The sequence below is a fragment of the Entelurus aequoreus genome, linkage group LG04 (genome assembly GCF_033978785.1).
Source record: "Entelurus aequoreus isolate RoL-2023_Sb linkage group LG04, RoL_Eaeq_v1.1, whole genome shotgun sequence".
In the NCBI taxonomy this organism is placed as follows: domain Eukaryota; kingdom Metazoa; phylum Chordata; class Actinopteri; order Syngnathiformes; family Syngnathidae; genus Entelurus; species Entelurus aequoreus.
This window is the reverse complement of record NC_084734.1, coordinates 35,691,721-35,835,899: the sequence shown is the minus strand read 5'-3', so window position 1 is coordinate 35,835,899 and position 144,179 is coordinate 35,691,721.

Sequence of the window (144,179 nt, the reverse complement as noted above, 5' to 3'; positions counted from 1 at the left end):
GTACAAATATATACTATCAGCATATTTCAGTCATCAACAATTATATAATCTGAGAAATGGACATTGTAACAGTGTAGGTCTCACTTGGTAGGATATGTACAGCGAGCGGTGAACATAGTGAGCTCAGAAAGCATAAGAACAAGTATATACATTTGATTATTTACAATCCGGGGAGGTGGGATGTGGTGGGGGGAGGGGGTTAGGCTAGGGTTGTAGCTGCCTGGAATTTTATAGACAAGGCTCAGTGCAAGTTGTTTTACTCTGTCCTCCACCCTGAGCCAGCCCACTTTGGAGAAGTGGGTAGGAGTGAGGTGTGATCTGGGGTGGAGGTCTAGAAGTAATCTGACTAGCTTGTTCTGGGATGTTTGGAGTCTTGATTTGAGGGTTTTGGAGGTGCATGTGTGATCGAAAAAGGGTTGAATAAGAGTTCCCGCTAGAATCTTCATGGTGCTTTTGTTGACCAGAGAGGAGATTCTGTGTAGAAATCTTGTTTGTTGGTTGACCTTTTTGATTACCTTGGTTGCCATTGTGGGAGGCGGGGCCGGAGGACCGACGGCGAGGCGTGCGGCGCCGGAGCCCGCTCCAAGATGGCGGCGAGGAGGCGGGGACGACGAGCAAGCGGCGAGGCGGTGCACGGCAAGACGGGCAACGCGGCAATTGTGACTAGGTGCCGGGATCGCGCACCTGGTCACAATCAGCTAATCCCCTTGCGGTGTTTAAAGACACAGCAGCCGAGAACGAGGGGGCAGAAGGAGGTGGAGAGCCAGAAGTGCTGGAGGAATGAGAGAGACGGAGCACAAGACGCAAACGAAGACGCGGCTGGCTGAAAAGCTGAAAGCAGACGGCGGAACGAGCAGCAGAGGGAGGCGCAGCTGAAAAGCGACCCGACCTGAAGGCACCATTTATTGAAATAATAAAGAGGTCAACCCTGCTCGCAGCGATGTCTTCCTTTGATGGTGCTGAGAACCCGCAAGACAGCGAGAGACGGTCACATTTGGCGCCCAACCGGGAAGGACCACCAGAGGCTGGGGAGGAAGATCCCCTGTGGGCGATCATAGGCTCCCTCACGGAGCTCGCAACAAGCAGCCGACAGCAAAGTCGGCTCTTGCAAGCATGGGCGGACCGGAAGGATGGGGGCAGCGAGTGGCCCCCCGAACGGAAAAAAGTGGTGGAAGAAGAAGAAGTGGAAGAAGTGGAAGTGGAAGAAGGACAAGACAAAGAAGAAGAAGGTAAAGACAAAGAAAAAGACAAAGACAAAGAAGAAGAAGAAGGTAAACACAAAGAAAAATACAAAGAAGAAAAAAACTAAGAAAAAGACAAAGAAGACCAATACAAAGGAAAAGACAAAGGCAAAGAAAAAGACAATGAAGAGGAAGAGAAAGAACAGCTGGAGAAGGATGTGGAGAGCCAGAAGTGCTGGAGGAGCGAGAGAGACGGAGCACAAGACGCAAACGAAGACGCGGCTGGATGAAAAGCTGAAAGCAGACGGCGGAACGAGCAGCAGAGGGAGGCGCAGCTGAAAAGCGACCCGACCTGAAGGCACCATTTATTGAAATAATAAAGAGGTCAACCCTGCTCGCAGCGATGTCTTCCTTTGATGGTCCTGAGAACCCGCAAGACAGAGAGAGACGGTCACAGCCATTTTATCACAGGAAAGATTAGTCTCTAGAATGGAACCTAGGTAGGTGACCTCATCTTTCCTGGTGATAACAATGTCACCCACTTTAATAGTGAAGTCACTGACTTTCTTAAGGTTGATGTGGGACCCAAATAGGATGGATTCTGTTTTACCTAAGTGTATGGATAGCTTATTGTCAGCGAGCCAGGTGCAAATTCTACACAGTTCAGCACTGAGGATTTTTCCCACCAGTGATTTGTCCTTGCCGGATACCAGCAGGGCCGAGTCATCCGCAAACAAAAACTATTCACAGTCGCATGCTGATGACATGTCGTTTACGTATACTAGGAACAGTAAAGGCCCTAATATACTGCCTTGGGGGACTCCACAGCTTACTGAGAGGAGGGGCGACAGGGTGCCGTTCACCTCTACCACCTGTTCCCTCCCCTCCAAGTAAGATTGCATCCAGCTCGATGAGGTTTTATCAAATCCGATTGCTTTAAGCTTATCCAACAGTACAGCGTGGTTAACGGTGTCAAAGGCCTTCTGAAAGTCCAGCATGACCATGCCGCAGTATTTGTCCGCGTCCACCTCATGTTTGATGTGGTCGGTCAGATAGAGAAGGCATGTGTCAGTGGAGTGGTTAGTTCTGAAGCCGGATTGGAATTTGTATATGAGTTTTTTAGTGGCAAGGTAACTATTGACCTGTTCATAAACTATTTTTTCCAATACTTTCGAAATGGAACTGAGAATAGAAACAGGTCGGTAGTTACCAGGTTCTAATTTGCTTCCTTTTTAAAAAGGGGAGTTACTCTTGCTATCTTGGCATTCATCCTCCGCTGTACAGTTCTAACTTATATCGGTCAGTAGACTCGCTATATGGAAGCGCTAAAACTACCGGTACAACAAAGATGGCGGGGAGAAGATGCTGTCAAAGATGAGCCACATAAATAAGACCTCCCACCAAACGGCGCTTCCTGAAAAGACGGTCAGAAAGCAGCTGGAAAACGGTCTGTAAAACATAATCTATGCAAAATGTTGACCAAAGAGCCACCATTACATGTCATGTAGACCACAAGGAAGTGTTTTAAATGTTGAAAACTAATCATAATATGACCTCTTTAATGCGCCTTATAATCAGGTGCGCCATTCCCTAGCGCAGCCACCGCTGCTGCTCACTGCTCCCCTCACCTCCCAGGGGGTGGAACAAGGGAATGAGTCAAATGCAGAGAGTAATTTCACCACACCTAGTGTGTGTGTGAGACTATCAGTGGTACTTTAACTTTAACTTTCCGTTCCGAAATTATTTTTTTTTTTTTTTGTGCAAAATAACAAATTTAACATAATGTTGCATATGTTCTTGGCATATTTACAGCCAGGATGCAATCCCAGTTCATTAGATTACCATCTCAGCAGTAAAACCATGCATCACAGCACAGGGGCAGTAAAAATAGCTGGGCAAATTTGCGTATCTTTTCTCACAATGACAAAACAGGAAGGGTCTGGAAACACGTTTGTAGTAAAATTTCATATGTCATTCATTCATTGACGCTTATTCACTCAAAACGTGGTCCCCCACAGTTCGTGAGGGCTAACGCAGTGTGTGATCTGAGGAAGCCCTCCCATCCATTTCATTATCCGAAGTCACATTTGAAAAGATCAGATTCCAATCGGATTGAATCTGATCTAAGCCTGCTCAGTGGACTAGTGGTTAGAGTGTCCGCCCTGAGATCGGTAGGTCGTGAGTTCAAACCCCGGCCGAGTCATACCAAAGACTATAAAAATGGGACCTGTTACCTCCCTGCTTGACACTCCGCATCAAGGGTTGGAATTGGGGGTTAAAGCACCAAAATTATTCCCGAGCGCGGCCACCACTGCTGCTCACTGCTCCCCTCACCTCCCAGGGGGTGGAACAAGGGGATGGGTCAAATGCAGAGGTTAATTCCACCACACTAGTGTGTGTGTGACTGTCAGTGGTACTTTAACTTTAACTTTAATGCCAAAAGCTCCGATTTGAAGCACTTTGGAGTGTTTGTGCTGGCAAAAAAGATCAGATATGTTTCACTTGAGGGCAAAAAAAAATCTGATTTGGTGTGCAGTGTACACAGGGCCTTATACCGAGGAGCAGCCAGACCTTGAAAACACCTGTGGAGGGGGGCGTGGTCTGCGGGCCTGCCGCGTAGCGGGGTGTGGAAGGACCGGCCTCGAAGCCAGTGACAGGTGAGTGGATTGCCCAGCTCGTGGATTGACCTGTCGCCCTTATTAGCAGCAGCCGGACCGAGACACGTTGTTGGAGTTGGAGCGAGAGAGAGACACGCCGAAAGAAAGACTGTAAACAAAGACTGAAAAGTCACAGAACAGTGTGCTGTCGTGGCGTGTGCGCAAATAAAACGATTCTCAAACCTGACTACCGGGCTTACGAGAGGATCTGTCCTGATCAGGGGAACCCACTGGAGGGCAACCTCCACAACACCCTTCTGTCATTTTGGGAACACCTCTCCTACCCGGTGAAAATATGTAAATGGACAAAACCATTTTTTAATTTTCTTCATTGGAGAATTACCTGCCAGCAGTTTTCAATGTCAAGTTAAGCAGTTTTCTGTACTTACTGTACCAATATTAAACAGTGAACTTCAAACCCAAGTACGTACCCAACCAAAAAACAACGATCAGAATTGGACGCACAACTCATGATTAAAGCATACCGCCACCTGTTATGCACCAGTGCGGCCCACTTCTTCCACACAACATATAGCAATCATAAATAGTCTTTTCATCCGCCATTGCATTGGGAAGACCTAACTCTCGCTGCACCGTCCATTAAGAAAGCTTAAGGGAGCACTGGTAGTGTGAACTTTCCAGTGCACCACAAGGTTTGAGGTCCAAACACGCTCAGGCACACAACTTTTTCTCATGCTAGCGCGCTTCACTGCTTTGATGTCAGTGTTGGTTTTGGTCTTTGTGCAAACCAATTTTCTTCCTGTTCCGCTTCTGTTGCCTCGACAGAATAATCAATTTCTCTTCATCGCACATCTCCATCACTTGTGCTATTAAATAACCAGATCAAGGTGGGTGTGCAGGCGCCTCATGGAGGGCACGGCTTATTGATCCCATCGCCTGACAAGGGTAGAACAAACAAGGCGAAGCAAGGATGAGTTCCAACAATGAGACCAGGGGACGCGAGTCGGAAATCAGCTGATGGTTTTGTAAACCAAGCAAGACAAAACATATCGCCGGAAAACTAACGAGATTTCCTTTTGTGTGCTGGCTTCGAAAAGTGTGTGTCAGGCTTGTCACTGACAGTTTAGTTATGTTTTGGTTTTTCCTCTGTTTGTTTTATTTTCTGTCAGCGCTCTTGTTTTGGTTCCTTTTCCTGCACGTCTCCCTGAGCGCTTGTTTCCCTCACTTGTCCCTGATTGGCAGTCTGGCACACCTGGTGGCGATTGCCAATCAGGCTACTATATACACCTGCCTCACCCTCCAGTCAGTGCTGGAGTATTGTTTGCTCTGTCCTGTATGCTGATAGCTGTTAGCCGTTTCCTGTTTGCTGTGAGCTGTTCCTGTTTGCTGTCTCCTACACTGCAAAAAGTCAGTGTTCAAAAACGAGAAAAAACAAAACAAAAATTAGGGGTATTTTACTTGAACTAAGCAAAATTATCTGCCAATAGAACAAGAAATTTGGCTTGTCAAGACTTTCCAAAGCAAGTAAAATTAGCTAACCTCAATGAACCCAAAAATACCTTAAAATAAGTATATTCTCACTAATAACAAATGCACTTTTCTTGATAGAAAAAAAAAGAGACCTTTTTTCTCAATATGTTGAAAAATATTCTTAAATTAAGTAAATGCTAGTGCCATTATCTTGACAAAATGATATGCGCTTGGCATTACATTTCTTGAAACCAGCAAACTTATACTAAAAACGAATGTATTGTTCTTAATGGAAAGGCAACGGCTTGTTACTCTCGGGGTCTCCTAGCCGCTCAGGCAAATCATATTGTCTAAAAATGCATTTTTCCATCGATAACATGACATCATCGCGCCAAGTGCGTGCTCCTTCACTCAATTAGCGTGCATATATACAGCCCGGCCCCCGGCTAAAAAAAATGTCATTGTGATTTTGAGGAATTTATCTGAATGTGCATGAACTATTTCTGTTCAAAATGGTTTGTAATGTCAAATGTCAAATGTTTAAATATTAACTGTCAGTTTACTGTACTGTGCCAACTGTACCACTATATGAGTACGTATTTTCTATTGTTTCATTGAAAATAAAACAACAAAGTCCATTTGGCTGTCATCTGTTTTAATTATGAGACACAATTGTGTCAAAATCATGATGCTTAAAATAAGAAATTATTATTTTAAAAAAGTAGTATTATACTTATGCTTTGCAACAGTTGATGTTCTAGTTTCAAGCATGTTTTACTCAATATAGGTCATAAAATCTCAGCAACAAGATGTAATATCTTACTGAGATCATTTAGGACCAAAACACTTAAAACAAGTAAAACACTCTAAATAAAATCTGCCTAGTGAAAAGAATTATCTTATTAGACAGAAAATAAGCAAATATCACCCTTACTTGAGATATTTAATCTTACTTAGATTTCAGTTTTTGCAGTGTAGCTCCTTGTTTCTTGGTTTCCTGTTAGCTGTTTCCTGTTAGCTGTTAGCGGTTTCCAGTTTGCCTGTTTCCTGGTTCCTGATTCCTGTTTTCCTGCATTTTCTTTTGGACATCAAATCATGTTTTCCTGCACCTAACCTGCCATCTCTGCATCTTGGGGTTCGTCACCACCTTTACCTGACAGTGTGTTTGCAATTCCAAAGGATGAAGAGGACCACAGGCAGCGTGCAGGTAAGATGAATCTTTATTCCAAGATCACAGCAACATGACCAGGGCATGTGTCGCTAAGAAGTACTCAAAAAGGTGTAGTCGACTCACCGCTCGAAACATAACATAAAAGAACAATATAGCTCATTTAAACCTGCTCAGCGGCCTTGTGGTTAGAGTGTCCGCTCTGAGATCGGTAGGTCGTGAGTTCAAACCCTGGCCGAGTCAAACCAAAGACTATAAACATGGGACCCATTACCTCCAGCATCAAGGGTTGAAATTAGGGGTTAAATCACCATATGATTCCCGAGCGCGGCCACCGCTGCTGCTCATTGCTCACTGCTCCCCTCACCTCCCAGGGCGTGGAACAAGGAGATTGGTCAAATGCAGAGGGTATTTTCACCACACCTAGTGTGTGTGTGACTATCAGTGGTACTTTAACTTTAATAAGGTATCGCCAACATGACAGTCGCATAATGCAAACAATGGACCAGCCCTTACAGCAGACCTGGACAAATATTGGCCCGGGGGCTGCATGCGGCCCGTTAAGCTTTTCAATCTGGCTCGCCGGACATTCCCAAATAATTGTTTTAGATCTTTAAGATGGAAACTGTAGCTGCCATTATGATGTGCAGTGATGTTTTCAAATGACCGTAAGTCTTGAAACATACAAAGTATTTCAATGGTTGGAATCTGCGTTTTTGCATGATATACTAGTTACTATGGTAATTTAATTAGTTACTATGGTAATCAAATGAGTTACTATGGTAATCTAAGTCACAGCAGCTCAGATGAGGCACCAAGCAGTGTGGGTGGGGAGCGTTTCCACAGAGTGTTTCCAGAGCGGCCAGCTTGAAATGCGGGTGTCAGGGACAGACACGGAAGGAGATTTTTACAACAAAGTTCTAAAGCTTAGTGATATATCAGATTGTAGGTGTTTTTTGTTTTTGTTTTCGGGGGTGGGGCAGGGGCGTGGTTGGGGCGTGGTTAAGGGCGTGGTTAATAGGGGAGTATATTTACAGCTAGAATTCCCCAACTCAAGTATTTCATATATATATATATATATATATATATATATATATATATATATATATATATATATATATATATATATATATATATCAGTGGCGTGCGGTGAGGTTAATGTCTGGTGAGGCACGACTGCATCATCACAGTCAGATTTACAAACATATGAACCTGCAGTGCAGGTGTACCTAATGTTGTGTCCCTGCGGTTGTTCGCGGCTCCTGCAGCGCGAGCATTGTTGTTTTGGCACTTTTTGGCTTCTTGTTAAGTGACTTTTTTTGTGTGGATTCGGTCTTGCACATGGAGGGTTTGGGTGTGGGCTTTGGTTGGTGTGGCCGCGGCGCTCCCGTCGGGGGTGCATTCTGCGGCGGAGGGGCTTGGCACCAGGAGGCGGGGTTATGAGACGAGCCTCTCACAGTGTGTCTTCGCAGCAGAGTTTTATGAATGCTCAGCACTAAAAATACGTTACACACATACAGTTGTTGACAAAATACACTGTACATTATATGCCTCAGCTAACTAAACTATGGAAATGTATAATATAATTCATATAGCAATACGGTCTCACTGCACAGCAGGCCAGCAGTTAGCCGAGTCATTGTGCACAATCTATGTTGAGGCACAACGCAGTGACGTGCCTCAACTGGCTGCTGATCACCGCACCGTCTCTTCTCAGTATTTGAACGGCAAATGTGAAAATAAAAATAAAAATAATCTAAAACTGGTGAAGTTAAATGGAAAATAACTTTAGTATAATCACTGGATACATATAACAATTTAATTTTTTTTTTTTCTTTTTACTTTTTTTTTTCTTTCCATGATGGCAGGTGAGGCCGTGCCTCCCCTGCCTCTAGTGACGTCACGCCACTGATATATATATATATATATATATATATATATATATATATATATATATATATATATATATATATATATATATATATATATATATATATATATATATATATATATATATATGTATGAAGTACTTGACTTTCAGTTAATTCTAGCTATATATATATATATATATATATATATATATATATATATATATATATATACATATATATATATATATATATATATATATATATATATATATATAATATATATATATATATATATATATATATATATATATATATATATATATATATATATATATATATATATATATATATAATTATACATATAAATAAAATAAATACTTGAATTTCAGTGTTCCGGGGGCTATCCAGTAGATGGCAGTATTGTCCTGTTTAACTTCTCCTCCGTTTATGACTCGGCCACCGTGTTCAATGGAGAAGTCTGTTGTACAAAATGTACAGGCAACATAATTACATACCCCTTCCCTTTCGAACTGTCTCGGATGAACTGAAATTCTTGTTTCCATTCGTTTTGGAACTTGCAAGCGTATTTCTTCATCTTGCTCGTCGACGGCGTCGCCATGTCTATAACTTCCTCGTTCTTCTGCTTCGTCTCCTTGTTGTGTGCGCAGTTGTGCACTCTACTCTCTAAAAGCCGTAGATGTTATGACGTAATTGGGCAGGCAAGCTGTTTATATTGTGGGAAAGCGGACGTGAGAACAGGCTGTCCCCACTCTCAGGTCCGCATTGAGCTGGAGGGGGCGTGGCCTCCAGCTCCGGCTGAATACCGGGAGTTTGTCGGGAGAAAATTTCTGCTGGGAGGTTATCGGGAGAGGCGCTGAATACCGGGAGTCTCCCGCTAAAAACGGGACGGTTGGCAAGTATGGTCATTCATAATGGTCATCCGCCATCTGCTGGATTAAAAAAGTCACTACATTTAACCTGCAAATAAAATGAATAAAATATATTTGTTTAAACAAATAGTTGTGCAGAATTTGCGACTCTAGTCAATTGACCAAATAGTAAACCGCAAAAAAGAACATTTACCTTATTTGATGCAATAAGATCAAATTAATGCCAAACTATGGATTTTTTTTTTTACTTTGTGTTAATTCCATTTAGTTCAATGATGAAGATAAATATATGCCTATCTCTGACTTTTCTAGTACAAACTGTCATTTGTGAGCCCGAAAGAATAGCTTCCTGATTAACACAGTTAAATGATGCAGCAGCTGTGTGGGTGATACACACAACAAGGCTTCAAGAGACACAGTATCGCTCCTTGTGTTTCATAAGGCATCGATCCTTCAGTATTGTTTGACCCGCCACTACTTTTTACATATATACTGTGACTCCAGGACGGTAGCACACAAAGTTTGGCAACACTAGCTAGCTATGTGAGCTACAATGCTAACATTACATTCACGTTTTACAAAACAACACCATGCTGGATTTGCATAATCTCTGGAAAAAAACTAAAAGATCAAATGTACAACTCCCATATACACATACTGCACATATGCAAGCACATATGCATACATACACTAATGCATATAATCAAGTTTCATCAAACATACGTATATTAACGTTTTTTGCCCTGGGGGAAACTGGGTAACACATGGCACACTGACAAAGCTTAACCTATTTTTACTCTAACAATCTACAAGGTTAATACAGTTCGCTTCTCTTTCTTCCCCTCTATGTATCTGCTTTCTTTTGTATGTCAAGTTATCATTACATATGTGTATTGTTGCATTTGAAACAATTGTATTGTTGATAATAGAGGTAAATTATTGTTATTATTCATTATCAATAGTGCTATTTCTATTATTTGTATTGTTCCATTTGTAGTGTAATAATGCTCATTGTCATTTCTGTGTTATTAATATTTATTTCAGTTACTGCATCTTTGCTATCACTTTTACCATCATATGTGACCTGTGCTGGCAAAATGAGTCACAATGAGGAAATTGTAAAAACTGAGTTATTGTTATTTACACATTCTCCATCTAAAGACCTTCAAAATGATATATGGTTTGTTGGAATCGGACAGAAAATGACCGAGTTACATCCGATTGAAGTCGACCAAGTTTGAGGGTCCGTTTTGAGAAAAAACAGCTTAAAGTTTACTGTTCCAGAACAGAATGTTCCAAAACAAAACTCCATAGCAACCATACCTTAAAAGTTCTTGTAGCAACACCAAAATTGGTACAATTAAAGTCAAATCCCATGTCTAAAGGAAAAATATATATTCAACTCTATTGAAAACGGTTATGTACAAAAATTTCAACACTGTTATGTCACAGTTTTTTTGTTCACTGGTCAGTTTGTCAACTGGTCAGCTGTCCGTAATATTCCTGACCAGCAGCACTAAGAAGATTCGCAGACTGCAGTGAATTTAGCGCACTTGCAACCGCCTGTGTACCCTCTCCACCTTCTAAATCCATTACGGAATGTAAAACAGTCTAACTTATCCACAAAAATAATAATTAAATGTTCGAAAATCACCTTTTTTCACCAAATATTCCGCTCGAATTACTGTGTGTTGTTTTTCATCAGGGCGCTGCCATGATACCACAATGCACCGCGCGGGGTGATTCAACCAATGAGGGTACGCCTCACAGCGACCGGTTAGCAACAAGCTGGATTTGTTTACGTCGGGACAGGTTTAAAAACCCGAATTATATTGGTTCAGAATGGCGTCATCGGGAATTCCATGCTCATTTTTAGAAAGTACGTAAACTTGGCGTCACAATGATACCAAATATGGCTAGGGGGATTCCCCCTTATTGCTGCGAGTGAGCGTTGAAAACACTTGATTTTCTCAAGGAATTTTAACACAAAGGACTCATTTCTGAAGACATACCTTGTACAAAACCTTCAAATAAAGGTGATTTAAGATGTTTTCTTGCTATTTCGATGATTGGGATCGCTAGATTGTGGCTTTATGGACTCATTTTTGTGAAAATCTCAATTTCAACCAAGATACATTTTTTTCACTTATTTGCCTGTAGGTCAAAATTAGCCTGTGCGTATTCCGACTCATTTTGCCAGCACGGGTCACATATTTGTATATATCCTATTTGATGATGTTGTTCTGTTGTTGTTGTTGTTGTTATGTTTGCTGTTGTTGTTGTCTCTCTGTCTTATCCCCCTTTTGTCCCCGCAATTTCCCCCTCTTTCTTCCTTTTTTTCCTCTTTCTATCCCCTCCTGCTCCGGCCCGGCTGCACCAAATAATAATATAGATCCTGTCAGGCTTGTCCCTGACAGTTTGGTTATGTTTTCCTGTCAGCGCTCTTATTTTGGTTTTTTCCTGCTTTTCTCACTGAGTGCTGCTTCCCCTCAGCTGCCGCTGATTGGCACCTGGCCACACCTGGTTTCAATCAGCCAGCTACTATTTAAACCTGCCTTGCCATCCAGTCTGTGCTGGAGTATTGATTGTCATCACTACCTGTCGATGTCGCTTATACTTGTCGATGTCTTTGTTTGCGGTAAGCTGTTCCTATTTGCTAGTTCCCAATTACTATTTACAGTTTGCTGTCTCCTAGCTCCTAGTTTCTTGGTTTTCCTGTTTGCTGGTTCCCGTTCCCTGTCTCCAGTTCTCCTGTGCCTGTTTCCTGGTTTGTGTTTTGCCTTATTTTATGGACATTAAATCATGTTTTCCTGCACCATGCCTGCCTTCTCTGCATCTTCCGGTTCATCACCAACACTTTGTGACAAATCCATTTAATAAAGTCAAATACAAATAAGGCAACAAGAGAAGTATCCCACACTTCTCTTTTGTAAAGTAAATCTGTACAGCAAATATGGGCATCTACATCAACAATATGATTTGCCTAAGTAGCTGGACAGGACAAAAAAAAAAATCAACTCCCATGTCTGCAGCTGACTGACAGTTAGTTGGCAGAGCTCCGGATTTCCCTTTAAGACGTGTAGCGAAGCCTGAGGAAATAGTTGTTTTCATTCGGAACTTTAAACACCTCTTTGGAGCGAACAAGTGAGGGAGATGATACATTTGTCTCATGTTTGATGCTCGAGGGACACGTGTTACTGTTAGAAATCATTAGGAACTGATTTTTGGACATTCAAAGGAAGCATAAGATTACTGTGTTTATTTTTAGTGCATATTCCTGTGTATCCCTTTCAACGCCACCAAAAGCTTTCTCTATTCTCCTCCCTCTTTATTTAAAATAGGTACAGCACATATTAATGAACATCTATATTAAATATGTCAGGTTTAGCCAAAGGCTAATTGCAGGAAGGAGTCACCAAAAAGGATACATACAATCAAATAACAAAAACATTACTAATAAAACAATCATAACCATTCCGGTAATTAAGATGAGAACTCAAAAGCCAGGTAATTGCTTTAAAAATACAAATTTTCTGAAACAAAAAATAGAAATGTATCCTCTATTACTGTAAAGTGCTGTATTGTATTGCACATAGGGTGAGTTAGGTGTCATGACGTATGCCCGAATAAAATGTTAGGATGTGTAAAGCATGTTTAAATTGGGTTATATAAATGCTCATATTATGACCTTAATTAAATTACATTTTATCATATTGTGTTAATTAATTAATGTGATCACAAATCTGTTTACTTGTGAACCAGGCCTTTAATTTACTTTTTGAATGAAGTAAAGCTGGAGGATTCCCTTACTGCGGGTGATAAACTGTTCCACAATAAGCATTTCTTGTGAGAAAAAACAGTTTGACCAAAATAAGTTTTTTTCTCTCACAGTTTCTCTCACAGTCTCACCTAGTTATGGTCCTCGTGGTACAAGAGCCAAATGTTCCAGTTGTTCTATATTTAATGTAGTCATTTTGTGGGGGCGGAGCTAATTCATGTACACTACCGTTCAAAAGTTTGGGGTCACATTGAAATGTCCTTATTTTTGAAGGAAAAGCACTGTACTTTTCAATGAAGATAACTTTAAACTAGTCTTAACTTTAAAGAAATACACTCTATACATTGCTAATGTGGTAAATGACTATTCTAGCTGCAAATGTCTGGTTTTTGGTGCAATATCTACATAGGTGTATAGAGGCCCATTTCCAGCAACTATCACTCCAGTGTTCTAATGGTACAATGTGTTTGCTCATTGGCTCAGAAGGCTAATTGATTATTAGAAAACCCTTGTGCAATCATGTTCACACATCTGAAAACAGTTTAGCTCGTTACAGAAGCTACAAAACTGACCTTCCTTTAAGCAGATTGAATTTCTGGAGCATCACATTTGTGGGGTCAATTAAACGCTCAAAATGGCCAGAAAAAGAGAACTTTCATCTGAAACTCGACAGTCTATTCTTGTTCTTAAAAATGAAGGCTATTCCACAAAATTGTTTGGGTGACCCCAAACTTTTGAACGGTAGTGTAAACCTTTATACAGGATTTTTTTTAAATGTGAAAAAATGATCAGAGCTCAATAGATTGTATTTGAAAAGAATGTTTCAGTGATCGTAAGTAAAATATTTATTGGGGACGGCGTGGCGAAGTTAATAGAGTGGCCGTGCCGGGAACCGGAGGGTTGCTGGTTACTGGGGTTCAATCCCCACCTTCTACCATCCTAGTCACATCCGTTGTGTCCTTGGGCAAGACACTTCACCCTTGCTCCTGATGGCTGCTGGTTAGTGCCTTGCATGGCAGCTCCCGCCATCAGTGTGTGAATGTGTGTGTGAATGGGTGAATGTGGAAATACTGTCAAAGCGCTTTGAGTACCTTGAAGGTAGAAAAGCGCTATACAAGTATAACCCATTTATTTATTTATTTATTTATTGTCTAAATTGTTTGAAGCTTTTTTGTAGCATGATTCTAGTGGTTTCACATTGTAACTGTCATATCCTGTTGTATTTGTAACCTTATTTTGGGTTGTTTACTCTGCAGATTACCTGCCTCCTTGATTACAAACTGCCTGGAGGCTGGTACTGGAAGGCCCCATGAGCAGCAGCTCCTGGCTATCTGCAATTAAGGCTTGCCCTTAATTAATTGCTTGGTTGCTGCTGAGCATTGGTAAGAATCAGGGGCGGGCCGTGCGTTTCCCACCTAGACCTTCAGTGATATCCGACTTCAATGATTACGTCTCAAAATACCATCATTTATGTCACCACATGACCATTGCTGGAGAAATACTATACAGGAACACATTTACACCCTACTGGCCATTGAATCACCTCAACAGTGTACAAAACGGGCTATTTTCTGGCGCACTTAAAAATCAATAAACCCGCATCAGCAATTAAAAGATATCTTATTGGGTACTGTCAAAATTAAAATTGAAAAAAAACATATTAAACGTGTACAAAAAAAAATAAAAAATTTGAACTAACAATTGGTATCACCTATTCGACGCCGTATGAGCCAGTGGTACTGCTCGTAGTCGGTTGATTCGAGTGGAATCAACCGACCATGTCGGCCATTTCCCCATTTCATCACCGGGACAGCTGAGCTAGCTTCCTGGGTTGGCCGACATCGTCTCACAAGATGTAGTTTTTCTCTAAATATCCTTCTTGAAAATGGCCTTGCAAATATATATCTGCCACCTAATCAACATTTTGTTCTCCTTCTTTGTAGGTTACGGCGCAATACTTCCTGCTTCCTGCTAAATTGAAACTTGTGATTGGATACTCACTTTGGAGTGACAAGTGAGAATCCAATCACAGTCTCGTTAACATCAGGCTGCTTAGATAAGCTACTGTCAACAACTTGTGATCTGATTGGCTATCGCAACTGTCTATTAACTGTATGTGTTCTCAAATTCATCCTCTAACGGTCCCGAGGAGTATCCAATCACAGGACAAGTAAACGTGAGGCCATTTAGAAGGCCTTACTGACAACAATTTGTGATTTGATTGGCTATCGCAATCATCTATCAACTGTATGTCCCCGTTCACTTACAGTGCACGGACACCTGTATTGTTGATTCTGAAGGCCCCGGGCAGATTTCGTACAGCATGGCAACATAAGCTAGCTGAATTCTGATTGGATACAAACTAAAACTAAAAACAACAGCACTGGAAGGAGCATAATATGACATGAAGAGAATATGAATACTTTTAGATATTTACGGAAAGTAAATAAAAAAACTACTTTTATCTTTAATTATGATCATGATTTCTGGTTGTTAGGCCAGTAGAGTCTGACGGCACACCACTGGTCAGAATACTCCATGCTGTCATCTCGTCCAGTCTGCATGTTCCATGACACCACATGCTGCTTGAGCTAGTTTTGTCTTAGTACTTTTGGTAGGTGTTTTCTATTCAATTCATATTTTTTTTGCTTGTGTTGCTAGCTCCCTCTGTTGTGGTTCCGCACAGCAGCTCCCTTTGTTGTGTTTTGTCGTTTTTTTTCTCCCGTTAAACTAGTTACTTTTTTCCTTCACCGCTATTTTGTTTTTTTGTGGATTTTCTGGGGGTTTTCACCACTACCACGCCATAACAGTTACCCTTGTTAAAGACCAGCTAGGTGTACAATAACTTATGAGAGAAAAGACCATGCAATGCAAGAAACATGGCAAATTCATCAGTTAAAGGGGACCTCCTATGCAAAACCAACGTTTCTTACCTATTGGTATCTGCTTATGTGTATTTGGGATCTGCATGAGTCTTGAAAATTTGAAATCAAACCATGGAGGCATTGCAGCGATATTTCTAAAACGTCAGCAAATAGATGGATGGATGGACTCTTGCCTTCCTTCTCATTTCCTCCAAACGGTCCTTTTGGAATTTGCTCTGACCTGTGACGTCAGCAGATTATCCACATAGGGGTAGAACCTAGACAGCCTGGTGCAAGTCAGCCATTTTTAATTTATGTATAACCGGGTGTACCACATGTCAACAATAAAACCCAATAAATGAAAATGCTCTGTCACTACGCAAACTTCCCACCTCATCTGAAGTAAAGAGTGTCTTACTTTTAACTTGTATGATTCATGGGCAATGGGCCTTTAACTGTGAAGAAGTCGCTTCGAGGGTGTGCCAATAAGAGTCCTGCTTCACCCACAAACCTCGGATTTTCCGAAAAACTACTTTTAATGTCGGGCTCTGTGCCTACTATGTATGGCAATGGAGGGGACAATGAAACAGTAACAGTAGGTTAGAAATGTGTGAATAAAACCTTAGCAACGTTTCGATTTGTTATGTAGCTACCTTAGCCTTTTACTGTAAGACTCAAATCAGTGGATCAATGGACCAGTTAGTAATATAATTTGTTATGTTCGCGGTGTAGCTTATAGTGTAGCGCAGTGGTTCTCAACCTTTTTTCAGTGATGTACCCCCTGTGAATTTTTTTTTTAACTCAAGTACCCCCTAATCATAGCAAAGCATTTTTGGTTGAAAAAAAGAGATAAAGAAGTCAAATACAGCACTATGTCATCAGTTTCTGATTTATTAAATTGTGTAACAGTGCAAAATATTGCTCATTTGTAGTGGTCTTTCTTGAACTATTTGGAAAAAAAGATATAAAAATAACTAAAAACTTGTTGAAAAATAAACAAGTGATTCAATTATAAATAAAGATTTCTACACATAGAAGTAATCATCAACTTAAAGTGCCCTCTTTGGGGATTGTAATAGAGATCCATCTGGATTCATGAACTTAATTCTAAACATTTCTTCACAAAAAAAGAAATCTTTAAGATCGATATTTATGGAACATGTCCACAAAAAATCTAGCTGTCAACACTGAATATTGCATTGTTGCATTGTTGCATTGTACTAAATGGAATAGCCTACTTGATTTGATGTTCAGTTTATGAACTCACATTCATATTTTGTTGAAGTATTATTCAATTAATATATTTATAAAGGATTTTTGAATTGTTGCTATTTTTAAAATATGTTTAAAAAATCTCACGTACCCCTTGGCATACCTTCAAGTACCCCCATTTGAGAACCACTGGTGTAGCGTACTCATAGCCTGCTCGAGCCTCTATTATTTACAAGTGGTCAAAGCAGCAATGCAGTAAAAGTATTAAAGGCCTACTGAATTGAATTTTTTTAATTTAAACAAACAAAACACACAAACAAAACAAAAAAACTACTAAACAAGGCTCGAGAGACGTTGCCAACAGCCCAGTCAGCGTGATAAGGAGGGCTTCATTTGAATATAACAACTCCGCCTCTCAAAATAAACCGTTTTTAAAAGCAGCCAAAAAGCGGCTTGAAGATCGGTCTTTAAAGCAAAATCTATGCCTTTTTTTTTTTTTTACCAAAGAACCACCATTACATGTCATGTAGACCCAAAAAGAAAAAAATCATAAATACCTTATTTGATTAAAATAACATACTGTGTAATACTTTTAACTGTCTTGGGCACCTTTTAATATGTTTTCCAAAAGAAAGCACTGAGTCCAATGTAAATCTTAGGTATTCAACCTTTAGTTGTTAACCTCCAACATCCACATTCAGTTTGCTGTGTGTTTAGCAGTAGGCAGGACCTGGTTAGCCGGTCTTGAACAGGTCTAAGGGCTAATGGGAGAATCTGAGCAGCGTCTTCAGTATTTTTAGAACTTCACTGCATCATCTGCATATAACTAACTGTATTCACCTTTGCAAATATCAGGAAGCTCATCAATGTCAGAGGAAAATAAAATGATTGTACTCAATTGACCACAGTGCATAGTGTTTTATGGATAAATATGATTCCATTAAATTTGTGGTATTGGTGGAAAAAATTTAAAGATACATTTTGGTCCACATTACACTACATTTTCACAAATCTAAAAAAAACTGCTTCTACGTATTTATTTTTATCCAATCAACATTTAACTTTATCTCAAAACATTGGTATTGCTGATTCAGTTGAGTGATTTGCACGAAATCCAAATTGCAAAGGGTGTTAAGGGGTTTGGCCATCATTGAGATGTTTAATTACCAGGAGTTCTTTTGCAACACATTTTTCCAAGTATTTTTTAAAACACTGTCAGTATACTAATTGGTATGCAATTACTTGTATTACTTTTGTCATCTGACTTATACACTGGGGTCACTGTAGCTTTCTTCCAGTCCGCTGGGACAGGCTTATGTATAGATTTTGTTATACCTTAATGCAATGATTTCACAAAACTACATAAAATCTTGTCCTTTAACATTGCCCCCCTTTTTTCCAAAAATAAATAACAATAATTATAGTGGATGTTAGTTATATATATATATATATATATATATATATATATATATATATATATATATATATATATATATATATATATATATATATATATATATATATATATATATATATATATATATATATATATATAGTGGATGTTTTATATATATATATATATATGTGGATGTTTTATATATATATATATATATATATATATATATATATATATATATATATATATATATATATATATATATATATATATATATATATATATATATATATATATATATATATATATAATTAATAAAACAATTTTAAAAATACACCCAAACAAATAAAATAAAAATAGAAATAATGGTAGTGCAAAAAAAAATAACACTCCCATCGCTATATTCTAGGTATACTCTGTTTACCTATGTTTATCATATATACATACTGTACATATATATACACATAATACAATATTCTGCCAGATTAGTTTTCCATTCACTTTATTTTCCATAATTGTGATAAAGAAAATGTCGGACCTGATTTAATAATTTTTTTAAGCAATCGGTCTCTTAATTTCATTAGTTTAAAACAGTCTGAATTGAGCCATGGTAGAAACTAGGATTTATTTTCCCTGTTTACTGTCATTGAGAGGGACTTGCTAGTGTCTTCACATGACATCTCATTATCCCAATGTGTGTACTTTAGTGCTCTTTCATCATTTTGGTATCACTTTCTTTTTCAATTGATTTTTCAATTGATTTTTCAATTAGTTTTTAAAAGATTGTTTGGGGAGTTTTCCTGGACAGAAAATTGCATTATGAATTGAAATACCAGTCAATGAGTTAGGCAATTTTGTGGTTATTTCACAGAGAGAGGAGAGCAAATCAATTTTAGTTGCTGCATGACGTGTGACTCTGGTAGGAAGCTGTATTGTTAAGTTAAATTGTTCAAGAATCAGGATGCGTTTTTTCCTGTCCCTTTTATAATTCCAATGTATGCTAAAATCCCCTAATGAAATTATATCTGGTTTAAGATTACCATATTTTCCGGACTATAAACCACACCCACTAAGTTTTAGAAGAAAATATTTTTCATGTATTAGCCGCACCAGACTATAAATTGGAAATATATACCGGTATGTTGTGAAATGAGATACACTATATTGCCAAAAAGTGTTTGGCCACCCATCCAAATGATCAGAATCAGGTGTTCTAATCACTTGGCCCGGCCACAGGTGTATGAAGTCAAGCACTTAGGCATGGAGACTGTTTCTACAAACATTTGTGAAAGAATGGGCCGCTCTCAGGAGCTCAGTGATTTCCAGCGTGGAACTGTCATAGGATGTCACCTGTGCAACAAATCCAGTCGTGAAATTTCCTCGCTCCTAAATATTCCAAAGTCAACTGTCGGCTTTGTTATTAAAAAATGGAAGTTTCCATGGCTGCATATAAGCCATGCATCACCAAGTCTAATGCAAAGTGTCGGATGCAGTGGTGTAAAGCACGTCGCCACTGGAGTCTAGAGCAGTGGACACGCGTTCTCTGGACTGATGAATCACGCTTTTCCATCTGGCAATCGGATAGACGAGTCTGGGTTTGGAGGTTGCCAGGAGAACGCTACATTTCAAACTGCTTTGTGTCGAGTGTGAAATTTGTTGGAGGAGGAATTATGGAGTGGGGTTGTTTTTACAGAAGTTGGGTTTGGTCGCTTAGTTTCAGTGAAAAGAACTTTGAATGCTCCAGGATACCAAAACATTTTGGACATTTCCATGTTCCCAACCTTGTGGGAACAGTTTGGAGCGGGCCCCTTCCTCTTCCAACATGACTGTGCACCAGTGCACAAAGCAAGGTCCATAAAGACATGGATGACAGAGTCTGGTGTGGATGAACTTGACTGGCCTGCACAGAGTCCTGACCTGAACCCGACAGAACACCTTTTGGATGAATTAGAACGGAGACTGAGGGCCAGACCTTCTTGACCAACATCAGTGTGTGACCTCACCATTGCGCTTTTGGAAGAATGGTCGAAAATTCCTACAAACACACTCCGCAACCTTGTGGACAGCCTTCCCAAAAGAGTTGAAGCTGTAATAGCTGCAAAAAGTGGACCGACATCATATTGAACCCTATGGGTTAGGAATGGGATGGCACTTCAAGTTCATATGTGAGTCAAGGCAGGTGGCCAAATGTTTTTGGCAATATAGTGTATTTACATAGAAATATTTTGTAAATGTTTATTTACATACCTTAATTGTTTACATATGGTGCCTGTAACAGTGAAGTAAATAGGCTGATCAAACAAAACAGAAAAGTCATTGATGTCTTTAGTCATCCTTTATGAGATGAATAACATTTTCTCCTTTTTTAAATAAAGTTTGAGATGTTTATCAATCAATCAATCAATGTTTATTTATATAGCCCTAAATCGCAAGTGTCTCAAAGGGCTGTACAAGCCACAACGACATCCTCGGTACAGAGCCCACATACGGGCAAGGAAAAACTCACCCCAGTGGGACGTCGGTGAATGACTATGAGAAACCTTGGAGAGGACCGCATATGTGGGTAACCCCCCACCCTCTAGGGGAGACCGAAAGCAATGGATGTCGAGTGGGTCTGACATAACATTGTGAAAGTCCAGTCCACAGTGGATCCAACACATCAGCGAGAGTCCTGTCCACAGCGGGGCCAACAGGAAACCATCCCGAGCGGAGACGGGTCAGCAGCGCAGAGATGTCCCCAACCGATGCATAGGCTAGTGGTCCACCCGGGGTCCCGACTCTGGACAGCCAGCACTTCATCCATGGCCACCGGACCTATGCAACTCCCCCTCGCACGGGACAGGGGAGAAGAGGAGAGAAGAAAAGAAACGGCAGATCAACTGGTCTAAAAAATGGGGGTCTATTTAAAGGCTAGATTATACAAATTAGTTTTAAGATGGGACTTAAATGCTTCTACTGAGGTAGCATCTCTAACTGTTACCGGGAGGGCATTCCATAGTACTGGAGCCCGAATAGAAAACGCTCTATAGCCCGCAGACTTTTTTTTGGCTCTGGGAATCACTAATAAGCCGTAGTTCTTTGAACGCAGATTTCTTGTCGGGACATATGGTACAATACAATCGGCGAGATAGGCTGGAGCTAAACCGTGTAGTATTTTATACGTAAGTAGTAAAACCTTAAAGTCGCATCTTAAGTGCACAGGAAGCCAGTGCAGGTGAGCCAGTATAGGCGTAATATGATCAAACTTTCTTGTTTTTGTCAAAAGCTTTGCAGCCGCATTTTGTACCAACTGTAATCTTTTAATGCTAGACATAGGGAGACCCGAAAATAATACGTTACAGTAATCGAGACGAGACGTAACGAACGCATGAATAATGATCTCAGCGTCGCTAGTGGACAAGATGGAACGAATTTTAGCGATATTACGGAGATGAAAGAAGGCCGTTTTAGTAACACTCTTAATGTGTGACTCAAACGAGAGAGTTGGGTCGAAGATAATGCCCAGATTCTTTACCGAGTCGCCTTGTGTAATTGTTTGGTTGTCAAATGTTAAGGTGGTATTATTAAATAGATGTCGGTGTCTAGCAGGACCGATAATCAGCATTTCCGTTTTCTTAGCGTTGAGTTGCAAAAAGTTAGCGGACATCCATTGTTTAATTTCATTAAGACATGCCTCCAGCTGACTACAATCCGGCGTGTTGGTCAGCTTTAGGGGCATGTAGAGTTGGGTGTCATCAGCATAACAGTGAAAGCTAACACCGTACTTGCGTATGATGTCACCCAGCGGCAGCATGTAAATACTAAAGAGTGCAGGGCCAAGAACCGAACCCTGGGGAACTCCGCACGTTACCTTGACATAGTCCGAGGTCACATTGTTATGGGAGACGCACTGCATCCTGTCAGTAAGAAAAGAGTTAAACCAAGACAAGGCTAAGTCTGACATACCAATACGTGTTTTGATACGCTCTAATAAAATATTATGATCGATGGTATCGAAAGCGGCGCTAAGATCAAGTAGCAGCAACATAGATGACGCATCAGAATCCATCGTTAGCAATAGATCATTAGTCATTTTTGCGAGGGCTGTCTCCGTAGAGTGATTTGCCCTGAAACCGGATTGAAAAGGTTCACAGAGATTGTTAGTCACTAAGTGTTCATTTAGCTGCTGTGCAACAATTTTTTCGAGAATTTTGGAAATAAACGGAAGGTGGGAGACCGGTCGGTAGTTTACCACGAGGTCAGGATCGAGGTTAGGTCTTTTGAGCAGAGGATGAATAACCGCTTTTTTGAATGCTAGGGGAACAGTGCCGGAGGAAAGTGATAAGTTTATAATATTTAACACTGATGGACCTAATAATACAAACAGTTCCTTGATAAGTTTCCCAGGAAGTGGGTCAAGTAAACATGTTGTTTGTTTTATCCCACTTACACGCTGTAATAATTCCTCTAATGTTATTTCATCAAAAATAGAGAGACTATTTTGGAGGGCAGTGTCCGTCGTATATACAGTCGTATTTGTGTTAATAGAACCCAGTTGTAGCTGGGATGCGTTGTCTTTAATCTCCTTTCTAATGAGTTCAATTTTCTTATTAAAGAAATTCATAAAATCATCTGCCGAGTGGGTGGAGCTACTGGGAGGAGTCCCTTGTTGGGTTAGCGATGCTACTGTACTAAACAGAAATTTAAGATCGTTTTTGTTGAGGCGGATGAGATTTGAGTAGTATTTAGCTTTAGCTAAGGTAAGCATGCGTTTATAAGTTATTAAACTATCACTCCATGCTTGATGGAAAACCTCAAGTTTAGTCGCGCGCCATTTGCGTTCCAGTTTTCTACATGATAATTTATGAGCTCTAATTTCTTCTGTAAACCATGGGGTGCGCCTTTTAGGGGCCCTTTTTTGCTTTAGCGGTGCTATACTATCAATAATTTCGCGCAAGGCATCGTCAAAGTTGTTAGTGAGGTTATCAATAGAGCCGACATAATTTGGGAATGGTGCCATTACCGAAGGCAGTAGGTCAGCAAGAGTCATCGTTGTGGCAGCATTAATGTTGCGGCCGCTATAGCAGTTATTATTATTATTAGCTTGTTGACAATGAGTCAAAACTTCAAATTTTATAAGGTAATGATCGGACATTACTTTAGTATATGGAAGTATCATAACTTTGGAGGTGGTGACACCCCTGACAAGCACTAGATCTATTGTATTACCGTTGCGATGCGTGGGTTCATGTATTATTTGTGTAAGACCACAGCTATCAATTATGGTTTGGAGCGCCACGCACTGAGGGTCCGATGGGGTATTCATATGGATATTAAAGTCCCCCATTATGATTATATTGTCGGCGTGCGTCACTAGATCAGCAACAAACTCTGAGAATTCACTGATAAAGTCCGAATAGGGCCCAGGGAGGCGGTAGATAACAGCCAGGTCGAGAGGTAGCGGTGTGACAGACCTCATAGTAAGCACCTCAAACGATTTATATTTATTATTTAGGTTAGGGGTAAGGTTGAAATTTTCATTGTATATTAGTGCGACACCCCCTCCACTTTTAAGAGGACGGGCAACATGTGCATTCGTATAGTTAGGAGGAGATGCCTCATTGAGCGCAAAAAAATCGTCTGGTTTGAGCCAGGTTTCGCTAAGACCAATGACGTTAAGATTGTTGTCTTTAATGACCTCATTAACTAATAACGCCTTGGGAGACAATGATCTTATGTTTAAAAGGCCCATATTATAGGTATTGGGCTGTTTTGACGAGTTTTTGTTAAGATTATCCGTAGTGGCAATATTAACAATGTTGCGTTTATTATGCGTAGTGCACTTTAAATAGTTTCGACCATATCTAGGAATTGATATGACGGGAATTTTCCGATTGTTTGCTTGGTGCTGCAATAGACTGGACATATCATAATTTCCACCTCAGTAGAATGCATGTCCACCTCTGACACAGACACAACAGAAAAAACATTATGTGAATAGTGTATTATTCTAAGAGAATTGCTATGCGTACATGGATTATCCAGCCTGGCGCTGGCTAGTTCTAGCTTAACTGACTCCTCACCCGGACTAACAGACATTGTAATTGCCTGTGACCGGGCTTGCTCTAGTGTAGTCAGTCAAGTGAGACTTAAATAGTAGTCTATGTTTCTAGACAGGATGATGGCGCCTTCCTGGTTAGGGTGAAGGCCGTCTCTCATCAGCAAACCTGGTTTGCCCCAGAAAGAGGGCCAGTTATCAATAAACGTTAGTCCCTGTTGCCTACAGAGGATAGCCAGCCACTTGTTAAGCGAGACTAATCTGCTATATCTCTCATCATTGCCTCTCGCAGGCAGGGGGCCAGAGACAATTACTCGATGCCTGGACATCTTTCTGGCGAGATCACAAGTCCTGGCTATGTTTCTCTTTGTAATCTCTGACTGTCTCATTCTAGTGTCATTGGAGCCAACGTGTACAACTATATTCGCATAATTAGTGGTGCGATTAGCCTGTCGTACATGTTTACTAGGCCTGTTGCGAGTTAGCTCCCTAAGATTAGCTTCAATGTCAGGTGCTCTGGCCCCGGGGATACACTTTACTGTGGCTGGTTTGCTAAGCTTTATGTTTCGGGTGATGGAGTCCCCTATGACTAAGGTGTGGTGCCCGGTAGACTGGGGTGTAGGACTAGCTAAAGAGCTAAATCTATTATGCGTCTCAACCGGTACATCGTAGCTTGTAGGCCGCTTAGGACTGCTACAAGCTGGGCTAGTTAGCTCACTACAGCTAACGCTAGCAGATGTGTCCGCAACATCTAAAGTTACGACATTACTCTGCTCTAACTGGCGGACACGGCCCTCTAACAGAGCCAACCTCTCCGTGAGTATGGTGCAAGACGCGCAGGAAGCCATTACTCACAGTGTTTTCTGTCACCAAGTGAAGTTCCTGCTGTCCTCAGGGAAGTGGTCGCGGTCTGCGGGAGTAGCTTCCTACTTACCTTCTGACCGGCGCTGCCTTTCTCCGCGCTAGCTTAGCAGCTAGCTAGCTGAGGAAAGGGTGGTGGGACAGAGATCGGGTGATTTGCAAGTTAAATAGTACCACTAAATATGTTTGAGAAGTGATAAAGAAAGCTGTAGAACAATTAAAAGCACACAGATAGAGCGATACTTAGCCTTTTTCGCAACAGCGAACAGACGGCGAGCAGTCACGCACGGTGAACCGGAACCGGAAGTCCAAGTTTATCAGGATTCTTCTTCCGTGAACAGTTTTGTAGTGTGGATTATGTCAGTATATTGTCTGATTTAGATTAGCCTCGCCTATGAATAAACCGCAGGGTTTAAAGCTTGGGAAAAAGTAGCAGTTTACAGTCTGGAAAATATGGTACACATGTTTAAGAGGGCTCTAAATTGGTCATAAAAATCGATTTTTGCAACGGGTTTACAATACAGACGGATGACAGTGTAATTTCAGCAGAAAGGGAGATATTTACCCTGACACATAACATGATTCTGCTCGGCCACACCATTTGGTTTGATTAGTTTTTAACATGCAAGAGAACGCCAATTCCATGTTACGATTTGGTGTCGAGCCAATCGCCTTTACCGACCATCCAATTAGTTTTTTGTCAAAAAATTAATAAAAATCATTGACTTTCATGTAAACAAGCGTGGAGTCAATAGGTGGTGGATGTGAGGTTTACTATAGGATGTCTAGAAAAATTAACAAGCCCGTTCTAGGTGTCATGGCAACAACTTTGTGAAATATTGGTCAAGCAAGATGGGCCCACATGATGAAGACATACTCCGAACCTGCGTTTTGGAGATTAGGTGCAAATTGAATGGCGCTGTCCACAACATAGTCCTGTTGCAGCATATCAGCCTAGCCTGTCTTCTACTATCATAATATATATTGCCTTGTATTGTACATCATCCTGTTTTCAATTGTGTCTAAAAGATAGGTATTAAACGTAGAAGTAAACAACAAACAAGTGAAGTTAGAACATCCATGTTACCTTTTATCTTTTCATTCACGGTATGAACGTGCTTGTGCTACTAAGTCCCAAGCAATCGTCGTGATAATAGATTGCGCCGCATGCTGTAAGGCAGGGGTCACCAACCTTTTTGAAACCAAGGGCTACTTCTTGGGTACTGATTAATGCGAAGGGCTACCAGTTAGATACACACTTAAATAAATTGCCAGAAGTAGCCAATTTGCTCAATTTACCTTTAACTCTGTTATTATTAATAATTTATGATATTTATCTTTGTGGAAACACTGATCATCTTAATGATTTCTCACAATATATATATATATATAGAAACAGATAAATATCAATATGCAACACTTTATTTTTATATTTTCTCTAAGTGCACATTTTTCAAATTGAACATTTTCAAATGATCACTTCTAAGATAGTCTTGTGAAATCACAATATCCCATTTTAACTAGCTAGCCACTAACATTTTTTAACAAATCATTACTTTGCACCATGTTTGTACAAATAATAACTCATGTAAAATACAAAAGTAAACTCTCAAATTTTTAAATCATGTCACACTTTGAACTGGACACCAAATCTGTTATCTGTTTCTTTGTCAGTTAGTGGGAAGCCTGGCATTGCATGCTGTTAACTAGTGTGTTGTACTCTGGTGTGTAACTTGACACTGCAACTCTGAGTGAGTCTTGCAGATGTGTATCAGTGAGGCGTGTTCTGTGTTTGTTCTTAATGAAGTTCATGGCAGAAAAGGCTGATTCACAAAGATAAGATGTTTCCTCATTGTTTGCGGAACCTTCTTAATCTTTTGGACATATTTTCACAGCAATCTGGCCTTAAGCTTAATTATGATAAATGTAAAATATTAAGGATCGGAAATCTAAAGGGAACGTCCTTTCGAATGGAATGCAAAGTGCCTGTTTTGTGGACAGATGGACCAGTTAACATACTTGGTGTTGTTGTCCCAGAAAATCTGGAAGATCTAGGCTCAGTAAATTATGATAATCGACTAAGAAAGCTGGACAAAATTATGCAATTATGGAAAGTGAAATCCCTAACCTTGTATCTTAAAATATCTATTGTCAACTCGTTAATTATTCCTCAATTTATTTATTTGTTTTTGTCATTACCAGCTCCATCACAAAACTTTTTTAAGATTTATGAGCGGAGGGTCTTCGATTTTGTCTGGAACGGCAAACCAGAAAAGATTAAAAGAAAGGTTTTGTACAAAGAGTATGAATATGGGGGCCTGAAACTTCTCAACCTTGAAGCTATGTGTCTGTCTTTAAAAGCATCAATTGTTCCAAAGATGGATTTAAACACTGAGTGGTACACAAGTGTCCTGTTGGACAAAAAACATGTACTGTATCAAAAGAAATTGTATCCTTTTTTTACAAGTGATCCCCTCCCAGAGAGTCTGCTGGGAAACATGGCGAGGAAACAATCCACTCATGGTGGTGTTTTCAATTTTATGTGCCAGAAAAAAGAGACGATATTTTGCAGAAGTTAATATGGATGAACTCTAATATTGTAATAGATGGAAAGCCTTTCTTTTGGAAAAATATGTTTGAAAGAGGAATCATTTTTGTCAATGATATTATCAATGAGAATGGTAAAATTATGAAGTATGATGAATTTAGAGCTATGTATGGTGATGCTTGCTCAAGCTTTTCATTTTATCAACTAACTGGAGTAATTGGGAAAAGATGGAAACAAATAATACATTATGGAACTACTAAATTATTAGTTTGTAAACCTCTAATAAGAAATTCTAGTTGGCAAAAAGGAACTAAAATAAATAGAAAAATATATAATTTTTATTTAATAAAGAAATCTTTGAAGGCTGCCCCATACAATACAAATGGAAAATGGGAGGACTTTTTTGACTGCCCGTTGCCATGGGATGCCATATTCAAACTAATCTATAAAACCACTATCGATGTGCAAAATCGTTATTTTCAAATTAAAATTATTTATAACTTCTTACCCACAGGGAAAATGTTAAAATTATGGAATATGACAGAGTCAGATGATTGCCGATTTTGTTGTCAGGAGTCTGAATCCACCCTGCATTTGTTTTGGTATTGTCATATTGTGTCTTTGTTTTGGGTGGAAGTTGAAAAAATGTGTTTAAGGATTGGTTTGTTTATGAAGCTTAATGTGGTTTCTGTTATTTTAGGAGAGTTCATTGACAATCATGATTTAGTCAATTTAATTATAGTACTCGGTAAAATGTTTATTTTTAAGGCCAAAAACAGATATTTACTTAGTATTACTTTCTTTAAAACATTTATTCAGTATTTTCTAACTTTAGAAAGTTACATTGTTGAAAACGATAATGATGCCAAAAAACATTTTAAAAAAAGATGGGAAGTCCTCAAAGGCTTATTTTGAAAGTACAATTATGTTTATAGATTATATGCTATCTGTTGTTGTGTTCCCTAATTTGAGTGACCTGGACATAATCTGGACTGTACATAAATGCTTATTTTGAAAATGTAATTTTGTTTATAAATGATATGCAATCTGTTGTGTTCCCTCATTTTTTTCTGTGTACATGAATGAAGGTGTGTGTTGCTGAGTCCGACTTGGACATTATCTGGACTGGGCCTGGTTTAAAAAACCCTTTAAACAAATATAATTTCATTGACAACCTGGTCTGTTGAAGATAAGGCCCTTTTTTTAAAAATAAAATAAAATAAGATAAATAATTAAAAAACATTTTCTTGGATAAAAAAGAAAGTAAAACAATATAAAAATAATTAAATAAAAAATAGTAATTAATGAAAATGTTAGTGGACCAGCAGCCTATACAATCATGTGTGCTTCAGGGACTGTGTCCCTTGCAGATGTGTTGTCTATGTTGTGGGAACCAGAATATTGGTAGCAGAAAGAAATAACCCCTTTTGTGTGAGTGGGTGTGGATGAGTGTGCATGGGGGAGGTTGTTTGGGTTGATGCACTGATTTACTGATTTAAAGTGTATCTTGTGTTTTTTCTATGTAGATTTAATTTAAAAAAAAAAAAAAAAAAAAAAATTTTTTTTTTTTTTTTTTTTTTTTTTAGAACAGGCCCGCGGGCGACTCATCTGGTCCTTACGGGCGACCTGGTGCCCGCGGGCACCACGTTGGTGACCCCTGCTGTAAGGCTAGTAACACATCAGTGAGGATTTTTTTTTAAACACAAGTTCACCCGGCTCCTTTTGAAAATCATGACTCATGACGGTAGTAATAAAGGAATATGTCAAACATACGTCCCCGCTCAGAATCGCTTGGATGTGCACTCCCTCAAGCCCCTTACGATCGGCGCCGCATAGATCGCTTGATTTGAGCGGCACACATTATTCCTGTCGCCACAATGGGAGCATCGGACTCGTGTTTAATGGAACATGAAAGTGTGAGCAATGGCGAGAAAAGTCTAAACACTGATACAGGATCGCTGGGTGATGGTTTTCTTCGGTTACGGCAGTTAGCGCAGGGTCTCTTCAGGTTTCAACAAATCAAATTTAAGACTTTTAAAGACTTTGTTAAGACCATATTGAATATAATTTAAGACCATTGCATATCAATATGCACAAAACAATAGAAAGATGTAAAAATAAATCATAAGGGCCTGAATGAATTGAAAGTATATGAATTAATTCACTGCTTTCACATTGGAAAACAAAATGTTTTTTTTTTAAACAAACTAAATACACCAGAAGACTCTCTATTGTAAACTAATTGAACAAAAATATAAGCCAACATCATAACAGCCATTTTTCAAAGTGTTTTTTTTTTTTCATAATGTGCAGTGTGCTTCATATCAAGTGTTTTCATGTAACAACAACCAGAACGTCAGCAATGGTAGAGAAAAGCACAATGATATTGCCTGTCAAAGGGACTGTTAGCATCTACTAACGCTAATTGGTTAACTTTTGCAGTCAGAATTGAGCAAACAGATAAAAACATCTACAGTGAGACTACTGTATCAGCACAAAGTTATGAAAAACTGAGAGCAAACAGAGTCATTGTCTAAAAAGAAAGAAGGCGATAATGGCTTGCAAGCCTCAAACTAAATTTGGATGTCGATCCATCCATTCAATTTTCCGCCGCTTATCCGAGTCCGGGTCGCAAGGGCTTACCTGAGTCCGGGTCGAAGCAGAGATGCCCAGACTCCCCTTTCCCCCGGCCACCTCCTCTAGTTCTACAGGGGGACACTGAGGCGTTCCCAGGCCAGCTGTGAGACATAGTCTCTCCAACCTGTCCTTGGTCTGCCCCGAGGTCTCCTCCGGGCTGGACATGCCCAAAACACCTCACCAGGGAGGCGTCCAGGAGGCATCCGTAGTAGATGCCCGCGCCATTTCAGCTGGCTCCTCTCGACGTGAAGGAGCAGCGGCTCTACTCTGAGTCTCTCCCGGATGACCGAGCTCCTCACCCTATCTTTGAGGGTGATCCCAGACATCCTGCGGAGGAAACTCATTTCTGCCGCTTGTATTCGCGACCTTGTCCTTTTGGTCATTACCCAAAGTTCATGACCATAGATGAGAGTAGGAACGTAGACTGACCGATAAATCGAGAGCTTCGCCTTCTGGCTCAGCTCCTTCTTCACCACAACAGTGCAGTGACTGCATCACTGCAGACGCCGCACCGATCCGTCTGTCAATCTCACGTTCTATTCTTCCTTCACTCGTGAACAAGACCCCGAGATACTTGAACTCCTCCAATTGAGGCAAAACTTCACTCCTCACCCGAGGGGTGCAGTCCACCCTTTTCCAACTGAGAACCATGGCCTCAGATTTGGAGGTGCTGATCCCCATCCCAGCAGCTTCACACTCGGCTGAAAACTGCCCCAGAGAACCCTGAAGGTCCCACCCCGATGAAGCCAACAGGACCACATCATCTGCAAGAAGCAGGGATGCGAAACCCTCTGAACCTTGACTGCCCTTAGAAACTCTGTCCTTAAAAATAATGAACAGGACCGGTGACAAAGGGTAGCCCTGGCAGGGTCTAACGTCCACTGGGAGCATGTCTGACTTATTACCGGCAATGCGAACCAGACTCCTGCTCTGCTTGTACAGCAAAGGACCCTGGACCTCATACTCCTCGAGCACCCCCCACAGCACACCGCGAGGGACACGATCGAAGGCCTTTTCCAAATCCACAAAACAAATGTGGACTGATTGAGCAAACTCCTATGCCCACTCCAGTACCCTAGCGAGGGTATAAATCTGGTCCTGTGTTCCACGACCAGGATGAAAACCACATCGTTCCGCCTGAATTCAAGGCTCGATTAGCGGCCGTACTCTCCTCTCCAGCACCCTGGAACAGACTTTCCCCGGGAGGCTGAGAAGTGTGATCCCTCTATAATTGGAACACACCCTGCGGTCTCCCTTAGTCATGGTGCGGGCTCGAACCCGCTTTTCTCCGGCAGCTGGGTCTGCCAGCACCTCCGTTGGTAGCGCGTCGAGACACCCTCCTGCTCGCACTGGCTGCATCACTGCCCCCTTGTGTCTGTGCCGTCAACTCTCCCTGCAATACATAACACCCTTCTTGAAAATTGGGACCACCACCCCGGTCTGCCAATCCAGAGGTCCCGCCCCAGACTTCCACGCTATGTTAAAGAGACGTCTCAGCCACGACAGTCCCACAACATCCAGAACCAGAGCAAATTTGGATGTGAATAATGTAAATACCATTCAAACTTGCTCTGCTCATTTTGTATCTGGTATGTATGAATACATTTGTACCTGTTTTTTTTTTACTTCTTTGAAAACATATTGCTAATAAACAAGGACTAGTTTTTATTCAAGCATGACGAGATGATATTCGCAAACCTATCTTGCTTTGCTCACCCCACCATTAGCTGAATGTAAACACTAAACAGACAACCTTTATAGCTTTTAATGTCAGTTGCTGTATAAACCTGGAGAAAAGACTAGGGAGAAGAAGTTCACCTGAAAATATTGGAATAATAATTAGAAATAACATGATAATTATGTTTTTTTATAGTTTTACAGCTGAGTGCACTACTAGCACAGAGAAATTAGCGGGTGCTTACTGTATGTAATAGTATGATTTCACTACTAAACATCTCATTTCATATTGGCGCCACTTTACCCACATAACTCCCCTTTGGGGGCTTAAGTTCATCCTTTTATAGTTGTACAAGTGTTTGTGGCGTTTCAGCATCTTTTGACACAGACTTATCCCGGAATTTGACTTTTATCGTCAATCGTATACTTTATTAGTCCCCGAGGGGAAATTCTGATTTTTACAGTCACTTTTTACATTATCATTCCATTCACTTTCACCACAACGTTTACAAACGCTTCCCTCCTCGATGGCTGCACATCTGGGTACTAAACACTTTATACGTTTTCATCCACCGGCTTCAAGCATGCCTTAAATTGATTGTCCTGGAGCCACAAATCTTTGATATTCCACTTACCCATCTTATGTAAGTAAATTGGCTATACTGTGGGCTTTCGTTTAATTTTCTCCGCTGCTATGCTAAGCTGTAACAAAACACCGCTGCTTCGTGCAAAGCACACTGACTGAAGGTGCACGTTTAATTCTGACCAGGCAGCACAGGTAGCCTACTTTAGTTCCGTTTTGTAGTTACGTTATAGTGTCCTCAAAAATCTAAACATTTAAAAACAATGCTGAAGTTTATGCATGTTTTAAATAAAAGTAACGTTAAAAGATTTTTAAGATCTTTCAAAATCATAATTAAGACCTTTTATGAGATTTTAGGAACATTTTAGACATTTTAAGGCCTTTGTTGGAATTAAGACTTTTTAAGACCCTGCGGATACTCAGTAACGGTGCAATGAATATGTACAATTATGTTAAAAATACATTAGTTAAGATATTAACTTTATAAGTAAGCCCAGATGACTTTTTCCACCTAAGCTTTTTCATAGTGTTGCAGCAAAAAAGGCTAACCTTCAGCCTGGTTCACTTCTAGAATCAGTCCATCCATTTAGATCATGAGTGTCCAAAGTGAGGCCCGGGGCCCGTTTGCGACCTGGAGCTTAAATTTTTTGATAGCTTGTGGCTAGGGTTGTACGGTATACCGGTATTAGTATAGTACTGCGATACTAATGAATCATATTCGGTACTATACCGCCTCTAAAAAGTACCGGTCAGCCAACCCCCCACCAACCCGTCGTCACGTCGTGCATTGCTGTTTTACGAGCAGAGGAGCATGTTCTGCAAGCGCACGATCACGGAGTACTTACAAGCAGACAGTGTGTAGACAGAAAAGGGAGAACGGACGCATTTTGGCTTAAAAACTAACGATAAAGGTGAAGTTATAACACTGAAACACCCTCAGGAAGAGGTGCTTTAAGACATGGCTAGCTAGCTAGCGGCTAAAGTTCATCCGCAGTCAGCAGTGTTGTAGCTTCTTCTAAATCACTAATCCTCACCTCCATAGCGACAAATAAAGTAAGTTTCTTATAAGTACATTATCACTGCAGGACGAGGAATAGCTAAACATGCTTCACTACACACCGTAGCTCACTGGCGTCAAAATGTAAACAAACGCCATGGGTAGATCTACACCTAACTTCCACTGTAATGATACAGGAGCATATCTAGTTGATACTATTATGATTACATCAATATTTTTTGGTATCACAACATCTTCTTTCGTTTTTTAAAAATTAATAGTATGTTTATAAACTCAAGAAATATGTGCCTGGACACATGAGGACTTTGAATATGACCACTGTATGATCTTGTAACTACTTGGTATCAAATTGATACCTAAATGTGTGGTATCATGCAAAACTAGAAGAATAAGTGATTATTACATTTTAACAGAAGTGTAGATAGAACATATTAAAAGAGAAAGTAAGCAGATATTAACAGTAAATGAACAAGTAGATTAATAATTCATGTTTTACCACCTTAGTAATTTTTGACAAAATAATAAAATGATAAATGACACAATATGTTACTGCATATGTCAGCAGACTAATTAGGAGTCTTTGTTTGTTTACTTACTACTAAAAGACAAGTTGACTAGTATGTTCACTATTTTATTTAAAGACAAACTTGCAATAAGAAACATATGTTTAATGTACCCTAAGATTTTTTGTTAAAATAAAGCCAATAATGCAATTTTTATGGTCCCCTTTATTTAGAAAAGTACCGAAAAGTACCGAAATACAATTTGGTAATGGTACTGGTACCAAAATATTGGTATCGGGACAACACTACGTGTGGCATATTGTCGAAACTAAAAAACAACAGCAAAAATTTAAAAAATAAAATTTAAAATTTAAAATTTAAAAAAAAGAACAAACAGACGTAATGTAATGAGAAATAGTTGAAAATGCTGAAGCTAATACATATTGATAATCATCATGTCACATGCTCCAGCCCCAGTTCTAACTTACTGTAGATGAGTGTCCAGGACCCAGTCCTGTGTGGTCCCAGGATGTGACAAAGTATTTCCATGTAGTAATCGTGTTTTAGTGGACAGGCGGCAGCGGTATCAATGACTCTTAGAGGATCCTCAGGGCTGTAATCTACTGTAGAACACACTCAAGACTACTATATTAGGTGTATAGGTGGCTATATGTATTTAGAAGGTTGTAAACCAATTTTAATGTTCCAAATATGAAAATATTTTATTTATTAACAATAATCCTACTTTGTGGAAATACGTTTATACTGCGATTAGTCCTGCAACCAATTGGCCGTGATAAGCAATGGACGACTGTAGTTTAACATGATGAAACAATATGAAAAACAAATAAATGATGAATAAAATGTATTAACGTTTAACATCACTTTTACCTTTATTGAAAACGTGTGTTGGCAAAGATGATAAAAGGAGCATAGCGAGCCACACGGACGCTACCTTAATACTTGAATTCAATTTATTACTCACCTTCTTTATCAAAGTGCTGTTCGTCGTAACTTTTGATGGTGCCATGGTGGATTTTTTTGCAGTCAATAAAAAAAAAAGCCCATAAGACTCAGGGACCAATGCTTGGGGTCCTTTGTTTTGGCACGCTATTCCGTGGAATGATACACAGGCAAAGGGACTACTTTGTGATGTGCAATTTTCGGTAAAAAAAATGAATCATACGATATGGATCCAGAACTGGATATAATGTAATTGTAAAACTTTTAATAAGAAACAGAAGAAGAAATGTCTGTACTTGTATTTATATCCTGGTCCCTAGGTGTATTTTTTGTCTGCTCTATCAGTTGAAATCAGCGTCCTTACGGACTGAGTCTCTGCGCCCCAGAAGGAAGAAATGTACAGTTACAGATCTCATGGTGCGACTTTACACGCCATGGTAGCTGCCGGGCTGCACTGGAGTCGTCGTTAAGAAGTCCTGCATCAATCACCAAAGCTATATGACCCTCTTTGTTCCGAGCATGACTGGGCTGGCAAACACGGCTCCCAAACCGATGCTTGTTCCACCAGCCTGCAGCCATAACTTATCCTCACCTGCCTTATTTTGTATTCTTTCTGCCTCGCCGCTTCTGTGATGGGGTCTGTTGTGGGTGCCCGGTATGGTGGCTGGGGAGAGCGTGGGGAGGGAGCAGAGGAATGGGGGGGTAAATGATTTATTTTTAAACACAGCAGTCACAGCTGAGCTCTGAGCAAGTCTCGCCTTGGGCATTAGCAATGCGGACAGGGATGGATGAAGAAGATGTATGGGATATGTAACAACCTGGGGTATAGAGTACAAGCATACATGTGTTGTTTTAGTGTAATGACCCTATAGAGCCAGTAGAGCACTGACCTCCACTAAGGCTCGACTCTTTACAAATGATTTGGCGTGTTTGTCCATTGTTTCCCAGCAGGCACAAGACATAAAAATAACATTGAAAACTTGTTAAATTAGGTCCTGGCCTTGAGCAACTCAAACCTAACGTTGGAACAACATGCTTTTTGACGACGTTTAATCAATGTCGGGTTCTGACGTTGATTTGACCATTGAATTTAGGTCATTTCCCAACCAATATTTTACAACATAAATAAAAGGTTGAAACAACATCCTTTTTGACGATGATTATTCAATGTCAGGTCGTGACGTTGATTTGTGCATTGAAATTTGGTCATTTCCTAACCAACAATGTGGATCCATTGATGTACTGTGGGCAATTTACAAATCCAACTATTTTGCAACGTTGTTCAAAAGTCAGTTTTACAAGACATGTACCGTATTTTACGGACTGTAAGACTCACTTAAAATCCTTTTTTTTCCTCAAAACTCGACAGTGCGCCTTATAACCTACTCAGTGGCCTAGTGGTTAGAGTGTCCGCCCTGAGATCGGTAGGTTGTGAGTTCAAACCCCGGCCGAGTCATACCAAAGACTATAAAAATGGGACCCATTATATCCCTGCTTGGCACTCAGCATCAAGGGTTGAAATTATAAATAAATAAATGGTTATACTTGTATAGCGCTTTTCTACCTTCAAGGTACTCAAAGCGCTTTGACACTATTTCCACATTCACCCATTCACACACACATTCACACACTGATGGCGGGAGCTGTCATGCAAGGCGCTAAGCAGCACCCATCAGGAGCAAGGGTGAAGTGTCTTGCCCAAGGACACAACGGACGTGACTAGGATGGTAGAAGGTGGGGATTGAACCCCAGTAACCAGCTGCTGCCCACTGCTCCCCTCCTCTCCCACGGGGTGAACAAGGGGATGGGTCAAATGCAGAGCACAAATTTCACCACATCTAGTGTGTGTGTGACAATCATTGGTACTTTAACTTTAACTTTAACTTTAACAAAGTGCGCCTAATGAAAGGAATCATTATGGTTGTGGATACCCACCTCAAAGCTATTTTATTTGGTACATGGTGTGATGATAAGTGTGACCAGTAGATGGCAGTCAAACATAAGAGATGCACTATGATGGGTCTCAAGTAAACAACGCCAACATTTTAAATGTTCCACTGAAAATATAGAACATTACACACGGGGCTCAAAAATCTATCAAAATGTTTTAGGACGACTTTGGTAAGCTATGAAGCCGCACTGCTTGATGGATTGTACTGTGCTTCAACATACGAGTATTATTATGGTGTGTGTATGAGGTAAGACTATTTGTCTGGCGTTTTGTTTCGCAATATTATGCAAAAGCAACTTTTCTTACCTTCTGGTCCCTGCTGATCTGTAAATCCTGAAAAATTGCGCGCGTCCACACCAACACTGTTGATGAGCTTCTTCTTTTTTCTCTATCTTTTTGTTATGGGACATTCATCCTCTGCTGTTGCCATTTTTGTATAAAAAGTAGTGTGAAGTTCTTACTTATATCTGTCAGTAAACTCGCCATGAAAGCACTAAAACATACCGGTGTAGTGAGTTTACATTATTCACCCAACTTTAGTTATTAGAGAGTTTTAAGGGGAAGAAACTCGAGTTAACGAGGCAGGGCAGTCATGGGGATAGTTCAACTGGCGATCAGCGCACATTGCGAGGGTGAATAGTAAAGGATGAACTTAGTGATTTGAGGCGTGTTCCTAAGTTCAATGAGAAATGCCCTCAAACTTTTTTTCCCTCATTTGAGAGTTTAGCAGAGGCTCGTGGCTCTGTGTTAATGTGTGTTAATGCTACAGTCTGTTGGTGAAAGCACAGCAGGGGTTTTCAGCATTACGTAGTGCTGACAGGGATACATATCTTGAAGTCAAAGTGTCAGAAATTAAAGCATATTAGTCGGTGCCAGAGGCGTGTGTTTTCGTGGTTATAAACGTGGAGATAAATCCCACGTGGAGTTCATGCGTGATTTGGTCACGCATTTTGATAGCTGCTGTTGGTCAGCTTGTGTTGAAACTTTTGACGACTTGAAGGAGCTTGTACTGCTGGAGCAGTTTAGGAATTCTGTTTCAGAGCGCATTTCAATATATATTTGTGAATGTGGCGTTAAAACTGTTGCAGAGGCTGCTGCACTGGCAGATGAGTATTATCTAATACAAAACCCATAACCTTTGAAGTTGGCACGTTTTGTAAATGGTAAATAAGAACAGAATACAATGATTTGCAAATCTTTTCAACCTATATTCAACTGAATAGACTGCAAAGACAAGATACTTAATGTTCGAACTGAAAAACGTTGTTATTTTTTGCAAATATTAGCTAATTTGGAATTTGATGCCTGCAACATGTTTCAAAAAAGCTGGCACAAGTGGCAAAAAAGACTGAGAAAGTTGGGAATGCTCATCAAACACTTATTTGGAACATCCCACGGGTGAACATGCTAATTGGGAACAGGTGGGTGCCATGATTGGGTATAAAAACAGCTCTCATAAAATGATCAGTCATTCACAAACAAGGATGGGGCGAGGGTCACCACTTTGTGAACAAATGCCTGAGAAAATTGTTTAAGAACAACAATTCTCAACTGGCTATTGCAAGGAATTTAGGGATTTCACCATCTACAGTCTGTAATATCATCAAAAGGTTCAGAGAATCTGGTGAAAGCAGCAAGGCTGAAAACCAACATTGAATGCCCGTGACCTTCGTTCCTTCAGGCGGTAGTGCATCAAAAACCGACATCAGTGTGTAAAGGATATCACCACATGGACCCAGTAACACTTCAGAAAACTCTACTATGCAAAGCGAAAGCCATTTATCAACAACACCCAGAAACGTTTACTCTTGCATTCTTGTTATGCTTTTGGGGTTAGCAGTTTTGAATGTGCTACGTCATACAATTATAAAATGTACTGTGATTTATTTCAGGGTGAAGTGACCATAAGGGTGTGTTCAGCATTGCCAGTGGATGGGATCACTATGGTTTTGGGTAATGATATTCGCCTCCAGCCCAGGTTTCCAATGTTCCTGTAGTATGTAGTGTGCCTGGTAAAAATTAAATGCAGTTTCCTGAAATATTTTGAGCATGTGCAATTACACGTTCAAAGAAATAGCGTTATAAGAATGAGGAAGTGTTGGATGTTTCGGACTGATGTTTCAGTGACTGTTTTTCCCTGGTCGGTGCCTCATGACAACCTGGTGAAGGAGCAGAAGTCTGATGTCATTTAAAAATAACTCTCGGATTAGGTTTGTTGTCCTTGTGGGCTATCCTATGTACCGGGTGGTGGTGCCTTTTAAACTTTTGTGATGCTATGTTACAGATGTCTCACGACCAGAGCGGCCATCTTGGGGTCAGAAAAACCTATGATTGCGTTATGAGGTATTTCTTTTGGCCTGTTCTGAAAAGAGACGTGTCAGCAAAATGTAACTCTTGTGATGCATGTCAGTTGACTAGTAAGCTAAATTAATTTTTACAACCAGTGCCAGTTAGTCCAATACCAGTAACTGGGCAGCCATTTGAGCATTTAATTATAGAGTGTGTGGGTCCGCTGCCACCTGCTAAGTCTGGTGCGCAGTATCTGTTGACAGTATTGTGCCAGAGTACACGGTACCCAGGTGCATTTCCTCTGCACAGTATTACAAACAAAAATGTAGTGCGTGCTTTGTCACAGTTTACTTCAGTATTTGGTTTGCCTCGGGCACAGGGGTTAGTGCAATACGAAGGTCCTGGGTTCGATCCCCGGGCTCGGGGTCTTTCTGTGTGGAGTTTGCATGATCTCCCCGTGACTGCGTGGGTTCCCTCCGGGTACTCCATCTTCCTCCCACCTCCAAAGACATGCACCTGGGGATAGGCTGATTGGCAACACTAAATTGGCTCTAGTGTCGACCACTCAATACTTTTGGACAGTGGACAGGTTGGAAAACTGGGTGGGGATCTCAGGCACCGTTTTAAGCTGGTTCAAGTCATATCTACAAGATAGGAACTATTTTGTTTCCATTGGTGACTTTGTCCCCCAAGGTTCAATCTTGGGGCCGACTTTATTTAACATCTATATGCTCCCACTAGGACAAATCATGCAAAATAATAACATTGACCATCATTGCTATGCCGATGACACCCAAATCTATGTAGCGCTATCACCAAATGACTATCGCCCCATAGATCTTCTTTGCCAGTGCATTGAGCAAGTTAAACACTGGATGTGCCAAAATTACCTACAACTAAATGAAGATAAAACTGAGATAATTGTTTTTGGTGCTAAAAAAGAAAGGTTTAAAGGCCTACTGAAAGCCACTACTACCAACCACGCAGTCTGATAGTTTATATATCAATGATGAAATCTTAACATTGCAACAATGCCAATACGGCCGGGTTAACTTATAAAGTGACATTTTAAAATTCCCGGGAAATATCCGGCTGAAACATCGCGGTATGATGACGTATGCGCGTGACGAAGTCCGAGTAACGGAAGTTATGGTACCCCGTAGAATCCTATACAAAAAGCTCTGTTTTCATTTCATAATTCCACAGTATTCTGGACATCTTTTGCAATTTTTTTAATGAACAATGAAGGCTGCAAAGAAGACAGTTGTAGGTGGGATCAGTGTATTAGCAGCGGACTACAGCAACACAACCAGGAGGACTTTGTTGGAGCGCTAGCCGCGCTAGCCGCGTTAGCCGCGCTAGCCGCGCTAGCCGCGCTAGCCGCCGACTTCACCTTGACTTCCTACGTCTCCGGGCCGCCAAACGCATCGGGTGAAGTCCTTCGTCCTTCTGCCGATCGCTGGAACGCAGGTGAGCACGGGTGTTGATGAGCAAATGAGGGCTGGCTGGCGTAGGTGGAGAGCTAATGTTTTTAGCATAGCTCTGTGCAGTCCGGTTGCTAAGTTAGCTTCAATGGCGCCGTTAGCACAGCATTGTTAACCTTCGCAAGCCTGGAAAGCATTAACCGTGTATTTACATGTCCACGGTTTAATAGTATTGTTGATTTTCTATCTATACTTCCAGTCAGGGGATTATTTATTTTGTTTCTATATGCAGTTAAAGCAAGATGCTATCACGTTAGCTCGTAGCTAAAGCATTTCGCCGATGTATTGTCGTGGAGATAAAAGGCACTGAATGTCCATTTCGCGTTCTCGACTCTCATTTTCAAGAGGATATAGTATCCGAGGTGGTTTAAAATACAAATCTGTGATCTACAATAGAAAAAGGAGAGTGTGGAATCCAATGAGCCAGCTTGTACCTAAGTTACGGTCAGAGCGAAAAAAGATACGTCCATCGCTGCCTCTCAAGTCATTCACTGTAACGTTCCTCATCTACGAATCTTTCATCCTCGCTCAAATTAATGGGGTAATCATCACTTTCTCGGTCCGAATCTCTCTCGCTCCATTGTAAACAACGGGGAATTGTGAGGAATCCTAGCTCCTGTGACGTCACGCTACTTCCGGTACAGGCAAGGCTTTTTTTTTATCAGCGAGCAAAAGTTGCGAACTTTATCGTCGATTTTCTCTACTAAATCCTTTCAGCAAAAATATGGCAATATCGCGAAATGATCAAGTATGACACATAGAATGGATCTGCTATTCCCGTTTAAATAAAAAAAAATCATTTCAGTAGGCCTTTAAAGTCATCCAACACCTTCAACCACTGTCCCTGAAAACCTCAAATAAAGCCAGAAATCTTGGGGTTATTTTAGATTCTGATTTACATTTCGACAGTCACATCAAATCAGTAACAAAATCGGCCTACTATCACCTCAAAAATGTAACAAGACTTAGAGGGCTCATGTCAGCTCAAGACTTATAAAACTTGTACATGGCTTTATTACCAGTAGGCTAGACTATTGTAATGATCTCCTTGCAGGTCTTCCCAAAAAAACTGTCAGGCAGCTACAGCTTGTTCAGAACGCTGCTGCTAGAGTTCTAACAAAGACCAAAAAATGTGAGCACATTCCACCAATTCTTAAATCCTTACCTTGGCTCCCTGTACATCAGAGAATTGATTTCAAAATCCTCCTGCTCACATATAAATCACTACATGGTCTAGGGCCGAAGTATATCATTGATATGCTCCCACTATATAAGCCCTCTAGATCACTAAGATCTTCTGAGACCAATCTGTTAGCGGTTCCAAGAGTAAACTCAAATCAAGGGAGAGCATCATTCAGTCACTATGCAACAAATAGCTGGAATAAACTTCCTGAAGATGTCAGAGTTGGGGAAAGTCTGACTACTTTTAAAACTAGACTGAAAACTTTTATGTTCACCTTAGCTTTTAGCTAAATCTTTTAATCTTTTAACTTTTAATGTTCGCACTGTTTTTATTTTTATTGCCTGCATTTAAATTTTGCTTTTATTTTCTTTCATTTCACTTTGTTGTCTGTGAAGCACTTTGAGTCCTTGTGTATGAAAAGTGCTATACAAATAAAGTTGCCTTGCCTTGCCTTGCCTTGCCTAGTGTGTGAGTATGAATGTTGTCTGTCTATCTGTGTTGGCCCTGCGATGAGGTGGTGACTTGTCCAGGGTGTACCCCGCCTACCACCCAAATGCAGCTGGGATAGGCTACAGAACCCCCCGCGACCCTGAAATGAACAAGCGGTAGAAAATGGATGGATGGATGGCAGGGTTTGCCTCGGGTTATCCAAACAGATAAGGGAGCTAATTGTTGTTCTAAAATGTTTGCACAAGTTGTGAAATAGCTCAAAGTATGACATTACCTGTCCTCTGATTATTCAGCGGAAAGTCAAGGTGCTTTAGACAGGTTTCACCAAACGCTTAAGTTGCGTTCATTTTGTGTTCAGATGCAAGAAGATCAGGAAGAAGCCCTACCTTGGCTGATGTTGGCCACACGGAAAGTGGTCCACGAGAGTACAGGGTTTAGTCCTAATGACCTTGTGTTCAGTCATAGAGTTTGTGGTCCGTTGGCGCTACTGCAGGACAACTGGATGGAGTGTAGGTAACTTCATTGATTTTGTTAATGGTTTTAGGTACAGATTGTATAAAGTTCAGGAGGTGGCTAAGGAGCGTTTAGTCGTGGTTCAACAGTAAAGTGGAAAAGCAGTACAATTGGCATTCTGTGTACTTAGAATTCCTGGTGACCACGTACCGTATTTTCCGGACCATGGGGCGCACCGGATTATAAGGCGCACTGCCGGTCTATTTTTTATCTTTTTTCATATGTAAGTCGCACCGGATTATAGGGTGCATTAAAGGAGTCATATTATTATAATTTTTTTCTAAATGGAAAACACTTCCTTGTGGTCTACATAAAAAAGTAATGGTGGTTCTTTGGTCAAAATGTTGCATAGATTATGTTTTACAGATCATCTTCGAGCCGCTTTCTGACAGTCGCTTCCGGATGCGCCATTTTGTGGGCGGTCTCATTTACGTGGCTCACCTTCGGCAGCGTCTTCTCCCTGTCATCTTTGTTGTAGCGGTGTAGGGTGCAAGGACGGGAGTGGAAGAAGTGTCAAAAGATGGAGCGAACCGTTTTAATGACATTCAGACTTTACTTACATCAATAACGGAGCAGCATCCCCTCATCCGGAAACAACCACAACGGAAATGTGTCCCGTGAAAAACCATCCGACCGGAACTCTCTAATAATAATGTAAACTCACTACAGCAGTATGTTTTAGCGCTTTCATGGCGAGTTTGCTGACAGATATAAGTAAGAACTTTACACTACTTTATATTAGAAATGGCAACAGTGGAGGATGAATGTCCCATGACAAGAAGATAGAGAAAAAGAAGAAGCTTATCAACTATGGCGTCAGCTCGGACGTGTGCAATTTTTCAGGATTTATGCAGATCCCAAATACAGATCAGCAGGTACCAGAAGGTAAGAAAAGTTGCTTTTGCATAATATTGCGAAACAAAATGCCAGATAATATGTCTTACCTTATACACACACCATAATAATACTTGTATGTTCAATGCGTCGACAATCCTTCAAGCGGTGTGGCTTCATAGCTTACCAAAGTCGTACTAAAACATTTTGTTAGATTTTTGAGCGCCGTGTGTAATGTTCTTTATTTTCAATGGAACATTTAAAATGTTGGTGTTGTTTACTTGAGACCCATCATAGTGCAGGCTACACTTATCTTTTATGTTTGACTGCCATCTACTGGTCACACTTATCATTATACCATGTACCAAAAAAAAATACTGTAGCTTCTAGGTGGGTGAGCTCAACCAAGCTTATTCCTTACATTAGGCGCACCGGGTTATAAGGCGCACTGTCGAGTTTTGAGGGGGAAAAAAGGATTTTAAGTGCGCCTTATAGTCCGGAAAATACGGTACTTGCTCTGTTGCCCTTGGTTACGTCGCCATTTCATGCTAAGTTTTCTGTGCCTTAGACTGTGGTAAAGAAGCTGCCGGACCCTTAACTATCGCATTTCCACTCCTGAACGTAGGTCAAAAACGCAACTTTGCCGTGTGAATTTGTTAAAACCCTATGTGTTTCAAGTTTGGGTAAGCCTAGGATTGGTTTTGGGGGCGTATGGTGGTCATTCTCAGTGTCTGGCTGTTTCCTCGTCAGTTCCTACTGATGAAGTGGAGAGGGCTACGGCCCAGGCCTTGTGGAAGCCTTGTGGGAGTGGATCCAGAGTGGAGGCCTGCTTGGCCACATCCTTCACCTCTCTCCCTCTTTACCTCTCTCCCTCTCTCCCTCTTTCCCTTTCCCTTTGCCGTGTGTGTGTGTGTGTGTGTGTGTGTGTGTGTGTGTGTGTGTGTGTGTGTGTGTGTGTGTGTGTGTGTGTGTGTGTGTGTGTGTGTGTGTGTGTGTGTGTGTGTGTGTGTGTGTGTGTGTGTGTGTGTGTGTGTGTGTGTGTGTGTGTGTGTGTGTCTGCAGGAGTCGCAGCTGCAGCTCATTAGGTCTTATCAACTGGAAGATACAAGCTGTGATCCCAAGGACATCAGCCCCTGCTCTGCTCTCCTCTGATCAGCTTGTGTTTTGCACATTTGTTTGCTTTAGACATGTGTTAGTTTTGCCTTTTTGTTCCACTGTCATACTCACTTTTGTCATCTTAAATATTGTTTTGAGCATGTTTCATTTCGGTCTCGTCTCCCCGTTTTGTCGTCGCAGCCCTGAGCCAGCCGTAACGCTACTTATAAATAACACTTTTCAAGTGTGTGATAAAAAAAAAGAAATGCTGTTTCCCCATTTTCTAAATTGGCCGTGACATATTCAGCTGCCTGCTATCAAAAAATAAACTCCAGCCACCACTTCAACCCGCCCTCGCCCAGCTCTCTTCCCTCACCATCCAATGAGCTGTCGATGCACAAACTCAATCTGATTTCTAATGATTGCTTTATTGACGAGGAGAGGGTCCACTCGGTCACGCGGGCCTGCAACAACTACAGGCCAAATCAGTGGGAAAGTGAAATGATCGAAGCTGCAGACGCAGGGATTATTGGGCGGGGCCGTTATGTATGTTTTCACTCTGCAGCATGTTGTCACATTTCTCGCACTTTTTAGTATTTGCATTATTTCCCTCACACTGCCAAGATATAACCCAGTGTGTAAAGTAAAGTGGTCAGGGTAGGCAGGCGAGATGGATAAAAATGTTTAAAAAGGCTAACTAATAAATCAATATTCATATGTGTCCATTAAACTGTGTTATAAATGGATTTTCTGTATGATTACGATCGTTTTTTTAACATTTACTTCACTAATTTTGCACACAGACCTAACATGAGGCCGCCCCTCGTTATTACTTACTGGCTTACTGGCTCGTCTGCATGTCACAATGTTGCCAAACTATTGTTTAGACCAGGGGTCACCAACGCGGTGCCCGCGGGCACCAGGTAGCCCGTAAGGACCAGATGAGTAGCCCGCTGGTCTGTTCTAAAAAATAGCTGAAATAGCAGCACTTACCAGCGAGCTGCCTCTATTTTTTAAATTGTATTTATTTACTAGCAAGCTGGTCTCGCTTTGGCCGACATTTTTAATTCTAAGAGAGACAAAACTCAAATAGAATTTGAAAATCCAAGAAAATATTTTAAAGACTTGGTCTTCACTTGTTTAAATAAATTCATTCATTTTTTTACCTTGCTTCTTATAACTTTCAGAAAGACAATTTTAGAGAAAAAATACAACCTTAAAAATGATTTTAAGATTTTTAAACACATATACCTTTTTACCTTTTAAATTCCTTCCTCTTCTTTCCTGACAATTTAAATCAATGTTCAAGTAACTTTTTTTTTTTTTATTGTAAAGAATAATAAACAAATTTTAATTTAATTCTTCATTTTAGCTTCTTTTTTTTCGACGAAGAATATTTGTGAAATATTTCTTCAAACTTATTATGATTAAAATTCAAAAAAATGATTCTGGCAAATCTAGAAAATCTGTAGAATCACATGTAAATCTTATTTCAAAGTCTTTTGAATTTCTTTTAAAATTTTTGTTCTGGAAAATCTAGAAGAAATAATGATTTGTCTTTGTTGGAAATATAGCTTGGTCCAATTTGTTATATATTCTAACAAAGTGCAGATTGGATTTTAACCTATTTAAAACATGTCATCAAAATTCTAAAATTAATATTAATCAGGAAAAATTACTAATGATGTTCCATTAATTCTTTTTTTAATTTTTTCAAAAAGATTCGAATTAGCTAGTTTTTCTCTTCTTTTTTTCGGTTGAATTTTGAATTTTAAAGAGTCGAAATTGAAGATAAACTATGTTTCAAAATTTAATTGTCTTTTTTTTTTTGTGTTTTCTCCTCTTTTAAACCGTTCAATTAAGTGTAAATATCATTAATTATCAATAATAACAGAGTTAAAGATAAATTGATCAAATTGGCTATTTCTGGCAATTTATTTAAGTGTGTATCAAACCGGTAGCCCTTCGCATTAATCAGTACCCAAGAAGTAGCTCTTGGTTTCAAAAAGGTTGGTGACCCCTGGTTTAGACAAGACATTCTTACACCACAAATTGCTAGTTTGTACACGTTTGTAGAACAGGGGTCCCCTATGAATGAACACATGTGAAGTTATGTAATTAACAAAAAAAGGTGAAATAACTGAAAACATGTTGAAAATTCTAGTTTCTTCAAAATAGCCACCTTTTGCTCTGATTACTTTTTTGCACACTCTAGGCATTCTCTCGATGAGCTTCAAGAGGTAGTTACCTGAAATGGTTTTCACTTCACAGGTGTGCTTGAAGCTCATTGAGAGAATGCCAAGAGTGTGCAAAGCAGTAATCTGAGCAAAAGGTGGCTATTTTGAAGAAACTAGAATATAAAACATGTTTTCAGTTATTTCATATATTTTCATTAAGTACATAACTCCACACGTGTTCATTCATAGTTTTGATGCCTTCAGTGACAATCTACAATGTAAATAGTCGTGAAAATAAAGAAAAACTAATGAGAAGAAGGTGTGTTATGAGCGTAAAAAAGCAAGCTTATTTAGTTATGGCACTGGAACCATCCACCATGTCACCCGGTTTCAACGTTAAAATGAACAAGGCAATTGTTTTGTGCTGTTCAGAATGGTGAGAGGGTTTTTAGAAGGTGGGCTTCTCCTGAAGTCCATGTCATCTCCACAGTCTTGAGTGGGTTCAGCTTCAGATGGTTCTAACTGCACCAGAGAGTCAGCTGTTCCACCTCCTGACTGTGTGCAGACCCGTCGCTGTCCTGTATGAGACGGTGGTGTCGTCTCCGAACTTCAAGAGTTTCACAGAAGGCTCCCCTGAGGTGCAGTGATGTAGAGCAGTGTTTCTTAAGCATTGCTGGGTCCACCAGCCAAAAAATATATTTTTCCCCCACTTGTGGTCCGTATGGGCCGCAGCTGTATTTAGTTGTAATACACTCTTACACCACTTGTGGCAGTAACAACAATATCAAACAAACAGAAGAAGTCTGGAGCTAAAGTCATAAAGAAGTTTCTTAAGCACAAAAACGATGACTAAAGTGGTGAAGCTGTATTTTCATTTTCACCTAAATTCTATTGGCAGTTTATTTAAGAAACGTATACATTCATATTATTTATTCCTTTAGTTAGAATTTATTTTAGCGCTGCCTAATTGTATGTAAATGTGTTTTTCATCAGTTTTTATGAGTCCCTTCTTTTGCAATATATTTGATTAGTATTTATTTTTGTAATCAGCCTGACCTAAGACCTGATAAAAATCTTTGTGATTAACACATGGTTTCATATCATGTGACAAGGTTTAGTCTGTGGAACTGTTTGTAGGTTTGATGTGATTATTGAATACGTTTAAGATCAAGAGTAAGATGACTGATTCAGTGTTATTATTTGAGTTGGCCTTGGGCCCCTCTGTAGTGGAAAAGTTGAGCCCCCAGATAAAAAAAAAAAAGGTTGAGAACCTCTGGTGTAGGAAAAAAAAAACAGTGGGGAGAGAACACAGCCCTAGGGTGTACCAGTGCTGATGGTCCAGGTGCTGGGTTTCATGCTCCCCAGCCTGTCAGTCAGGGAGTTGGTGATCCTCTGACGGGTGGAGGCCGGCACTGTGAGCTTATGGTGCAGGATATCCAGGATAATGGTGTGCAGAGCTAAGGTCCACGAAAAAGGATCCTAGCCTAGGTCCCTTGGGAGTAAAGGTGATGTCGCCTTATCAGTAAATAATTGAATATAATTGTAAACTTCCTTTATTTTGGAAAAGTGACATCAAGTTGGGAACAGAAGTGGCTGACTTGTGGCGCATGCGCTGACGGATGGGACAGCTCAGAAAATGGGACAGTGACAGCGCCCTCTGGGCAGCTGCTGCCACCTGCTGGTAGGTAGATCGCACATGCATATGGTTTACTTGCTGCCAAACAAGCAACTGCACCGACTACTCCAGTGTTTTTCAACCACCGTGAGATATTGTCTGGTGTGCCGTGGGAGATGATGTCATTTCACCTAATTGGGTTAAAAATATTTTTTGCAAACCAGTAATTAAAATCCGCCAATAATGTGCCGTAGTTGAGTGCCTGTACTGTCTGGAACACGGCAGAGTAACCGTGTAATACTATTCCATATCAGTAGGTGGCAGCAGGTAGCTAATTGCTTTGTAGATGTCGGGAACATGGTTTGTCATGATCACAATATGCAGACGACAGCGGGAGGTAGTGTGCAGGTAAAAAGGTATCTAACGCTTAAACCAAAAATAAACAAAAGGCGAGTGCCCCTAAGAAAAGGCATTAAAGCTTAGGGATGGCTATGCAAAACGAAACTAAAACTGAACTGGCTGCAAAGTAAACAAAAACAGAATGCTGGACGACAGCAAAGACTAACAGCGTGTGGAGCAGACGGCGTCCACAAAGTACATCCGTACATGACATGACAATCAACAACAAAATAGGAAACACTACACACAGGAGAACACTAAAAATCTCAAAATAAGTCACAACGTGATGTGACAGGTCGTGACAGTACACCTACTTTGAGACAAGAGCTATAGTGATGCATGGTTGGTTATGGTTTGAATTCATACCCAACAATTGCGTGAACTACATTTTATTGTCAATATTAGCTGCTGAGTTTCATTTGTTTATGTTTTCTGCTGGTGGTGTGCCTCGGGATTTTTCCAATGAAAAAAATGTGCCTTGGCTCATAAAAGGTTGAAAAACACTGGACTACTCAGTATGGAAGCTGCTTTAGGCCCCTTTTTTTTGGTCTTTACATTAGTACCGCTATTATAATTTCACATGCTAGTTTGATTTAAACAAGGTTCAAATCAATCTGTTGTAAGTAATGATGAAAACGTGTATCTCACAAATAACTGACTGACATGACTGACATGATTTATACCTACATTCAAAGAAAAAATTACTTAAACTTTTACAGTATTTAAGGTTGAGGTCATTGTAGTGTATCCCTCCAAACAATCAACAAAAACATTTGTTCTTATTAAAGACTCTGTTGGCGTAGACAAGGGGTGTCAAACGTACGGCCCGCGGGCCGGATCAGGCCCGCAAACAGGGAAGAGTTTGTTAAGTATAAAAATGAGCCGAAATTTTTGAATGAAAGAAACCGCTGTTCTAAACATTCTGGTGTACAAAAAAACACGTTAGAGATTGAATGGTTTATTGGAGATTGGCCCATTTGGTTGAGAAGATGTCCAAATGAGGAAGTAAATAATCAAAACAAAATTTCATATACTGTAAATAAATTTTAAAAAATAAACTAGACAGAATTTTACTTATTTACTGATTTAGATTTAACGTTTAGGTTTAGATTTAACATTCAACAATGTACATTTAACATATAGGTTTAGATCTAACATTTAGATTTAGACTTAACATTTATAATTAACATTTAGATTTAAATTTAACATTTAGAATTAACATTTAGTTTTAGATTTAACATTTAGAATTAACATTTAGATTTAACATTTAGAATTAACATTTAGATTTAGATTTAACATTTAGAATTAACATTTAGATTTAACATTTAGAATTAACATTTAGATTTAGATTTAACATATAGATTTAGATTTAATATATAGATTTTGATTTAACATTTAGATTTAGATTTAACATTTGGATTTGGATTTAATATTTATATTTAGATTCTACATTTAGCGCTAACATTTAGATTTTAAATTTAGAAATAAAATATTTAATTTCAAGATCTGGATTTAGAATCAACATTTAGGTTTAGAATGGACATTTACAATTAGATTTAGCATTTAGATTTAGATTTTCCTCAATCATCACATGGGTTACGTTCCAGACCACATGGTTTTAGGTGAATACTGCGAAGTTGGGACGATTTATTTTATGATTGATATGAATACTATATCTATTTAAAGGCTTGATAGGCCCTCCGCACAGCTTTCACACACACTTAAAAAACTACATGTAAAGCGACTTTGGGTACTTAGAAAAGCACTATATAAATCCCAGGTATTATTATTATTATTATTAACTATGCTCTTAAAACACTTCAAACTATCATGTTAATATGAAACTTCAATTGGTACTCAAATGTCAATGTACTTAAATGTTTCAATGATACTTAAAAATATGCAATGCACTGAGAGTGTAGGAAGTAAACTGCAAAGTGGCTAAGATGTTCATTATTTCTTCTGGGGAAAATTGTTTCTGTTTTTTTATGATTCAGTTTTTCCCTACCTTTTGGAACAAATGACAAAAACGGAGGTCAATAGCGCTGTAATTCCACATTTGCATCAGTAGTGCTTATTGGTGGCCATAACTCTATTTAATCTGTATTTATTTACCTACTCAGTGGCCTAGTGCAGTGGTCCCCAACCACCGGGCCGCGGACCGGTATCGGGCCGCGCAAGAAATTAAAAAAAAAAAAAAAAAAAAAAGTTTTTTTTTTTTATTAAATCAACATAAAAAACACAATATATACATTATATATCAATATAGATCAATACAGTCTGTAGGGATACAGTCCAGTCCGTAAGCACACATGATTGTATTTCTTTATGAAAAAAAAATTAAAATAAAATACCCCCCCAGTCCGTGGGACAAATTTTCAAGCATTGACCGGTCCGCAGCTACAAAAAGGTCGGGGACCACTGGCCTAGTGGTTAGAGTCTCCGCCTTGAGATCGGTAGGTTGTGAGTTCAAACCCATGCTTGGCACTCAGCATCAAGGGTTGGAATTAGGGGTTAAATCACCAAAATGATTCCTGGGCGTGGCCACTGCTGCTGCCCACTGTCTCCTCACCTCCCAGGGGGTGAACAAGGGGATGGGTCAAATGCAGAGGACAAATTTCACCACACCTTGTGTGTGTGTGACAATCATTGGTACTTTAACTTTAGTTTAGATCAGAGCTGGGCAAATATTTTGACTCGGGGGCCACATTGACAGAAAAAAAATGTGTCATGGGGGCCAAGGTGTATGTGTGTATAAATTATATGTACACATTTAGCTGTAAAAACCTGCTGTATAATATGTGTGTTTGGGTCCCTTTTTTTTAGGAACACTAATACCAAAAGTCACAATGTTTGATAGAGTTCTAAAAACGTTATGACAGACCACCTCAAAAAAACGGAATGGAATTTTACAGTTTTTTACTGAATGGGACACCCAAAATGTACATGAAAATAAAGAAAGTGGGATTTACAATATTAACTATGAACAATAAAACATTGAATATTAACAACATATGAACGTCGCTCCTCTTTTATTTCTCGGACCAGCTCTTCGATAGTTGTGTATCTTTTACAATCAAGCAAAACACAACAAAAAAAAAAAAAAAACAGCAACATATGAATGCAAAGTGTAATAAACACCTACAATATGATATATTATCACGTAAAAATTTACTTCCGCATCTGTTTCTGACACACGCGTTTCGGGCTGGCTGCTCTGAAAACAAACCCCGCCCACTCTGCTTTGTTCCTCGTCTGAACTGCTGTGAAGTAGATTACCGTAATAACTCGTACAACACTCAAAAGCGCAGATTTCGGCCATTGAAATACTTTCAAGACTTAAGGTCATTTAAAAACAGCACTACACATCATAACGGCGGCTGCAGTTTTGATGTTAAAAGTCTAAAAAATGTAGAACGTCCAGTGGGCCGGATTGAAAATCTTAACATGTGGCCCGCAGGCCATATTTTGCCCAGGTTTGATTTAGATGCTGGTTACGCAACAGAGCAACTGACTTGGTATTAAATATGTTAACAACATCACAGTATCATATTTTTTTATGTGCACTATCTTATATTAAAGTCATATATATTAAAGTTAAAGTACCAATGATTGTCACACACACAGTAGGTGTGGCAAATTTTTTCTCTGTATGTGCACATAGTGCAAGTACTTTTTTATTCTTTATTAATCGCAGTTGAGTTTTAAATGGTCCTTGCTCTGTGTTTCCATCGTGTGACCTCGCCTTTATCAGATCCATCCATCGCCGTCTGCTAAATATTGCAATCTGGACAGCAAATTTGTCCTGTGGGCGTGTAGTCGGTCCAGGAAGAGCCTGCGTGCTCCATAAATATTGCAGCGCTGTAATGCTACTATAAACACAGATCACTTATTCATGAGCCTCTCCTCAAACATGACTCCATCCTTCTTTTTATTAAAAAAAAAACAATGCGCAACCACAATTCAAAGAAAGCCATTCAATCTTTGGCTTTTCAGAAGGGAGGTTGGAATAAAATAATCTGATCTGCAAGAGCCTCCAAAGATCAGACAGAAGCTCTCGCTCTGCCTGTGGAATGAAAAAGGTTGGAGGGCTGGTGGGGGATAAAAAGCATTTCTCGTTTATCTCCCACTGTAAGATAAATGAAAGCACCTTTACTTTTCACTGGACCGGACCAAAATGCTAGCACCGCATGTTACGCACATGACTGTGAATTAATAGAGAAGGTTACACTGCATTGTTTGGCGAGTGTCGTCATAAAAGGTCATTGTTCAGAGGAAACGCGAAGAAAAGTTGTTTGTTACGGATCAAGAAACATTAGATTTTGCTTTTATACGCATAATTAATCAGTCTTATCATCCGAGGTACACTACAGGCCAAAAGTGTGGACGCCCCTTCTCCTCATTTAATGTGTTTTCTTTATTTTCATGACTATTTACATTGTAGATTGTCACTGAAGGCATCAAAACTATGAATGAACACATGTGGAGTTACGTACTTAACAAAAAAAAGGTGAAATAACTGAAAACATGTTTTATATTCTAGTTTCTTCAAAATAGCCACCCTTTGCTCTGATAACTGCTTTGCACACTCTTGGCATTCTCTCGATGGGCTTCAAGAGGTAGTCACCTGAAAGGGTTTTCACTTCACATCACATGGGCAAAGATAAGACCTTCTGAAGGGAAGTTCTGTGGTCAGATGAAACAAAAAGTGAGCTGTTTTGCCACAATACCCAGCAATATGTTTGGAGGAGGAAAGGTGAGGCCTTTAATCCCAGGAACACCTACCGTCAAGCATGGTGGTGGTAGTATTATGCTCTGGGCTTGTTTTGCTGCCAATGGAACTGGTGATTTACAGAGAGTAAATGGGACAATGAAAAAGGAGGATTACCTCCAAATTCTTCAGGACAACCTAAAACCATCAGCCCGGAGGTTGGGTCTTGGGCGCAGTTGGGTGTTCCAACAGGACAATGACCCCAAACACATGTCAAAAGTGGTAAAGGAATGGCTAAATCAGGCTAGAATTAAGGTTTTAGAATGACCCTCCCAAAGTCTTGATTTAAACGTGTGGACAATGCTGAAGAAACAAGTCCATGTCAGAAAACCAACAAATTTAGCTGAGCTGCACCCATTTTTTCAAGAGGAGTGGTCAAAAATTCAACCAGAAGCTTGCCAGAAGCTGGTGGATGGCTACCAAAAGCGCCTTATTGCAGTGAAACTTGCCAAGGGACATGTAACCAAATATTAACATTGCTGTATGTATACTTTTGACCCAGCAGATTTGGTCACGTTTTCAGTAGACCCATAATAAATTTATAAAAGAACCAAACTTCATGAATGTTCTTTGTGACCAACAAGTATGTACTCCAATCACTCTATCACAAATAAATAAGAGTTGTAGAAATTATTGGAAACTCAAGACAGCCATGGCATTATGTTCTTTACAAGTGTATGTACACTTTTGACCACGACTGAATATATACATACACATATATATACACAGTACAGGCCAAAAGTTTGGACACACCTTCTCATTCAATGTGTTTTCTTTATTTTCATGACTATTTACATGGTAGATTGTCACTGAAGGCATCCAAATAATGAATGAACACATGTGGAGTTATGTACTTAACAAAAAAAGGTGAAATAACTGAAAACATGTTTTATATTCTAGTTTCTTCAAAATAGCCACCCTTTGCTCTGATTACTGTTTTGCACACTCTTGGCATTCTCTTGAGGAGCTTCAAGAGGTAGTCACCTGAAATGGTTTTCACTTCACAGGTGTCATAGTTTTGATGCCTTCAGTGATAATCTACAATGTAAATAGTCATGAAAATAAAGAAAACACATTGAAATGAGAAGGTGTGTCCTAACGTTTGGCCTGGACTGTATATAATTTGGCCGAGGCGTATCAATCACCGCTGTTACATCATTGTTTTTGTTAGTAATCTGTTCCAAAAATTATCACAAAAATTGAACTGTGCCAAAACCGAAGCTATATTTCACCATAAATAATGTGAAATCTGAATAACTTGATCAAGACACCCAGAAATATGAACATAATTTATTAAAAAGAGAATAGTTGCAATTTTAATGCAAAAAAAATTTGGAATACATATAAATGATGAAATAAATTTAACATAATCTTTTCTTTTATTGAACACTCTGGTTGGCCAAGACGGTGATGAGACACACGGACGCCACCTTCTTACTTTGCTATGAGTTCTTTCTTCAATTCTAAAGTGTTTTTCACATTCTTTATCAAAGTGCTGTCCCTTGCAACTTTCTTCGGCCCCACAGTGGATTATTTTGCAGCCATACTTAATAAAACAAATACAGACGCTATGTAACCAATGTGTAGGATTCCTTGTCTGGGCACTCGAATCTGCAGAATTCTGCTAGTTTGTTATGGTTGGTTGTACAATAACCAAGACGGGAGATGAATACCAATATACCGACAGGTACATAAATCACATGCTCTGTATTGGGGGCCCATGTTTTATGTGAAAATGCAGACGTAAAATGTACATTAATGAATGACATGGTGCTTCATATTAAATTTAACCGCAAACATGTTCCTATTGCCTCTTCCTGCTCCATAACTAATAAGAATATAATAGGACATTTTCCTTGACATCCACAAGGGATGTGAATTTTACAACAAGTCACAAATTGATTTAGATTCTTGGGGGTGACGATTAGATTCATAATCGATTCTCGGTTCAACATGAATCTCGAACCAAACACTTTCTCGCATTATATTGTTTGGTATACAAACTGTAATAAAAAACTTTCAATTAATATTGATATCATATATATATATATATATATATATATATATATATATATATATATATATATATATATATATAAAACCAAAACCAGTGAAGTTGGCATGTTGTGTAAATCGTAAATAAAAACAGAATATAATGATTTGCAAATCCTTTTGAACTTATATTAAATTGAATAGACTATAAGGACAAGATACTTAATGTTCAAACTGAGAAACTTTTTTTTTTTTTCAAATAATCATTAACTTACAATTTAATGGCAGCAAACCCATTGCAAAAAGTTGGCACGGGGCATTTTTACCACTGTGTTACATGGCCTTTCCTTTTAACAACACTCAGTAAACGTTTGGGAACTTGTCGTATTTTACGCTTCATAATGCGCCACACATTTTCAACGGGAGACAGGTCTGGGCTAAAGGCAGGCCAGTCTAGTACCCGCACTCTTTTGCTACAAAGCCACACTGTTGTAACATGTGCAGAATGTGGCTTGGCATTGTCTTGCTGAAATAAGCAGGGGCGTCCATGATAACGTTGCTTGTATGGCAACATATGTAGCTCCAAAACCTGTATGTACCTTTCAGCATTAATGGTTCCTTCACAGATGTGTAAATTACCCATGCCGCCCATGCCTTGGACACTAATACACCCCCATACCATCACAGATGCTGGCTTTTGAACTTTGCGCCTATAACAATCAGGATGGATCTTTTCCTCTTTTGTCCGGAGGACACGACGTCCACAGTTTCCAAAAACAATTTGAAATGTGGACTCGTCAGACCACAGAACACTTTTCCACTTTGCATCAATCCATTTTAGATGAGCTCGGGCCCAGCTAAGCCGGCGGCGTTTCTGGGTGTTGTTGATAAATGGCTTATTCTTTGCATAGTAGAGTTTTAACTTGCACTAACAGATGTAGCGACGAACTGTAGTTAATGACAGTGGTTTTCTGAAGTGTTCCAGAGCCCAGGTGGTGATATCCTTTACACACTGATGTCAGTTGTTGATGCAGTACCGCCTGAGGGATCCAAGGTCACGGGCATGCTGCTTACGTGCAGTGATTTCTCCAGATTCTCTGAACCTTTTGATGATATTACGGACAGTAGATGGTGAAATCCCTAAATTGCTTGCAATAGCTCGTTGAGAAAGGTTGTTCTTAGACTGTTCGACAATTTGCTCACGCATTTGTTCACGGAGTGGTGACCCTCGCCTCATCCTTGTTTGTGAATGACTGAGCATTTCATGGAAGCTGCTTTTATACCCAATCATGGCACCCAACTGTTCCCAATTAGCCTGTTCACCTGTGGGATGTTCCAAATAAGCTTTTAATGAGCATTCCTCAACTTTCGCGGTCTTTTTTGCCACTTGTGCCAGCTTTTTTTAAACATGTTGCTGGCATCAAATTCCAAATGAGCTAATATTGGAAAAAAATAAGTATCTCAGTTTGAACGTTAAATATCTTGTCTTTGCAGTCTATTAAATTGTTAAAGTGTTTAAAAGGATTTGCAAATCATTGCATTCTGTTTATATTTACGATTTATACAACGTGCCATCCTGTGATGAGGTGGCGACTTGTCCAGGGTGTACTCCGCCTTCCGCCCGATTGTAGCTGAGATAGGCTCCAGCACCCCCCGCGACCCCGAAGGGAATAAGCGGTAGACAATGGATGGATGGATACAGCGTGCCATCTTCACTGGTTTTGGGTTTTGTATATAAACTGCGAAGTGATCAGCACCCATGGCAACTAAGAACACAAATAAGGGTACTGAAACAGAATTAACCAACAACTAAGGAAATATCAAACTAAACAAAACAAGACTCGGGCAACAAATCATGACACCCATCTGTCTTCTTTGTATTCTTCTTCTTTCCATCCCCCCTACGTCGGTCCGGCTGTCCCAAACACTTTATATATTCAAACATTTAATAAATACAAAAACAAATAGAGCAATAAGAAAAGTATTTAATACTTCTCTTTTGTAAAATAAATCTGCAGATATGGGCATCTACATCAACAATATGATTTGGTTGATGGACATTTTTTTTTTTTAACCATTTTTTATTTGGGACATCCCGGATCCGGCTCACTGGCCGTAGTTTGAGGACCACTGGGTTAGCCAGTTGATGTGCTAGTTTGACTGCTGCTCAGGGACAAATTTGATAGGCAAAAAAGACAATAATTTGCCAAAAGTTGCGGGGACTGTACTAAGTTGGCACGCAGCGAAATAGGCGGGAATTTGTTCAATTTGCGCAATTGCAACATCATAAAATTCTGGAAGGTATTGCATCGTACCAGTGTTTAGTTCAGTCCTTCTCAAATAGTGGGGATAATGTTTTTATTTGTCGTACCAGAATATGTGTATGTAGCATTTGGCTTTACTGTAACCACGGTTTAATGTTAAAAAGCCTACAATGGTATGCAGATGTATAGTTAAAACAATTTTATAGACAAATTATACTACACCGTGACGAGTGTGGGGGGAGGCGCAAAATATTTGCTTCTTCCGTGGGGGGGGGGGGAGAGAGAGAATTTGAGAAGCACTGGTGTAGTTCTTCTATAAAAGCACGGTGGAACAGGGGTTAGTGCATGTGCCTAACAATACAAAGGTCCTGAGTTCAATCCCGGGCTCGGGATCTTTCTGTGTGGAGTTTGCATGTTCTCCCCGTGACTGCGTGGGTTCCCTCCGGGTACTCCGGCTTCCTCCCACCTACAAAGACATGCACCTGGGGATAGGCTGATTGGCAACACTAAATTGGCCCTATCAATCAATCAATCAATCAATGTTTATTTATATAGCCCTAAATCACAAGTGTCTCAAAGGGCTGCACAAGCCACAACGACATCCCCGGTTCAGATCCCACATCGGGGCAAGGAAAAACTCAACCCAGTGGGATGACAATGAGAAACCTTGGAGAGGACCGCAGATGTGGGTGATGGGTGATGCCCCCCACCCCCCTCTAGGGCGACCGGTGCAATGGACGTCGAGTGGATCTAGCATAATATTGTGAAAGTCCAGTCCATAGTGGATCTAACATAATAGTGAGAGTCCAGTCCATAGTGGGGCCAGTAGGGGACCATCCCGAGCGGAGACAGGTCAGCAGCGCAGAGATGTCCCCAACCGATGCACATGCGAGCGGTCCACCCCAGGTCCCGACTCTGGAGAGCCAGCACTTCATACGTAGCCACCGAACCTGTGCCCCAGTGGCGTGCAGTCACTAGAGGCAGGGGAGGCGGGGCCTCACCTGACATCATGGAAAGAAAAAAAAAAGTAAAAAGAAAAAAAAAAATTAAAATTGTTATATGTATCCAGTGATTATACTAAAGTTATTTTCTTTTTAACTTCACCAGTTTTAGATCATTTTTATTTTTATTTTCACATTTGCCGTTCAAATACTGAGAAGAGACTGTGCGGTGATCAGCAGCCAGTTGAGGCACGTCACTGATTTGTGCCTCACCATGGATTGCGACTCGGCTAACAGCTGGCCTGCTGTGCAGTGAGACCGTATTGCTATATGAATTATATTATACATTTCCATAGTTTAGTTAGCTGAGGTATATAATGTACAGTGTATTTTGTCAACAACTGTATGTGTGTAACGTATTTTTAGTGCTGAGCATTCATAAAACTGCTGCGGAGACACACTGTGTGAGGCTCGTATCATAACCCCGCCTCCTGGTGCTAAGCCTTCGCCGCAGAATGCAGCGCCCGACGGGAGCGCCGCGGCCGCACCAACCAAAGCCCACACCCAAACCCTCCACGTGCAAGACCGAATCCACCCAAAAAAAGTCACTTAACAAGAAGCCAAAAAGTGCAAAAACAACAATGCTCGCGCTGCAGGAGCTGCGAACGACCGCAGGGACACAACATTAGGTACACCTGCACTGCAGGTTCATATGTTTGTAAATCTGACTGTGATGATGCAGTCGTGCCTTACCAGACATTAACCTCACCGCACGCCACTGCTGTGTGCCCCCCCCCCCCCCTCCACAAGGGAGAAGGGGGCAGAGCAGAAAAGAAAAGAAACGGCAGATCAACTGGTCTAAAAGGGGGGGCTATTTAAAGGCTAGAGTATACAAATGAGTTTTAAGATGGAACTTAAATGCTTCTACAGAGGTAGCATCTCTAACTGGCCCTAGTGTGTGAATGTTGTCTGTCTATCTGTGTTGGCCCTGTGATGAGGTAGCGACTTGTCCAGGGTGTACCCCAACTTCCGCCCGAATGCAGCTGAGATAGGCTCCAGCACCCCCCGCGACCCCAAAAGGAACAAGCGGTAGAAAATGGCTGGATGGATGGTCTAATTCATCTATAAAAGCGTGTAAAACTAAATATCTAACAAAATAAAATATCCTGACATTGATTTTAAAAATATAAAGAAATTAATCTATTTTTTGTCTGTAGGAGCTGCACCTTTGTTTGCCATTTCAAGAAACCCATGAAAGTGTTGCAGCGTCAGAATGGGCATGAACGGTGGTTCAGCTGTTGCTGCTGATGCTATTTGCACAAACACTTCCCATAAACCTTCCTAGTGAGTTAAGATATTGTTTTTAAAAAAAGTATGTTTTCTTTTTACAGTCCAATATCCAACTAGTTTGCTCAAGGGGGCTCGGGCTACTATAAAGTGAAAATTTTAGACAGCCTTTTCCATGGCGAGAGGGAGCCACAGCAAATCATTTTCTTGCTCATTAAGCCATCCATTGGCCCACTGTGCTTCTATCAAAGTATCAGCGTCTTTTTTTCACCCTCTAATTCATCTCCAGTTTGTGCAGCTGTTGGCTTTTGCAAGGCAGCGAGCTGACGATTCCATAGGAGGATGCGTGCGTCACTCCCCTATAGGGCGTCTGCGCGCTTATTGCATGTGATCATGGGCTCCGTCAAGCGTTTCATCGTCAAATGTTTTTAACGGACAGTTTTGCAGTGACCCGCCTCATCTTGCCAAGGACACAGAGTTGAAGTTCACCATTATTTTCTAATGCTGTTTTTCTCAGCTAAAATCCTACTTTCAACAAAACCACTCAATAGCTTGACTGTTATTGATTACATATCCCCAGATGCCAGTGCCAAGTTGGAACTTTAGAACGAGGACTGGAGGGTAAAAAGAACCTGTACTTTTAAAAAAGAGAGAAGTGAAGTTGGCACGTTGTGAATAAAAACAAAATACAATGATTTGCAAATCCTTTTCAACCTATATTCAATTGAATAGACTGCAAAGACAAGATATTTAACGTTCAAACTTGAAAACGTTGTTATTTTTTAGCAAATGTTAGCTCATTTGGAATTTGATGCCTGCAACAGGTTTCAAAAAAGCTGACACAAGTGGCAAGAAAGACTGAGAAGGTTGAGGAATGCTCATCAAACACGTATTTGGAACATCCCACAGGTGAACAGGCAAATTGGGAACAGGTGGGTGCCATGATTGGGTATAAAAGCAGCTTCCATGAAATGCTCAGTCATTCACAAACAAAGACGGGGCGAGGGTCACCACTTTGCGTAAGCAAATTGTCAAACAGTTTAAGGACAAGGATGGATGGATGGATTTCTCAACAAGCTATTGCAAGGAATTTAGGGATTTCACCATCTACTGTCCGTAATATCATCAAAACATTCAGAGAATCAGGAGTTGTTCAAACTACAAGTGTTTACAAATTACAATGAAGAAGAATTTTGATAAACATTGTGAACTTTGTTAAAAATGTGTTATTCATGTCATTATGTAAATCATAACTGTCTTGACTATTATGAGAACTCATTGATATAAATTTTGTTACAAGATGAGAACAAGAAATTGGAAAAGGGTTGGATTAAATAAGCTTTGCTTCTTCCTACTCCTTTTTGAACATGTAGTAAAGAGAAATGAGAATGTTTGAATTATGTATCATACAGTGGTGTACCATCAAGGCCAGCAAGGCCTTCTCTGCTGGCCTAACATAACCAGAAATCATGATCATAATTAAAGATAAAAGTTATTTTTTATTTACTTTCCCTAAATATCTAAAAGTATTCATATTCTCTTCATGTCATATTATGCTCGTTCCAGTGCTGTTGTTTTTAGGTTATAGTTTTTATCCAATCCGAATTCAGCTAGCTTATGTTGCCATGCTGTACCAAATCTGCCTGAGGCCTTCAGAATCAACAATGCGGGCGTCCGTGCACTGTAAGTGAATATGGACATACAGTTGATAGATAATTGCGATAGCCAATCAGATCACGAGTTGTTGTCAGTAAGGCCTTCTAGCTGGCCTCACTTTGAATGGGACATTTACGCTTCCTGTGATTGGATACTCACTGGTTTTAGCCGCGGCGGTGCTGTGCCGATCAGCAGAGTCACCCCGGGACCATTAGCGGATTAATTTAATAATTAAATACATCTGATAATCATAAATTAATCAAAGTTAATTGTATTTTTAATTTACTTTCCATAGATATATAAAAGTAGTCATCATATTCTCTTCATGCCAGGCTTCTGTGTTGCTTGTTTTTATGTTAGACTTTTTATCCAATCAGAAGTCAGCTGGCTTGTTGCCAGAGCTTTATGAATTCAGCTGTAGCCTTCTGAATCAACATAGTGTAAACGAACAGAACACATACAGTTGATAGACAGTTGCGATAGCCAATCAGATCACAAGTTGTTGACAGTAGCCTATCTAAGTAGCCTGATGTATACCAGACTGGGATTAGATGCTCACTTGTCACTCCAAAGTGAGTATCCATTCACAAGTTGCAATTTACTGAAGCAGGAAGTGTTGTGCCGTAGCCATACCGGGCTAGCAGAGAAATCACAGATATTCACTTTTTTAACCCACAAAGAAGGAGAACAAAGCGTTGATTAGGTGGCAGATATATATTTGCAAGGCCATTTTCAAGAGGGATATTTAAAGAAACTACATCTTGTGAGACGATTTCGGCCAACCCCGGAAGCTAGCTCAACTGTCCTGGCGATGAAATGGGGAAATGCTCGCCATTTCCACTCGAATCAGCCGACTACGAGGGGCACCACTGGCTCATACGCCGTTGAATTGGTGCTACAAAATTGTGAGTTCATATATTATATGTGTTTATTTTATTCACATTTAATGTTTTTTTACAATAATAATTTTGACAGTACCACATAAGATATCTTTTAATTGCTGATGCGGCTTTATTGATTTTTAACAGAAAATAACCCGTTATGTACACTGTTGAGGTGATTCAATGCCAAGTAGTGCATAAATGTGTTTCTGTATAGTATTTCTCCAGCAATGGTCATGTGGTGACATAAATGATGGTATTTTGAAAGGTAATCATTGAAGACGGACATCACTGAAGGACTAGGTGGGAAACGCATGGCCCACCACTGGTATCATGTAGTATATGTATACATGTTGGAAATAAACTCTTAACCATAACCACATACACTTAACAAACCACTTATACTTGAATATAACAAAATATTTAATTATATTTACCTTCTTTTAGCTGTACTACATTTACATTTTAGTTTTTATTTGTGTAGACATGTTCAACAGTTAAAAGCTCATGTGTAGGTCATGCATGCAAAGTTGTAAAGACTTCAAAATGCACCTGAATTGTTTAGTGACCCAGGCAAATTAAAGAAATGTTTCCTTGTCCAATTATTTACCTGGTAATTTCCTAAAAGCCGTAAGAAATTCTGGCCCCATGACACCTAGAATTGGCCCTTGGAATTGTGCCCACTCTACTACCCTACACAACACCCATGCTTGAAATAAATGTTAAAATCTCATCTCGTTCTCGTGAACCCAATATTGTGTATGGTCTCTGAAATGATTGTACAGTACAGTACTCACTGGTAGCCCAGATGAAGCACCATTGATCTGATGAAGGCTTCCAACACGACAGCCACTTCATGCAAATACTTCAGTCATATCCCACTTCAATCCTCTCATTTGGACCTAGGCGTCAGGCTCCTGCGATCCCAGGCTTAAGCTGTTCTGCCAAAAGTTGGTCAACTTGATCGTTGCGGCGATGATAAATGCCGACTTTAGCTGTGCCGTTAGCATAAAGTGTCCGGTTGTCGTTCGATATGGCGGCCACATCAAAAGTTCACCAATATGGAGATGTGTTATTGATGAAGTGCACCAACAGTTTTACTCTCCACTTAACATGAAAAACAGGCATGTAAACTAGAGTTGCTCTGATCAAGGTTTAATGCTGCCGATTCCGATACTGATCATCGATGAGTGGGACTGGCCAAAACCGATACCGATCACATGATTTAACTGTAAATTTTACAAAGTTTAACAATACCAACACATTTAAACTAGTTCCTTATTGTCTTTTATTACATTCAATTGTTTGATCAAAAAAATTAAATAGTACACAATAACTAAACTAGAGCAAAATCATTTGAATCCTTTGGTTTTTTACCTCAAGGCTCACCAGTGTCCAGGGAATTATTGTAAACATTAACAGAAAAACAAAAAAATGATTTTGAGAAAATAAAAAATATCAACCTAATCACTCTAGTATTGATCATAAACTGATACTACCCTTGGTATCAACACCACAAGTTTATGGATCGTCGTGTACTGACTGTGACAATGCTGACAGAGCAATCAACAGTTGTTGTTACGTACAGTATATTATCCTCTCTCTAACTCTTATTAATGCACCTATTAATTTCCTGTTAATATCTGCTTACTTTCTGCTGTAAAGTGGTTCCATTTACACTACTTCAACTTTATTAAGTATTTATTACTTGGTGTTGTTTCAAAATAGTTTAGCATGCCTGCTCCTGGCTTGCTCTCGGTGTGCAACATGTTTAGCCTCGTCCTCCAGTGATAATGATACGTAATAATAATACTTACGATACTAAGAAATGCAGTTTATTTGCAGTGATGGAGGTGAGCATTATTCTCTTAGGAGAGCGTCTCCACACTGTGTAAGGAGATACATAATTAGCAGCAAACCACTTGTCAGCCGGGGGACTAAAAATCAATACATTTTTAGTCATACTATTGTGACTGTTTTGGACTTGTGTTGTTTTTTCCAGTGTGTGTGGTGTTCAAGTTCCTGTCCAGTACTCTTATGGTGCCTTCCATAGTTGGAATTTCCGAGTTCCTAGTCAGAATTTCAACCGGAAAGTCGGAGCATTTTCACCACCCCCAAGTTTGTTTTCAAAGATGGCTGCTCTGGATGTAAACAATGATATCCGCTTCTGTAATATCCATTAATAGTACTTCTGATTAGTTTTTGTCGCAGTAAATCAGCCATATACAATCAGTGATGGGCAAGCTACTTGGAAAATGTATTTAGCTAAGCTACAAATTACTCTTGACTAAATGTAGCTAAGCTACAGGGAAAGCTATCCCCAGAGAATTGTAGCAAATTACACTACAAGCTACATGGCAAAAGTAGCTGGTTACATTAAAGCTACAATATGTAAATATATAACTTAATGTACAACATTCTACTAAACTGTCATGATCCGTTGCCCGGATCATGTTTTATTTTAGTTTGACTCCCTTAGTTCTGTTTTCAGCACCCCTGGGTTTGTGTTTCTTAGTTGCCATGGGTGCTGATTATTTTCACCTGCCTCTGATTAGTGTTCGGTATGCTCACCTGCTCCCAGGCACTAATCAGAGGGCTATCTATTCCTGCCTTTCGCCCCACTCGGTCTGGCTGTCTTGTTTGCTCATGCAACAAGTTACGTTGAATATCTTTGTGATTCCTGTTCTTGGACTAAGCTTCGCCATAGCTTCCCAAGCTATCGGCATGCTTTTCTGTTGAGTTGTATTTCCTGACTTATTTATGGTAAATAAATCATTGTCCTACCTGCACACTGCCTCCGGAGTTCCGTCTGCATCTTGGGGAAACGATCCACATATGACCCCGGTGTAACACAAACAAGAGAAAAGATGCTCAGTTTGATTGTTTGTTAAAATAAACAATAGCTAGAAACATGCCCTTTGTATGACTTTTTAACATTTCTTTTAATTTGCATACCATGTACAAAATGAGGGAAAAAACACAGGAAACAAATTAAATAAAAGGTAATGAAATCAGTAATAATGATATATAAACATCATAATATATACTATAATTGAGACTTTTCAGCACAGGATAAATTGCTATTTTAACAGAAACCACATTGCCAAAATGACAATAACCTGGCAAAAGGAACAAACTTTGTGTCTCACAAAAGAGACATCAAAGGGGAACTGCACCTTTTTTGGAATTTTGCTTATCGTTTACAATCATTATGAAAGACATGACGACGGATGGATTTTCTTTTTTAATGCATTCTAATTTGTAAATAAATGTCAGCTTACAGCATAGCCAATGAGAGATCCTCTTTTCTGTCCATAAAACCCAATAAATAACTATCCAAAAAGCGCCAAAAAGACTCCATTTACATTTCGTGACTTGAATATTAACCAAGTATTAGTGATACTGTTATTATAAGCGCTAACACAGACAAACTATTTATAGCGGCGACGTGTTTATGCTGCTATGTTTACATCATCGAGGGGTCTGCTGCTTCCTCGCTTCCCTGCTCCTTGGAAGTTTATTGTAGCTCATAAATCATGCCTCTCACCTGGATAGAAGAAGGCTGAGGCAAATTCCAACAAGTTGGTACATTTTGACAGTCAATTTAAACCCGGTAATGGTGAGAACGACACGAAAAGACGCTTGGCTCCACCTCCCTTTTTTTTTTCATAAGGTATATGAGTCATTCTTCATCTAAACGGGAATATAACAAGATTCAGTTAGCAGTCGGTATGTTTGTTGGCTCTCATGAAATCTGCAGTGAGTTTTAATCAGTGATAAAAGCATACGCTGTGATGCGTTTTTGAAATTAATAATGTGTACGCTTAAAATGATTAAAAATATCTAAATATTTTAATATGTAAATATTACTACATTACATACAGTATATACTTACATCATCTATATAAAACCTTAATGGAGGTGTTTGGATGTTTTTTTAAGGCTGTGTAGGCAGAATAGAGCAGCTCCCTCAAGCCCCATTTATGCAGACTTTTGATCGCTTGTATTTAATATTTAGAATAGATTTAAAAAATACATCCGTCGTCATGTCTTTCATGAGGTTGGGAGCGATAGGCAAAACTTCCCCTTTAACAAACTCCATCTATACATGAACGCTTTGAGTGCGCCTGGAAGAGTGGCAGCACATCACAGTAGCTCCTTTGAATTCTTTCCATTTTACTTTATTTTTGGTATTATTCTTAACTTTTCTTGCCTTTTTTTAATCTCTTACCTTCCATAAACCACTAATTATGGTTCTTGGGCGCTTTTGTGTGTTTTCGTTACTTTTCTTTTTCTTTTCGGGCCGTTTTGTGTTTGGCTTTGATCAGCGGAGCAGTAGACCTTTTGTTTACACCCGCGAGGAGCTGTTTGCGCTCTCCTTACCAGCGCTATGGGGAACGCGGCCGGACCTTCCCGTGGAAGTACGGAAAAAGCGCAGGGGATGCTGTGCCGGCATAAAGATGAAGGAGCGCAGAAGGAAATTTAAGCCTGCCATCCCCTCTGTCCTCATGGGGAACGTGCGGTCTTTGGCGAATAAAATGGACGAATTGTTTGGGCTCGTCCGAACTCAAAAGGAGTATGCCGTGTGCAGCATCATGTGCTTTACGGAGACTTGGCTACACGCGGACTTCCCGGACCACAGTGCGTCTCTACCCGGCTTCACAACCTCACGGGCGGATAGAAGCACACTCCTGAGCGGTAAGAAAAAAGGCGGAGGGATTGCCATCTTGGTGAACGAGAGGTGGTGTAATCCTGCTCATATTACTGTAAAGGAGTGTGTTTGTACGCCGGACATTGAACTTCTGGCTGTTGGAATTCGGCCATATTATTTGCCAAGGGAATTTACTACTGTAATCTTCATTGGAGTGTATGTTACTCCTTCTGCTGACGAAACTGCTGCTTGTGACACCATTCACGCCGCTGTTGCTAAGCAACAGACCAAACATCCCGATGCCCTCATTCTCATTTCGGGTGACTTTAATCATGTTTCTCTGGACTCTATTTTACCCACTTTTGTATCAATATGTACACTGTGCAACGCGGGAAAATAAAACTCTGGACCTACTGTATGCTAATTCAAAAGATGCATACAGAGCCACTGCCCTGCCCCCCCTGGGACGGTCTGATCACAATCTGGTGCTTTTAACACCTCATTACGTTCCTGCTGTGAGGAGGCAGCCCATCTCAACTAAATCAGTGCAAATGAGAAGTATTGAGCCACGCATAGCCTTACAAGACTGCTTTGAGACTACAGACTGGGAAGTACTGTGTAAGCCTCATGGGACAGATATCAACAAAATCACAGACTGCATCACTGACTACATCAATTTCTGTGAGGACTCCATCATCCCGACAAAAACTGTCCACTGTTACCCAAATAACAAGCCCTGGATCACCAGCCAGCTAAAGGTGCCGCTAAATAAAAAGAAGCGAGCCTTCAGATCCGGTGATCGGGACGAGTTGAAGAGGATTCAGTGGCAGCTCAAAGTTAATCTTCAAGAAGGGAAAGATGCCTATAGAAGGAAACTTGAAGCTAAACTCCAACAAAACAACACTCGTGAGGTTTGGAAGGGTATGAAGGCCATCACAGGCTTCAACAATAAAGCCAAACTGCTGGATGGGGGTGCAGATAGAGCCAACGAGCTGAATTTGTTTTTCAACAGATTTAGCAACGCACCCCTTACTGGCCCTCCCCCCACTACTCCTGTTCTCACACCTCCACATCCCCCTCCTTCTCTTTTACCTGCCACAGCCGTTTTTTCCCCCCCCTCTCCCCTCCCCCACTTCCACCCCCACTGAGGAAGCCAGCCCGGTGTGTCTGACACCTGGACTTGTAAGACGGCAGCTGGAGAAAGTCAATCCAGCTAAGTCAGCAGGCCCTGACCGAGTCAACCCCTGGGTCCTGAAGACTTGCGCTGCTCAGCTAACTGGGATCCTGCATTCCATCTTCAACCTGAGTCTGAAGCTAGAACGGATACCAGTGCTATGGAAAACATCCTGCATAGTGCCGGTGCCCAAGAAGCCCATCCCATCGAGCTCAAATGACTTCAGACCTGTAGCCCTGACGTCCCAGGTCATGAAGGTCCTCGAGAGACTTGTGCTGGATCAGCTGAGGCCACTGGTGGCTCCTTCCCTGGATCCTCTACAGTTTGCATATCAGCCCCATGTAGGAGTGGACGATGCTGTTATCTACCTGCTGCATCATGCTCACTCTCACCTGGATAGTGGGAAGGGCACTGTGAGGATCATGTTTTTTTATTTCTCCAGTGCCTTTAACACCATTCAGCCAATTCTGATGAGTGACAAGTTGCTCAGGATGGGTGTCAGTTCATCCATTGTCTCCTGGATCACTGATTACTTGTCTGACAGGCCCCAGTTTGTGCGACTGGGGAGCTCCCTGTCGGATACTGTGGTCAGTGGTGTAGGTGCTCCACAGGGGACCATCCTGTCTCCTTTCCTGTTCACCCTGTACACCTCAGACTATAGTTCCAGGTCCTGCCACCTGCAGAAATACTCTGACGACTCTGCTGTGGTCGGGTGTATCGGAGAGGGACGGGAATTGGAGTACAGGACACTGATCGCTGACTTTGTGGAGTGGTCTCAGGCGAACCATCTGGTCCTTAATGTGGACAAGACCAAGGAGCTGGTCATCGACTTCAGGAAGAGAGTGACCCCGGTGGAGCCCATCAAGATCCAGGGCCGGGAGGTGGCAGTAGTGGAGCAGTACAAGTACCTGGGAGTCCACTTGAACAGCAGACTGGACTGGAAGGACAACTGCAAAGCTGTTTACAAGAAGGGCATGAGCAGACTCTTTTTCCTGAGGAAGCTTAGGTCATTCAATGTGTGCAGCAAGCTGTTGGAGATATTTTATCAGTCTGTTGTGGCCAGTGCACTGTACTTTGCAGTGGTTTGTTGGGGGAGCAGCACCAGCAAAAGGGACTCAAACCGGATTGATAATCTGATCCGGAAAGCCGGCCATTGGAGGCGTTTGTGTCAGTGAGGGACAAGAGGTCACTGGACAAACTGCTGGCCATCATGGACAATCCTGCCCATCCACTCCACCTGACAATTAAGGGACAGCGGAGTTCATACTCCAACAGGCTCCTTCAACTTCCTTCCCGCACTGTGCGATTCAAGAACTCCTTCATTCCACACTCCATCCAGCTGTATAATCACTCGCCATACAGCAATAGATGACATCTGCCTATTACCTGACACCTGACATGTTAGCTACTTCTCTTTGTTTATAATGTCTATTTTGTATTTCCTGCTGGACCTACTCTCTATTTTATGCTGCTGCTGTCATATAGACTGTATATACTGTAATATTGTACATGGTCATTGGTTTATATTGTATATATGTTATAGACACAATATAATATATCTGTATATAAATTACTCTGTACACATATGTATATATTCGTATATATGTTAGATTTTTTTTAATTTTTTATAGCTATATTAGTCTATTTATACCTGAATTGTCCTTTCCATCATTGTAACTGAGCTACTGTGTTGAACAATTTCCCTTGTGGATCATTAAAGTTTGTCTAAGTCTAAGTCTAAATCAATATAACTGAACACATTTAAAGTAAACATATTTTCCTGACTGTGCAACAGAGTCAAACAACATGAAGTTCCTCCCCAACTTCCATCCATCCATCCATTTTTCTAACGCTTGTCCCTTTTGGGTTCGCGGGGGTTGATGGAGCCTATCTCAGCTGCATTCGGGCGGAAGGCGGGGTACACCCTGGACAAGTCGCCACCTCATCGCAGTCCTCCCCCAACTTCTTCATTTGAAGTTCTTATATGGGTAATAATGTTAATGTAACTGACAGTGTACATATGGAACCAAATGGCCCCAATAAGAGTCCATTACAATTAGCTGTCATTTAGCAAGGGACACCCCACACCTCACTCTATGTATTCATTTTAATGAGGCCCACCTCTATAAAGTTATTCATTTTCTCCGCCTACAATAAAGAAAAACAGCATCTATTTATAGCTTGACATAAATACAATGACCTGTGTGCTGTTTGGGAACAGTTGATAATAGTTACAGTATGTGCAGTAAAACTTTTAACTGGACTCACCTTAATTTGTGTTCTTAAATGTGTATTCCACATCTTCCATGTCGAGAGCATGTCGTTTTGATTTGGGCTTACATGGTAAACAACTAAAATAAATGCTATGGCCATTGTTTTATCAAGGCGCATACATGTATCCAAATGTGGCCAAGTAGACGCCTTGTGGGTTTCCTGGACGTCGTGTACATTGCTAAAAGAATAATCTATGGGAGAGAAACCCTGTGCCATTTTCTTTTCTTTTTTTTTTTTTGATCGGCCCACTTGAATATTCCCTCTTCCCTCCTCCGACTCCCTCGTCAATGACCCGCCCTATCTTGCCTACGAATGTTTTGCCCTAATCTTAACCAATCGTGACTCATTATATTAAACCAACCAACCAATCATGGATTTCTTATACGTAAACCAACCAATCGTCATTGATTTTTCCCGTATATTTTTGTCCCCTGCCCGTGGAGTTGCATTAGTCCATTCCTCTCTTTCTTTTCTCTTTCTCTTCTCTCTCTCTCCGTTTTTGTAGCTTTCTAGCTAAGCTACCTGCTACACGGGTATAAAAATAGCTAAGCTACGGAAATCACTTCTCGTTTCATAAGTAGCAAAGCTACTGCCAAGCTACTTTGAAATGTAGTTAAGCTACGTAGCTTCGCTACTTGTAACGAGCTACTGCCCAACACTCTATATGTTGTATTGTTGTACGTTTGTATATGGGAACTTCACTGTAATGTAAACTACATTATGTCATGATCCGTTAAAGACTGCCTTAGTTCTGTTTCAGCACCCCTGGGTTTGTGTGTTCTTGGTTTCCATGGGTGCTGATTAGTTTCACCTGTCTCTGATTAGTGTTTGGGATGCTCACCTGCTCCCGGGCACTAATCAGAGAGTTACTTTTTCCTGCTTTTCGCCACACTCAGTCTGTCTTGTTTGCTTCACGTAACAGTTACGTTGTTTACCTTTTGATTCCTGACTCAATGCTAAGTCTTCCTGTTAGCTATTTCCTTAGCTTCCCGTGCAATCGGCAAGCTTTCCGGTATTTTTGTATTCCTGACTGATTTGTGAAGAATAAATAATTATCCTACCTGCACGCTGCCTCCGGAGTTCCGTCTGCATCCTGGGAAAACGATCCCGATGTGACACATTAATTTGATGTGGTATATACGTTCCACATAGCTAGCAATAGCGTCTGTGTTTTCCCTTAATCGACAGTGTTTGAAGGTTCCAGAAAGATTGCATATTTTCCCATAAGGTGTTTGTATTCAGAAAATGCAAACACAAAATCTGCTTTTGTGGATGTGGGCATCTTGATTTCTGACTTCGTAACTGGAACGCTTGCAACTCGTCAGTGACCTCATTCGCAGCTTCAACTTCCCACTTCCAAGGTAAATGGAATGCAGCATAATTTTGTAGTTTCACTTCCCTGTCTGGCCACTGAGGGCTGGCTCCCACACCAGCCCTTGATTGGCAACCGGGACGCACCTGTTTCTGATTACCAATCAGGCTCCTTTATAAGCCTGTCTGTGAGTGCTTGATTATTGTTACCTGTACATGATCATCCATGTAAGTGGTAGCATTTGCTGTTCTACTGAGAGGGTGTTTATTTTGTGCAAGTGATGCTTGAGACAATTGGTTTGAGAATTTCTCGAAGTTTCAATGCATGCTAAGGCAAAAGACTCCACCTGCTGGTCTAATGTATGATTACAAACAGCTGCATCTTAGCCACATATGGTGTGATGCATTCATCCATCCATCCATTTTCTACCGCTTATTCCCTTCGGGGTCGCGGGGGGCACTGGAGCCTATATTCAAATGTTGTCTATTATGCCTTTTGGAATGAATCACAATGTATGTTTGAGAAAATGATTTTGCTAGGTAAATCAACAAAGTATAATAAAATATGTTGTATGTGTTATATATGTACTTATATTGTGTGTTTGTATTTTGCCAACATGATATGGCAGGTTGTATAATGTTTTTCTGTCACCTTGAAGAAATGGCATAAAGAGGAAGATGACAATATAATGTAACTTGGACAATGATGTACACAACAGAAGAGATTTGGTTAATTTTTAGTTTTGATTTTGGGCAATTCTTTTTTCTTTTTTTTTTTTGACAAAACCTCTCCATTATCCAGCTATTGATTTCTGTTAGCTGATTAAAAATAATAAATACAGAATACTTTACTTTAACAAATTTAATGTTTAGAGCAATAAACACATTTGAGAACCGACGTTGCTGTTATGATCTGTTCGCCGGATCGTAGTTTATTTAAGTTTTTGATTCACTTGTGGTTTAAGTTCTGTTTCAGCACCCCTGTTTTGTGTTTATTGGTTGTCATGGGTGCTTATAGTTTTCACCTGCCTCTGATTAGTGTTCGGGACGCTCACCTGTTCCCGGGCACTAATCAGAGAGCTATTCAGTCCCGCCTTTTGCCTCATTCAGCCTGGTGCTTTTTTTTGCTTACACGCAACAACTGAGCTAAGCTTTGCCTTATGCTTGTCTTGTTAGCTATCCCGTTAGATCCCCGTGCTTTGTTTGTTTGTTCCTGCCTGATTTATAAGAATAAATAACTGCCTTACCTTCACTTTTGCCTATGGAGTTCCTGCTGCAATCTTGGAAGAACAGTCTGTAACAGTTGCCAAGAATCGAACCCATGTTTTGTAAAATAAAAGGCGAATGCATGAACTGTTGTGCTACGACATCAAGTTTGTCGTTTGAATTCAGTTTGTCGTCCTTCTTTGATTCTAGCTGCATTTAAAAAACAAAAAAATTGTTATACTCTATCCATATTCCAAATTGACCACAAGACTCACAAGCCCACATGTTCAATGGAGCTTGGGCGGTTGTCGAATCTCCCGGCAAATCTGAACCGCTTCCTGAAACAGTCACGTGGTTCGGTTGGTTCAGGAAGTCCTTCATCCAAAAACAGGTGGGTGTGGGGAGGCCTAAGTTCAGTAGTTTGGTGACCAGGATGTCTGGTATGATAGTATTGAAGGCAGAGCTATAGTCGATGAAAAGTATCCTGACACAGCTCTCCCAGTGTTCCAGGTGGCTCAGTGGAGAGCTATGGTTATGGCATCGTCCGTGAATCTGTTTGCCCGGTAGGCAAACTGTTGTGGGTCTAGAGTGGGGGGGAGGCAGGCTTGGATATGGCGTAGGACCAGCCTCTCGAAGCACTTCATGATGACAGATGTGAGTCCTACTGGGCGATAGTCGTTGAGGCTGTTTGTGGCAGCCTCCTGGGGTACCGGGATAATTGTGGCAGATTTAAGGCAGGGTGGGATGAGTGCCTGTGCCAGGGAGAGGTTGAAGAGGACAGTGACTATGTAGGAGAGCTGGTCAGCGCATTCTTTGAGCACCTTCCGTCTGGACCAGCCGCCTTCCTGGGGTTCACTGCCCTGAACACCCGCCTGACCTTGTGCTCCTCAAGAGTGAGTGTGGGAGTGCTGGGGGATGGGGGGGCTGGGGGTGGTGTGGATGTGACTGGTTGTGATGTCTCAAAGCGAGCAAAGAAGCAGTTCAGTTCCTCTGCCAGCGATACATCCCAGTCCCCAGTTGTTGCGTCACAGCCTATGTAGTTGGTGATGTGCTGTATGCCCTGCCACATCTGCCGTGGGTTGTTGCTTGAGAGATGGTCTTCGATCCTCTCTTTGTAGTCTGTCTTGGCTTCCTTGAGTCCTCTCTTCAGGTCAGCTCGCGCAGCGCTGTACAGAGCACTGTCACCTGACCTGAAGGCGGTGTCGCGGGCCTTGAGGAGCATGTGGACCTGGCTTGTCATTCAGGGTTTCTGGTTTGGGTAAACCCGGATGCTTTTTTCCACAGTGACATACTTATACATATACATTATGTAGGATAGCACAGAGTCTGTGTGTGTGGGCAGGTCCTGGTCTTCAAAAACATCCCATGCAGTGTGTGCAAAGCAGTCCTGTAGCTGGGGGAGCGCATCCTCAGGCCAAGTTGTAACAGTCTTTGTCACTGCTTTTTGTTCTTGCTCTGTGGGGGGTATAGGCAGGGGTGAGCAGCAAGGAGAGATGGTCTGACTGGCCTAGGTGGGGGAGGACAATGGTACTGTAGGCCTATTTGATGTTGGAGTAAACATGGTCAAGAGTGTTTCCCCCTCTCGTTGGGCATTTAACATACTGGTAACATTTTGGTAGTACTGTTTTCAGGTTGGCTTTATTAAAATCTCCAGCAATAATGTGAGCGCTATTGGGGTGGGCACGTAGTTGTTTATTTATTGTGTTTAGCAGTAGAGAGAGAGCCATGCTAACATTAGCATCCGGTGGTATGTAAACTGCCGTAATGATTACTACTGTTAGCTCTCTTGGCAGACAAAAGGGTCTACATTTCAATGACATGAACTCTAGGTCGGTGGAACAGTGACTGTCTATGATAGTGCTGTTATTAGACCATGCGTTATGTACATAAAGATAGAGGAGACCACCTCCCCTGCTCTTACCAGAGTCTTCGTTTCGGTCCCGACGCAGCAACGTGCGGCCTGCTAGCTGCACCGCAGCATCGGGGATTAGGTTTAGGTTTCGGAAATTACCAAAAAAACAACAGTCCTGGATGTAGCTATTTCCAGCCAGCTCGAGTTTAGGTCCTCCATTTTGTGAACCATGGATCTGGCGTTGGTGAGGTATATGCTCGGCAGGGGAGGCTTGTGGGGCCGTTTCTTGATTCTCGCCAGGAGACACTTAGTGACTAACAATCTCTGTGAACCTTTTCAATCCGGTTTCAGGGCAAATCACTCTACGGAGACAGCCCTCGCAAAAATGACTAATGATCTATTGCTAACGATGGATTCTGATGCGTCATCTATGTTGCTGCTTCTTGATCTTAGCGCCGCTTTCGATACCGTCGATCATAATATTTTATTAGAGCGTATCAAAACACGTATTGGTATGTCAGACTTAGCCTTGTCTTGGTTTAACTCTTATCTTACTGACAGGATGCAGTGCGTCTCCCATAACAATGTGACCTCGGACTATGTCAAGGTAACGTGCGGAGTTCCCCAGGGTTCGGTTCTTGGCCCTGCACTCTTTAGTATTTACATGCTGCCGCTGGGTGACATCATACGCAAGTACGGTGTTAGCTTTCACTGTTATGCTGATGACACTCAACTCTACATGCCCCTAAAGCTGACCAACACGCCGGACTGTAGTCAGCTGGAGGCGTGTCTTAATGAAATTAAACAATGGATGTCCGCTAACTTTTTGCAACTCAACGCTAAGAAAACGGAAATGCTGATTATCGGTCCTGCTAGACACCAACATCTATTTAATAATACCACCTTAACATTTGACAACCAAACAATTCAACAAGGAGACTCGGTAAAGAATCTGGGTATTATCTTCGACCCAACTCTCTCGTTTGAGTCACACATTAAGAGTGTTACTAAAACGGCCTTCTTTCATCTCCGTAATATCGCTAAAATTCGTTCCATCTTGTCCACTAGCGACGCTGAGATCATTATTCATGCGTTCGTTACGTCTCGTCTCGATTACTGTAACGTATTATTTTCGGGCCTCCCTATGTCTAGCATTAAAACATTACAGTTGGTACAAAATGCGGCTGCAAGGCTTTTGACAAAAACAAGAAAGTTTGATCATATTACGCCTATACTGGCTCACTTGCACTGGCTTCCTGTGCACTTAAGATGCGACTTTAAGGTTTTACTACTTACGTATAAAATATTACACGGTTTAGCTCCAGCCTATCTCGCCGATTGTATTGTACCATATGTCCCGACAAGAAATCTGCGTTCAAAGAACTCCGGCTTATTAGTGATTCCCAGAGCCAAAAAAAAGTCTGCGGGCTATAGAGCGTTTTCTATTCGGGCTCCAGTACTCTGCAATGCCCTCCCGGTAACAGTTAGAGATGCTACCTCAGTAGAAGCATTTAAGTCCCATCTTAAAACTCATTTGTATAATCTAGCCTTTAAATAGACCCCCCCTTTTTTAGACCAGTTGATCTGCCGTGTCTTTTCTTCTCTCCTCTTCTCCCCTGTTCCTTGCGAGGGGGAGTTGCATAGGTCCGGTGGCCATGGATGAAGTGCTGGCTGTCCAGAGTCGGGACCCCGGGTGGACCACTAGCCTGTGCATCGGTTGGGGACATCTCTGCGCTGCTGACCCGTCTCCGCTCGGGATGGTTTCCTGTTGGCCCCGCTGTGGACTGGACTCCCGCTGATGTGTTGGATCCACTGTGGACTGGACTTTCACAATGTTATGTCAGACCCACTCGACATCCGTTGCTTTCGGTCTCCCCTAGAGGGGGGGGGGGTTACCCACATATGCGGTCCTCTCCAAGGTTTCTCATAGTCATTCACCGACGTCCCACTGGGGTGAGTTTTTCCTTGCCCGTATGTGGGCTCTGTACCGAGGATGTCGTTGTGGCTTGTACAGCCCTTTGAGACACTTGTGATTTAGGGCTATATAAATAAACATTGATTGATTGATTGATTGAGACCAGACCGGCAGTCCCGCTTTTGTTTCCTCTTCCGCCGCCGCCTGCGTCACCTGCCGGGTCCGATAACAATCCACGGAGATTCCGGCGGTCTCGCTATCTCGTCGGGTCTGTTGTGCAAGCAGTGGAAATCGCTCGAGACAGCTATCCTGTGTAGAAAACCAATGTCCAGCAGGTTTTGACGACTGTGTTGTGTCGCGACGGTAGACAGACATAACCAAAACAATATAAAACATAAAAGGAAGCACCGAAAGTGGGAGCTGTAAGCCGCTGCGTCCGTGCGCGCCGCCATCTTGGTATCACCAATCCGATACCAAGTCGTTACAGGATCATACATTGGTCATATTCAAAGTCCTCATGTGTCCAGGGACATATTTCCTGAGTTTATAAACATAATATACATTTTTTTTAAACAAAAGAAGATTTTGTGATGCTAAAAATATCAATGTATTCGTAGTAGTATCGACTAGATACGCTCTTGGACTTGGTATCATTACAGTGGATGTTAGGTGTAGATCCACCCATGGCATTTGTTTACATTTCGATGCCGGTGAGCTACGGTGTGTAGTGAAGCATGTTTAGCTATTCCTCGTCCTGGAAGGATGATACTTGTAAGAAACATACTTTATTTGTCTCCATGGAGGCGAGGATTAGTGATTTAGAAGTAGCTACAACACTGCAGACTGCGGATGGACTTTAGCCGCTAGCTAGCTTGCCATGTCTTAAAGTACCACTGAGGGCGTTTCAGTGTTATAAGTTCACCTTTATTGTTAGTTTTTAAGCCAAAATGCGTCCTTTCTCCCTTTTCTGTCTACACACTATGTCTGCTTGTAAGTACTCCGTGATTGTGCACTGCCGAACATGCTCATCTGCTCGTAAACCAGCAATGTCACGACGTGGCGACGACGGGGGGGGGGACGGTACTTTTTAGAGGCGGTATAGTACCGAATAGGATTCATTAGTATCGCGGTACTATACTAATACCGGTATACCGTACAACCCTATACTGTAATACCTATAAATATGACTTGATATAAGACCTAATTTAGGCAAAAAAATAAATGAAAAATAAAATGCTTTTACAAAACAAAAAAACCTGTGATAAAGTATAAATTTGAAGAGCGAAGTGGCAAGTTATCCCATTTCACTTTTCATACCTAGCTGCTTTAGGATCAGACTAGTTATTTGAGCAAAAACTAGCCAAGAAAAATGTGTAAAAATTGAAGAACTTGAGTTTAAGAAGCAGCTGAGGCCACTTTTAAAGATTGTGTTTTGGCTTTCCAATCACGCTGCGAGGCTGAGCCAGGTTGGGCCTTGAGCCCAAACATTCCTGGCTACATGAAGACTAATGAGGTATCCTGGGTGAACATTAAGCGTAATTTCTATGCAGGAATGTTTTTTTCTCCCTCCTATGCAGCTGGGCTTCAAGATACAACTGACATACAAATATTGGGAATGTCGTCCATTCAACGAGTGCCGCATAAACAATCCCGATCCTTTTGTTTGGTGTTTTGATGTTTCTTATTGCTAAGTTGCCGCAAGGCTGACTTTGTTCAATGACAGCGTGCATTTGTCACCGGCGTCTGCAAATAAGGACGCTCGTGTGCATGCAAGCCGCCAGCGACTTTGCTCCCGGGGCACCTGGGTTGTTTGTTGTTGTCGCTGCTGCGCATTGAGTGAAGGCATTATCGCCGCGCTGACACAGGTTGGAACTAATCATCCCTCCACTGAGTGAGGATCAATAACGACACAATTGACTGAGAGCATGACAAGACCAGCAAAGAAGAAGTGTTGTCACACATCACATAAAGTGCTTCACATGCACTGACGGAAAATCGTGGTATGCGGTTTACTTCGGTTTTAGGGGCATAGTTACTTTTGGGTTCAGAATACAAAACAGCTTTAATGATTTCAAATGTGTAATGAAATGTATAATGGAAACTGTGATCCCCAATAGGGATGAGTACCTTTCACATTTGAATCGATACAGCACCAATTACAAGTTTGTAAAAATGTGTCAATATTTATCAGATACTCTTGGCATTGCTTGTGGTGTCCCCCAAGGGTCCATGCTGGGGCCAAAACTGTTTAATGTGTATATTAATGATATGTTTAGTACATCCAAAGTACTGAAATGTATACTATTTGCAGACGACACAAATATATTCTACAGTATTGATGACTATAATGAGGTCATAAATACAGTAAACACAGAACTAAACATAGTAAAAAAAATGGATGGACACAAATAAATTATTACTCCTCTCTGAGCTGCCACCTTATCGTGGTAGAGGAATTTGCTCCCAATGATCCTAGGAGCTATGTTGTCCAGGGGCTTTATGCCCCCTGGTAGGGTCTCCCAAGACAAACTGGTCCTAGGTGAGGGATCAAACAAAGAGCAGCTCAAGGACCTCCATTAAAAATAAAAACGAAGGACCCAGATTTCCCTCGCCCGGACGCGGGTCACCAGGGCCCCCCTCTGGAGCCAGGCCCGAAGGTGGGGCACAATGGCGAGTGCCTGGTGGCCGGGCCTGTCCCCATGGGGCCCGGACGGGCACAGCCCAAAGAGGCAACGTAGATCCCCCCTCCAATGGGCTCACCACCCATAGCAGGGGCCATAGAGGTCGGGTGCAATGTGAGCTGGGCGGCAGCTGATCCTCGGCTACAGAAGCCAGCTCTTGGGACGTGGAACGTCACCTCGCTGGGGGTGAAGGAGCATGAGCTAGTGCGCGAGGTGGAGAAGTTCCGGCTAGATATAGTCAAACTCACTTCGACGCACAGCAAGGGCTCTGGAACCAGTTCTCTCGAGAGGGGCTGGACTCTCTTCCACTCTGGCATTGCCTGCAGTGAGAGGCGACGGGCTGGGGTGGCAATTCTTGTTGCCCTCCGGCTCAGAGCCTGCACGTTGGAGTTCAACCCAGTGGACGAGAGGGTAGCTTCCCTACGCCTTCGGGTGGGGGGACGGGTCCTGACTGTTGTTTGCGCTTACGCGCCAAACGGCAGCTCAGAGTACCCACCCTTTTTGGATTCACTCGAGGGAGTACTTGAGAGTGCTCCCCCGGGTGATTCCCTCGTTCTACTGGGGGACTTCAACGCTCATACTGGCAACGACAGTGAAACCTGGAGAGGCGTGATTGGGAAGAATGGCCGCCCGGATCTGAACCCGAGTGGTGTTTTGTTATTGGACTTTTGTGCCCGTCACAGATTGTCCAAAACGAACACCAAGTTCAAACATAAGGGTGTCCGTATGTGCACTTGGCACCAGGACACCCTAGGCCGCGGTTGCATGATCGACTTTGTCGTTGTGTCATCGGATTTGCTGCCTCATGTTTTGGACACTCGGGTGAAGAGAGGGGCGGAGCTTTCTACCGATCACCACCTGGTGGTGAGTTGGCTGCGATGGTGGGGGTGGATGCCGGACAGACCTGGCAGGCCCAAACGCATTGTGAGGGTTTGCTAGGAATGTCTGGCAGAGTCTCCTGTCAGAGAGAGTTTCAATTCCCACCTACGGAAGAACTTTGAACATGTCACGAGGGAGGTGCTGGACGTTGAGTCCGAGTGGCCCATGTTCCGCGCCTCTATTGTCGAGGCGGCTGATTGGAGCTGTGGCCGCAAGGTAGTTAGTGCCTGTCGTGGCGGTAATCCTAGAACTTGTTGGTGGACGCCGGCGGTGAGGTATGCCGTCAAGCTGAAGAAGGAGTCCTATCGGGTTCTTTTGGCTCATAGGACTCCTGAGGCAGCGGACAGGTACCGACAGACAAAACGGTGTGCGGCTTCAGCGGTCGCGTAGGCAAAAACTCGGACATGGGAGGAGTTCGGGGAAGCCATGGAAAACGACTTCCGGACTGCTTCGAAGCGATTCTGGACCACCATCCGCCGCCTCAGGAAGGGGAATCAGTGCACTGTCAACAACGTGTGTGGTGAGGATGGTGTCCTGCTGACCTCGACTGCGAATGTTGTGGATCGGTGGAGGGAATATTTCGAAGACCTCCTCAATCCCGCCAACACGTCTTCCTATGAGGAAGCAGTGCCAGGGAAATCTGTGGTGGGCTGTCCTATTTCTGGGGCTGAGGTTGCTGAGGTAGTTAAAAAGCTCCTCGGTGGCAAGGCCCCGGGGGTGGATGAGATCCGCCCGGAGTTCCTTAAGGCTCTGGATGCTGTGGGGCTGTCTTGGTTGACAAGACTCTGCAGCATCGCGTGGACATTGGGGGCGGTACCTCTGGATCGGCAGAGGGTGGTGGTTCCTCTCTTTAAGAATGGGTCCCACTCTCCATCCCTTCCGGGTGCCCGTCTTGGTTGGGGCCTGCTGGGTCTGGTCCCTGCGTCTACTGTGGTAGCTTGGTGCTGCAGGGTATTCCGGGGTGCTGCGAGTCGGCCAGTTGTTGGGGTAGCGACCTTGTGTGTCAGCATGTCTGTGATCTTCTTTTAATTCTTTTTTTTTTTTTTTTTAAATAGATTTAATTATTTATTTATTCTTATTTTTTAATATATTTTATTAATATTATTATTATTATTATTATTATTATTATTTATTTTATTTATTTATTTTACCCCTACCTCAGGGGGGGACTCGGCGGGGGCGGTTGCTGGTTGTTCCATCTCCATCGTTGGGGTCCCTGCGGGTGGGGTGGGTGGTTCCCGTGGCCCCGTGCTGGGTGGTCCTGTGGCGGCCGGCTTGGGTGGGGTGGCCGTAGGCTGGCCTCGCCGCGCTCTCCGGGGGTGGGGGTGGGCTCGTGGGGGCCCGGTTGCCGGTGGGGCGGGGGTGGTCTTCCCGTCCGGTTGCGGGGGGTCTCCGGGCCCCTCGGGCGGGGCTTCCCGCCTTTCTGTCCGTGTGGGGTGTGGTCTCTCGCTGGCTTGGGGTCTGGCTGCCCCCTGCTTTTCTCGTGCCTTGTCCTCTGCCGGGTGCATCTGTCTGCGGCCTGCTGCTGGCCCTTGTGGGCGGCGCGGTGGGCCGGTCTCTGGGGTTCCTGCCACTGTCCGGCTTGGCTGCGTGGGGGCGGTGGTCCCTGGTTCCCTGGGCACCACACCTACTGTTTGTGGGATGGGCTCTCGGGGAGGCTGGGGCCGTACTCTGGCTCCCGCACACACTGGGAGTCAAATGTATTGTACATGCAAATTCACATATACTCACATACATACATACACAGGCACCTACGCTCCCACATACATATACAAATACAGTATATATTTACACACTCAAAGTTTGTACATCCACACGCACGCTCATTATACAAACATACTGTATACACATACTGTACATATACATTCACTGTAAAAACATACATATACACATACTGTACATATACACTCACTGTACAAACACACACATACACATACTGTACATATACATTCACTGTACAAACACACACATACATATACTGTACATATACATTCACTGTACAAACATACTGTATACACATACTGTACATATACATTCACTGTACAAACACACATACTGTATACACATACTGTACATATACATTCACTGTACAAACACACACATACACATTCTATACATATACATTCACTGTACAAACACACATATACACATACTGTACATATACATTCACTGTACAAGCACACATATACACATACTGTACATATACAAGTACATATGCACACATACACTCATGCACATAATGACGTTTCATCAAACATATATTAACGATGTTGCCCTAGGGTAAACTGGGTATAACACATTGCACACTGACAAAGCTTAACCTATTGTTACTATAACAATCTACAAGGTTAATGTAGGTTGCTTCTCTTTCTTCCCCTCCATTTTTCTGCATTCTTTCGTATCTCAAGTTATCATTAGGTATATGTAGTGTTGCATTTGAACAATTGTATTGTTGATAATAAAGGAAAAGTATTGGTATTGTTTATTATCAATAGCACTATTTCTATTGGTATTCATATTGCTCCATTTTTAGTTGTTGTGTTTGCTGTTGTTGTTTTTGTCTCTCTGTCTAATCCCCCTCTTGTCCCCACAATTCCCCACTCTGTCTTCCCTTTTTTCTCTTTATATCCCCTCCTGCCCGGCTGCACCAAATGATAATAGAAATACATTTAATAAAGTCAAAATACAAATAAGGCAACAAGAGAAGTATCCTACACTTCTCTTTTGTAAAGTAAATCTGAACAGCCGATATGGGCATCTACATCTACTATATGATTTGCCTGAGAAGCTGGGCAGGACAAAAAATAAAAAATAAAAATAAAATAAGAAGGGGAACCGGAGGGTGTGTTTTAGCTATCGTGGGATCACACTCCTCAGCCTTAACGGCAAGGTCTATTCAGGTGTACTGGAGAGGAGGCTACGCCAGATAGTCGAACCTCGGATTCAGGAGGAACAGTGTGGTTTTCGTCCTGGTCGTGGAACTGTGGAGCAGCTCTATACTCTCGGCAGGGTCCTTGAGGGTGCATGGAAGTTTACCCAACCAGTCTACATGTGCTTTGTGGACTTGGAGAAGGTATTCAACTGTGTCCCTCGGGAAGTCCTATGGGGAGTGCTCAGAAAGTATGGGGTATCGGACTGTTTGATTGTGGCGGTCCGCTCCCTGTATGATCAGTGTCAGAGCTTGGTCCGCATTGCCTGCAGTAATTTGGACAAGTTTCCAGTGAGGGTTGGACTCCGCCAAGGCTGCCCTTTGTCACCGATTCTGTTCATAACTTTTATGGACAGAATTTCTAAGCGCAGTCAAGGCGTTGAGGGGATCCGGTTTGGTGGCTGCAGGATTAGGTCTCTGCTTTTTGCAGATGATGTGGTCCTGATGGCTTCATCTGGCCAGGATCTTCAGCGCTCACTGGATCGGTTCGCAGCTGAATGTGAAGCGACTGGGAGGAGAATCAGCACCTCCAAGTCCGAGACCATGGTTCTCGCCCGGAAAAGGGTGGAGTGCCATCTCCGGGTTGCGGAGGAGACCCTGCCCCAAGTGGAGGAGTTCAAGTACCTCGGAGTCTTGTTCAGGAGTGAGGGAAGAGTGGATTGTGAGATCGACAGGCGGATCGGTGCGGCGTCTTCAGTAATGCGGACGCTGTATCGATCCGTTGTGGTGAAGAAGGAGCTGAGCCAGAAGGCAAAGCTCTAAATTTACCGATCGATCTACGTTCCCATCCTCACCTATGGTCATGAGCTTTGGGTTATGACCGAAAGGACAAGATCACGGGTACAAGCGGCCGAAATGAGTTTCCTCCGCCGGGTGGCGGGGCTCTCCCTTAGAGATAGGGTGAGAAGCTCTTCCATCCGGGGGGAGCTCAAAGTAAAGCCGCTGCTCCTCCACATCGAGAGGAGCCAGATGAGGTGGTTCGGGCATTTGGTCAGGATGCCACCCGAACGCCTCCCTAGGGAGGTGTTTAGGGCACGTCCGACCGGTAGGAGGCCACGGGGAAGACCCAGGACACGTTGGGAAGACTATGTCTCCCGGCTGGCCAGGGAACGCCTCGGGATCCCCCGGGAAGAGCTGGACGAAGTGGCTGGGAGAGGGAATTCTGGGCATCCCAGCTTAGGTTGCTGCCCCCGCGACCCGACCTCGGATAAGCATAAGAAGATGAATGGATGGATGGACAAATAAATTATCCTTAAATATAAATAAAACTAAGATAGTGATGTTTGGAAATCGCAACATAACGTCTGAACAAAAATTAAGGATTGATCATACCCAAATTGAATTCGTAAATAAGAATACATTTTTGGGAGTAGTAATTGATAGTAAAATATCATGGAAACCTCATGTCAGACACATTAAAACAAAAATATCCAAAAGCCTCTCAATTATAAACAAAGCAAAGCTATACCCTAATGAAAATGCACTGCGTCAATTATGTCACGCCCCATAAGCCTGATTTTAATTTCTCGAATTAGTGATTGTACTGTTTAAAAAAAATTAAAATAAGGATTACTCCATATATATATATATATATATATATATATATATATATATATATATATATATATATATATATATATATATATATATATATATATATATATATATATATATGTGTGTGTGTCTATAAATATATATATATATATATATATATATATATATATATATATATATATATATATATATATATATATGTATATATATATATATATATATACACTACCGTTCAAAAGTTTGGGGTCACCCAAACAATTTTGTGGAATAGCCTTCATTTCTAAGAACAAGAATAGACTGTCGAGTTTCAGAAGAAAGTTCTCTTTTTCTGGCCATTTTGAGCGTTTAATTGACCCCACAAATGTGATGCTCCAGAAACTCAATCTGCTCAAAGGAAGGTCAGTTTTGTAGCTTCTGTAACGAGCTCAACTGTTTTCAGATGTGTGAACATGATTGCACAAGGGTTTTCTAATCATCAATTCGCCTTCTGAGCCAATGAGCAAACACATTGTACCATTAGAACACTGGAGTGATAATTGCTGGAAATGGGCCTCTATACACATATGTAGATATTGCACCAAAAACCAGACATTTGCAGCTAGAATAGTCATTTACCACATTAGCAATGTATAGAGTGTATTTCTTTAAAGTTAAGACTATTTTAAAGTTATCTTCATCGAAAAGTACAGTGCTTTTCCTTAAAAAATAAGGACATTTCAATGGGACCCCAAACTTTTGAACGGTAGTGTGTATAGATTTATAGACATATATATATATATATATATATATATATATATATATATATATATATATATATATATATATATATATATATATATATATACATACATACATACATACATACATACATACATACATACATACATATATATATATATATATATATATATATATATATGTTTATATTATGTTATTTTATTTCTAATTATTATTAATGGGTTTTTTTGTTTTGTTTTGTTGGTTTTTTTGCAAATATTTTTATTGAATTTTACAGTTAAAATCACATTTAACAGTCATACTACAAAACCTTCATACAATCACACATCCACTCATACCCACTCACATGCACACTTGAGGAGAGAGGTGCACTTAAACTTTAACAATTCAAGGTTTACAGTATAAACATTATTAGAAAAGATACCCAGATATTGTATATATTTATCCATCCATCCCGCTCTGGCTCAGGATCAGCAGGCTATCCAGACCATAGCAAGATGGATGAACTATCCTCGGCATCAAGGATCCTCAGGAAGTGATCCCAAGATCACCTCTCGAGGGCCTCTCCACCGTTCACACTTAAAAAAGAAAAGGAAAGTCACAGAAGTTGTTCAGATGTAAAACAATACAAAATAAAAAGTCACAAAAAATAAATAAATAAGCAAGTAAACCGTGGGAAGGCCATATCAGAAGTAACAAAAAAAAAACAATAATAGTGTAGAATCAATACAGAAAATAATAAAGATAACAAAAAAGGAATACAACGACAAAAAATATGGCAGTTTTTTTGTTTTTTGTTTTTTCTTAAATGTCTAAATTATGATTCAATATATGTCAGTAAAGGTTTCCAGGTTTGTTCCCATTTATTCATACTTGCAGAGTTTATAAATCGTATTCTTTCAAGAGTCATTACATTCACAAGTTAATTTAGCCAGTTCCTGAAGTTGGGTGCAGATGAGCTTTTCCAGTCTTTGAGAATGAGTCTTTTGGCGTCCCGAGCAGCAACACGGCTGTAATATATTTTGGAAGTTTTTGTGTTTCTGAAGACCACCCAAACAAGATTATATCCCTGTCAGGGACAAGTTTTCTCTGATATACCCCCGAGTAAAAAAATAAAATGCTGGACCAAAATGATTGAATAATTGAACATTCCCAAAACGAATGAGACAGTGATCCGTCAGCAGATTTACATTTATCACAAAGTGGAGATGTATCAGGATAAAATGTGTGTAATAAGACTTTGGAGTAGTAAAAACGATGAATCAATTTAAACTGTATGAGCCTAAGATTGCTGTTAATTGAGCAATTGTGAATTTGAGAGAGTGTCCGTTCCCATTGCTGTTTGGGTATTGTTGTTCTTAGTTCCTGTTCCCAGGCTCTTTTAACACCGTCTGCTGATGTCATGGGCATAATGAAGCAGCTGGCAAATTTGGCGATAAGCTTTTTACTTGTAGGTGATAAATTTAGTAATTCTAAGAGAGGGTGTTTTTCATTTACCAGCTGAGACTTTGAAATGTTTTCTTTAATAATTTTTTTTGCCTGCAAATAGCAAAACCAACTGAATTGGGACAATTTGAATTTGATTCGCAATTGCTCAAATGATGCAAGACTGTCCTCGACAAACATGTCTTTTATGCATTTAATTCCATTCAAGTACCAGCTAAAAAAAATTCTGTCTGTTATCGATGGAATAAATGCATGATTGTGAGACATTGGTGAATACATAGTTACATTGGAAATATTCAATTGTTTTTTAATTTCAGAAATAATTTTGATAGAATTTCTTACTACTACACTATGGCTTGTTGATTTAATAGAAGAGACTGGTTTAGTAAAAAGTAAAGATAGCAATGATATGTAAGGTTTAACACTAGAAGTCCCAGCATTTTTCTGTCTACCTAGAAGACCCAGAGAGGGGTCATTTGGCCCGACGCTTTTCCCGAATACACTAATCACTCATTTTGTTATGGTAATGAGGCTGTTAGGGGCAGTTTGTCTAGGTAGACAGAAAAATTATACATGTGGGAAATGCCGAAAGGAGCAATGGCAGTGCCAGGATTGTGAGTGACTGCTCAAATGTATGTCAGTCACGTTTACATGGACATGGTTTTTCATTCTTTGTAAATATGCTTTTTTCTTTGTAAATTTTTTTTTTTAAACTATTTTTGGCACACAAAAATAACAATTGCTTCTGCAACAACCCTCCACACCAAAACTGGGAAAACAGTTGCTTTTTCATTCTTTGTAAATATGTTTTGTTTTGTATTTTTTTTAACAATAAATGTCAGAGTGTTGATCCCTTCATTCTGTTGATCCTTGCAAAAACACACACAACCTACCTCAGAACTAAAGCTTGAGCTGTAAGGTCCCCTCCCCCACACAGGCTCAAGTGGCCCCCTGCCGTGTGCCACTAACAGCCACATTTTCATAACAAAAGGAGTGTCCACAGGGGGGACTAGGGGTCAAATGACCCTCTTGTGTGTTTTCTAGGTAAAAGTGTCAATTGACCCTTCTCTGGGACTTCGCGTGTTAACTAATGACTGCAGTTCCAATTTCAGCCACACGGGAGCAGAATTAAGTGATTCATTCTTTGGGAACCCCATCTTCCAATAGGTCAATGCGTTCAGATTTGATGCCCAATAATAATTTTTGAACATTGGGAGACCCAGCCCCCCTTCCCCTGTAGATCTGAATAAGTGCTTTTTAGATATTCTGCGTTTTTTATATCCCCACACAAAATCTAGAACTAAAGATTCAAGTTTTTTGAAAAAATCTGCAGGAATTAGAATTGGTAAATTTTGAAAAAGATAGGTAAATTTTGGCAGGGTTATCATTTTGACAGCATTCACTCTACCTAACATAGAGAGGGGTAGGGTCTTCCAATACTCTATACACACTTTCAATTTCTCAAAAGCTTCAGTAAAGTTCAATTTTAGTAATGATTCATAATTTTTAGATATTTTTAAGCCGAGATAGGATATATAGTTTTCTGCAACTTTAACTGGGTTTTGACTGATCTTAACATTATCTCTTAGGAACATAAGCTCGCTTTTGGACTAGTTTATTTTGTAACCAGGGGCCGTACTTATCAAGCTTCTTAGAGTGCCATTTTACACTTAAGTCCTGAGAATTTGCGAAATGTAGTCCTACTCTCAAACTTAAGAATAAAAGCTTTTTATCAACGTTCTTAAGTCTAAGAATCACTCCTACTCTCCACGATATTTAAGAGACCTTCAGAGGTGTCTTAAGTGGTTAGGAGTTGCCAGCAGGGGATGGCACTGAGGCGAGAGAGACTTGCGCGAACATTCAGGGAGCGGAACGATGTTCTGGATTTGTTTGATGACGAGCAGCTGATCAAACGGTATCGTTTAGACAGAGCGGGTATTATTTTTGTCACAGATTTAATACTTTTCGATTCCATGTTGATTTCTGCATGTGGCTGCAGTGGGCTAGTATATATAGAGCCATCCACACCAGTTTCAAAGTAGTTGCCTAATTAATGAATTGGAAAGAAAATGTTATGACAGTAGCGTATGTGTGTGGCCGTGAGGTGAGTGACGTCAGTGAGTGTGTGGGCGACAGAAGAGAGGGAGCGGTAGCGTGAGTGCCGGCGGGGACTAGTTTGTTTTGTATTATTTTGTTGTTTATTGTCAAAATATACACTCCCATTGTCCACTTAAATATTTCCAAGATATTTCTTTATTCTTAGACAACGGATTCCCTTTCGTGATTGGTCATTTCTATGGACACAGAAATGACGTCACTTAAAATTCCATTTACGGCACGTAGTAATGTCGTAATTCAGCTCTGAGTGTGACACTTAAGATTCAGTCCTACACTTCGCTGAAAGTGTGAGTAAGACGCTTGATAACTAACTTTTAAGTGCAGCTTTCAGCGAAGAATTTATTTACTCTTAAGTCAACTCTTAGCAGACTTCTTAGGAGTAATTCTGAGAAGCTTGATAAGTACGGCCCCAGATATTTTACCAAAAGAGTCTACATATTCTAAAAGAAGTGGTAATGCAATTTCTGGCTCAGTAAGTGTAACAAGTACATCATCTGCATAAAGTGAGATGAGACTCTCTGATGTGCCCACTGAAAATCCCTTAATATTAGAGTTCATTCTTAAACCAATAGCCAGTGATTCTAGGGCCAAATTGAAAAGTAACGGCGAAAGGCAATCGCCCTGTCTCACGCCACGATGTAATTCAAAACTATCCGATATTACATTATTAGTTATGACATATGATTTTGGTGCAAAATAAATTATTTTAACCCATTTTATAAAATGTTCTCCCAACCCAAATAATTTGAGAACATGAAATATATAAGCCCACTCAATTGAATCAAAAGCTTTATGAGCATCCAGAGTCAGCACGGCTGCCTTTTTGTTTCCTATGCAGTCCGAGTACAACAAGTTCAATAATCTCCGTACATTGCCAAAAGAAGGTCTGTCCGGGATAAAACCAACCTGATCCGGATGGATAATTTCTGTTATGTGGTTGCTTAACCTTGTTGCGAGTACCTTAGTTAGAATCTTATGGTCTAGATTGAGCAGGGAGATAGGTCTATAATTGGCTGGATCGAGTGGATTTTTTCCCTTTTTTGGTATTATACATATATGAGCTTCATACAAGGAGCTTGGAAGTTTATTGTTTACGAAAGAGTCATTTAACATTCTTAATATTATAGGGGACAGTATTTCACTAAAAGCTTGATAAAACTCTGCACCAAATCCATCTGGACCAGGGCTTTTATTCACGGAGAAATATTTCAGTGCTTTTAGCAGTTCTTCAATTGAAATAGTATTGTTTAAAGAATTCTGATGGTTTGGACTCAGTTGAGGTAGATTTAATGGAGTAAAAAAATCATTTAAATCATTAACCGATATAGCTGAACTAGATTTATATAATTCTGAATAAAAGTCTTTAAAGACATTGTTGATATCCTGTAAATCTGTACATGTTTCACCTGTTTTTGAGCATATTTTGTGGATAGCAGCTTTAGCTTGATCTCCTTTGAGCTGTCTAGACAGAAGTGTTTGTGGTTTATCAGATATTTCAAAATGTTTTTGTTTATTTTTCAGTAAGAGTTTAGATACTTCACCGTGAAGAAGAGAATTGTATTCATTTTTCAGTTTCAGCATCTTATTATAGTCAGACTGCAAAAGAGAATTTATATGAATTTCTTCCATTTCTTTAATTTCTTTTTCCAGTTCTTTATGCCTTTTTCTTACTTCTCTTTGTTTTGAGCTCTCAAATGAAATGATATATCCTCTCACAGTAGCTTTAAGGGCTTCCCACAATATAGAGTCTGAGACCTCTCCGTTATCATTCACCTCAATAAACTCTTGGATAATCTTGTTCATATACTCTTTAAAATCTTCATATAATAATAATTGTGGATTAAATCTCCATTTTTGTCTGGTTTTATGGAGATCAATTTGGATCTGCATACTCATAGGGCTGTGATCTGAGATGACTCTACTGTGGTACTCAGGATTACTGACATTGGAGAGAGCAGAGGCTTCTACTAAGAAGTAATCGATTCTAGTGTAAGAATTGTGTACAGCGGAGTAAAATGAATACTCCCTTTTATTAGGATGTTTTGTTCTCCATATGTCTATAATATTTCTTGATCTCATAAGATTATTAATGGTTTTAGTTGAGTTAGCAATTACATGAGATTTAGTTGACAATCTATCTAAAGTGGGATCCAAAAGGCAGTTAAAATCACCACCAATGTAGATATGAGAGGAGTTATCATCAGGAAGTAGACCAAAGACTCTATGATAAAAGTTTGAGTCATCTGTGTTTGGTCCATAGATATTCAAAAAAGTTACTGGGTAGAATGTAATATGACCATTTAATAAAATAAATCTTCCGTTAGGGTCAATTATTTTTGATGTAAGTATGAAAGGCACATTTTTATGAAATAAAATGGCTACACCTCTAGCTTGTGAAGTAAAGGGTGCATGATAAACCTGAGATATCCAGCTAGCTTTAAGTTTATGTTGGTTGTCTTTACAGAGATTTGTTTCTTGTAAGAATAAAACATCTGCTTTTAATGAATTTAAGTGTGAAAAAACCTTCCCTGCTTTAATATTTTTAGCTAAACCCCTGACGTTCCATGAAACTAGTGTAATTTTTTTCTTATAAATTGACATTAAAGTTTTTTAGGGTATTTTATCTTTACGTGAAAAAAAACCTTAGTAATTGGCAAGTTGAAATATGATTGTGCACCTCACTCCTCCACATTCATGCTCAGATTCACACACTCACACCCCATTGTTCCCCCCTCCCTCTGTCCCCATCGTGTGTAGTTTGATGTTTTGGAGTGAAATCTCCATTGTGATGTTATCCATACGACGTCGTGTTGGTCGATTCCCCAGTCCAAAAGTCCCCCATCCCCACCCCCATCTTCAGGCGCAGGGCGCATGCTAGTAGTTGCGTTCACTGCTCCAAGCACTAGCTCAGCAGCGAAGTGTTTCTTTTTTTTCCTGCGTCCTCCGGTGAAATAAACCTCAGTGAAAAAAGTGTATTTCTGCTTTATGCTTATCATAAGCCTTGTGTGGTGGAGCCGTTATTGATGATTAGCCACTAAGATGTTTTATAATGAAAGTCTTAGTGTCTGTAGGAGAGGTAAACACCTTTACCTGGTCGTTGTACTCCACATGCAGGCGAGCTGGAAAACGCAGCATAAACTTGATTTCCTTCTCCCGCAGCGTGTTCATTACCTCTCGAAAGGCCCGTCTTTGCGCTGTCACCTCGGCAGTGTAGTCTGGAAACAGGAAGACGCGCAGGCCGTTGTAGATCAGCTCAGTCGAAGAAGTAGCTCCTTGTCCTGGTAGAAGTGTATCCTTGCGATGATGCTCCTGGGGCGCTTGCCGTCACCATAGCGAGCGAGCGGGACACGGTGCGCGCGGTCCACCACCACTGGCTTGGAGAAGTTTCTCGCTCCAAACAACTTTGGTATCAGGTCCGCAACGAAATCCGTAAGTCTTCCCTTTTCTTCTTGCTCTGGTATCCCTACTATTTTTAAGTTATTACGTCTTGAGCGCCCTTCCAATTCGTCAATTTTAGCTGCCAATTTCTCATTGCTCTTCTGCGTTTCAGTCAGTTTTTGTTCGAGCGCTTCGATGCGGCGCTCATGTTCGGAACCTTGCTGCTGCATGTCATCCACTCTGTTGGTCAATGCCGCTTGCTTGCTTGTAAGAGCCTCAAGCTTTTCCTCAAGCATGTCAAAATGTTTGTTGATAGACTCGAGTATTTTATCCAGCAACTTCTCCAAAGTTGATGACGCCATCTCAGCGCCAGCCTCGAGCTCGTTTACGGCCACAGGTGACTCGGATTGCTTCCCTCTTCGTGTCTTGGGCATAATTATTGTTATGTTGTCTTGATAGAGTATAACTCACCCAGAGTGATAGGCATGCATATAGTTGGCCGAGCGTTGTAAGTTTTAATTTTAAAAAAAAAGCAGAATTTGAGTTAAATCTTAAAGTTTTCACCGGAGTTACCGCAGAGGCAAACTACTGCTTGCGCATCTTAGCCACGCCTCCTCCTTAGCCACCTTTTTTTATTTTTTTTAAATTGATATATTTGTAAATATTATTTTGTGTTCCTGCTGTTTCTTTCTTTTGGGGGGGGGGGGCACCGTTGGGATATAAACAAAAAAATATATTTTGACATTTAGGGCAGACAACAGATGTATGATGTATGTAAATATGATGAAATGTATAGGAATGTCTGATGCTGGATGTCAATAAAAATTAAATGGAAAAAAAAAGAAAATGCACTTCGTACTTTATACTGCACCTTGGTACTCCCATACCTTACATATTGTGTTGAAGTGTGGGGTAATACGTACTCCCATACCTTACATATTGTGTTGAATTGTGGGGTAATACTTACCACAACACAATTAATCCTCTGATATCACATATTACAGAAAAGATCAGTGTGGATCATTCACAACATTGTTTTTTTAGAACATACTCATAATCTGTTTATGCAATCAAAGTTGCTCAAATTTGATGATCTTGTTAAACATAATACATCAATAATCTTATATAAAGCATTTAAAAAATTATTACCGCCTAATCTACAACGTTTTTTTATAAGACGAGTGCAGGCTCATAACTTGAGAGGCTTTGGATGTTTCTCATTGCCGAGAGCTCAAACCACTCGTAAACGTTTTTGTGTGTCTGTATGCGGAGTAAAACTATGGAACAAACTGGACTTACAACACAAGCAATGCCAAACTATTATTCGATTTAAACTATTATACAAACATCAGGTCTGGTTCAAATATAGAGATAAGGGTATTTAATTTGACTTGCTGTTGTACTCTGTCTCAAAGTGTTAACATGTGCTCAATGTTGCCTTACCATTTGTCATGTCTTTTGATCATGTTTTGTTTGGCTATGTTCTGATGGTTTTTGGATTTTTTTAGTTCCTGTTTTCACTCCCTTGCTTTGTCACCAAGACAACTCATTGGTTTCACCTGACTCATTTGGACTGACGCACCTGTTTTCATTCATGAAGAGACTATGTAAGCCTGTCATTTTCTGTTGGTCGTTCTGGCGTCATTACTCTGTCATCACTCTGCTCATGCCATAGTTCATGCTGTCATAGTTCATGTTGCTCTTTTTTTACCACGTGAGTTTTTGTTTAATCGTGTCACAGTAAGTGTTTTTGTTTCTTGCCCATAGTCTGCCTAAGTGCTAGTTTTTGTTTCCTTAGTCAAGTTGTGTCTCCGCCTTGTGCGCGCCTTTTGTTTGTACTTTGTTAGTGTTAAATTAAATCATGTGTTTACCTTCACGCCATGTCCGGTCCAGTTTTTTTGCATTCCGGGAAATCAATCCACGCAGTAAACTGCGTAATAGTCCACGTCTGACACCATTATTGCTATGTTGTCTATTAGCATTGTTACTTTGTTAATAGCGGTGCACCGCATGAGAATGCAGCGGCTCTGCTAACGCTCTTGGGAGTGTAGAGCGATTTGGCAAAAAACACCCGTCATTTCTGTCAATTTCATGGCTGGCTCAAAGCGTGAACACTCTGTGATCACATATGACCGACAGACAATTCTGGATGTGGATGGATCGGGTCGTTATAGACTGAAAGATGCATGTACGGTGGACCTCCTCGCTAGCATGGGAATACTTTGTGGGCTACATCGAGCGGCCTTTGTAGCAGCGGAGTCAAGTGCTAGCGGTGACCGCCAATGGAGACGACATAGGCGGTGCGAGCGGAAGCAGAAGCGGGGATGCCGAGCTGGGCTAACAACAAAGAGAAAAGCTAACCAAAGAAACGTGGAGTCTCCGGGTAAGAAGCCATTTAAACTAGAACTAGCCGGCGTCAGGCTGGATAATCCCTGCACACATAGCAATTCTCTTAGAATAAAACACAACTCACATAATGTTTTTTCTTTTGTGACCGTGTCAGAGGCAGACATACATTGTACCGAGGTAGCTAACTATGATGCGTTCAGTTTATCGCAACATCAAGCAAACAATCTGAATATCCCCGTCGTATCAATTCCTAGATATGGTCGAAACTATTTAAAGTGCAATACGCATAATAAACGCAACATTATTAATATTGCTACTTCGGATAATTTCAACAAACAATCCTCAAAACAGCCTACTACCTATAATATGGGCTTTTTAAACATAAGATCATTATCTTCCAAAACGCTATTAGTTAATGAAGTCATTAGAGACAACAAACTTGACGTCGTTGGTCTCGCCGAGACCTGGCTCAAACCAGACGATTTTTTTGCGCTAAATGAAGCATCTCCTCCTGGCTATACCAATACACATGTTGCCAGACCTCTTAAAAGGGGAGGGGGTGTCGCACTAATATACAATGAAAACTATAATCATACACCTAACCTAAATAATAAATATAACTCGTTTGAGGTGCTCACTTTGAGGTTTGTCACACCGCTGCCTCTCCACCTGGCTGTTATCTACCGCCCCCCTGGGCCCTATTCGGACTTCATCAGTGAATTCTCAGAGTTTGTTGCCGATCTAGTGACGCACGCCGACAATATAATCATAATGGGGGACTTTAATATCCATATGAATACCCCATCGGACCCTCCATGCGTGGCGCTCCAGACTATAATTGATAGCTGTGGTCTTACACAAATAATAAATGAACCCACGCATCGCAACGGTAATACGATAGATCTAGTGCTTGTCAGGGGTGTCACCACCTCTAAAGTTACGATACTCCCGTACACTAAAGTAATGTCCGACCATTACCTTATAAAATTCGAAGTTCTGACTCATTGTCAACAAACTAATAATAATAATAATAACTACTATAGCACCCGCAACATTAATGCTGCCACAACGACGACTCTTACTGACCTACTGCCTTCGGTAATGGCACCATTCCCAAATTATGTGGGCTCTATTGATAACCTCACTAACAACTTTAATGACGCCCTGCGCGACGCCATTGATATTGTAGTACCGCTAAAGCTAAAAAGGGCCCCTAAAAGGCGTACCCCATGGTTTACAGAAGAAACTAAAGCCCAGAAATGATCATGTAGAAAGCTGGAACGCAAATGGCGTGCGACTAAACTTGAGGTTTTCCATCAAGCATGGTGTGATAGTTTAATAACTTATAAACACATGCTTACCTCAGCTAAAGCTAAATATTACTCAAATCTCATCCACCTCAACAAAAATGATCCTAAATTTCTGTTTAGTACAGTAGCATCGCTAACCCAACAAGGGACTTCTCCCAGTAGCTCCACCCACTCAGCAGATGACTTTATGAATTTCTTTAATAAGAAAATTGAAGTCATTAGAAAAGAGATTAAAGACAATGCATCTCAGCTACAACTGGGTTCTATTAACACAAATACGACTGTATATACGACGGACACTGCCCTCCAAAATAGTTTCTCTCTCTTTGATGAAATAACATTGGAGGAATTGTCAAAATGTGTAAATGGGACAAAACAAACAACATGTTTACTTGACCCAATTCCTGGGAAACTTATCAAGGAGCTTTTTGTTTTATTAGGTCCATCAGTATTAAATATTATAAACTTATCACTTTCCTCTGGCACTGTCCCCTAGCATTCAAAAAAGCGGTTATTCATCCTCTACTCAAAAGATCTAACCTCGATCCTGATCTCCTGGTAAACTACCGGCCGGTGTCCCACCTTCCGTTTATCTCGAACATCCTCGAAAAAAATTGTAGCACAGCAGCTAAATGAACACTTAGCGTCTAACAATCTCTGTGAACCTTTTCAATCCGGTTTCAGGGCAAATCCCTCTACGGAGACAGCCCTCGCAAAAATGACTAATGATCTATTGCTAACGATGGATTCTGATGCTTCATCTATGTTGCTGCTTCTTGATCTTAGCGCCACTTTCGATACTGTTGATCATAATATTTTATTAGAGCGTATCAAAACGCGTATTGGGATGACAGACTTAGCCTTGTCTTGGTTTAACTCTTATCTTACTGACAGGATGCAGTGTGTCTCCCATAACAATGTGACCTCGGACTATGTTAAGGTAACATGCGGAGTTCCCCAGGGTTCGGTTCTTGGCCCTGCACTCTTTAGTATTTACATGCTGCCGCTAGGTGACATCATACGCAAATACGGTGTTAGCTTTCACTGTTATGCTGATGACACTCAACTCTACATGCCCCTAAAGCTGACCAACACGCCGGATTGTAGTCAGCTGGAGGCGTGTCTTAATGAAATTAAACAATGGATGTCCGCTAACTTTTTGCAACTCAACGCTAAGAAAACGGAAATGCTGATTATCGGTCCTGCTCAACACCGACATCTATTTAAAAATACCACCTTAACATTTGACAAACAAACAATTAAACAAGGTGACTCTGTAAAGAATCTGGGTATTATCTTCGACCCAACTCTCTCGTTTGAGTCGCACATTAAGAGTGTTACTAAAACGGCCTTCTTTCATCTCCGTAATATCGCTAAAATTCGTCCCATTTTGTCCACAAGCGATGCTGAGATCATTATCCATGCGTTCGTTACATCTAGTCTCGATTACTGTAACGTTTTAATTTCGGGCCTCCCTATGTCTACCATTAAAAGATTACAGATGGTATAAAGTGCGGCTGCTAGACTTTTGACAAAAACAAGAAAGTTTGATCATATTACGCCTATACTGGCTCACTTGCACTGGCTTCCTGTGCACCTAAGATGCGACTTTAAGGTTTTACTACTTAGGTATAAAATACTACACGGTCAAGCTCCTGCCTATCTTGCCGATTGTATTGTACCATATGTCCCGGCAAGAAATCTGCGTTCAAAGAACTCCGGCTTATTAGTGATTCCCAGAGCCCAAAAAAAGTCTGCGGGCTATAGAGCGTTTTCTATTCGGGCTCCAATACTATGGAATGCCCTCCCGGTAAAAGTTAGAGATGCTACCTCAGTAGAAGCATTTAAGTCTCATCTTAAAACTCATTTGTATACTCTAGCCTTTAAATAGACTCCCTGTTTAGACCAGTTGATCTGCCGTTTCTTTTCTTTTCTTTTCTACTCTGCTCCAAACCCGGGGTGGACCGCTAGCCTGTTCATCAGATGGGGACATCTCATCGCTGCTGACCCGTCTCCACTCGGGATGGTTCCTGCTGGCCCCACTATGGACTGGACTCTCGCTGATGTGTTGGACTTTCACAATATTATGTCAGACCCACTCGACATCCATTGCTTTCGGTCTCCCCTAGAGGGGGGGGGGGGGTTACCCACATATGCGCTCCTCTCCAAGGTTTCTCATAGTCATTCACATTGACATCCCACTGGGGTGAGTTTTCCTTGCCCGTATGTGGGCTCTGTACCGAGGATGTCGTGGCTTGTACAGCCCTTTGAGACACTTGTGATTTAGGGCTATATAAATAAATTGATTGATACTATGTTGTCTATTACCGTCTATTACCGTTGTTGGTATATTCATTCTTCCTACATTGTTGATACAAATTATTGTTACGGTGTAATGATTATTGTTACCTGTGGTAATGCCACTATGATACAACATTTGTATTATAATCCTTAAACAAAGTAACAGTGAAACTCAATGTATTAATCACTGAATGGAGAACTGGAGGTGGGATTAAATAAATGATCTTCTTCCCACTCCCTTTCAGACAAAACTGGATCATCATGCTTATATTCAACGGTACCTATTTGCACTACTTTTTTTTGCACATGTTCAATTGTGTTAAAGGTTAATTGTTTAACAAAAAATATTTTAACGTGACCTTTAACACTGAGCTGTGCTGTCTAGTTGTTATCTTGTTTTCTTACACGTCTGTATCTAATTTGCAAAAACTGTGCTGGAATATAAAGTACACTTAGCATGCAGTTGCAATTCCAAGACGGTAGATGGCAGTAGTGTATAGACTACAGTGTGTTGTCTTAACCCGAAAGTAGTCTCTGCCATTAAGTTGAATGTGCCGGTCTTGCCTTAGGTTGAGCCCTAAAAAGTGTTTATAAATAGTGTATCTATTACACACACGCTGTTTGATTTTAATGCGCATCTTGGTTACCAAATTTGGAAGTGTTAAAATTGCCATGTAAAATTGCTAATGCTAATCTTTAGCATGTCTATGGTGAATCCAATGTAAATTAGTGTAAAAAGTGGTGCTTTCCTGTACTTTTGAGTGCCTTCTTCTTGCTTTGTTGGCATGAAAAATTGTAACATTACCTAGAGGCAGTCAGGTTGAGTCCACTCTGAGTGCTTGACTGCTTGTTTCCCGGCCAAGTGCATGAGCCGGTGATGTCACGTGCAACAAAAGTATTGAAATGCAGTATGGCACCGTTTGATTTGACTTTAATCGGTACCCGGTTCAGACAGACTTCAGTCTGAACCTTAAAACAGTGTTTTTCAACCTTTTTTGAGTCGAGGCACATTTTTTTAATTGAAAAAGTCCGGAGGCACACCACCAGCAGAAAACATTAGGAAATGAAACTCAGCAGCCGATATTGACAGTAGGAAGTTGTTGTCGCAAATGTTGGACATGACCTTAAACCATAACCAAGCATGCATCAATATAGCTCTTGTCTCAAAGTAGGTGTACTGTCACGACCTGTCACATCGCACCCTGACTTATTTTGAGTTTTTTGCTGTTTTCCTGTGTGTAGTGTTTTAGTTCTTGTCTTGCACTCCTATTTTGGTGGCTTTTCTTGTTTTGTTGGTGTTTTCCTGCATGTAGCAGTTTCCTGTCTTCCTTAAACACTATTCCCCGCATGTGCTTTGTTTTAGCAATCAAGAATATTTAAGTTGTTGCTATCCTTCTCTGTGGGGACATTGTTGATTGTCATGTCATGTTCGGATGTACTTTGTGGGCGCCGTCTTTGCTCCACAGAAAGTCTTTGCTGTCGTCCAGCATTCTATTTTTGTTTACTTTGTAGCCAGTTCAGTTTTAGTTTCGTTCTGCATAGCCTTCCCTAAGCTTCAATGCCTTTTCTTAAAGGCACTCACCTTTTGTTTATTTTTGGTTTAAGCGTTGGACACCTTTTTACCTGCACGCTGCCTCCCGCTGTGGTCTGCATATTGTGATCATGACAAACCATGTTCTCCGACATCTACAAAGCAATTAGCTACTGGCTGCCACCTACTGATATGGAAGAGTATTACACGGTTAATGTGCCGAGCTCTAGACAGCACCGACACATTATTTGCAGACTATAATTATGGTTTGCAAAAAATATTTTTACCCTAAATAGGGGAAATTAAATAATCTCCCACGGCACACCAGACTGTATCCCGCGGCACACTGTGGTTGAAAAACACTACCTTAAAAGTACCAAATCCGGTTCCCATCCCTAATTCTGAATTCTGCTACACTCCTAACAATCCCTGATGATGATTTCATGTCTATGGTGCGTGTGTTTTTAAGTAAGGCCTGTTGCAATCAAAAAGAAGCCTATTTGTCATCAAATACTGCATAACCTGAAAAAATATCAATCAATCCGTTTATTAATGACAGCAATGTATCAGCGAAGACTCACTTTTAAAATAACACGTTTTTATGATACGACGACACAGACGGTGTAATGATGCAAACCAGGTGCATGCAGGAAGGGAATGTCTTCTTCTACTTTTCTCCTTCTCAATTGTTTTTCTAGAAACATGACAGCTTCTTCACCACAGAAAAATTACTCCATTAATCTAAAAATTAATATGAGGCATAGCCTTACAAGACTGCTTTGAGACTACAGACTGGGAAGTACTCTGTAAACCTCGCGGGACAGATGTCAACAAAATCACAGACTGCATCACTGACTACATCAATTTCTGTGAGGACTCCATCATCCCGACAAAAACTGTCCACTGTTACCCAAATAACAAGCCCTGGATCACCAGCCAGCTAAAGGTGCCGCTAAATAAAAAGAAGCGAGCCTTCAGATCCGGTGATCGGGACGAGTTGAAGAGGATTCAGTGGCAGCTCAGAGTTAATCTTCAAGAAGGGAAAGATGCCTATAGAAGGAAGCTTGAAGCTAAACTCCAACAAAACAACACTCGTGAGGTTTGGAAAGGTATGAAGGCCATCACAGGCTTCAACAATAAAGCCAAACTGCTGGATGGGGGTGCAGATAGAGCCAACGAGCTGAATTTGTTTTTCAACAGATTTAGCAACGCACCCCTTACTGGCCCTCCCCCCACTACTCCTGTTCTCATACCTCCACATCCCCCTCCTTCTCTTTTACCTGCCACAGCCGGTAAAAGAACAGCAGACTGGACTGGAAGGACAACTGCAAAGCTGTTTACAAGAAGGGCATGAGCGGACTCTTTTTTCTGAGGAAGCTTAGGTCATTCAATGTGTGCAGCAAGCTGTTGGAGATATTTTATCAGTCTGTTGTGGCCAGTGCACTGTACTTTGCAGTGGTTTGTTGGGGGAGCAGCACCAGCAAAAGGGACTCAAACCGGATTGATAATCTGATCCGGAAAGCCGGCCAAACTATTGGCACGCAATTGGAGGCGTTTGTGTCAGTGAGGGACAGGAGGTTACTGGACAAACTGCTGGCCATCATGGACAATCCTGCCCACCCACTCCACCTGACAATTAAGGGACAGCGGAGTTCATACTCCAACAGGCTCCTTCAACTTCTTTCCCGCACTGTGCGATTCAAGAACTCCTTCATTCCACACTCCATCCAGCTGTATAATCACTCGCCATACAGCAGTAGATGACTTCTGCCTATTACCTGACACCTGACATGTTAGCTACTTCTCTTTGTTTATAATGTCTATTTTCTATTTCCTGCTGGACCTACTCTCCATTTTATGCTGCTGCTGTCATATAGACTGTATATACTGTAATATTGTATATGGTCATTGGTTTATATTGTATATATGTTATAGACATAATATAATATATCTGTATATAAATTACTCTGTACACATATTATGTATATATTCGTATATATGTTAGATTTTTTTATAGCTATATTAGTCTATTTATACCTGCAGTGTCCTTTCCATCATTGTAACTGAGCTACTGTGTTGAACAATTTCCCTTGTGGATCATTAAAGTTTGTCTAAGTCTAAGTCTAAGTCTAAAACATTGCATCCCATGTGTAAAACTCAAGGCCCGCCCACCACATCATTTTATGTGGCCCGCAAAAGCCTGGAAATAATGTGTGCCAATAAAGTACTTTATCCTACTTATTAAATGTATTTATTCTTTCCATTTTGACAGAAAAGTATGTACTGAATGCAATTTTTAAACATTAATATTAGCTAATAATGTAACATATTTTATTATAATTTATTTCTTGTTTAAATAAAAATAAATACTTCATGTATCTGCTGGACTTATAATTTAAGTTATTGTAAGTAAAAAATATAATGATGATATAATAGGCAATTGTGTAATAATGTAATAATGTGATTAGACATTTATATTTGTATTCACTCTTACAAGCTTCTCTCTGATGGCAGCCATAACTGTGATGAGCCCTCAATAAAGACAAATTTGACAGCCCTGCATTACATGAACTATAAAGACTAAATATTGCAACTTTCTTCGAGTAAATGTATGAGGTTTTATTTATTTAAATATTCCATATTTAAATATATTATAAAGTTAATATTTTACAATTAATATATATATATAATTTTCATATAATTAAAAGTACCGTATTTTTCGGACCATAGGGCGCACCGGATTAAAAGGCGTGCTCCCGACGAGCGGGTCTATTCAGGTCTTTTTTCATACAAAAGGCGCACCGGATTATAAGGCGCATTAAAGGGGTCATATTATGACTTCTTTCTAAATTGAAAACACTTCCTTGTGATCCACATAACATGTAATGGTGGTACTTTGGTGAAAGTGTTGCATAGATTATGTTTTACAGACCATTTTCAAGTAGCTTTTCTGAGCCGTATGTTTAATGCGCCGACAATCCATCAAGCGGTGCGGCTTCGTAGCTTACCGAAGTCGTACTAAAAACATTATGACAGATTTTTGAGCACCGTGTGTAATGTTTTATATTCTCAGTGGAACATTTAAAGTTTTTGTGTTGTTAACTGCCATCATATTGTAGTCCACATGTGTCTCTTATGTATGACTGCCATCTACTGATCAGACTTATCAGTACACCACGTACCAAATAAAATTGCTTCGAGGTCGGTAAGCACAACCAGGCGCACCGGGTTATAAGGCGCACTGTCGATTTTTGAGAAAATTATTTTAAGTGCGCCTTATACTCCGAAAAATATGGTATTGTTGGTATTTCACTTAGAGAAATAATACAGTGCTAATACAAGTTAGTTCGCAAATATGATCATGTTTTTTCTATCTTGAAAGTGCTTGCATTTGACTCAATACACCGTGGACTGTTCCGGCAGGGGTCCGAAATTGTACACCGTTCTCATCGTGTTTGCATGATGAATCATAATGTGTATGATTTTGGCTTGCGCACTATAATCATGTATGTTTCATACTAGTACACGCAGTGTAAACCACGTCCACATGTAGTTATTACCACATGTCAGTCACATGTCGGAGCAAACAGTAAAAGTGACAGCTGATGGTGTGAAGACATCAGAGTCAGACTGATGCTGATTGGACACACACACTCGCACACAGCAAAGTCATCTGCAGGCGGGCCGTGTGTGTCTCGCGTCAACATTGCAATGTGAAAATGGAAGAAGAAGACGAAGAGAGGGAAGTCATTACCATGCGGAGATCTAATCACTCCATCTATCCATCCCCTCGTGTATTTCCTTTGGGCATCCCTGTTTGGTGTGTGTGTGTGTGTGTGTGTGTGTGTGTGTGTGTGTGTGTGTGTGTGTGTGTGTGTGTGTGTGTGTGTGTGTGTGTGTGTGTGTGTGTGTGTGTGTGTGTGTGTGTGTGTGTGTGTGTGTGTGTGTGTGTGTGTGTGTGTGTGTGTGTGTGTGTGTGTGCTCTCCCTGCTGAGCAGATGAAGAAAACAAGCCAGTTTATTGCACTCATCTGAATAACATCACAGAAAACTAATGTGAATTCAAATGTTTATACACTGCAGTTTGACTATCACTGTAGCAATTTACTTATTTTTTTTGGAGCATTACTGTTACTATATTGTAACTTTACTGTTACCGTAGCACTACTCTTACTGTACAGTTGCTGCAGTGCTGCACTCTTACTTTACACTGATGGTACGTTTACCATAACTCCTATTGTTTTACAGCACTGTAAATTTACTTAAGGCCTGGTCTACCAAGATCCAAAGATATATATGCTAAATAGCGTCTGTAAACTGTAAATTGTGGATATCACTAAGACGTGCGTGTACAATTGATAAGATGTGCAAAAGCAGTGCTGACCGCCATATTTAAATGAGGTTTTTGCATGTATACTGGCTGTCGCTATGGAGACACTCATTTCCCTCACATTTATGGGTTCATATTGTCCAACATGCTGTATTTTGTCATTCTGTTAAACTAAGACTTGCATGTACAATTGATAACAAGTGCAAGAGTAGTGCTGACCGCCATATTTAAATGAGGTTTTTGCATGTATACTGGTTTTCACCATGGAGACACTCATTTCCCCCCACATGTATGGGTTCATATTGTTCAACATGCTGTATTTAGTCATGCTGTTAAACCTGCTGCACACAAATATATTACGTGCCAACTTTTCTAGTCTATGTTGAGGCGCGATCTGGACAACAGGACCTATTTTTAGCAAGCTGAAGGTGCATTCTAGGAGGCACTGCGGTGTTGTAACTGTGTGTCTGGAATTACCAAAATGCAACAAAAAACATCGCAATTTTTTTTTTGTTATAGGTGACTGTACGTCTGTTACGGCGCACGCGCAGTCTGCTTCTCCCTCCTCGGCAGGAGCACCTAGGACAGGGGTGTCAAATTCAAATACAGAGCGGGACAAAATTTAAAACTGAACAAAGCCGCGGGCCAAGGTTGAACAAATGAACCTTTTAATAGGGACCCAAACAAGTTTTGCATTGAATATGAACAAGCAAGACTTATACAGTATAACTTTATAGTGACATGCAAAATCGGGTTTCAAATAATAATAATAATAATAAAAAAATATCTATGGCATATCAAATAAAATTTAAATAAAAATTGAATGCCTCTTTTCTATCTGCAGCCTTCTGAGGTAAATATCAACATTAACTTTTTCCACAGGCTAATAAATTTGAAAATAAAAAATAACAATGAATAAACCAACCATTCAGGACTTTAAACTGCTCAGTTTGCAACACACTGATCTAATCTGATGTGCCCAAGCCAGATACTTGCCATCTTTTCTCGGATGCTAGTTCATTAATGTCGGGGCTCAGGCTTTGAGCTGAGGCAACCTTCATTATCGAACGAAGGTGTTCATCAGGCATTATATCTCGTAGTCCACCCGAACCACAGTCTTGGGGGCGTGCTTTAAAGGCACTGCCTTTAATGTCCTCTACGAGCTGTCGTCACGTCCGCTTTTCATCCATTCTAACAACGTGCTGGCCCAGTCCCAAGATATGAGCGGCTTCTGTACGCACACACACATGAATGCAACGCATACTTGATCAACAGCGATACGGGTCACACTGAGGGTGTTACAAAATACACCCCCCGCTACCACCAAACCCCCGCCCCACACACACCTTGTAGCGTCCCGGAAGAGTTAGTGCTGCAAAGGGTTCTGGGTATTTATTCTGTTGTGTTTATGTTGTGTTACGGTGCGGATGTTCTCCCGAAATGTGTTTGTCATTCTTGTTTGGTGTGGGTTCACAGTGTGGCGCATATTTCTAACAGTGTTAAAGTTGTTTATACGGCACCCTCAGTGTGACCTGTATGGCTGTTGATCAAGTATGCGTTGCATTTACTTGTGTGTGCGTGCAGAAGCCGCACATATGTGACTGGGCCAGCACTCGTTGGACTGGATGAAAAGCGGCCGTGACGATTTTCGGGAGGGGCACTGAAATTTGGGAGTCTCCCGGGAGGGTTGGCAAGTATGAGAATTAGCGGTGAATGCGGTGTTACCGCGGCACCGCCGCTGTATATAATCGGCGGGCCAGCTCTAGTGTTGATTTGATATCGCCTCGAGGGCCAAGTGAAATTACACAGCGAGCCAATTTTGGCCCGCGGGCCAGAGTTTGACACCATGACCTAGAGGCTCCGCTGCAAGCACCGCAGGACACGGCCCCACACGCCGGAGGCAATCATCAAACAGCGCACCGGGTCTTGACGAGAGGCAGCAGCATAAAGGCTCACTCCGCTGACTACTCCACGCCGGAAAATAGCCTTGGTTCAGTAAGCGTCACGTCTCTCTCTCACTTGCTCGCTTTGTCTCCCTCGTGCCTAGTCCTTATCTGTCCTTGTCTCCTGTTCCCACAGTACCTCCGTGTCTCAGCAGTGAGCCGTGCGCCTCACCTGCCGATCTCCCCCTGGACTCTGACTGCCTTCCTCGATCTTTGACCCCCACGCTCGGACCTGGACTTCTGGACGCCTCTCTCCTGCCCCACGGACCTCACTCGGATCACAGACTTCTTTTGCTTCACCCCTGCTGTCTTGCCGTCTCCTTCCCCCTTGTCGTACGTAATGTCTTCTATATAAATAAAAAAAACAGTATTAAAAAAAACACCAGCAGACGCCAGAACAAATTAATTCATCCACTCCGGCAGCTATTAAATTATAAAATGGCATTGCTGAAGAAGACAATGTCTTAATATTTTATTTCTGACAGCCAAAATTTGTTGACATGTACGCACATGCATGTTTTCTATCTCGCTCAGCCATTTGCACAAACATTCCAGATGTGCTAAATATAGCTGCAAAACCGTTTCAGTCTTGATAAATCCCTTTGCGAGTCCTAAATGATTACATTTGCATCTCCTCCTTCCAGTATTGTGTGTGTTCTGATTGTCATCCTTTATTTTGCATATGCTGCACATTGAGACATGTCGCTCCTTTAAGAGACGCAATCTCTGCGCACGACCTTAGTAGATCTGCTGTGCGTGCGCTATCAAGTTCACTCATGTTTTAAGTACATGCAAACCTTTAGTAAAGCAGGCCCCTTTTGTTCAATGCTAAAAACAAGAGGAGTGTGTGGTCACTAAAGGTACTCTAGTATTATAGTCTGCTTCCAAAACATGTGGTTTATAGTTTCTAACGTGATAATATACAGGCGCACTGCCGATAAATGGTGTATTTTTGATCTTTTTTCATAAATAAGACGCATTAAAGGAGTCATATTATTATTTTTTTTTTTCTAAATGTAAAACACACATTAAGAGTGTTACTAAAACGGCCTTCTTTCATCTCTGTAATATCGCTAAAATTCGTTCCATCTTGTCCACTAGCGACGCTGAGATCATTATTCATGCGTTCGTTACATCTCGTCTCGATTACTGTAACGTATTATTTTCGGGTCTCCCTATGTCTAGCATTAAAAGATTACAGTTGGTACAAAATGCGGCTGCAAGGCTTTTGACAAAAACAAGAAAGTTTGATCATATTACGCCTATACTGGCTCACCTGCACTGGCTTCCTGTGCACCTAAGATGCGACTTTAAGGTTTTACTACTTACGTATAAAATACTACACGGTTTAGCTCCAGCCTATCTCGCCGATTGTATTGTACCATATGTCCCGGCAAGAAATCTGCGTTCAAAGAACTCCGGCTTATTAGTGATTCCCAGAGCCAAAAAAAAGTCTGCGGGCTATAGAGCGTTTTCTATTCGGGCTCCAGTACTCTGGAATGCCCTCCCGGTAACAGTTAGAGATGCTACCTCAGTAGAAGCATTTAAGTCCCATCTTAAAACTCATTTGTATAATCTAGCCTTTAAATAGACCCCCCCTTTTTTTAGACCAGTTGATCTGCCGTTTCTTTTCTTCTCTCCTCTTCTCCCCTGTCCCTTGCGAGGGGGAGTTGCATAGGTCCGGTGGCCATGGATGAAGTTCTGGCTGTCCAGAGTCGGGACCCCGGGTGGACCGATGCACAGGCTAGTGAGCCTGTGCATCGGTTGGGGACATCTCTGCGCTGCTGACCCGTCTCCGCTCGGGATGGTTTCCTGTTGGCCCCGCTGTGGACTGGACTCTCGCTGATGTGTTGGATCCACTGTGGACTGGACTTTCACAATGTTATGTCAGACCCACTCGACATCCATTGCTTTCGGTCTCCCCTAGAGGGGGGGGTTACCCACATATGCGGTCCTCTCCAAGGTTTCTCATAGTCATTCACCGACGTCCCACTGGGGTGAGTTTTTCCTTGCCCGTATGTGGGCTCTGTACCGAGGATGTCGTTGTGGCTTGTGCAGCCCTTTGAGACACTTGTGATTTAGGTCTATATAAATAAACATTGATTGATTGATTGATTGATTGATTGATTGAACACTTCCTTGTGGTCTACATAACATGTAATGGTGGTTCTTTGGTCAAAATGTTGCATAGATGATGTTTTACAGATCATCTTCAAGCCGCTCTCTGACTGTCGCTTCAGGATGCGCCGTTTTGTGGGCGGCCTTATTTACGTGGCTCACATTCGGCAGCGTCTTATCCCCGTCATCTTTGTTGTAGCGGTGTAGCGTGCAAGGACGGGAGTGGAAGAAGTGTCAAAAGATGGAGCTAACTGTTTTAATGACATTCAGACTTTACTTCAATCAAGCAGCATCTCCTCATACAGAAACAACACCGGAAATGTGTCCCGTGAAAAACCGTCCGACCAGAACTGTCTAATAACTGAAGCTTCTTGGGTGAATAATGTAAACTCACTACACCGGTATGTTTTAGTGCTTTCATGGCGAGTTTACTGACAGATATAAGTAAGAACTTTACACTACTTTATATTAGAAATGGCAACAGCGTAGGATGAATGTCACATAAGAAGATAGAGAAAAAGAAGAAGCTTATCGACTACACGCAATTTTTCAGGATTTATGCAGATCCCAAATACAGATCAGCAGGTACCAGAAGGTAAGAAAAGTTGCCTTTGCATAATATTGCGAAACAAAACGCACCATAATAATACTCATATGTTGAAGCACAGTACAATCCATCCAGCGGTGCGGCTTCATAGCTTACCAAAGTCGTACTAAAACATTTTTGATGGATTTTTGAGCGCCGTGTGTAATATTCTATATTTTCAATGGACCATATAAAATATTGGTGTTGTTTACTTGAGTCATATTGCCATCATAGTGCAGCCTACACTTATCTCTTATGTTTGACTGCCATCTGCTGGTCATACTTATCATCACACCATGTACCAAATAAAATAGCTTCGAGGTGGGTAAGCTCAACCAAACTCATTCCTTACATTAGGCACATCGGGTTATAAGGCGCACTGTTGAGTTTTGTGGGGGGAAAAAGGATTTTAAGTGTGCCTTTTAGTCCGGAAAATACGGTATATATTTTTTAAATTAAAGTACCAATGATTGTCACACACACACTAGGGGTGGCAAAATGATTCTCTGCATTTGACCCATCACCCTTGATCACCCCCTGGGAGGTGAGGGGAGCAGTGGGCAACAGCGGTGGCCGCGCCCGGGAATCATTTTTGGTGATTTAACCCCCAATTCCAACCCTTGATGCTGAGTGCCAAGCAGGGAGGTAAATGGGTCCCATTTTTATGACAAAAAAAAGGATTTTAAGTGCGCCTTATAGTCCGGAAAATACGGTGTATATATAAACATAGTTTTTTTTAATATATAAATATAGTTAAAGTATGTACGTGTGTGGTGTAACCATGTGTGTATAAATGATCAAAAGAGCTATCAAAATGTACCAGCTCCCCGCTAGGATTCATGATAATTAAAGTGACATGAGCTGCTAATTTCATGTGAAATATAAGCGTACACATGCAGACTTAATCGAGCACACCAACAGGAACAGACAAGCTGTGATATTCCCTTGAATAAAAAGGAAAAATATGTCTTGAGACTTATCTCACGATGACACCTTTAAGGCCCTCCAGGGAGGAGACAAACAAACACGTCTCCACTCCTATTGAGAAGCCCCCACCAAAATCAGGGCGAACTCTAACATCGTCTGCAGTATTTACCGCGCCGATGCCGCCCGCTTTAAGTTTTGGACCGGGGCCTTGATGGAGAGACACGCTCGTTTGTCTTAATGTTGTTATCCAGACAGCCAGAGAGAGTGTGGCGTTGTCACAGGAGGAGGACGTGTCTTTCATATCCAAGATGATACATAAGAAGAAAGCTGATGATACAGCGAGCCCACTTTCATGCCATATTTTAAGGGCGAGCAGATGTTCCACACGTGATACCAAACGCTGCAGCCTCTCATCTTTTGCTTGCTTTGTCTCAAGGTGAAAGTGCAGCAGCAGGAGATGAACATCGATCTTAAGGCCCAAGATGAAAGCAATCCAATGAGGCAAGCAATGCTTTTTATCTTCCAAATTGGTATTATTAATAATTTAATATCTGCAGGCCACATTACTGTCTAGGTGGAAGGCGTCCAAAAATGACCAAACAACATCCATAAATCTTTTGCTATTTATAGCTCAGTGTAGTGTGCATCAATGCAACCACTACTGACCGTGCAATATATTCCATTACCTCCATGCTTTTAGCAATGACAAATATCTATAGTGAGATTCCTCCCAAATAACCACACCGCTACACTCTAAAAACTGCTGGGTTGAAAACTACCCAATCAAGCTGCTGGGTAACTTTTGGACCAAACCATCCATCCATCCATCCATTTTCTACCGCTTATTCCCTTCAGGGTCGCGGGGGCGCTGGAGCCTATCTGGGTTAATTAAACCCAGCAAGATGGGTGTCTTATTTAACCCAGCTACATGGGTCATGTATTCAACCCAAATGCTGGGTCATTTTGACTGCAATGCTGGGTTAATTCCACCAAATAAATTGGTTATATATTCAACTCAAATGATGGGTCATTTTAACTGCAATGCTGGGTTAATTCTACCTAATAAATTGGTTATTTTCATGTTTGTTTGTTTTTACAATGAAATCAGTTCAAATAAAAGTTCAATCAAAATTATTTCAATAGAGTACACAATTCATTCAAATTAACATATCCATCCATCTATCCATTTTCTACCGCTTATCCCTTTCGGGGTCATGGGGGGTGCTGCAATCGGGCGGAAGGCGGCGTACACCCTGGACAAGTCGCGACCTCATCACAGGGCCAACACAGATAGACAGACAACATTTTACACACTAGGGCCGATTTAGTGTTGCCAATCAACCTATCCCCAGGTGCATGTCTTTGGAGGTGGGAGGAAGCCGGAGTACCTGGAGGGAACCCACGCAGTCATGGGGAGAACATGCAAACTCCACACAGAAAGATCCCGAGCCCAGGATCGATCCCAGGACCTTCGTATTGTGAGGCAAACGCACTAACCCCGGTTCCACCGTGCTGCAAAATTAACATATATGCAATAAAATTCCCCTTTTTAAACAGTTGACAGTTTATATATATTTATTTTTTTAAATGGCGGTTGCCTAGGGAACTACAAAACAAAATGGCAACCGGATATGATGTATACGTATTCCGGTTTAGGTCACGCCCATGTGCATGTGACGTCACCCCATACTGACACACACCTCCATCACCCACCCCCACCCATACCCCTTCGAACAAGTGGTGCATTGAGGCCCCCCCCCCCCCTTCCCTAGTAGCCAAAATGATGGAGCTGGTGTAGGGATAGCTAGCGCTATACAGACAGCGACATTTCTCGCTCATTAGTGACAGGTTAGTTCAAGTTTATTATTCTTCGGTCAATCGTCAACAAAATAAACAACAGTTGTACATTCATAAATTAAAAATTAAAATGTTGCAGACCGAAAGGGTTTAGGCTGAAGTTGAACACTTATTGCGCCTAACCCTATAAACAATGTCAAGTACAAAATAAACTTCCGAAAATTATTAAATGTCCTTTGTACAACATATTATAAATACACCTTATACATAACATAAACACAGTTCAATTATATACACAGTAAAGGCATGTAAAATATCCTTGTAGACATGTTAAACCTTTGTACCAATTTATATACTATATACAAACAATTATACTTCCATTATTATTTATATCCCACATTTAGTATTTGAATTAACATTGATCATAGTATAAACTACTGTGTTGATTCAAGAGTGATATATTTTTTCAAGACATTAGTCTTAAAGTGTTTTTTAAATGTGGGAATGGAACTGGAACACTTTAAGGAATCATCCAAGCTGTTCCACAGATGAACCCCCCTGACAGTTATAAGTTCATTTATAAAGTACATGCAAACCTTTTCTTTTACTTATCCTCCCAAAGCGCGAGGCTGACCGCTTGACAGTGTTCCAGGAGATAGAGAGAAGCCAGGAGAGAATCACTCCACAATGTAACCAATCTGCAAAGTCTTGGTGAAAGAAACAATGTGAGGATAGCTTCCTGTTCTTCGTGCACCTTTCTCATGGATCGGTTAGCTTTACAAGAGGGCCGTGTCCACTCGTTAGAGCAGAGTAACTTCTTAACTTTAGACGCCACGGACACATTTGCTAGCGTTAGCTGCAGCGAGCTGACGGAGCAGCTTAGTAAACCAGCCATAATTAAGTGTATTCCCGGGTCCGAGCACCCGACATTGAAGCTAATCTTAGGGAACTGACTCACAACAGGACTAGCAAACATCTGCGACAGGCTAATTGCACCACCAGCTATGCGACCATAGTTGTACACATCGGCTACAATGACACTAGGACGAGACAGTCAAAGATTACAAAGAGGAACATAGCTAGGATTTTTAATCTCGCCAGAAAGATGGTTCGGCATTGAGTACTTGTCTCTGGCTCCCTGCCTGCAAGAGGCAATGACGAGAGGTATAGCAGATTAGTATAGCGTAACAAGTGGCTCGCTAGTTTTTGTAGAGAACAAGGACTAACGTTTATTGATAATTGGCCTTCTTTCTGCGGCAAACCGGGCTTCCTGAGGAGGGACGGCCTTCACACTAACCGGGAAGGCGCCATCATTCTTTTTAGAAACACAGATCACAAAATTCCTGTACACAGAGCCTTTCTCATGGAATACATAACTCACATAATGTTTTTTTGTAGTGACTGTGCCAGAGGTAGACATGCATTCTACTGAGGTGGCAAATTATGAAGCGTTAAATCTATTGCAACACCAAACAAATAATCTCAAGATCCCCACTATATAATTTCCTCGATGTGTTCAAAATTATTTAAGACGCACCATGCGAAATAGACATAACGTTATTAATATCAGTACTATGGATACAATTAACAAAAATGCCTCAAAACAGGCCACTGCCTATAATATCAATCAATCAATCAATCAATGTTTATTTATATAGCCCTAAATCACAAGTGTCTCAAAGGGCTGTATGGGATTTTTAAACATCAGACATCATTGTCTCCCAAAGTGCTAATAGTTAATGAGGTCATTAGAGACAACAATATTAACGTCATTGGTCTTAGTGAGACTTGGCTAAAACCAGATAATTTTTTTCTGCTTAACGAGGCATCTCCTCCGAACTATACGAGTGCACATATTGCTCGTCCCCTTACATGGGGTGGAGAAGCCGCACTAATATCCAATGAAAACCTTAACCTTAGCCCTAACTTCAGTAATAAATATAAATCATAAGAGGTGCTTACTATGAGGTCTGTCACACCGCTACCTCTCGATCTGGCTGTTGTCTATCGCCCCCCTGGGCCGTATTTGGACTTAATCGGTGAATTCTCAGAGTTTGTTGCTGATCTAGTGACGCTTGCAGATCACAAAATTATAATGCAAGATTTTAATATCCACATGTATACCCCATCAGACCCTCTGTGTGTGGCGCTCCAGACTATAGGTGATAGCTGTGGTCTTACACCAATAATAAATGAAACCTCGCATCACAATGGCCCGGGGTGTCACCACCTCCAAAAGTTATGGTACTCCCGTACACTAAAGTAATGTCCGATTATTACCTTATAAAATTCGAAGTTGCCAACCAGCTACTGATAACCACTGCTTTAGCAGCCAAAACATTAATGCTGTCACAACTACGACTCTTGCTGGCCTACTGCCTTCGGTAATGGCACCATTCCCAAATTATTTGGGCTCTATCGAGAACCTCACTAACAACTTTAACGATGCCCTGCGCAACGCCATTGATAGTATAGCATCACTTAAGCTAAAACTAATTACTACTCCAATCTCATCCGTCTCAGTTAAAACAATCCTAAATATTTGTTTAATACAGTAGCATCGCTGACCCAACAAGGGACTTCGCCCAGTAGCTCCACCCACTAGGCTGATAACCATATGTAATTGTACACATTAAAAAGGAGATTAAAGATAACGTGTCCTAGCTCCAACTGGGTTCTACTAACGCAGATACGAATGTAGGTACGACGGATAATGCAATTGTAGTCCGCACCGTAGTCAATAAGCTCCTTATTTTTCCCCCATCCTCTTGTTATGGGACATTCATCCTCTACAGTTACCATTTATAATATAAAGTAGCGCAAAGTTCTAACTAATATCTGTTAAAAGACTTGCTTTGGAAGCGCTAAAAAACTACAGCTACAACAAAGATGATGGGGAGAAGACGCTGTCGAAGTGGGGCCACGTGAATAAAACCGCCCACAAAACTGCACATTCTGAAGAGATGGTCAGAAAGCGGCTTGACAATGGTCTGTAAAATATAATCCATGCAAAAGTTTGACCAAAGAACCACTTTTACATGTTACGTAGACCACAAAGAAGTGTTTTAAATGTAGGGGGAAAAAATCATTAAATGACCCCTTAATGCGCCTTATGATCAGAAATAAACAATACTACTTTATGTGTAAAACTAAAAAAATGTCCTTGTAACTTTTCTTGTAAAATGTCACTATTATTCTGTTAGTTCACAGATCTATCATAAATAACTAATACTAAAAAATGTTCCCGGTTGTTAAATACTTTAAATTTTGTTTAACACACACAGCCACAAAGCTTTGCAGGCTCCCTCCCGTAATGATAATCATAACACAATACTTTATTGATCCATAGCGGCTGTATTCTCTTTTAAGAAGCCCCCCCAGCTTTGCCTGCAGCTGAATAAAGGGGAAGCGGGTGGCAGCAAAACACGAAACTGGAACATTCTCCTTTCTATGATGCTGCGCTCCCAATGCAGGAGGCAAATTTGTGTCTGCGAAGAGCTGGTTGGGCACCGGTGTGAGCTAGAGTGACATTCCTTTTTTTTTCTGCTGCAATTTTGTGGCTCTGCGTGAAGTGACATGAAGAGAAATGCGCTCATAAAATATGTTGTTTGTCGTCATTATAATTGCCAGGCTCTTTAATGTTATTGCAGACATTTACTTCCAGACTACTTTGCCCACTGTGTTACATGTCACAAAGACTTTGATGCACTGTAATTAGTGCAAAGCAGACTCATTCGTCAGCTTACTTAAACACTTCATTTTTCTCAAAAGCGGCATTTTTGTGCATCATGTTGTCTGTCTATCTGTGTTGGCCCTCCGATGAGGTGGCGACTTGTCCAGGGTGTACCCCGCCTTCCGCCCGATTGTAGCTGAGATAGGCTCCAGCGCCCCCCGCGACCCCAAAGGGAATAAGCGGTAGAAAATGGATGGATGGATATTTAGTGTGTGTACACTTTTTGTGTCATTTCCTGGTAACTTTTCCAGCAAGCTCATTGTTGTGACATAATTAGAGTGTACGCCCTGAGATCGGTAGGTCGTGAGTTCAAACCCCGGCTGAGTCATACCAAAGACTATAAAAATGGGACCCATTACCTCCCTGCTTGGCACTCAGCATCAAGGGTTGGACTTGGGGGTTAAATCACCAAAAATGATTCCCGGGCACAGCCACCGTTGCTGCTCACTGCTCCCCTCCCCTCCCATGGGTGATGGGACAAATGCAGAGAATAATTTTGCCACACCTAGTGTGTGTGTGACAATCATGGGTACTTTAACTTAACTTAATAATTAAAGGTGCCATATGTAGTAATGTGGCCAGAAATGGTACTGCAATCACGGTCAAAATTCTGTAGTCCCCACCCACTCTCCATGACTGAGGTTGCCAGATACAAATCCTACTCCAAGGAACTTCAAATGGCAATCGACGAGTCTTACGCTGTAGGTTTCTCTTGTTTATGCTTCTTGCAAGATGGTTTACTAAGTAATTATGCCACATTTTATTGACTCAGATTAGCCAAATGTATTTTTAAAGTTACGCAGCAATATTTTTCGTCGGGAGTCGGGACAGATTGTTGGCATTACCTGGCTAAAATGTCTAGTTTGACCGCACGGACCACCATCGAAATAATTAGACATAATATATATTATATATCGCATAGGCCTACATTGCATAGGCCAACAGTAAAATTACCGCCACACTTCGTTCAGAATAACTCCATGTTGCATCCAACCTGACGCACTGCATTCTCTTCCATGTACGCACATCACTATTTTTCAGTGCAGAGTGCAATTTTATGAGCCAACCCACGTTACGCAAAAACCAAGTTACGCATAAATCATATATCTAACTGTCATGTCAATACACAAAGTAGAAAATCTTTACATGTAATGCATTATATTGTGCCAAATAAATACCACCACATACAGTACCAGAAACCGCAATAAGCCGTGCTAATGTTGGAACGCATTTCCTCAGCGTATCAGCATATTGAGAACGAAATAGGCACTGACACTACCCATATCCACATAGGGCAACATATATGTTCGACAAATAAAACATGTCAGTTGGAATACACATCGACATACAGGCTAACGGGCATATATTTCCCCCGTTAGCCTGTATGTCGATGTGTCATTGACCGGGCTAGCATGCTAAGCATTTCACTAGCGTGATGATGCTTCGCTCCTAAGCATTCATTGCACGAACATACTAGCTTTGTTAGACAAGATCATAGACTGTATCGGACAATATAGTTTACATACGAAATTTACATTTCCATTTATTACAAGTAATAAGGAAACGTAAATGCCTGACTTACCTATCAAGGAGGAAATGAGCAAGTTTGGCGTCAGATTAAAAAATCTTCTACGCCTTCAATCTTCTTCATCTTTCAAAGGCATCCCCGATACAAATCCTCGTTTTGTTCCTGGCTTTGTCATGAATAAGTTGAGAATCGCATACTGTACATATACATTCACTGTACAAACACACATACTGTATACACATACTGTACATATACATTCACTGTACAAACACACACATACACATAATGTATATATACATTCACTGTACAAGCACACATATACACATACTGTACATATACAAGTACATATGCACACATACATACACTCATGCACATAATCACGTTTCATCAAACATATATTAGTGTTGTTGTCCTAGGGTAAACTGGGTATAACACATGGCACACTGACAAAGCTTAACCTATTGTTACTATAACAATCTACTTGTTAATGTAGGTTGCTTCTCTTTCTTCCCCTCCATTTTTCTGCATTCTTTCGTATCTCAAGTTATCATTACGTATATGTATTGTTGCATTTGAACAACTGTATTGTTGATAATAAAGGTAAAGTATTGGTATAGTTCATTATCAATAGCGCTATTTCTATTGGTATTCGTTTTGCTCCATTTTTAGTGTAATAATGCTCATTGTCATTTCTGTATTATTTTTTATTTACGCTAACTGCTTATTTGCTATTACTTTTACCATCATATTTGTACATGTCGTATTTGCTGATGTTGCTCTATTGTTGTTGTTGTTGTTGTTGTTGTTTTTGTCTCTCTGTCTAATCCCCCTCTTGTCCCCACAATTCCCCCCTCTGTCTTCCCTTTTTTTTCTCTTTCTATCCCCTTCTGCTCCGGCCCGGCTGCACCAAATGATAATATAAATACATTTAATAAAGTCAAATACAAATAAGGCAACAAGAGAAGTATCCTACACTTCTCTTTTGTAAAGTAAATCTGAACAGCCGATATGGGCATCTACATCTACTATATGATTTGCCTGAGAAGCTAGACAGGACAACAACAACAACAACAACAACAAAAAGAGAATCGCATTGAGGCCTTTTATATTTACTAAGGTCTGACATGTTTAGTAACTTTACCAGTGGCAGTATCTTGACAAAGATGGCGGTGTGTAACTGGCAACCTGGATGTGACACACTCACATACTTTCTAATTGGTCAAACGGTGGAGGGTGGGGCATCGAAATGAAAACAATAACAATATTTCGGGGCTGTAAATCAAATTTTGAAATTAACATATCCCGGCTGAACTACCGTTATCTGTTATAAATGTATTCGAAAAGAACATGATTTATTAATGCCTTTTGACATATCAGAGCTATTTAATAAGGACTTGACATGAAATTATTACCCTTGAGAGCTGAATCCCTGCTCTGTATTAAATATAAAACACATATTGGTGGATAATTGCCAAATCATCCCAGTAGAAGCTTTGACAGTGATGAGAAAAATGTGATGATTTACATGAAATATAGTGAATGTAGCCAATAATAGCAGAGTTGCTATATGAGAGCTGGTGTGCCGTAATGGACGGCGAAGAGGAAGCGAGCGCCGCAGGGTCACAGCGTCCCCGTTGCATGCATCCTCCGTGCTGAATGGATGCACTCAAGATGTTGTAGATAAGCTCCATATTAAATGAAACAAGTGGTATCAAGCTATACACGGCACACGTAAAAGCCACCCGTGTCCTCTCTCGTGTGTCTCTGCTGTCCGACAATGTGGACACTACTCCAGGGAGTGGTTTTTGTTTACGCTCTTCATTTAGCCGCTAAAAGCACTTCGGGAGCGGCCATGCTTTTACTGTTCCATAAAGGCTTGACAGGATCAGCAAAAACACCACAAACATTTCATTGTAGCTTAAAGCAACAGCTAATGACCAAATGTTGTTGTGTTCACCATTTTACCCCCAAGGACTCAACTACAACCTGCAATCTCCTGCAACATTGTAATGTCAAGGATGAAAACAGAACATCAGTAACACAATTATTTCTGATTTAATACAAATATGTCCTCGAGAGCAGTGGTTTTCAAAAAATGTTATCACCAAAAACCACATTAGAAAACACTTGGTTCTCCAAATACCATGACCAATGTTAAAATACTGTAGCTTAATAGGCCTAAATATTAATCAAAAACAAAGCAGATGTTTTATTTAACATGTATATTTACAAAACCCAAAACCAGTGAAGTTGGCACGTTGTGTATATTGTAAATAAAAACAGAATGCAATGATTTGCAAATCCTTTTTAACCTATATTCAATTGAATAGACTGCAAAGACAAGATACTTAATGTTCGGACTAATAAACTTTATTTTTTGCAAATATTAGCTCATTTGGAATTTGATGTTTCAAACATGTTTTGAAACATGTTTCAAAAAAGCTGGCACAAGTGGCAAAAAAGACTGAGAAAGTTGAGGAATGCTCATCAAACAGTTATTTGGGAAATCCCACAGGTAAACAGGCTAATTGGGAACAGGTGGGTGCCATGATTGGGTATAAAAGCATGAAAGGCTCAGTCATTCACAAAGAAGGATGGGGCGAGGGTCACCACTTTGTGAACAAATGTGTGAGCAAATTGTCGAACAGTTTAAGAACAACATTTATCAACGAGGTATTGCAAGGAGTTTAGGGATTTCACCATCTATGGTCCATATTATCATCAATAGGTTCAGAGGATCTGGAGAAATCACTGCACTAAGCAGCAAGGCTGAAAACCAACATTAAATGCCCGTGACCTTCGATCCCTCAGGCGGTACTGCATCAAAAACCAACATCAGCGTGTAAAGGATATCACCACATGGGCTCAGGAACACTTCAGAAAACCACTGTCAGTAACTACAGTTTGTCACTACATCTGTAAGTGCAAGTTAAAACTCTATTATGCAAAGCCAAAGCCATTTATCAACAACACCCAGAAACGCCGCCGGCTTCGCTGGGCCCGAGCTCATCTAAGATGGACTGATGCAAAGTGTAAAAGTGTTCTGTGGTCTGACGAGTCCACATTTAAAATTGTTTTTGGAAACTGTGTATGTCGTGTCCTCCGGAACAAAGAAGAAAAGAACCATCCGGATTGTTATAGGCGCAAAGTTCAAAACCCAGCATCTGTGATGGTATGGGGGTGTCTTAGTGCCCAAGGCATGGGTAACTTACACATCTGTGAAGGCACCATTAATGCTGAAAGGTACATGCAGGTGTTGGAGCAACATATGTTGCCATCCAAGCAACGCTATCAAGGACGCCCCTGCTTATTTTAGCAAGACAATTCCAAGCCAAGTGTTACAACAGCGTGGCTTCATAGTAAGAGTGCAGGTACTAGACTGGCCTGCCTGTAGTCCAGACCTGTCTCCCATTGAAAATGTGTGGCGCAATATGAAGCCTAAAATACCACAATGGAGACGCCGGACGGTTGAACAACTTAAGCTGTACATCAAGCAAGAATGGGAAAGAATTCCACCTGAAAAGCTTCAAAAATTGGCGTCCTCAGTTCCCAAATGTTTACTGAGTGTTGTTAAAAGGAAAGGCCATGTAACACAGTGGTAAAAAGTGCCAACTTTTTTGCAAAGTTTCTCAGTTCGAACATTAAATATCTTGTCTTTGCAGTCTATTCAATTGAATATAAGTTGAAAATGATTTGCAAATCATTGTATTCTGTTTTTATTTACAAATTACGCAACGTGCCAACTTCACTGGTTTTGGGTTCCGTATTATTTTTGGCCACTGTAACATTACACACAGTTTGAACAGTAACACTGTGTTTGAATATTTAACTAAGTGATTTCTGGCACACCACTAGATGGAGCCTGCGTACCAATCAATCAATCAATCAATGTTTATTTATATAGCCCTAAATCACAAGTGTCTCAAAGGGCTGTACAAGCCACAACGACATCCTCGGTACAGAGCCCACATACAGGCAAGGAAAACTCACCCCAGTGGGACGTCAATGTGAATGACTATGAGAAACCTTGGAGAGGACCGCGTGGTACACAAACTAGTGGTTTGTGTACCACAGTTTGAGAATCACTGATAAGCGGTATCAGAATAATGCCAAAGATTTTTCTAAAAAATAAATTTAAAAAGTCTCAATTATTGAAGAATACTTTTAAAATTTGAAGAGGAAAAAGTGTAATTTTGCAAGAACAAAGCGGGGATATTAAGGCATGTCCCCACAGTAACGTTTATGTTTCGTTTTTGTTTTGGGTTGAAAAAATGAATGTGTCTCTATGGTGTCCTATCAATAGCGAGTCACATCAACGTGAAAACTTTTCCTGGGTAAGAATGATGTAATACAGCGACCCGCCATAAGTGGCGCTGTAAGCGAATAAAGCCACCGGAAGCACCAAAACTATAGAGGGAGAAACCGCACACAAGCATAAAGTTATATTCTACCGTCACACATCAAAACAAAAATAAAGTTACAATGGCGGACGCAGGAAAAAAAAAAGGGACTCTTTTGTTCGGACGTTCGAAGAGGTGGAATTACTTCTGCACGTTACACGTAGGACCTTTTCCACCGCAGGAACTTTTTCAGGAACTTTCACTTTAAACCAGGTAAATAGAGTTCCTTCTCAGTTTCTACCAAAAACTACCCGGGTAGATTTATTTGCACAATGAACCGGTTCCGGTTCACCGTGCGTGACTGCTCGCCGTCTGTTCGCTGTTGCGAAAAAGCTAAGTAGCGCTCTATCTGTGTGCTTTTAATTGTTCTACAGCTTTCTTTATCACTTCTCAAACATTTTTAGTAGTACTATTTAACTTGCAAATCACCCGATCTCTGTCCCACCACCCTTTCCTCAGCTAGCTAGCTGCTAAGCTAGCGCGGAGAAAGGCAGCGCCGGTCAGTAAGAAGCTACTCCTACAGACCGCGACCACTTCCCTGAGGACAGCAGGAACTTCACTCGGTGACAGAAAACACTGTGAGTAATGGCTTCCTGCGCGTCTTGCACCATACTCACGGAGAGGTTGGCTCTGCTAGAGGGCCGTGTCCGCCAGTTAGAGCAGAGTAATGTCGTAACTTTAGATGTTGCGGACACATCTGCTAGCGTTAGCTGTAGCGAGCTAACTAGCCCAGCTTGTAGCAGTCCTAAGCGGCCTACAAGCTACGGTGTACCGGTTGAGACGCATAATAGATTTAGCTCTTTAGCTAGTCCTACACCCCAGTCTACCGGGCACCACACCTTAGTTATAGGGGACTCCATCACCCGAAACATAAAGCTTAGCAAACCAGCCACAATAAAGTGTATCCCCGGGGCCAGAGCACCTGACATTGAAGCTAATCTTAGGGAGCTAACTCGCAACAGGCCTAGTAAACACGTACGACAGGCTAATCGCACCACTAATTATGCGAATATAGTTGTACACGTTGGCTCCAATGACACTAGAATGAGACAGTCAGAGATTACAAAGAGAAACATAGCCAGGACTTGTGATCTCGCCAGAAAGATGTCCAGGCATCGAGTAATTGTCTCTGGCCCCCTGCCTGCGAGAGGCAATGATGAGAGATATAGCAGATTAGTCTCGCTTAACAAGTGGTTGGCTAGCTACTGTAGGCAGCAGGGACTAACGTTTATTGATAACTGGCCCTCTTTCTGGGGCAAACCAAGCTTGCTGATGAGAGACGGCCTTCACCCTAACCAGGAAGGCGCCATCATCCTGTCTAGAAACATAGACTACTATTTAAGTCTCACTTGACTGACTACACTAGAGCAAGCCCGGTCACAGGCAATTACAATGTCTGTTAGTCCGGGTGAGGAGTCAGTTAAGCTAGAACTAGCCAGCGCCAGGCTGGATAATCCATGTACGCATAGCAATTCTCTTAGAATAATACACAATTCACATAATGTTTTTTCTGTTGTGTCTGTGTCAGAGGTGGACATGCATTCTACTGAGGTGGCAAATTATGATATGTCCAGTCTATTGCAGCATCAAGCAAACAATCGGAAAATTCCCGTCATATCAATTCCTAGATATGGTCGAAACTATTTAAAGTGCACTACGCATAATAAACGCAACATTGTTAATATTGCCACTACGGATAATCTTAACAAAAACTCGTCAAAACAGCCCAATACCTATAATATGGGCTTTTTAAACATAAGATCATTGTCTCCCAAGGCGTTATTGGTTAATGAGGTCATTAGAGACAACAATCTTAACGTCATTGGTCTTAGCGAAACCTGGCTCAAACCGGACGAATTTTTTGCGCTCAATGAGGCATCTCCTCCTAACTATACGAATGCGCATGTTGCCCGCCCTCTTAAAAGGGGAGGGGGTGTCGCACTAATATACAATGAAAATTTCAACCTTACCCCTAACCTAAATAATAAATATAAATCGTTTGAGGTGCTTACTATGAGGTCTGTCACACCGCTACCTCTCGACCTGGCTGTTATCTACCGCCCCCCTGGGCCCTATTCGGACTTTATCAGTGAATTCTCAGAGTTCGTTGCTGATCTAGTGACGCACGCCGACAATATAATCATAATGGGGGACTTTAATATCCATATGAATACCCCATCGGACCCTCAGTGCGTGGCGCTCCAAACCATAATTGATAGCTGTGGTCTTACACAAATAATACATGAACCCACGCATCGCAACGGTAATACAATAGATCTAGTGCTTGTCAGGGGTGTCACCACCTCCAAAGTTATGATACTTCCATATACTAAAGTAATGTCCGATCATTACCTTATAAAATTTGAAGTTTTGACTCTTTGTCAACAAGCTAATAATAATAATAACTGCTATAGCGGCCGCAACATTAATGCTGCCACAACGATGACTCTTGCTGACCTACTGCCTTCGGTAATAGCACCATTCCCAAATTATGTCGGCTCTATTGATAAACTCACTAACAACTTTGACGATGCCTTGCGCGAAATTATTGATAGTATAGCACCGCTAAAGCAAAAAAGGGCCCCTAAAAGGCGCACCCCATGGTTTACAGAAGAAATTAGAGCTCATAAATTATCATGTAGAAAACTGGAACGCAAATGGCGCGCGACTAAACTTGAGGTTTTCCATCAAGCATGGAGTGATAGTTTAATAACTTATAAACGCATGCTTACCTTAGCTAAAGCTAAATACTACTCAAATCTCATCCGCCTCAACAAAAACGATCCTAAATTTCTGTTTAGTACAGTAGCATCGCTAACCCAACAAGGGACTCCTCCCAGTAGCTCCACCCACTCTGCAGATGATTTTATGAATTTCTTTAATAAGAAAATTGAACTCATTAGAAAGGAGATTAAAGACAACGCATCCCAGCTACAACTGGGCTCTATTAACACAAATACGACTGTATATACGACGGACACTGCCCTCCAAAATAGTCTCTCTATTTTTGATGAAATAACATTAGAGGAATTATTACAGCGTGTAAGTGGGATAAAACAAACAACATGTTTACTTGACCCACTTCCTGGGAAACTTATCAAGGAACTGTTTGTATTATTAGGTCCATCAGTGTTAAATATTATAAACTTATCACTTTCCTCCGGCATTGTTCCCCTAGCATTCAAAAAAGCGGTTAGTCATCCTCTGCTCAAAAGACCTAACCTCGATCCTGACCTCATGGTAAACTACCGACCGGTCTCCCACCTTCCGTTTATTTCCAAAATTCTCGAAAAAACTGTTGCACAGCAGCTAAATGAACACTTAGTGACTAACAATCTCTGTGAACCTTTTCAATCCGGTTTCAGGGCAAATCACTCTACGGAGACAGCCCTCGCAAAAATGACTAATGATCTATTGCTAACGATGGATTCTGATGCGTCATCTATGTTGCTGCTTCTTGATCTTAGCGCCGCTTTCGATACCGTCGATCATAATATTTTATTAGAGCGTATCAAAACACGTATTGGTATGTCAGACTTAGCCTTGTCTTGGTTTAACTCTTATCTTACTGACAGGATGCAGTGCGTCTCCCATAACAATGTGACCTCGGACTATGTCAAGGTAACGTGCGGAGTTCCCCAGGGTTCGGTTCTTGGCCCTGCACTCTTTAGTATTTACATGCTGCCGCTGGGTGACATCATACGCAAGTACGGTGTTAGCTTTCACTGTTATGCTGATGACACTCAACTCTACATGCCCCTAAAGCTGACCAACACGCCGGACTGTAGTCAGCTGGAGGCGTGTCTTAATGAAATTAAACAATGGATGTCCGCTAACTTTTTGCAACTCAACGCTAAGAAAACGGAAATGCTGATTATCGGTCCTGCTAGACACCAACATCTATTTAATAATACCACCTTAACATTTGACAACCAAACAATTAAACAAGGAGACTCGGTAAAGAATCTGGGTATTATCTTCGACCCAACTCTCTCGTTTGAGTCACACATTAAGAGTGTTACTAAAACGGCCTTCTTTCATCTCCGTAATATCGCTAAAATTCGTTCCATCTTGTCCACTAGCGACGCTGAGATCATTATTCATGCGTTCGTTACGTCTCGTCTCGATTACTGTAACGTATTATTTTCGGGCCTCCCTATGTCTAGCATTAAAAGATTACAGTTGGTACAAAATGCGGCTGCAAGGCTTTTGACAAAAACAAGAAAGTTTGATCATATTACGCCTATACTGGCTCACTTGCACTGGCTTCCTGTGCACTTAAGATGCGACTTTAAGGTTTTACTACTTACGTATAAAATATTACACGGTTTAGCTCCAGCCTATCTCGCCGATTGTATTGTACCATATGTCCCGACAAGAAATCTGCGTTCAAAGAACTCCGGCTTATTAGTGATTCCCAGAGCCAAAAAAAAGTCTGCGGGCTATAGAGCGTTTTCTATTCGGGCTCCAGTACTCTGGAATGCCCTCCCGGTAACAGTTAGAGATGCTACCTCAGTAGAAGCATTTAAGTCCCATCTTAAAACTCATTTGTATAATCTAGCCTTTAAATAGACCCCCCCTTTTTTAGACCAGTTGATCTGCCGTTTCTTTTCTTCTCTCCTCTTCTCCCCTGTCCCTTGCGAGGGGGAGTTGCATAGGTCCGGTGGCCATGGATGAAGTGCTGGCTGTCCAGAGCCGGGACCCCGGGTGGACCACTAGCCTGTGCATCGGTTGGGGACATCTCTGCGCTGCTGACCCGTCTCCGCTCGGGATGGTTTCCTGTTGGCCCCGCTGTGGACTGGACTCCCGCTGATGTGTTGGATCCACTGTGGACTGGACTTTCACAATGTTATGTCAGACCCACTCGACATCCGTTGCTTTCGGTCTCCCCTAGAGGGGGGGGGGTTACCCACATATGCGGTCCTCTCCAAGGTTTCTCATAGTCATTCACCGACGTCCCACTGGGGTGAGTTTTTCCTTGCCCGTATGTGGGCTCTGTACCGAGGATGTCGTTGTGGCTTGTACAGCCCTTTGAGACACTTGTGATTTAGGGCTATATAAATAAACATTGATTGATTGATTGAATAGTTCCTAGCAGTGCGATGGGACTTTTGAATAGTTCCAGGGAACTTTAAAGGGGCGGGCTGTGCTGTTAGGTTGAACACAGTGGCGTTCCTAAAACGTATTTTTCGAACACACGACCGCTGTTGTGGAAAAATTTGCTACCCATAAAAATGTACTGCCCAACACTACTGAGCATGCGCACTGATGCGCGTCAACGCTAAAGGTTTCTATGAACGAAATAACCATTAAGGTTAAAAAAATGACAAATTTATAATGATATATTGTGGTCAATTAAAAAAAAAGTGTACATCCCAGGAAACAAATAAAAAAATATATATATAAACCTTGATTAAGCTAAGATGCATGTTAGATTGTCCGTCTATACTGTATGGTGACAGAATTAATGTCAACAATAAAAATGTTGACAAGCTCATATATGAATAATAAAAGCAAAAGCACATTTTAATTTATAAGAAAGGACATTTTCTGCTAATTTCCTCCAAAGCCGTCCATTACTAATGATGCTAACTATCAGGTCATGCAACTGGCTGCATTGTTTTTGTGAAGCGGCACATTTTTAAGGACATCACCGTGCGAGGACAACATGTGTATTCCTTTCTCAACCAACTTAACAAAGAGAGAAAGAAGAATGAAAGAAACGTTCGACATGCAGGAACTTTTGTGGGGCACCTTTGTGTTGAACAATCAGTGGACCTATTTTGGAGTGTTTGGCCGTAGTCTTTAAACCAGGGGTCACCAACGTGGTGCCCGCGGGCACCAGGTCGCCCGTAAGGACCAGATGAGTCGCCCACGGGCCTGTTCTAAAAAAAAAAAAAATTTTTTTTTTTTTTTTTTAAATTAAATCTACGTAGAAAAAACACAAGATACACTTTCAATCAGTGCATCAACCCAAACAACCTCCCCCATGCACACTCATCCACACCCACTCACACAAAAGGAGTTATTTCTTTCTGCTACCAATATTCTGGTTCCCACAACATAGACAACACATCTGCAAGGGACACAGTCCCTGAAGCACACATGATTGTATAGGCTGCTGGTCCACTAACATTTGCATTAATTACTATTTTTTATGTAATTATTTGTATATTGTTTTACTTTCTTTTTTATCCAAGAAAATGTTTTTTATTTATTTATCTTATTTTATTTTATTTTTTAAAAAAGGGCCTTATCTTCAACAGACCAGGTTGTCAATGAAATTAGATTTGTTTAAAGGGTTTTTTAAACCAGGCCCAGTCCAGATAATGTCCAAGTAGGACTCAGCAACACACACCTTCATTAATGTACACAGAAAAAAATTAGGGAACACAACAGATTGCATATAATTTATAAACAAAATTACATTTTCAAAATAAGCATTTATGTACAGTCCAGATTATGTCCAGGTCACTCAAATTAGGGAACACAACAGCAGATATCATATAATCTATAAACATAATTATACTTTCCAAATAAGCTTTTGAGGACTTGTCATCTTTTTTTTAATGTTTTTTGGCATCATTATCGTTTTCAACCATGTAACTTTCTAAAGTTAGAAAATACTGAATAAATGTTTTAAAGAAAGTAATACTAAGTGAATATCTGTTTTTGGCCTTAAAAACAAAAACATTTTACCGAGTACTATAATTAAATTGACTAAATCATGATTGTCAATGAACTCTCCTAAAATAACAGAAATCACATTAAGCTTCATAAACAAACCAATCCTTAAACACATTTTTTCAACTTCCACCCAAAACAAAGACACAATATGACAATACCAAAACAAATGCAGGGTGGATTCAGGCTCCTGACAACAAAATCGGCAATCATCTGACTCTGTCATATTCCATAATTTTAACATTTTCCCTGTGGGTAAGAAGTTATAAATAATTTTAATTTGAAAATAATGATTTTGCACATCGATAGTGGTTTTATAGATTAGTTTGAATATGGCATCCCATGGCAACGGGCAGTCAAAAAAGTCCTCCCATTTTCCATATGTGTTGTATGAGGCAGCCTTCAAAGATTTCTTTATTAAATAAAAATTATATATTTTTCTATTTATTTTAGTTCCTTTTTGCCAACTAGAATTTCTTATTAGAGGTTTACAAACTAATAATTTAGTAGTTCCATAATTAATTATTTGTTTCCATCGTTTCCCAATTACTCCAGTTAGTTGATAAAATGAAAAGCTTGAGCAAGCATCACCATACATAGCTCTAAATTCATCATACTTCATAATTTTACCATTCTCACTGATAATATCATTGACAAAAATGATTCCTCTTTCAAATATATTTTTCCAAAAGAAAGGCTTTCCATCTATTACAATATTAGAGTTCATCCATATTAACTGCTGCAAAATATCGTCTCTTTTTTCTGGCACATAAAATTGAAAACACCACTATGAGTGGATTGTTTCCTTTATGAACCCCGCCATGTTTCCCAGCAGACTCTCTGGGAGGGGATCACTTGTAAAAAAGGATACAATTTCTTTTGATACAGTACATGTTTTTTGTCCAACAGGACATTTGTGTACCACTCAATGTTTAAATACATCTTTGGAACAATTGATGCTTTTAAAGACAGACACATAGCTTCAAGGTTGAGAAGTTTCAGGCCCCCATATTCATACTCTTTGTACAAAACCTTTCTTTTAATCTTTTCTGGTTTGCCGTTCCAGACAAAATCGAAGACCCTCCGCTCATAAATCTTAAAAAAGTTTTGTGATGGAGCTGGAAATGACAAAAACAAATAAATAAATTGAGGAATAATTAATGAGTTGGCAATAGACATTTTACCATACAAGGTTAGGGATTTCCCTTTCCATAATTACATAATTTTGTCCAGCTTTCTTAGTCGATTATCATAATTTACTGAGCCTAGATCTTCCAGATTTTCTGGGACAACAACACCAAGTATGTTAACTGGTCCATCTGTCCACAAAACAGGCACTTTGCATTCCATTCGAAAGGACGTTCCCTTTAGATTTCCGATCCTTAACATTTTACATTTATCATAATTAAGCTTAAGGCCAGATTGCTGTGAAAATATGTCCAAAAGATTAAGAAGGTTCCGCAAACAATGAGGAAAAATCTTATCTTTGTGAATCAGCCTTTTCTGACATGAACTTCATCAAGAACAAACACAGAACACGCCTCACTAATGCACATCTGCAAGACTCACTCAGAGTTGCAGTGTCAAGTTACACACCAGAGTACAACACACTAGTTAACAGCATGCAATGCCAGGCTTCCCACTAACTGACAAAGAAACATAACAGATTTGGTGTCCAGTTCAAAGTGTGACATAATTTAAAAATTTGAGAGTTTACTTTTGTATTTTACATGAGTTATTATTTGTACAAACATGGTGCAAAGTAATTCATGATTTGTTAAAAAATGTTAGTGGCCAGCTAGTTAAAATGGGATATTGTGATTTCACAAGACTGTCTTAGAAGTGATCATTTGAAAATGTTCATTTTGAAAAATGTGCACTTAGAGAAAATATAAAAATAAAGTGTTGCATATTGATATTTATCTGTTTCTATATATATTTATTGTGAGAAATCATTAAGATGATCAGTGTTTCCACAAAGATAAATATCATTAATTATTAATAATAACAGAGTTAAAGGTAAATTGAGCAAATTGGCTACTTCTGGCAATATATTTAAGTGTGTATCTAACTGGTAGCCCTTCGCATTAATCAGTACCCAAGAAGTAGCCCTTGGTTTCAAAAAGGTTGGTGACCCCTGCTTTAAACTATATGCAGTTTACTGTTTATTGGTTTTTACCAACTTCATTTTGTTACGCAAAAGTATTCACAGAGGAGTATGAAGTATTCAGCTGGAATAAGTAACACCAAATATTAACTTTTTACTTTAACGTATTTTTCGGACCATAGGGCGCACCGGAATAAAAAAGGCGCACTGCCGATGAGCGGGTCTATTGTGGTCTATTTTCATACACAAGCCGCACCGGATTATAAGGCGCATTAAAGGGGTCATATTGTGATTTTTTTCTAAATTTAAAACACTATCTTGTGGTCTACATAACATGTGATGGTGGGTCTTTGGTGAAAGTGTTATGTTTTACAGATTCACAACTCGGCCCTGATGGTCCGCACCTATAAGTTTACAATTAGTTGTAGAATGTTGGACGGTTGTTTTTACGATATGCAGGCAAACGACAACTTTAAAACATACCGGCTTCAGATGTCCCCAGGCTTAGCCACCGCACCTGGCAGCCATCTTGGGACGGTGGATCATAGAGCGCGATAGGCTGCAGCGTGTCACGCGATAGGCTGCAGCGGGTCACGTGAGCGCATGTGTTAAACTCATGAGATTAAACGTGGAAACGGCGCAGGTAATATGAGGGGATGCCATGAGAGGAAATATGTCTTATTTCCAACCCGTGTTACACGCACGCCTCCACACTTTGTTTTGTTTAACCCCTTCTTAGCTCTGGACGTACATTGAAAATACCCGGTACACGCAACCCTAACTCAAAATGCCGGACTTTTGAGGCATTTAAGAAACCCCGCCCGGACACCCCGGACATCCCCGCAAAAGAGGACATGTCCGGGGAAAAGAGGACGTATGGTCAGCCTAGCTCACGTGACCCGCTGCAGCCTATCGCGTGACCCGCTGCAGCCTATCGCGCTCTATGATCCACCGTCCCAAGATGGCTGCCAGGTGCGGTGGCTAAGCCTGGGGACATCTGAAGCCGGTATGTTTTAAAGTTGTCGTTTGCCTGCATATCGTAAAAACAACCGTCCAACATTCTACAACTAATTGTAAACTTATAGGTGCCGACCATCAGGGCCGAGTTGCGACGAGACAGTGTTATTAAGCCGAGTTGGTAAGTGAATCTGTTTGCTAATAGTAGCTGCTAGCCGTACCCATGTATTGTCTATGGGCGGCTAGCATCGGCTTTTAATCCCGTTTCCTCCAATGTTTCTGATCCCATTGAATTTATATTTATTTCGAGTCTTTATTTTGGGTACTTACATATGGTGACTGAGTGTTGTGGCGTTTTAAGGCCATGTGCACTTTTTATGCTACGGTAAAGACAATGAATGAACACTGTTGCACCCGTCATAGTGACGTCACTGTTATTGTTCATGTTACACCCGTCATAGTGACGTCACTGTTATTTTCTATTGTTTAATATTGTTAATGTTACACCCGTCATAGTGACGTCACTGTTATTTTCTATTGTTTAATATTGTTCATGTTGCACCCGTCATAGTGACAACACTGTGTACTGTCGTGTTTGTTATGTTGTACATACATGGAATGGTTTAATATTGTTAATGTTAGCAGTATTATTGCTAATAATGATAATAATAAGTGTAACTTATTTATTGAAGGTCGAACAATAGATGACTTAATGTTGATGTTTATGTGCGCACATTGATTGAACTCCGGGTCCTGTGTTTACGTAGGCCAGGGGCCGTACTTATCAAGCTTCTTAGAGTGCCATTTTACACTTAAGTCCTGAAAATTTGCGAAATTTAGTCCTACTCTCAAACTTAAGAATAAAAGCTTTTTATCAACGTTCTTAAGTCTAAGAATCACTCCTACTCTCCACGATATTTAAGAGACCTTCAGAGGTGTCTTAAGTGGTTAGGAGTTGCCAGCAGGGGATGGCACTGAGGCGAGAGAGACGTGCGCGAACGTTCATCTTTGTTTGATGACGAGCAGCTGATCGTCTATCGTTTAGACAGAGCGGGTATTATTTTTGTCACAGATTTAATAATTTTCCATTCCTTGTTGATTTCTGCATTTGGCTGCAGTGGGCTAGTATATATAGAGCCACCCACACCAGTTTCAAATTAGTTGCCTAATTAATGAATTGGAAAGAAAATGTTATGAGCGTATGTGTGTGGCACACACATACGCTAGGTTACAGCATGTGAGGTGAGTGACGTCAGAGAGTGAAGAGAGGGAGCGGTATTGTGAGTGCGAGCGGGGACTAGTTTGTTTTCTGTTGGATTGGCTGTGTGCAAGCAATCAATAAAGCAAGATTTGCAACTAATCGCCGGACTCATCATTCACTCTAAAGTCGTCCGCTGTGGAGACCCACTGCCGGGTAAAGTGAAGGGTTTTGCCCCGAGCATACATCCTGGAGAAGTGTCTCCCCTGCCTTTACGTTACGGTCTTTGAGCAGGAAGCAGGAAAGGTGCAACAAAAAGGAAACATTTATTTTTCATTCATTGCCAATATTGTTTGTTTGTTTTGTATTATTTTGTAGTTTATTGTCAAAATATACACTCCCATTGTCCACTTAAATATTTCTAAGATATTTCTTTATTCTTAGACCAGGGATTCCCTTCCGTGATTGGTCATTTCTATGGACACAGAAATGACATCACCTAAAATTCCGTTTACGGCACATAGTAATGTCGTAATTCAGCTCTAAGTGTGACACTTAAGATTCAGTCCTACACTTCGCTGAAAGTGTGAGTAAGACGCTTGATAACTAACTTTTAAGTGCAGCTTTCAGCGAATAATTTATTTACTCTTAAGTCAACTCTTAGCAGACTTCTTAGGAGTAATTCTAAGAAGCTTGATAAGTACAGCCCCAGGTCCCTAAGTCTTGGATGGCGAGCTGTAGATAGGCCTTGAGCCTGAGCCCAAGGATCTCCATCTCTCAACCCCTGAACTCCACCTGCTCTGGTCGGGCCCGTAGGCGGCTTATAGCCGAACCCCTTGCCTTGCACCTCATTACTCTGCAGCCCTTTGCACTACCTCATACACACCCTGCCCGTAAACTGAACTGTCACTACAAACTGCCATATCCACAACCCCAACCCTGGGACCCCATTTTGAAAATTCCTAGCGCCAACACTGCTGTCAACAGAGAAGAAAAATGCTTTATTTAAATAAATATATTATTTATAAAGCAAGTTTGTGTATCATTGGCAAATTTTCACCTAGTCCCCCCGCCTTGGCACGTATATATGTCCTCTTTTTGGGATTTCAGAATATGGTCAGCCTACGTGAGCGCATGTGTTAAACTCATGAGATTAAACGTGGAAACGGCGCAGGTAATATGAGGGGATGCCATGAGAGGAAATATGTCTTATTTCCCACCCGTGTTACATGCACGCCTCCACACTTTGTTTTGTTTAACCCCTTCTTAACTCTGGACGTACATTGAAAATACCCGGTACACGCAACCCTAACTCAAAATGCCGGACATTTGAGGCATTTAAGAAACCCCGCCCGGACACCCCGGACATCCCCGCAAAAGAGGACATGTCCGGGGAAAAGAGGACGTATGGTCAACCTACCATAAGGACTAACCTGACCCTGAGGAATTCATCATTTACTGAGAGGACGATTTTCTGACTGTTCGACATTGCGCACAAAAGCCTTACTTTTTATGAACAATTTGTTAGACTTTGTTTTATAAATCATATCATTTTGTACATTATTGCTTTGCGTTTCATTTACTTACACTGTAGTAAAATGAATATGACATGATATTGTCTGTTTATTTATATGGTATCAGTGTAGAAATATACTAAACCACTTTTTTGTATAAACTACCCTGAACTGTGAAATGCAGTGGAAACACACTCGTACAGGAAATTAAAATTCCAGGAACTAAAGATTCCAGGAAGTTAAAGTTCCTAAACTTTTGCTGGAAAGGAGCCTCCTGTTTACAAAACAAAGAAATGTCAAGATAATATTGACTGGGAGTCCTGAATATTCTTCATATACTGAAACCTGCCTCATTCTACAGCTTCCCTCGAATAGTATGACACAAATTATAAAATATATGTAAAAATTAAATATCCATCCACTTTCTACCGCTTGTCCCGTTCGGGAAATAATATAGATACATTAATAATTTGATAAACATGTAACATTGAGAGCATATTAATAGTAATATTAATAATTAAGATAGAAAACAACACAATAAATCATAAAAAAACAAAGGTTTAAAGGCCTACTGAAACCCACTACTACCGACCACGCAGTCTGATAGTTTATATATCAATGATGAAATCTTAACATTGCAACACATGCCAATACGGCCGGGTTAACTTATAAAGTGACATTTTAAAATTCCCGGGAAATATCCGGCTGAAACATCGCGGTATGATGACGTATGCGCATGACGAAGTCCGAGTAACGGAAGTTATGGTACCCCGTAGAATCCTATACAAAAAGCTCTGTTTTCATTTCATAATTCCACAGTATTCTGGACATCTTTTGCAATTTTTTTAATGAACAATGAAGGCTGCAAAGAAGACAGTTGTAGGTGGGATCAGTGTATTAGCAGCGGACTACAGCAACACAACCAGGAGGACTTTGTTGGAGCGCTAGCCGCGCTAGCCGCCGACCTCACCTTGAGTTCCTACGTCTCCGGGCCGCCAAACGCATCGGGTGAAGTCCTTCGTCCTTCTGCCGATCGCTGGAACGCAGGTGAGCACGGGTGTTGATGAGCAAATGAGGGCTGGCTGGCGTAGGTGGAGAGCTAATGTTTTTAGCATAGCTCTGTGCAGTCCGGTTGCTAAGTTAGCTTCAATGGCGTCATTAGCACAGCATTGTTAACCTTCGCCAGCCTGGAAAGCATTAACCGTGTATTTACATGTCCACGGTTTAATAGTATTGTTGATTTTCTATCTATACTTCCAGTCAGGGGTTTATTTCTTTTGTTTCTATATGCAGTTAAAGCAAGATGCTATCACGTTAGCTCGTAGCTAAAGCATTTCGCCGATGTATTGTCGTGGAGATAAAAGGCACTGAATGTCCATTTCGCGTTTTCGACTCTCATTTTCAAGAGGATATAGTATCCGAGGTGGTTTAAAATACAAATCTGTGATCTACAATAGAAAAAGGAGAGTGTGGAATCCAATGAGCCAGCTTGTACCTAAGTTACGGTCAGAGCGAAAAAAGATACGTCCATCGCTGCCTCTCAAGTCATTCACTGTAACGTTCCTCATCTACGAATCTTTCATCCTCGCTCAAATTAATGGGGTAATCATCACTTTCTCGGTCCGAATCTCTCTCGCTCCATTGTAAACAATGGGGAATTGTGAGGAATACTAGCTCCTGTGACGTCACGCTACTTCCGGTACAGGCAAGGCTTTTTTTTTTATCAGCGAGCAAAAGTTGCGAACTTTATCGTCGATTTTCTCTACTAAATCCTTTCAGCAAAAATATGGCAATATCGCGAAATGATCAAGTATGACACATAGAATGGATCTGCTATTCCCGTTTAAATAAAAAAAAATCATTTCAGTAGGCCTTTAACATCATCACTATATAGCCTGATTAAAAAAGTGTGTCTTCAGCATTTCTTTTTTTATGTTTATATTTTTTAATGAGGTGATGAATTATTCTAAATCACAGGTATCAAACTCAAGGCTCGGGGGCCAGATCTGGCCCGCCACATCATTGTATGTGGCCCGCCACATCATTGTATGTGGCCCGCGAAAGCCTGGGAAACATGTGTGTTTATAAAATACTTCTTTTTTTTTTTTTTTTTTACAAAATGCAAATAACTTTTTTGATTTTGACAGGAAAAAAAGTGTATCTTCTAAACATTATTATCTAATCATGCCAAATATTATATTATTATATAGTGTATTACAAAAATAGGGTTCGTAGAGATAACATGAAAAAATCTAATAATCGAGTGAATAGGAGGCAATAATGTAATAATATGAGGTGATTACTGGTACACATTTATATCAATGCTGTCAAATGATATACTTTTTTTTTTTAATCAGATCAATTTGAATTTTCGTTAATCACAGGTTACTGCCCGAATGCATAATTTTGATTAATAAAAAAAACAACGGCCCTCTGAAGGCAGCCATTACTGCGATGTGGCCCTCAATGAAAACAAGTTTGACACCGAAGTTCTAAATTGTTTACTTTGTTAATTATAAATAAATGATAAATGGGTTATACTTGTATAGCGCTTTTCTACCTTCAAGGTACTCAAAGCGCTTTGACAGTATTTCCACATTTACCCATTCACACACACATTCACACACTGATGGCGGGAGCTGCCATGCAAGGCGCTAACCAGCAGCCAATTAGACACACAACAGTCAACGAAATGAAGGGAAAGTTTCCGAACGAGGTGCAAGCAAACAGGAAAACAAAGAAGAGGATGATTGATATACTGTACTTGTGGTAATATAGATTAATTTCTGTAGTGTTTTATTGTTTGATACTGTATGTGCACTACTTTAGGAAGTGAATCTTGTCCAATAAAATAAAGGAAATGGCTGTCATTATTTATATCACACACACAATTCACCAATATTGTCTTGTTCATTCCCATTAACAAAAGCTATATACAAAAGATATAATATTAAACAACAGTACTTAGTAGCACAGTTTGACAATAAAACAGTTTTTTCGCAGTAGTATACAATAGTAAAGGAGACAACAAAGCACTTGTTCTTATTAGGGACAGAGTTTGACATTGTGGTAATATTTAAAATATGACGTGTATAATAGGGCAAGGGTTAGTGCATGTGCCTCACAATATGAAGGCCCTGAGTAGTCCTGGGTTCAATCCCGAGCTCGGGATCTTTCTGTGTGGAGTTTGCATGTTCTCCCCGTGACTGCGTGGGGTCCCTCCGGGTACTCCGGCTTCCTCCCACTGCCAAGCAAAACATGCACCTGGGGATAGGTTGATTGGCAACACTAAATTGGCCCTAGTGTGTGAATGTGAGTGTGAATGTTGTCTGTCTATCTGTGTTGGCCCTGCGATGAGGTGGCGACTTGTCCTAGGTCAGGGGTCGGCAACCCAAAATGTTAAAAGAGCCATATTGGACCAAAAATACAAAAACAAATCCGTCTGGAGCCACAAAAAATTAAAAGCCATATTACATACAGATAGTGTGTCATGAGATATAAATTGAATTAAGAGGACTTAAAGGAAACTAAATGAGCTCAAATATACCTACAGATGAGGCATAATGATGCAATATGTACATATAGCTAGCCTAAATAGCATGTTAGCATCGATTAGCTTGCAGTCATGCAGTGACCAAATATGTCTGATTAGCACTCCACACAAGTCAATAACATCAACAAAACTCACCTTTGTGCATTAATGCACAACGTTAAAAGTCTGGTGGACAAAATGAGACAGAAAAAGAAGTGGCATAAAACACGTCCTAGAAAGTCGGAGAAAGTCATACATGTAAACAAAGTATGGTGAGTTCAAGGACCGCCAAAATTAGTAGGACAAAACGGCGCTCGCCAAATACTCGAATCAGTGAAGCATGTTTAATATAAACAGTGTGCTTTATAACAATTAGGGGGGTTTGTGTCATGTTTGTCTTCCTACAGAAACCATATTAAAACCAAAAATATATTTTTTTCCCGTCGTCTTTTTCCATTTTTCATACATTTTTGAAAAAGCTCCAGAGAGCCACTAGGGCGGCGCTAAAGAGCCGCATGCGGCTCTAGAGCCGCGGGTTGCCGACCCCTGTCCTAGGTGTACGCCGCCTTCCGCCCAAATGCAGCTGAGATAGGTTCCAGCACCCCTCGCAACCCCAAAAGGGACAAGCGGTAGAAAATGGATGGATGGATGGACGTGTATAATATTGTTTTGTCTGCACTGCATGTCAAGATATATGAAGACGAGGTTGTGTTGCTGTGATGCTAATAATAGTAACCGCATCACGATGACATGTGACTAGGGGTGTAACGGTACACAAAAATTTCGGTTCGGTACTTACCTCTGTTTAGAGGTCACGGTTCGGTTCATTTTTGGTACAGTTGGAAAACAACAAAATATAAATTTTTGGGTTATTTATTTACCAAATTTGCAAAATCTTCCACCAAAAATATTTTTCTTAGTGGAACATTTGATGTGAAGTAATCGGAACCTTGGATAGGTCAATAATTCATAATAACATTGATTTTGATCCAATATTATGTTTTGAGCAATGACAGTTTGAAATAAAAAAAAACAGCTTTGTTTTATTAATCAACATTGCAACTTTTTCTAAATAACATTTAACCTTTAAGCTTTTTTATTTCACTTTTGTTTATTTTAATTAGTATTTTTAGAATGTGCCGTGGGCCTTAAAAACATTAGCTGTGAGCCGCAAATGGCCTCCGGGGCACACTTTTGACACCCCTGCTGTAGATAATAAAAAATTAAATCTAATAAATCTATGGATAAAAAGCAGAGCCTGGCGACGCATGCGCGTTTATCATAACTCTCTCGCTCTCTCTGTCTCTGCCCCTCCCTCACGAATGCTGCTGCGCGCACAATTTGTTTTGTTTTTAACCCCTTCTTAACCCTGAACGTACATTGAAAATACACGCAACCCTAACTCAAAATGCCGGACATTTGAGGCATTTAAGAAACTCCGTCGTGACAGCTCCGCAAAAGAGGACATGTCCGGTGAAAAGAGGACGTACGGTATGTCTATCATAGCCTGTTAGCTGCTTGCATGCCGTGTGTTGTGCCTCGGTGTGCATTGTTTACACAACGTGCGTTACGCTACTTAATATGTCCGTGTGGAAACTCGTTCGGTACACCTCCGAACCGAACCGGAACCCCCGTACCGAAACGGTTCAATACAAACACACGTACCGTTACACCCCTACATGTGACACATCATTATCGATTAATCGAAACAAGTTTTGGTATCATAAGACTAAAATACTGATGCTGCAAGTTTTGGTGTCATGAAACAAAAGTTGGAACATTACGAAAAAGGTTTCGATATCACGAGGCAATAGCTGTAACATTACGATACAAGTCTTGGTATTGATAATTAAAGTTGTAACATTATGGAACAGGTTTTTGTACCACGCAACAAAAGTAATAACATTGTGAAATAAAAGTTAAGGTCGTACACACATTTTTTTGGAACATTACGACAAACAAATATTGTAAAAAATGTGGCGAAAAACGCATATTTTTATGAGAAACCGGTTTTGATGTAATCCGGCAAACCAACAGAAAGTGTCACTATTTGTTACTTATAAAGTGTTTATTTTACTGATTAATTTAGTATTGTAAGAATATAAGATTTAAAAAAAAACAACCAAATGTGACATTGGTTGTAGAATGAACACGCACAGACACACACGTTTCCATTGGAACAAATATACTTGGCTTTCTCCTCCATGTCAGTGTCACACTCTTTTGCAAATTTGCCAATTACTCCTTTTTGAAGAAGTTGCATTCTGTGGCGGGCTGAATAATCACTGCAGGCTCCAGGAATTAACCTTTTAATACGCAGCGCTAGGATGCGTTTCGCCTAATAAACACCCTCTCGTCTACCCACTGAACACAGACAGACACACATACACATTATGATTGCAGAAAGTGCTTATTCCAACTGATGGAGTACAGAAATCCCACACTGGAATAATAACCACGGCATTGTAATTCAGATAGATTGAGCGGAAATGAGATTCCAGCAGGCTTTTTTTGTGTGTTTGCATATGATGGAGTTGTGCGTCGTTCTCCTGGTGAAAGGCAAATTCATGTTTTGACTTTTTGCCTTTCAGAAACTTAAAGATGCCATATGTCAGTGTTTTTCAACCTTTTTTGAGCCGAGGCACATTTTATTTCATTGAAAAAATGCGGAGGCATACCACCAGCAGAAATCATTAAAAAATTTAACTCAGCAGCTGATATTGACAATAAAAAGTCGTTGTCGAAATTGTTGGTTATGACTTTAAACCATAACCAACCATGCATCAATATAGCTCTTGTCTCAAAGTAGGTGTACTGTCACATCACGCCGTGACTTATTTGGAGTTTTTTGCTGTTTTCCTGTGTGTAGTGTTTTAGTTCTTGTCCAGCGCTCCTATTTTGGTGGCTTTTTCTCTTTATTTGGTATCTTCCTGTAGCAGTTTCATGTCTTCCTTGACCGCTATTCCCCATGCCTGCTTGGTTTTAGCAATCAAGAATATTTCAGTTGTTTTTATCCTTCTTTGTGGGGACATAGTTGATTGTCATGTCATTTTCGGATGTACTTTGTGGACGCCGTCTTTGCTCCACAGTAAGTCTTTGCTGTCGTCCAGCATTCTGTTTTTGTTTACTTTGTAGCCAGTTCAGTTTTAGTTTCGTTCTGCATAGCCTTCCCTAAGCTTCAATGTCTTTTCTTAGGGACACTCACCTCTTGTTTATTTTAAGCATTAGACTCCTTTTTACCTGCACGCTGCCTCCCGCTGTTTCCGACATCTACAAAGCAATTAGCTACCTGCTGCCACCTACTGATTTGGAAGAGTATAACGTGGTAAGTCTGCCGATCTCCAGACAGTACAGATACTCAACAACGGCACATTTGTGGATTATAATTACTGGTTTGCAAAAAATATTTTTAACCCAAATAGGTGAAATTAGATAATCTCTCACGGCACACCAGACTGTATCTCACGGCACACTAGTGTGCCGTGGCACAGTGGTTGAAAAACACTGCCGTATGTAATAATGTCATGTCAAGTCATCATTAAATGTCCTTGATATGTCAAAAGGCATTAATAAATCATGTTCTTTTCGAATACCTTTATAACTGATAACAGTAGTTTAGCCGGGATATGCTCATTTTAAAATTAGATTTACAGCCCCGGAATACTGTTATTGTTTTCATTTCGATGCCCCGCCCTCCACCGTTTGACCACTTAAAAAGTCTCATATCCAGGTTGCCAGTTACGCACCGCACTCTTGTCTGGCTACTGCCACTGGTAAAGTTACTAAACATGTCAGACCTTAGTAAATCTAAAAGGCCTTGTTACGATTCTCAACATATTCATGACAAACCCAGGAACAAAACGAGGATTTGTATCGGGGATGCCATTGAAAGATGGAGACGATTGAAGGCAGAGAAGATTTTTTCCATCTGACGCCAAACTTGTTCATTTCCTCCTTGATAGGTAAGTCAGGTATTTACGTTTTCTTATTACTTGTAATAAATGGAAATGGACATGTTGTATGTAAACTATATTGTCCGATATAGTCTATGATCTTGTCTAACAAAGCTAGTATGTTCGTGCAACGAATGCTTAGGAGCGAAGCATCATCACACTAGTGTAGTGCTTACTTAGCATGCTTGCCCGGTCAATGACACATCGACATATAGGCTAACGGGGGAAATATATGCCCGTTAGCCTGTATGTCGATGTGTCATCCAACTGACAGGGCAACATATACTTTCGACAATTAAAACCTATGTGGATATGGGTAGTGTCAGTGCCTATTTCATTCTCAATATGCTGATACGCTGAGGAAATGCGTTCCAACGTTAACACGGCTAATTGTGGTTTCTGGTACTGTATGTGCATAGGGCACATATGAGGTGGTATTTGCTTGGCACAATATAATGCATTACATGTAATGATTTTCTACTTTGTGTATTGACATGATAGTAGGCTATACGATTTATGCATAACATGGTTTCTGCGTAACGTGGGTTGGGTCATAGAATTGTACTCTGCACTGAAAGATGGTGATGTGCGTACATGGAACAGAATGCAGTGCGCCAGGTTGGATGCAACATGGAGTTATGCTGAACGAAATGTGGCGGTAATTTTACTGTTGGCCTTGGCTTGCCATCAAAGTAGGACTATGCGATATATATTACATATTATTATATATAAATATTTTGATGATGGTCCATGCAGTCAAACTAGTCTTTTTAGCAGGGTAATGCCAACAATCTGTCCCGACTCCCGATGAAAATATTACTGCGTAACTTTACAAATACATTTTGCCAATCGACATCAGTAAAATGTGGCATAATTACTTAGTAAACCATCTTGCAAAAAGCATAAACAAGAGAAACCTACAGAGTAGGACTCATTGATTGCCATTTGAAGTTCCTTGGAGTAGGATTCGGATTCGGCTGCGTATCTGGCAACCTCAGTCATGGAGAGTGGGAGGGGACTACAGAATTTTGACCATGGTTGCAGTACCATTTCTGGCCACATTACAACATATGGCACCTTTAAGTTAAAGGGAAACTGCATATTTTTGGAATTTTGCCCATCGTTCGCAATCTTTATGAGAGACAAGAACACACCTGTCTTTTTGGTGAGGGGGGTTTAAAGATGATAAAAAAGGCTTGAAATATACGGCCGCTGTAGCCTTCTAATCTCTCTAAATCAACTTCAAAACCCTCCATCAACATTTTATATACATGCTGCAAGTCTACAATGCAGTAACAGACATGTTCATAACAATATGTAATATGTACAATATAATGGATGGATTTACCAAATGTTGGTCATTTTAATCAATGCCGGAAAAAATTTTTCGGCGCATTTATTTCCTTTTCCGTAGCAGCGCACGTCCGACAATGTGTGTTCCTACTTCCAGATACTTGTAATCATGGCAGACTTGGTAACAAGACTATTTTTGCACAATTGAGGATTCACAACCTTGCACTTTTGAAGCTGAATTTATGGAGGATGAACTACTGCTTCTAGGAGCCCGCACAAAGGAAGAGTGATGTTTGACTTCCTTTTATTGTCATTTAAATTTGAACTTTACAGTACAGATAAGATCGAAATGTTGTTGCATTAGCTCGTTGTAGTGCAGGATAAAAGAGCAAAACGGGGCAGAGTGTTTGCATTTACAAAAGAAGGTGCAGATATAAATAGATAGTTTACTGTACAGATAAATATATTGCACTTTTGCATATGCATCCAGGTTTATGGATGTATGTTATATTGTCTTTATAGTCCAGCGAGTTACTCCGTTTTTGGGGGGAATTGAGGGGATTAAGTGAGGTGAAATTGAAATGAAGCTGCAAAATGTGGAACCTGAAGCCAAGCTATTTTGACATAAATGGAGTGCTTACCCATAATTAACCGGAAAAAACGTCCCCGGCCAGCTAGACCAAGCAAACAACTGTCCATCAAGGGAATCACACGTTATATTGTTCATGATACATGCAGCACATCATGCATGTTAGTACAACTACAGCACAAATTATGTTGAGCTAGCTGTGTACAAACAAAACATGAAATGTGGGCTATTTGATTGATTGATTGAGACTTTTATTAGTAGGTTGCACAGTGAAGTACATATTCCGTAAAATTGACCACTAAATGGTAACACCCGAATAAGTTTTTCAACTTGTTTA